This window comes from Leptinotarsa decemlineata, unplaced genomic scaffold (genome assembly GCF_025532065.1).
Source record: "Leptinotarsa decemlineata unplaced genomic scaffold, Ldec_3_MD MMD2_tig00005453_RagTag_RagTag, whole genome shotgun sequence".
In the NCBI taxonomy this organism is placed as follows: Eukaryota; Metazoa; Arthropoda; class Insecta; order Coleoptera; family Chrysomelidae; genus Leptinotarsa; species Leptinotarsa decemlineata.
Window position 1 is genome coordinate 68,959 of NW_027412624.1, and position 144,179 is coordinate 213,137.

The window sequence follows — 144,179 nt, forward strand, 5'->3', positions numbered from 1 at the left end:
ATCATCAGTTCAAAGTGTCAGTCGGTACAAATGACTTTTGAAGCAAATATTCTACCTTTATACACTTTGGATATACTCACTTCTAGAATTTTTAGTAGCCAGCTACTCTCTGAACCTTTTGATATAAAGAAATATTGTAACGATTTACAACTCTTACTATTACAATTTTCATCGAATGTTTCTAACTTGTGCCCAATATGTGGTAAATTCGAAGGTGCAGAAAATATGAATTGGGTAAACTGTGATCTTTGTAGAAGATGGATTCATTTGAAGTGCGATACAAGTCAATTCACTTTCAGTGAGCCTTTAGATACTCCAGGGGTTATATATTATTGCCCTATTTGCACCAGTAATTTCAATGTGAAGTCGTATTTTAAATTAGAGCATCAGGATATCAAATCAAATGATCTCATGAAAAAAATTGACTATTACAGGTCTAATATTTATTTGGGCAATTATGTTGTTGCGCGGTATAAGTGTACTTATGATTTAACAATTGAAGATTATTCTACTTTGGACAAATTTTCGTATATTTCCAACACTGTCTTCTTCATAATCGCTGATCTTTTGCAAGCTGATTCCCAAAATCATAATGTAAAAATATGGAACATATATAAAACAGAACTAATGTTTTTCAAACTCAACTCACTAGATACAGAGTTTTTCGGAGATGATATTTTCAAAGACCTTCATGGAAAAATTAATCTGATACCTATCTTGCATAACAGACACTTTACGCTTATGGTCGTCAATTTCACAGATAATACATTCTCTTACATCGATCCAAACGGAGCAACCAAAACAGATCAGTACAATATGTTCGAGAAATTCAGGAAATTCATTACCATGTTAAATGGTCATGTAATAAATCCTTACAACTTGACTGAATTCAAAATAAAAAACGAAAGTCATCCCAAACAATCCGACTCTTACAATTGTGGAATATTTATTTTGCACTTCATCAATTGTATTCTCAATAAGATTGAGTTAGAAAGAAGTTTTGACCCCGATCATTACCGTTTAGAACTTAAAAAATACCTATTGACGAAATCAGAAAAAATGATTCCGTATTGTTTGATATGTGGTCGATACGTGGATGAAACAGAAAAATGCTTTCAATGCAAAACGTGTAATAGGGTTTTAGAACCGAAATGTTTCCGATTATACTATGAGTTTGATGAATGTTGTCCTTTATGTATGTCTGCAGAAAAGAATGATGAAATGTGAATTGAAGAGGAGTGGAGTGAATAGATTTAACTCAGAAATAAACTATACAATCACTATAATCTGCGCAATCTCTGTTCAAAACTGTATCTTATCATATTTTCATCAACATTTTCCAGTTAGTCGTATTCGGGGACACAAGCCAGTTTGAGAAGGAAAAAATTAAACGTCTAATGTTGAAGGGGTGGTTTTTTTGTATGTTCCCGGTATTTTGGACGGCTGTTAATTCATAGTTCAGTATATCATATCTTTATCAACATTTTCCAGGTAGTCGTATTCGGGGACACAAGACAGTTTGAGAAGGAAAAAATTAAACATCTAAAGTGGAAGGGGTGGTTTTTTTGTATGTTCCCGGTATTTTGGACGGCTGTAAATTCATAGTTCAGTATATCATATCTTCATCAACATTTTCCAGGTTGTCGTATTCGGGGACACAAGACTGTTTGGGAAGGAAAAAATTAAACATCTAAAGTGGAAGGGGTAGTTTTTTTGTATGTTCCCGGTATTTTGGACGGCTGTAAATTCATAGTTCAGTATATCATATCTTCATCAACATTTTCCAGGTAGTCGTATTCGGGGACACAAGACAGTTTGAGAAGGAAAAAATTAAACATCTTATGTGGAAGGGGTGGTTTTTTTGTATGTTCCCGGTATTTTGGACGGCTGTAAATTCATAGTTCAGGTAGTCGTATTCGGGGACACAAGCCAGTTTGAGAAGGAAAAAATTAAACGTCTAATGTTGAAGGGGTGGTTTTTTTTGTATGTTCCCGGTATTTTGGTGGGCTAAAAATTCATAGTTCAGTATATCATATCTTCATCAACATTTTCCAGGTAGTCGTATTCGGGGACACAAGCCAGTTTGGGAAGGAAAAAATTAAACATCTTATGTGGAAAGGGTGGTTTTTTTGTATGTTCCCGGTATTTTGGAGGGCTGAAAATTCAGAGTTCAGTATATCATATCTTCATCAACATTTTCCAGGTAGTCGTATTCGGGGACACAAAACAGTTTGGGAAGGAAAAAACTAAACATCTAAAGTGGAAGGGGTGGTTTTTTTGTATGTTCCCGGTATTTTGGACGGCTGGAAATTCATAGTTCAGTATATCATATCTTCATCAACATTTTTCAGTTAGTCGTATTCGGGGACAAAAGTCAGTTTGAGAAGGAAAAAATTAAACATCTTATGTGGAAGGGGTGGTTTTTTTGTATGTTCCCGGTATTTTGGACGGCTGTAAATTCATAGTTCAGTATATCATATCTTCATCAACATTTTCCAGGTAGTCGTATTCGGGGACACAAGCCATTTTGAGAAGGAAAAAATTAAACGTCTAATGTTGAAGGAGTGGTTTTTTTTGTATGTTCCCGGTATTTTGGTGGGCTAAAAATTCATAGTTCAGTATATCATATCTTCATCAACATTTTCCAGGTAGTCGTATTCGGGGACACAAGCCAGTTTGGGAAGGAAAAAATTAAACATCTTATGTGGAAAGGGTGGTTTTTTTGTATGTTCCCGGTATTTTGGAGGGCTGAAAATTCAGAGTTCAGTATATCATATCTTCATCAACATTTTTCAGTTAGTCGTATTCGGGGACAAAAGCCAGTTTGAGAAGGAAAAAATTAAACATCTTATGTGGAAGGGGTGGTTTTTTTGTATGTTCCCGGTATTTTGGAGGGCTGAAAATTCAGAGTTCAGTATATCATATCTTCATCAACATTTTCCAGGTAGTTGTATTCGGGGACACAAGACAGTTTGAGAAGGAAAAAATTAAACATCTAAAGTGGAAGGGGTGGTTTTTTTGTATGTTCCCGTATTTTGGACGGCTGGAAATTCATAGTTCAGTATATCATATCTTTATCAACATTTTCCAGGTAGTCGTATTCGGGGACACAAGCCAGTTTGAGAAGAAAAAAATTAAACGTCTAAGGTGGAAGGGGTGATTTTTTTTATGTTCCCGGTATTTTGGACGGCTGAAAATTCTGAGTTCAGTACGTCATCTCTTCATTAACATTTTCCAGTTAGTTCGGGGACACGAGCCAGTTTAATAGGGAAAAATAAACATCTAATGTGGAAGGGGTGTTTTTTTTTGTTGGTTCCCGGTATTTTGGAGGGCTGGAAATTCAGAGTCCAGTATGCCATCTCTTCATTAACATTTTTTCATTGGGTCTTATTCGGGGACACAAGCCACTTTAAGAAGGAAAAAATTAAACATCTAATGTGGAAGGGGTATTTTTTTATGACCCCACTATTTTGAAGGACTGAAAATTCAGTGTTCAGTATATCATTTCTCTGATAACAGTTATCACTCGGACATAATTGATGACAATTCACAGTTTGGAAAGCGAACTATTTCACTCAAGTGATGGGAGTTCATTTTTCTATGACACTTTTTCTGAAAATTACCCATTCAATGAATCATTCTTCTGATGAATTTTTCACTTGGTCATAAATTCCACCAGTTGTGACCCAAAAGTGTTTTATATCTATCACATTCACGTCAATGTTTCCTCGTCATTATAATACAGATTATGAAAGCTGCATGCAGTATAATGATATTTTCAAGTTTGAAGTCGATTCTAAGAGGAAATAATCATGTTAAATTATTGGTTGCCAAATAAGCGATCTTTATGAATCAACATTCTACTAGTTGTGTGGTGTAAATCGGACTCAGGAGTGGGGGGCGGGCGCTAGATTTGGACGCTGGCGTCCGACGCTAACTTCACGCAAGTTACCCTCATTTGTCTCTCAAAATTTTCAAACATTAATTTATTTTCCGCAACCATCCGACCATATTTATTGATCTTAAAATTGGTGGTTGGTGTTGTTGTACTAACGAGATTACAATCATTCATCTTATGACGTAAAAGCAATCTCTCGCTGGAAAAATATATCAAACATCCATCACAAACATATTTTTTGTCATCATGAGCTGATAGTTGACTAGAAACTAATCTTGAAAGATCTTTGATCCAACAATAGTGACTATTGCCGGAGTCATCAGTTATAAGTAACAAATTGACATATCTCCGGAGTCTTCTCTGTGAGTATCGCAATGGACCAATCACATCATACTTCACTTTACCCTTATCAAATTTACTCTCTAAACCGTAAACATTAATTGAGATATCATTCCATCTTCAAATCTTTCAATACTCTTATTATTAACTTTAACCGGAAAATCCATACCTGTGACATCTAAAACATTGGAAAAATGTGGATATGACGTAACTTCGGACACTACCATTTGCAGGATATAATGCTGATGTTATAGCCCAAGCAAAACAGTGTTGATCTTCGTTACGAACATTCACGACAGCTTTTCTCCATTCAATGCATTCAGGCAGCTTCACATATGAACGTCCTCCCAGTGGACTGTATTTATTAATATTGACTTCGAGAAATAGTATTTTTCACAAGTCCAACCTAAATTACAAAAATAAATAAATATTACTAATCAATCTCGTTGGAATTTACAAAAAAATTAATACCTGAGTCACGTTCCTGGAATTCAGTCGTTTGACCCACAATTACATCACGGAATCCATCAAAAACAGCATTCAAATCTGAAGATTGGTCCACTATTTTATTTTGGGAATTAAATGACTCCGTGTCCTTCGAATCTTGAGTCTGAAGAATATAATTCCCAAAAACTTCCATATTCATCTTGATGCTTTTATGGATCCTGATGGCCGATTCCAGTAATTCAATGACCTTCTGCCTAATCTCATTGAAAAATGACATGTAGTCAGTGAATACAATTGAACTCTCAACCCTGTACGTAGCAATGCGGCAATTGAATGCATTCGTTATAATTTGAACACCTTCAGACAATTGAACACATGCTTTATTTTATTTTTATGACTCATGGTTCTTCGGTGAGAATTCACTTGCGTCATAGGAATTGTCACATTACAGCAATTGCAAGTATACATTGGTGTTGCATTGTCCACTCTCATCCGTTTCACTGCAGGTCCTCCTTGGCAACTCTGGAGCTGATGCCGATGAAGATTATCACTACGAGTGAAAGATTTACCACAGTCACAGAAATACATTTTATATAATAGTTCTCACTAACTCACTTGATGTAAACTGACATAACCAACACTCGTCCGCTTCTTAAATACAGTCTGATCGGGCCCGTCAAGACGTCATAGCCAACCCCACCTCTCAACTACATGCGCCAAGCCCACGTCCCAATTGAATGCGATAACAGATGTCGATACGAACAGGCAGTGGTCGTTGCACTCTCGTAGAGAATAGACGTTAGGCAGGCGGTCTTCGGCTGCCGTGGTGTCACCATCGATAGCGGGGCTAGAGCGATGCGTTACGTCACAGCCTTCACGCATCGGGAGAGGTGAGGGCAGACCGATGAATACGCATTACTCAGCCGCACGTCGTGGAGTGAACATCTTGCTCTCTTACCGTTGGACGGATGCTGCTGTGACGTCACACCACTACTAACTTGGTGGGCTCACACCGATGGAACATTCATTACTTGAAGGATCTTCGAAGTATGCAGACGTATGTTTGTACATAGACAAGCACATGATGAAACCCTGTACCGTGCATTCACACACACACCAATCAAATGTAATTACGTCACTATGTCACACACACACCCAAAAATCTCATATGAAAAAAAAATTCTGAACGATCCCTGCACCAGACCCTTCAAAGTCACATCGCCTTGATGTTACTAAACAACAACAAAAAAAGCAATTAATACGTCATAGTGGTGGGGGGAGGCCCAGAACCGGCTGTAATCTGCTACTTATATTTGCCCTTTGCATCTGCTATATACAGTAGAGCTGTAGAAAGTAAAACGACATTATTGTCATGAGAATGTGCAATAATTTTCTGATTTGATCTGTTGTGACTGTTGGCAACAATTGGACCTTCAGATAGATCTGACTGTGATGGAGTAATTTGATGGAGTATTTGAAGTGGACGGGGAGCCATGAGACGCATGAACCTGTAAATCGTTAAACGTGCCTGAGAAGTTAGTCGAAGACTGACTAGAAGATGCGGAAGATTGCTCCTTAAGCTTCTGTTCACTAGAAGATATATCCTTCTCAAAATGAAGCAGAGAGTTGTGTTTTTAGCACAAGATCGGCAGGAACTACTCAAACAATCTTGAGTGGAATGATCTGGACGTAAACAATTGGTGCATACCTTACGTTTTCTGATTTCTTCATATCTGGCACTAGTCGACAGTTTCAAGAATTCCTTGCAATAATAAATAAGTGATTACCCTTACAAAAAATACAATGATGATTGCTAGTTGAAAAATGTATAAACGATTTCTCATTTTTGTATCCCGGTTTAAGATCGACATTTTTATTATCAATAGATTCCAACAATTGACATCTAGCTGATAAAAAATCAATAAACTCTTGTATTGTGGGAGAAACTTCTGTTGAAGTTTTGACTTCCCATTCGTTTTTTGTACCCACATCTACCTTAGACAACAATAAATATATTAATATCGTACTCCATGATTCTACTGGCTCACCTAAGTTTTTTAATGCTCTGTAATGTTTCAGAAAATTATCATGAAATGCTCTTAGGTAAATATGCGAGTCCTTGATAAACGTTTTTTGATTCAGAAATATTTTTAATATGACTTCTAATTATAATTTTTTTATTCTCGAATCTATTCTTCAACAAATTCTACGCCACTGGATAATTTACTGCATTCACCTCCAAGGAATCGATGAACTTGGCTGCATCACCCTTCAAATATGACTGAAGATAGTAAAACTTTTGGATATCGGACAAACTGGAATTACTATGAATAAGTGATGTAAAGGTGTCTGCAAAATTAGACAATTTATCATAATAATATGTTCCACTAAATTCAGGCAATGACAACTGCGGTAGTTTTACATTAAAAATTAATATTTGGTTCATTGACTTGATGAAAAGACGATGCACCTGGAGTAGGATTACATAAAAGATCTCTTGCTTTCGAAACAATAAGAAAATATTTGTTTTCGAATAGATTTCTTTCATCATGCTGTGACGAATCATCATCCAATATTTCAATTTGAGATTGGATATTATCGAATTGTCGTAAAAGGATTCAATGCGCTGCAAACGAGTTGCAATTTCTGTCAATTTGCAATGATTTGCTGAATCCTCAATGAACCCTATGAATCTTGTTAATTGTGATTTTATTTGACCCCTGCGGGCTACTAGTTTTCTTAATTCTTCTGACATTATTAAATGAGAAAAATTGAATTAACAAATTTTCCAAAGGAGAATTCAATTTGCTGTGTGAATAAAAAACTCACCAGCTTCGATGAGAAATGAATATTGTTTTGAGTTTCCTAAGAAAATGAGTAAACGAATGAATTAAATTATTGTTTTTGACAGACAACGTCACTGTGACGTATAATCTGTCTTTTATATGAAAATTGAATTGTTATCATTTGAATTGAATAGCATCACCTATCTATATGGAGTTAGGTTTGCTTGAATACTTATGAAGATCTGATTTGTATTTATTTTTGCATTTATTGCAAACGGTTTATGGTAAAAAGGAAAGGGATTGAAGGATGAATCGGAAAGGACTCACGGATTCTTCCGCTTTGTATCTTCCGTCGTTGCTCCTCTTCTTTGAATAATAGATATCCGTCTCATGGGACCAATGTCTAATCTTGTGGTGCTGGAGTGTCTTGCTGTTGAAGTGGACTGTATTTGTATCTTTATTTCTGTACTCCTATCGCTACCACTCGAATCTGTGCTGGTTCTGGTAATTGAAAATGCTGTTGCATATATTTAATGAATGTATATTTTACAGAGTTACAAAAACCAACATTTCTAACTATCGTTGTTTGCTAATCTCTCTCCTTCTGTCATCATGACAGTTGTCATAAAACATGACAGGGGCGTATCATATAAGAAATTCAACAAGTAGTTCATTTTCATCACGTAAATCTTCACAGAAAATGTCCTGCATATGCAATTAGCAATACAACTGAAAGAGTCGACCTTCAATTTTGGAACGGACACACTTGCAGACCGGTTTCGGGCTCCTAAGCCACTCGTCAGTGCAAGATAGTAAGTTGGAGCAAACTTTAAGACGAGGAATGAAATATTCTGAAAGAATTTCGATTTTCAATTATAGAATATCATTGACTTTAGGTTGATGATGGTTACTATTTTTATCAATTTTGATCAATGATCTTTAATTGAGTTACTTCGTGACAGTGAAATGGTATCTACTCAACAATTGTACCTAATCCATGACATGACTGACATTTTCTTACTATAGGACACTACTTTACATTTGGATGCATTTTGTTAACTTCACACCAAGTCTGTATATTATCTAACTGACGTTGCAATGTTTTACAGTCTTTGATAGTTTCGACAGGTAAATATATATTTAAATCATCTGCAAAAAATAACTTATTACAATCGACATAATAACTGAGGTTATCAATAAATAATAAGAATAGAAGTGGTCCGAGATTCGACCCCTGAGGTACTCCAGATGAAGGATTGTAATAAAAAGAATCATAACCGTTATAAGATACAAACTTTTAGCGTTGAAGTAAGTAGGATTTAATGAATCATAAATCAGCCAGTGTTTACGGGGGTGATTATGATAACTCCTAAAAGCCGTGGCGTCTCTCGTCAGCGGACTATTCGGCAGAAGAAACTTGAAGAATTTCTGAGACTACCTCCTGATATGTTCAGTGACTGTCTCCACTTCAGCCAAATCCAACTGATTGATCGCAACTTGTTGTTCCGTGCAATGAGCGTGTGTTTTATCACCGCAGACGCTCGTTGGATCGCAAGACTCAAGTGTTCCCTGAAAGTTCAGGCGCCTATCCAGGATAACTCCCAGATACCGCGCGCTTCTCTGCTCATCAACGCTCACGCCTTTCATTCTCAACTTCCATAAGATCTTTACATTAGTTAATTTCTTCGAAAAGTTGACGAGCTCAGTTCTCGATGTATTCATCTCAATTTTGTTCCTATCAAAGTACGGCATGATCATCCTGTCGAGATAGATATGCAGTTACTTAGCCACCTCGCTCGAGAACGAATGCGCGTAAATTGCGGTATCGTCCGCATAGATACTTACACTCGTTTTCGAGAACATGGAAAAATTGTACGTACACAATGTATACAGCTGCGGTGATAGGCAAGACCTCTGCGTGACATCTGCTTCAACTAGATAATTTGCAGATTTGGTTTGGTACACTCTCACACGAAAAGTTCGATTGATCAGGTAGGATTCAAGAATCCTATTCACAAATAGAAGCATGCCTGCCGATCACATTTTGGCGACAAACTCTTCTGTCCACACCTTGTCGAAGGCTTTTTGAATATCCTACAGGACTATGACTATGTTCTTCCCCTGATGGAAGGATTCCTTTATCCCGTGAATAACTCGGATCAGTTGAGACGAGGTTGAGAGATATATTCTGACCTCGTCGGAACCCAAATTGCTCCTCCGGGAGAAGGAGCGAAGACGGCTACTCAGCAATACTTTATCGACGCGACGACCTTGGCGAGCGTACTGGGGAGCGAGATCGGGCGATAACTATCAGGTTTCTAGCTTTACCGGCTACAAGGCCGGTAAAGCTAGACAACTTGGGTAGTGTTGGTGTTTAATTATTGCGTTGACAATATGTACCAATTGTACAAGATCCTTTCGAGGAAGATTGCGGAGTGAAACTGCTTCGATTCCATCAAGCCATGGGGCTTTGTTTTTCCCCAGGGTCTGTTCCGTCATGGCCGGAACATTTCTGTTCTTGACCATGCCGGCGACCTTGATGCTATTCTCTTGCTCGATACACTCATCAGGTTTAACCCAGTGAACATTGGCAAAATACTTCCCGAACAACCGAGCCTTTTGGAGATCCGACACCGCATATACTTGATCTCTCTGTATGGTAGGTATGACTTCGAAGCGGTTCTCCAACTCTCGAGCTTGTCCTGCCACCTTTTATTGGTGAACTCAGATATGCGTTCATTGACCTCTGCTGCAAGTCTCAACAGGTGATCCTTGTAGCGGGGATCACGAGTTCGCTGCTATATTTTTCTTTGGATGATCTTTTCTCTCATAAGTTCAACAATATATAGTTGGGAGGATATCTCGGTGTCCTTTCACCACTACCTTCCTTTTCGACCTATTTCTGGAGCATTGGATGTTTTCGACGAACTGCTCACAGATCATATTGAGGTCACCTCACGATATGTTGCTTTTTATCTCAGTCAAACCGTTCATAGCCGATCTGAGCTTCCCCCTAATTGGCGCTCCTGTAGCTATACGTTGCTTTCCTCCTAATGAGGTTAGCTTGAGTAAGACCAAAGAGCACCGGACAACGATCGGAGCTCAGCTCGTCTACCGTGACCAGTTCGCACAGGTCTCTTACGTTCTTATTTAGGACAAGTTCGATAGTGGTGTGTGAAGAACCGTTCCATGGATAATGGGTTGGCTCATCCGGGTATTCGATGTTAATGTTGTTGTTCAGGGAGTACTCCCACAGCGTCCTCCCGTTGACGTTTGGTCGATTCTGCCAGTTCCACTCACGCCTCCTGGCGTCAAGGTCTCCCACAATCAGCACTTTATTGCCAACGCTCAACAAGTTATCCAAGTTTTGCGGAAAGAAGTGTCCATCCCGCCAATTATACACTACAAATACTAAGGTATTATCAGCAAATTTCATACCTACGTGTTCTATGCTACTACTCTGCTGATGTATCTGCGTATGTGCGATACATTTTTTAATGATAATAGCTACCCTACCGCTTCTCACCGCCCAAGGGAAATATACCCGGATGTTTGTAAAGCCGCGTACCTTTAGTATATGCTCCTGCCGAAGTCTCGTTTCAAACAGAAACATTATATCAACCTTGTATGCAAGAATGAAATTGACAACACTTGGATATTCGTTGCAAATCCCATTCACGTTCAGCATACATGTGTTTATAGGCATTTAGAAGTTACATTCATGGATACCGCACGCGAACGTCGCGAACGCATTCCATTTTTCCAAGGGGTTACGAGTCCCCGCCATCAACTTACACAGGTCATTTGTCGCCCTAATTATTTCCGCCAGGTTAACCATTTCGTTGAGCTTCCGGAAGCAATTAGTTGCTTCCAAGAGGCTCTGTTGGGCTCCAACAATGGGCCTCACGCTCTTTGTTGCTCGCTCTCCCTCCACAAGTGGGGGAGTGGCGAGTGGTGAAGAACTAACACCAGGTTGGTGTGATTGCCTACCAGCAGCCCTTCTTTCCCAGGTGTTTTCCTTTGATGGAGGTGCCGGTATCAGCCTTAGAGGCAGTTGACCTGTCCCCGGCTGTCGTGCGGCCCTTTTGGCTTCGACCTCCTTCGCGCGCTCTCGGTAGACTGGACAGTCTCCAACTCTGGTACCGGTGGCACTGCACCAGGACTCTAGTGTTATTTCTCAATTCCCACGGGACTTGGTGTAGAGCACATGTTTTACATTCCACTTGAGGAAGCTTGATCATCATGTACAAGGGACATCTATCCGTTCTCAGCCTGTACACGACAACCACGCCCAACTTGTGCTTCTCCCAGGGTTCTTCCTCGATTTCTTCCACTTTGGGAGCAGAGTCCAGTCCCTTGACGCATGTGTTTTGTCCCCCGGAAGTTATATGTATGGAATTTCATGTTTTCCTCTTTGATTGTATTCACTATAGAGAAGTGGTCCCGTCTGGGCTTAGTTTTTATGAGAGATGACCTCTCAGTGTATTCCACTTTTAAGCTCCGCCGTAAGCTCCTTGTTCATGGGAATGATGCCTTTTACGGTTACGGATTTCCGTGCTCTTAGGACTCCTGCTTCCACTTTCCGTCCTCTTCTCCGGGTGAGGAGTAAGAGAGTTGGAATTTTGGCTTTAGAGTCTCATTGGGCTTTCTCAAATTCACAGTTCTTGCCAGGATGCTCAGGCGGTTGCCTTTACCCTCTCCTGGCCTGGTTTTTTCGATATTTTTAATTTCTTCAATGGCTTCAGCCTCTTTGATTATATGTATTGCATGTGGGTCATCCTGATGCGTTTCGTTCATGTTCGGTATATTGTTTCCTAATGTAATTTCACATTCCATTCGGTCCACGACTCTAACGTTGTTTCGAGGTGGTTCATTAAAATCCCCCTCTACCGGTGGATTGTGGATTTGAACAACTACTTCTTCCAAAACAGGGGTAGATTCAGTTAGTGGCGAGTGAAGGCAGAAATCTGTGGGTGCGTCACACCCCCCGCCCCTGGTTGCACTCAGTCACCGCTATGCGGCTTCTCCGTGCCCTCGGTACGTTGGGTGTTCCTCTTCTTCATGTCTCTGTTCTGCTCCTCGTTTGTTGGGGTTTTTATAGTTTCTTCCTCCGTATTTTTTTCTATTTCGTATTTAGACTTGTAATCTTCGAATTGTTTTTCATTTGTTTTGATGTTGATAGCATATCCATGTGGAGTATTCTGTTTTTCCTTATGAAGCCGGCCTTATTTTTGTAACTTAGTAAGGATCCACTCCTATCTGAATCAGAGAATTTATCTCTTAACTTATAGGCCAATGCGTCTTAGTATTCTTCGCTCCAAGATTTTAGGTAAAATTTTAGTGGCCGAGCAAACTTGAGTTTTTATCAAATCAATTGGTTATAATCGATTCGATATTTTCCTACTAATAACTGAAAAATCATCGATTATATCAAAAGCATTTCAAAACATCAGATCGATTCGATATATCGCATTGTCAACATCGATATTTTCAATGCATCGATGTATATCATCTATACCCATTCTCCTTTCTCCCAGAAACAGTGATTTTAGTATCGTCAGCATACATAATTATGTATCTGATATGAATACAGATAATTCATTGATAAAAATCAAGAATAACAATGAAATCAAGAATAACAATGGACTCAAAACAGATCCTTATGGAATGCGTATTTTCACATCATAAGGAACTGATGTAATTCCTGTATCATGGTTATTCACAGTCGTTGCATTGTTGACGTCGTTGCAGTGTTGACGTTGCAGTGTTGACACCAGTCATAAATATCTGAACTTCAATAGGAAAATAGAATGTAGAAAAGCAACCTTGGAGTTTCATATTTTCATTTTGACATCCACCTCACGGAATATCGGAAATAGTGTTCTGTGTCAAACATTGAAACTTAAAACGATAACACAAATCTAATTGCCAAAGCACAATAGAATGTCTTCAAGTCTTTAGCTTTTTACTGTGGCCAAAGGATAAACCTAATTGAAATTAATTTTAAAAAATGGGTGATAACTTAGTCGAATGGTTAGGAAATTATATATAATATTCACTAAAACTTCTACATCCGTTTATATTTTAGGAAAACTCTCATATATGACTTGAAAAAGGCTCAACTACATAAAACTCAAGTTGTTGATCATCCTTTGAAAAATGTTGTTGTAAGTTGCTATGTATGGGTATAGTTCATACATTTTTAACTTGGTATATTTTCAAAGGTTACAGAAAGGATCCCTAGGAAAATTCTTGGTTCAACTTCAAGCACAGGTCGAACCACTCCAGTATCAACACCAGCATCTATATTGGAGCCCCTTACCCTAGCGTTAAGGCAACTTGATCCATTGTCTGAGTTTGCATTACAAGATATGGATCCTTTGTCTAAAATGGCCGCTGAAATGGTGAGAAACTATAAATAATATAATAATAATAATAGCGACTTTATTTTCCATTTTACATAATAAATAATTATTTCCATCTTGAAATGCTAATTGTTGGCATAATAGGCGGAGTTCAGCTTAAAAAAAAATTATATGACAATATTATTTGACTATTCAATTGAGCTGCTCTTCCACTCAACCTCATAAAGCGCTAAACAATGAAAAAATAAATAAATTAAAAACATTCCTAACATTATTATCGAGGGGTGTTCTGTTTCTTCAATAAAATTATTTTCAGATTCTCTTCAAACTTATCTAACTTCATCTATTTCAAACTGTTCGGAATTTCATTGTAAATTTTTGAGATCTGATAACTGTAGGATCTTACATATTGTTTTGTTTTGTGCAATGGAGGTGTTAAAAGCCCTTTAAACCTCAAGTTCAATGTATGTACGTCAGTTCGGAATTTGATTTTATTATATAGATATTCTGGTGTTTTAGTTTTAATTATACTATGATATAAGCTTGCAGAGTGGAGCAACATCTGATTATCCATATTCAACCAGTTTATATATTTTAAAGTATGGGTAGTGCTTTCATATTTACGAATAGCGAAAATCAATCTCATGCAAGAATTTTCTATTTTTTGTATTTTTTTTTATAAAAAACTGAGATTTGGACCATACAGACAATCTGCGAAATTAAAATTGGACAAAAACAAGCTCTCGCGAAGTATTGATTTGATTTTTCTTGATAAATATTGTCTACTACTGTATATCAATTTTAAATGTCCATATACTCTGCGAATTAGTTCATTCACATGTTTTTCAAAACGAAGATTCTCATCTATAATGACTCCTAGGTTTTTAGCACAATCAACCACTTAGAGTATATTTTATATTTTTTACAATATTTCTTTTTTTTTTTTGGCCAAAGACTAAAATATTTGACTTAGTAGCATTCATTTGTAGACCGTGGTTGGAAGATGAAGCTACAAATGCATTCATATCAATATCATTTGCTATGAAAAAAGTTTTTAGTTTAGCAATATGTTGAAACAATTTTCAATTGTTAGTGATAAAGTTTACATTCCTAGTTGGATTTATTTTTTATTACTATTACGGTAGAAGGCTGATTTATGGATTAAGTTACACAGCAATAATTGTATGATAACGTAATCATTAACTCTAAAGGACAACTGTTCATTTCACAGATAACATACAGTAAAGCTAACACAATTAAAATGTAGTTGTAGTATTTTTGATTTTACACATGTTAATAATTAATTGTTAAAATACTAAACTTACATTCAAAGAGCATTTACAAAAAAAAGCTGAGTGAAGTAACCTTGAAGTCAAAAACTGGTACAAAATTTCTCACAGTCAATCATTGAAGATGTACATACAACAAGGATTCCATGCTTTGATTGGTTGTCCTGAAGGAATAGCTCCTCAAGAAATGGAACAAACCCATTTTTTTACTTCACAGATAAAGTTGTTGCTTTAGCAGCGTGGCATTCATAAGTGAATTCCTGTTGATCTATTACTTTATGTTTTTGCTGAACTGTCCATGTTAGCATAATATTGACATTATGAATTTCATTAGTTCGGACTTCCATTGTCTGATATCATATAAAATGATTTGAAATCCCTGAAATAACTACTAAAAAAAGAAGAATTGAAAATGAATAGCTGAAAATAACAATTATTTCAAGCAAAAAAACCTGAAATGAAATAATAGTGAAATAAAATACAAGTAAAAATTGAACAATTGAACAAAAAATAAAAAGTTAAGATATTCCAAGCCAAGTTACTTCACGACGTTTCAATTGTTATTATCCACAATCGTCTTCGGGTGATAACAGTCATCTCCCCTGTTGGTAACTTCGTTCGTTTGTGCTGTTTTCTCGTTCTTGGCAACCAAGTGTCGCCCATCTTTGCACTTGGCTACACCACGCTGATGAGGCCAATAGTCAGAAACACTTGCCCGTGGTTTGCCAATAATTTTTCTTGAGTGCTGTTCCGACTAATCCTTTCCTTTTTGAATCATACATATATATTTTTTTCTGTATAAGAAACACTTTATGTACGTGAGCAGAATTACCCCAAAATATTAGACCATAGCTTAATAAGAAATTTGCAAGTCCATGGTATGTTAACTTAAGAATATCCAAAGAGACAGTACTGTACAGTTGTCGAATAACAAAGCAAATACTGCTGAATTTGGATACTAGATTGTTTATATGAATTTCCCACGTAAGCTTATGATCCACATAAATTCCAAGAAATTTAATATGATGAACTTGCTTTATAGCCATTATAATTCATCCTTATTAATGGACTATAATCATAACGAATATTCTTCTGCAGGAATAACATGAAAAATGTCTTGTGTGTACTGATAATCTGATAATCAGTTATCGACACACCACTCATAAAATATATTTGCTGCAATATACATACCTTAATGGCAGTTTCAATGGATTTTCCATATCTGGACCCGTTGACAAATTGAAATGAGATTGTTCTATTCCAAAAAACAAGTGAGTCATATATTATCTTGGCAAACTGGGATCGTTTACCCTTATAAATTGGGACTGATTTTGATATCTTTGAAACTTTTGGATAATGTCCATCAACAAATGACATGTTTATCATGTGTAATAGTATATAACATATTAAATCTACAACTTTGTTACAGCTTTTATGCAGATATCATCTACACCTGCAGAGGTTTATTTTGTTTTTTTATACTTTCATAGATCTCCTGTGGTGTGGATGGTATTGAAAATACAGTACTGCTGAAAAATGTACATTTCATGTTCTCCAAGTTCGGTTTAGTAGCCCCCATGTTCGTAAAGAATTCATTGAAGTGATTACAAAACAAATCTTTTTCCTGAATATTATTTATTGTTAGCTTTGATGGTAGCGGAATTGTTGATTTATTTTTTGCTTCATTGATTATCTTCCAACTTTCCCTTGATATGTTATTGGCATTGCGTATTCTATTATTATTATTATTATTATATTCCAATTTGGCCTTCTTGAATTTTTCTTTATACTGAACCTTTAGACATTTATAACGTTCTCTGACGCAATAATTTTGTGTATGTTCAACTAATTTCGACATTTCACATAACATTTGATGAAGATTTTTTATTTCTTAGTTGAACCATGGCTTTTTCTCATTATTAATTTTTTCTTCTTTAATGTGAGAGCAATGTTGAAGTAATATTAAAAAGTTGAGTAAAAACAATTGTATGCCTTATCTACAGTTTTTGAATTGAATACCTCAGACCATTTTTCATTTGATACAAAGTTTCAGAAAGTTGTTACTTCACCAATAGTTCATCATTGTAGATGACTTAATTGTGAATAGTAGGCTGAATTCATTCAATATTCAACTAAAAATTGTTACTTCAGTAACGTCAGAATTATTTCTCTTTATCACTTGTTGCTATCACTTCTAATGTTGTCGTTCATGGAAATCTGGAAATTATTTACAGAACTTATATGCTTTGTTACTTGATGTGTCCACATGTATAGAGGCCATAGCTTCTGAAATATTCGCTTGTGTTCGTTATACATTGCCATGGTGACAATGTGACATCACGATACGTTGCCGGTCGCCTGCCACCTGTGGCGTACGCATAAATTACTTTATTAATGAACTTTACTGGTTCAAGATGAAATAATCCCAACTGGAAAAGAGAAAAGATTGGGGTTTCAATATACCGTTTGCAGCAATGAAAACTAAACAGATCCAAAAACTTCAGGACAAATTTGTTGAGTAAATCATTAAAAAACCGATGGATTTTCAATTCAAGAGAGACATCTTTTCTTTCTGACCTCAACTTTCGTATCTTTTCACCTGCCATTTGGTCACAATCACCCTCAAAAATTGAAAAGGGAAAGTACTGAGTGTGACAATTAATTGAGGACTGTTTAATACGAAACTTTTCATTTTGGCGCTTTTTTGCGGAAAAAACAACGACATAAAAAATCAAAATCAAGACCTCAACGTCAGTATCAGATATTCCTTTGTTCTTGACTTGTCGAATCCCGAACCCAGCAATTATTCAGGTGACGTCACGAAATAACAAATCAACTCTACCCACGCATGGTCGTTCTTCGGCCGAGTGCGAAATAAATTATCGGCAAATTTTAACAAATGTTTGTTATTTTATATGCGAACGCCTACTCCGTTTCACTATATCTCGAAATTTATGGCGCAGTCGTTCTGCATTGCAAATATGTTAGATCTTTTTTTTTCAGATAGAATTAGAGCAGTTCGGAATTGTGGTAAAAAAACTCGGCTGCCGATCGAACTGCCTTAAAACGAACACATCGTGATAATGGGAGAAATAAAGATGTGTTTTGTTATTTTGCAATGTTTCAACAATGACGTAAACGGGGATAAATCGGAATTGATCGAGCCGATAATTATTTATATCGAGAAAATGCATTTTAGATATACATTTCTACATTTTATATATACAAGATCCCCAAATGAAAACAAAACGCAAGTGTTATCGAGTGTCAACATTTTAGAATCTCAACGAATCTAGATCCTTCTGGTCGGTAGCTAAAGGTGTTAATAAAAACTTCACAAAATCCACAAGTCTACACTGAAACAAGCGGGTAGTTCAATTGCAACAACAGCCATAGGAAAGGAAAATCTAATATCTGAACAATTTACGTCCCACTGCACAGCCGATTTTCTGGAAAAGGCACTACTCACTATTCCCACACTAGAATCCACAATATAGGAAATTACTTTTCGACAACGTCTAGTAAGGCGAATTTTTTTTTTTTGATATAATTTCATCTGACTCATAATCATTCAATGAAATCAGAAATTCACAAGTCTGAAATGTATGATCTGATAAGTATGAGTGTTCAATATTCGTTGACATAATGGAGACATTAGAAATACTACATCTATACCAGTTGAAACGGTAGTAGAAATGCAAGTTAGTTTGGCAATGTGGTTTATCATGTCAAATTCCTTGAATAAATCAATTACTTTGAGAGTGTCTTCATTTTCAGTTAAAAAATTTACATTGATGTCACCACATAAAACGTAACGATTTGTTTTTCCATATATAAGGCTCATCAGACCATACATGCTTTCTATAGATATATCTTGGTTGCTGTCAGAGAGGCTGGCATCTGGCAAATCAACACCGCCGTATATAGTGTCTTCCAATCGCGTTCCGGATCGGAAGGACGAAATCCCGGCCTTGAGATTCGGAAGATTGAACGGCGTGTACACAAGATGAAGGCTAAGATCACGTCGGCGAGACAACACGCGTGTCGTATCCAATGTGTGATGGATTACAGGGCGGCCAACAGGCATTTCACGCCCGCAGTCGTATCCATCACACTTTAAGTCAAGGCGTGCTGCTGACTACCAAACAGCACTGCCTTGATAGGACACGAATGCTAGTGGCTGCTAACGCGGAACCTTAGGTTCCGCGAGAAACCTCGCTTATTCCAAGAGCCTCCACGTGTTGTGGATAATCCGCCGACCGCTGATCAGGTGGAATCCTTCTGGAAGAGTGTCTATGAACACCCGCAGCCACTCAACTTAGACATTCCAGCCCTAGCGCAGTTCAAAGCTTTCAACAGAGAACTTCGACAGCCTGAGCTCAATAAACTGCGCAACCCAATAACCCCGGATGACGTTCGAAGAGCCCTTGTGGGTTCCAAGAACTTTGCTGGCCCAGATGGGCTGAACACTTATTGGTGGAAAAAACTAACAAGCACCCACCGTCATCTGACCAAGAGTTTTCAACTCATGGCTAGATGGAGAGCAGCCGATTCCGGATTGGTTTGTCGAGGGGCGGACCGTTCTCATCCCTGAAAGCGGATATTTGTCGATTACAGACCCATAATTTGCTTGAATTCGTGTTATAAGTGGTTTACAAGCATCTTATACATAAGAATACTCATTGCAGTTGACCGAGTGTTCGAACGGATATATGAGCAGAGAGGGTCGAAGAGAGAAGTTGCTGGATGTAGAGAGAACCTGCACATCGATAGATGTGTAACGCAAGACTCGATACAATATAAGAGTAACCTCTCTATGGCCTTGATCGATTACCATAAGGCATTTGCTACAATATCGCATGAGCTCATCTTGCATTTGCTCAGATGCCTTGCGGTACCTAACAAAATGTGAGATGCATTGAACAACTGATACCACTCTGGCGAACTCGCTTCACCATAACATCTGGCCAAGCCAGCGTCTAAACCGGGTGGGTCACATTCAGAAGGGGTGTATTTCAGGGCGATTTCCTCGGTCCCCTTCTCTTCTGCATCTCACTATTGCCATTATCCGTTGCGTTCAGAAATACTCGAGGGTATAACTGTGGCACCCCCGGAAACCGGAGGCACAATGTTACCCATCTGTTCTATAGGGATGATCTTAAACTTTATGCCTCTGGAGAAAAGGATCTCCATCAGCTCTTGAGGGTGGTGGAAGAGTACACGCGTGCTATCGGTATGGAATTCGGGATAGACAAATGTGCGGGGACTACGGAGAAGATGTGCAACTCGTAGGTGGAAGCATCCTATACCATTTGGATGCCGGAGAGACGTATACTTACCTCGGGGTGGAACAACGCCACTCACAAGAGGTAACAGCAGTGAAGAACTCTCTCCGCGGCAAGTATCAGCATAAACTTCGACAGATCAGGTCATCGGAACTATCGGGAAAGAACAAAGTTGCTGCAACAAACATGCTTGCCGTTCCAATCTTACTCTACTTGTTTGGAGTAGTGAAGTGGACTCGGGAGGAGCTGTATCAACTCGACGTAAAGACCCGAAAAACGATGCATCTCTATAGGAGTTTGTATCCCATATCGTCCGTTCCACGGTTGTACTTTCCCCGACAACAGGGAGGCCGTGGACTTTTGAGTTTGGAGTGTCTACATGACAGAATGGTACTGGATACAGCCTGTAAAGTCGTCAGGAGTTCTGATCCCCTTCCTCTACATGGTCTGTGACCATGAGAGAGTAGGAATTGGAGCATTTCTCTTTAGGGCAGCTACCCGAGCAGCTGATGAACTCGGTTTAGTTTTCTACACTGAATGAGGTGACCACAACTCTGTCACCGAGTTGGAACCCGTTCAGCAAAATGCTCATATAAAAGCCGCAGAGATCACCTCACTTCTGCGGAAACACAAGGATAAACTACTGCATAGGGTCTTCTTCAATAACATTGGAGACCTTGGCTTATCAAAGCGCCTGACTTTCGCTTTCCTCAGATCGAGTGGGCTGAAGTCGGAAACTGAAGGGTTCATCATGGCTTGCCAGGATGGTGCCTTCAACACCTTAGTCTACTGCAATCGCGTGATGAGTATAGAGGTTCCTGATACAAGGTGCAGGGCCTGCCGCGAGGCGCCCGAGACCCTAATGCACTTGCTATCAGCATATCTAGCATATGCGGTCCCGGCCTATATCCATTGAAATAACGCGGCCATCTACGACACTCTTACGGTATTGACGAGACACCAGTGTTGCCCTAGGCTCCGGGGGATACTGAATACGTTGTGTGGAACGAGAAGTCCGAATTCATTAGAACTACTCGTTCCCCACCCTCAGGCTCATACAAGCTAATAAGCCTGATGTAGTCCTTCTCGACCACCAGAGTAAGACGATATTTGTCGTGGAGTTTTCAGCTCCTGGCGAGACGAGTATCGTCCGAAAAGAGGAGGAAAAACGGATAAAATATTGAGATTTTCTCTTCGAACTCCGCAAGACTCTATCCAGATCACTCTGTCAAGATGGTTGTTCTGATTACTGGAGTCCTTGGTGGAATGATGCCCTCTCTACTCTCGAATCTTTAAATGATACCGGTTTGCCGCACTAAGGAAAAAATTTAGCCGGACAGATGCAGAAGGCTGTCATTCTTGGCTCACTGCCTTTGCTCAGGGCACATGATTCTCGGACCCAATGATCACTTACCCCACGGTGTGGGGAGTGGTCGTTGGTTGATAATGCTAGTGCGCCCTCCCGAATGTATCGGGGGATAGGGCCTGACCAGCCCAAACTATGATTAAAAAAATATTTTTCCCCCGAAACATGCAATGTTTACCGGTTTCCCGACAAGACTATGATAATTTTTCAGAAAGATACATCGTCACGATTATATTATTTATGACAAAATGAGTTTATTAGGGAGTAGCCTCTCAATGGAAGACATGTTATTTCATACATTTTCAACCAGCGTTCACTGATACAAACAATGTCAGTTTTGTTTATATTCGATAATATTTCCAACTCATCTATTTAACCATGATTATTGAAATGCATGAGATTAGAAGTATTTATAATGCTTTCTCTGTAAGTTCTAACGAAACATTTTTTACTTGATTTTCCTGTCCTATCGCCTGTCTAAAAAAGAACTAGGTCCATCCTCCACCTCTCCTTTAAGAACATCTCTAATTTGATATTTTTCATAATATTATATAATTTTCATAATATTATTGTATATACTATCTAATTTCTTGAACATATTTTTCATCTATTTGAAGGATATGAGTGATACAAAACTTTCAAAAATGTCAGCACCAAAAGAAACTGAAGATAATGTGTTTGGTAATATGGAATCTTGGTCATCAAGAAAATCTGCAATTCTATCAAAATATACTACTTCTGAAAAACTTACCATGGTAACTAGCTTCTTGTCCGAAGGGGAAAAAGGTATGATGTAGACTCATTTTGTAGCTGAGATTCAATATTATATATTTTGCTAGGGAGTCCATAGGGAACATTAGATACTTCAAAATTTGAAGATCAATAACACTATCATGAAAAACTCCTTTGTATTATTACTTCTCTTGGTATTCAAAAAAATAACCGCTTTTGTAAAAAAATATAATTTGAATAAAAATATAGGATGAAAAAAATAAATTTTTGTCTAATTTCTACTAAGTTTATTTTTGTTACGATCGGTTTCGGTGTGTTAGACCATTCCCAAGTAACTGATTTACAAACCAAAACCGGTCGTAACAAATAATAAACCTAGTGGAAATTAGACAAAAGTTATTTTCTTTATATGAATTTATACAAAATAAATAGGTCATCAATTGAACAAGTTGCAAAAAAATAATGCAAATCACGTGACTACTGTTCTTGTGGTATTTTTCATTTTGATCTAAGTAGAAATTGATGTCAAATTCCAAATAAATTTGTTATAGAAAAAATCCATATGGTGCATACTTAGCTAATCTCACTCCAATATAACTCCAATATCAATGCTTCCCATGTTGGGCTGTAATCTCAAAAATATAGAACAATATGAAGAAAAATTAACAATATGTTATGAGAAGAAAAGAGAAGAAAAAAGACACCACATCAACACACCACACCACTATTATCTGAGTTGTGGGAACAATGTAAGATACGTAATATGTGTTAACAAAGAGTACTTTATTTCAACAGTAAAAATAATATTCAATCTGTATATACCTTTGATTCAGATGATCCCAGTATAACTCATAAGGTGGATTAGATTAGACAAAAGTTGCCTATTTAGGGGGACAAAAGTCTTTCTTCAGATCGTGACTATCAATTGTTGTATTTGCGACATTTGTAAAAAACTAAAATTTTCTTCATATCTGGAAATTGCAGCAGGAGCTGGAAATTGCATTAATTCTAAGTATCTCAATTTTGCAGGTAGATGTGAATGCATTTCTGCAAGTTTTTGTTACAGTATACAAGTACTGTTTAAGAACTGTAGCAAAAGGTACTAAGCAAGATTTTTTTGATATGGATTTTCTCATCATAACTCCCTGTAATAACAGAGAATCAAATCTTAATTTTTTTAATGACTCTCATTATGAAAGGTGATAATTCGATTTCATATTACGACTGAAGGTGTAAAATGGGAGTGAGGGTGTAACAGGATTTTCTGTCAAATACGTTTTTGAAAAACAACTTACTCTATTAATACAATTTGTATAAAAGAGTAACAATACTTCAGATAGATGTGTTTAGTGCTTTTGATAACAACAAAGGTTATAATATGCGAAATACATACCTAAATGTTGTCTGAAAATAAAGGTTTTTAATAAATTGACTACTGAACTGATAAATACACACTTGAACACCTGAATTTATTTAAAAAGCAACTAAATAATATTCGGTTGGAAAAAGCCTATGACGTGAATGATTTCGAGTTTTTCTAAGTTGAATTGAATTGCAATTTCATTTTGGTCGTTTGAAATTTGTTTTACATTCTGATGTATACGTTTATTTATTCATACATATGTAAATATGAATTTCCCTTTTTGAATAATTCCCATGAATATTTGTATGTGACTTGTCCAGAATCCACAATATACTTCTGAATAATAAATTATTATTATTAGTTAACTAGTTTAGTGAACCAATAATTTTTCAGAAGAAAGGTTGGTTGGGTAACAGGATCAATTTTTTCTTAAAAAAAACAATTGTTTTCTTGCCATCGTTTCGAATTTAATTAAATTCTTCATCAGGGCTCTGTAACAATGAATTTTCATAAACATATCTCCCACAAAACTTATACGATTATTATCGTTTCAATTTTACAAGAAGTAATGAGTTCTCAATTAAATTACTCACTGAAAAGTAGTTTATTCGTGTTAATATTACTATTTTAAAAACCATTAGACATATTAGATACATTTATGATGCACTTTTTGGAACATTTGGTGTAGTAATGAATATTACTGGAGTTTTTTCCCAACACCAAATCGTTATTTCTAACACCTCGACACATGTTTCGATCACCTCTTTGAAGATGAAGATTAAAACATTCAGTTTTAATCTTCCTCTTTGAAGATGATCACTTGGTGATCGAAACACGTGGTGAGGTGTTAGAAATAACGATTTGGTGTTGGGAAAAAACTCCAGTAATATATATTAGATACATATAAAAAATATATATATATAAAAAACATTGCAACAACCAAATTTTCTAGACAACATAAACACAGAGTGACATGAGATGAAGCCATTCGTTTGCTTCATGTCCTTGTGTGTTGATGTCTCGAAATTTATTGTTGTAATGTTTTTTTTAAATGTATCTAGTATGTCTATTGGTTTTTAAAATAGTAATATTTCGGTGAGTAATTTAATTAAAAACTCATTATTTCTTGTAAAATTGAAACGATAATAATCGTATAAGTTTTGTGGGTGGTATGTTTATGAAAATTCATTGTTACAGATCCCTGAAGAAGAGTTTAATTAAATTCGAAACGTTGGCAAGAAAACAATTGTTTTTTTAAGAAATTATTATCAATGCTTCTAATGCACACCGATTGGTTTCATTGATGGATATACAAACTTGCCAATTTGTATCTCCAAATAATCTAATGAATCATTTACACAGCGTGTAACATATTTATATGTAAGTATGAGTATGTGAGTATGAGTTTTAATAGTTCAGATTTCCATTGTCTAATATGATATGATTTGAAGTCTCTGAAATAACAAATGAAAATGAGAATTAAAAAAAATAACTGAAAATAACAATTATATTAAGCAAAAAAACCCTGAATAGAAATTACTGTGACAAATTAACGAATTAACTGTCTTAAACAAATTTATTTCCAACAATATTTCACTAATCACAAACTAATTTATTTAAAAAAATCTGTTTAAAATCTGTTTTTCCGTTAATCAGCTGTCGCCCTCATACGAACGACAACTCTCAGAAGTTGAGTTATTACAACACTTAGCAACTAACGCTTAATTTATTTCCACTATTTGAATTTCTTGTTTATCCGATCGATTCACTTTCTGAACTGCCTCTTGGTCGGGAAGACGTGCTTATATCGGTAACGGTCCTTTCTAGAAATCTGTAGTCGGTTCGGTCCTAGAATTTTACCTGCGATTTCCGACTGCATTCTTTCGCGGTGATGTCATGTGTTTGTTCGCTGAGTCAGCCGGCATATCGGTCAGGGACGGCATCAGATTCGTTACATTACAATGAAATAAAAATTGGCACAAAATTGCAAATTTAAAAACTAGGTGGTTTCAAGCAAAGTTACTTTAATACGTTTCGATTGTTGGTATCCAGAATCGTCTTCATGTGATAACTGGACTTATTCCCTCCGGCCATAGCAATTTCTCGTTAAACTGGTGAAGCGGAGAGAGGGAAGATGGGATAGGTGAAAGTACTCGAATGACCTATAAATAGTCATCTCTGGGAGGAATAAGTCCAATTATCACCCGAAGATGATTGTGGATACTAACAATCGAAATGTAGTGAAGTAACTTGGCTTGAAACCTCTTAATTTTTATTTCATTTTACTTGTTTAATTTTCAGTTTTTTGCTTAATGTAATTGTTATTTTCAGCTATTCTTTCTAATTCTCATTTTCATTTGTTATTCAGAGATTTCAAATCATATCATATTGACAATGAAAGTTCGAACTAATGAAATTCACCATGAAACATATTTTAAGTTTGATATATCTACGAAATTGATTAATCACTAGCAATTAACTTAAAATACTACAAATGTAGAGTACTTAATTTGCCTTCTGTTTCAAGTAACGGTGAAGGCTCAAACTACTGCAGTGGACAAAGTACAACACCGTCTAAAACAGTTAGACTCATTCGAGGAAGCTTCACAACAAACGCTAGATCTGTCGCAAGCTGAATATGTTATGAAAATTGAACAACTTAATCAAGAGCTTGTGTCTGCTTGGAACACAGAACAGAGAGTAAAGGCACTCAAAATAGCTATTCAATGTGCCAAATTATTGACAGATACAGATGTTTTACCCTTCTACCCCAGTAAATTTGTTTTGATTACTGACATCTTGGATACTTTTGGAAAACTTGTTTATGATAGGCTACGGATAAAAGCAAATTATTATAAGTAAGTAGTTCTCACAGTATGCATTAAATGATGAAGAAATCAATACCAGTAATTTTCAGACCAGGTTCAAAAATACCAACGTCTCTCCCAGAAGATTTTACCCCAGACATGGTGCCGGATACTGCCAAAGAAACTTGCCTCAACTGGTTTTATAAAATTGCTTCAATAAGGGAACTTGTACCAAGGCTATATGTTGAACTGGCTTTATTAAAGTCATATAACTTCGTGTCCACAAAGTAAATACAAATTTTTCAGATATGGATCTAGTAAAATATTTACAGTTAATTTTTTAGCGAATTTTCAGAGTCCCTCCCTCGCATCACTGATATGATTCATGGAGTAGGTAACCCCCTAGTGGCAGTTTATTTAAGATGTTACCTGTGTAAAACCGGGATGACCACAACAAATATGAATACAGATTTTAGTTTCTTGCTATCCAATTTCACTGGGTTCCTGGATTCATATCAACATGTAATTTATTTTTTATTCAGTTTTCAGATTACTAGTAATCTGAAAAATGCTCTTGTAAATATTTCAGGATCACTTATTGTTTAAGAGTTATTTATATCTACTTTGCAATTTACTGATTAATGATGAGATAATGGTGACCAGAACTGTGGAAATTTGTGTTGCCAGAAAAAGTTTTCAACATGAAGTTATATTTCCATTTCAATTAGTTCTTTTTTCTGTACTGAAAATTATATATCACAATTTATGCTAAAGTTGAAACTTTGTCTCCATATTCTCACCTTTCAATTATTTAGTTGTATTTAAAAAAAAAATCTTAGGAACTATTATTAATGATGAAATAGTTACAAACATAACGTTTTTTAAATTAATTTTTCAGTTGTTCAGTAGAGGAGTTGAAGCTGAATTACATGTTCAAAAAATGGATATGTCAACCTATGTTACCCTTTATACACCAGCCTTAAATTTTATATTAGAGGCAGTCGCTTGCAAAGTGAAAGATTCAATATTACCGAATTTGCTAAATGTTTGTAGAGAGTACAAAAACAGGTAAAAAATTGTACATATTTTTTATTTCAGTTTTCTGACAAATCTCATTCATTTCTATTTACTATGATGATAATCTATTTTGATTTTTGAAAATAAAGGCAAAGAGTTTGTGTCACAAAAATCTTGAACGGCTGAAATAACATTTGCCTAAAACTCTTTCGAACCATTCTGTCACAGTAGAACTCAAATTATTTCAGACAATTCATAAATTTATTTAAAAATTTTTTAATCCAGCTTTTTGAAAGCTGATGAAGTTATTCGACTATGAAGAAGGTAGCATGGAGCAGCTAATCCATAGCCTCGCAGAGAAAGGAACTTTTGAAATTGTCAGCCAGTTCAAAACATAAACATGTTATTGTCTTAAACACATATATTTAACATAATTTTATGACACCCAGTAACGGACTATTATTGCCCCTAAAGAGATATAGAAACTGGAAATGCATCACAAAAGTGTAGTTTGTATATGATCAGACTAATTTGACTTATTCAATTCCTAATTCAGTTTGGACAACAGAGTTCAAGTAAACACTAATATTGTTGTATAAATAAATCAACACAACTTGTTCCCACAAGTTTTGGCGACTCAATTGTTCACTATATTAATAAAGAAATTAATCCTGGCAAATTAACTTTTTATTATGACATATAAATGTTGAATACCTCATGATATTATGCGTAATCAGCTCAGGTGTTCATTTTTTCAAGGACAAAACACAAGCGCTACAGAAGGACCCTTTAGGCGCTCAAAGAACAGTGCCTGTGTGAAAGTAGTGATTCATATTGGATTTGAATCTCTGGAGATCAAATCCATTTGGAAAAACGTTCTCAGGAAGTTTATTCCACATAAACGCAATTCTCCAAATGGTATAGAGATCTTAAACAGTGAGATTCGAGGTGTTTTTGTTAAGGACAAAACACAAGCACAGTAAAATCCTGAGTTGAACCTCAAAAGGATGAGCAGCCACAGTCTGTCGCGTATTTCTAATATGTACCGCTCTTGGTGGAATCAAATGTACCAAGTCACTTGAACACTTCGCGTGAATGTATCTATAGAAGAGAGACAAATCCCCAACTTTTCTACGATGTTCCAGACTATCAAGGTTGCAAGTGATGTGCGCGTCTCCAATCAGGCGGATGCCTCTTTTCTGGATGGAATCCAGCAGCTTCAGGTTATGCTTAGGGGCGGAGAAAAATACTCCGAAGAACGTCTGATCTGTTGCTGTTGTTGAGGTGTGTACAGTTTTCTGGTTTGGAACAGTGTTGCAAACTTTTGAGAAGCAGCTTTTGCAATTCCAGTGACATGATTGTGCCAAGACATATTGGTGTCCATTTCAACCCCCAACAAACTTATCGAAGCAGAAAGCAGAATTGTCTGACTTGACATTACTATATCCGGTTCGGAGACATTTATCTTTTTGGAAAAAACCGATGCCTGGGTTTTTGTGGCATCAAATTGAACCTGGTTACTTTCACCCCAATTCGAAATTACCTCTAGATCTTCATTAAGATATGTAATCTCCTGCTGCCGGTGAAGATGTGCATCTGCAGCCAATATCCTGGAATCCAAATGGAATGACGAGACAAGAATTCTTGTTTTTTTCCAATAAGTCGTTGATATTGGAAGTTGTAGTTTTAATACATTATTCAATGAAAATTAAATTATTTTTTGTTCTTTCAAAATCCATTTACTCAGGTACAGACATATGATAAGAAACTTACAAAGTTGTTCATGGTGGACAATTCATCTCTATAGATTTAAAAAAACTTTATTATATAATTTTATAAATTACAAATAATACTTCACAAACAGTTTACACTTTATCATAAATAATGAAGTTGAATTTGTGAAAAATCGGTTTTGTTGAACATAAAACTACATTCAAGGTTTTGTATAATAAAATAACTTAATAAGAGTCAGCCAAAAAAATTCTTTTCCCCATTTCAGTTCACTAATCCTCAATACTATAATGTCTGGCTTGAAACCTTCTTATATATCTGAGAGATGTTTGGAATTTCTTGAAATGATGGTCAATTGTTCAGACCAAGGAATCCCTCTATATGTGTTATTGAGAACACTTGGACTTTGTGTAAGCGTGTGTCCACCTCCTAGTGAACAAAGAAAACAAATTTTGAACATTGTTTGGAAGTTCATTTCTTCATTCTCAAAGCCAAATGAATTTATTGCTTGTGCAGAGGCCTGGGTGCAGTATGTTGTATTGTATTTTTCCGTAAGTATGCTTAGCATCTCTAGCACATATTTTAATGTAATAACCTGCACATTTTATACTGTGTACATAAGTATTTTATTCTTTCATATAGATAAAGTACAACTTGATAATAATAGTATTTTTATAACTTATAGTGTATGCCAAATCACAGCAGTAGTTTTCAATTTTAATTTTAAAAAAAGTTTACCTCGCCCTCATTGTTAAAAATAACTAATGGGACTTTCTTACAGAGTAGAGAACTCAACATGATTCTGGGCGACATCATTAATCATATGACTCCAGATAGAAGTTTTGAAAAATATTATAATGAATTGAAACATATAATTGGAAACGTTACGTCACAAATTCAGGATTTTGAAACATTATTCATCATGGTGAGAAAGATGTTCCAAATGAATCATACTTGTTTTTTTAATTCTTATTTTTAGGACAATTTTCTTCCGCTCATTGATCTTTTTCATCAAGAAACCATTAAAGTTGAAGTATGCAAAAATATTCTCACCTCTTGCAGTTGTGAATACAAAACCAGTGACCCTGTCATAACAAATGCTTTGATGTTTCTTTGTAGCGTTCTTCATGATTCGGTTAATGCTTTGACCCCTGAAGATGAGTACAGACAAATTGGAGAAATATTGTGTAGTACCATAAGAAAAGTTGATTATGGAAGGCACTTTGAGCAACAGCTCAACTTTTTCGTTGAAGCTAGAGGAGCTTTTTCCAATATTGATATGGTTTTGGCAGAGCTGGTACAGGTTAATACCACTTTTTGTTTGGACTGTTCATTATCTCAATGTAAAATAATCATTTAGCATAAACCACTGCAAGTGGAATGTCCACTATTGAGTTCGCTAGTGTGAACAAATTACAGATATTTTCAGATTCTGATTAGAATGCGTTTTAGATAGAAGAAATTTCACGACCAACAAAAAAATCAAAATATATCAAATAAGGAATCTTCCAGATATTGAAAATGATCACTACCTGTTAACTATTGTTTTCTTTCCTGACCATGAATATCATGTTGTATCCAAATTGCTTACATCTTATCTGGATTGCGTACACCTCAGCAAATCGAAGATTCTCGATTGCATACACTTCTGGGGCTGATTATTCACATTTTCTCTAACAGTACTATCAATTTTAGAAAAATTACGCTATTCAGAAGCCATCGAATATTAATTGTTTATGATGAATAATTTTGAAAAAGCTGTTATATAAAACAAATCATATATTCAACCAGATGAATTATTAAAACGACAAAAAGTGTACTGTCACAGTCAGTGGCTGAGGAAAATATTGCATATGAACTCAAAGATAGCAGGGAGAGAAAGTATTGAAAATTATACAACATTGTTATTTCGAAAACAGTAGTTGAAACTAAATTGATGGATGTAGCCGTTACTATGTGGTAGGAAATCATAATGAAGAAAAGAGAATAGAAACTTCTATGTTTTTTAACCATTTTTATTTGAAACTAACGTTACTGGAGTTTCATCCTATAAGGACATTTTCAAACTCATACATTAATGTATAAGTTATCCATTAGTGTATAAATATGTGTATCGTATAAGGACATTTTCAAACTTATACATTAATGTATAAGTTATACATACACTTACTTATACATTAATGTATAACTTATACAATAATGTATATACGTTTGAAAATGTCCTTATAGGATGAAACTCCATTAACTTTAGTTACAAAAGAAAGTGGTAAGAAAGTTTCTATTCTTTTTTCTTCATTACGTAGTTGAAACTGTTTACAATTAATAGGTGTTGGTTATTATAACAAGTTAATCAAGTCATTGTATTTTTATACCATTTCATAATTAAATAGGTTAGCTTGTTAGTTGTTTTCAAGAGCTATTTACTATAAACTACTGACAGTAGAATCTGAATATATTTGTTTATGGATCTTCATCAAGTAACGGCCAAATCAACCTGAAAAAAAAAAATTTTTGTTTAAATAGTTGACAATGTTAAGAGAGTCCATTGCCAATAAATTGTTTAATAGATTTGAAATCTAAGAGAAGATGAAAAAATGAAGTATCAAAAATTACTAGTACTGAAATATTCAGATTGGTGGAGAATTTAAAATAATATCATAAACATAATGACAAGAAATAAGCATTGAATATAAAATATAAAAATATAAGAACACTTATCTATGAAGAATACTAATTATCGTCACTTGAAATGCAAATTAATTTATAGTGAAATAATGTAATCTATACTCATAAATTTGAAAGTCGCTCATTTAACTATCATTCATCTCTGTTTATCCTTACCGCTATATTTTTGAAGGCTGAAATTTTGTATGTAGGTTCGTTCTGTGCTGTAGATGTGCATTAAGAAAGGATTTTTAAATATTCCAACTGCACCCCCTGGGATAAAAGGGTCGCGTTGACATATGAAAATTACCTTTTCATCGCCGTTTCTCAGTACCTCTATATTTTCGGGGGCTGAAGTTTTGAATGTAGGTTCGTTTATGTGGTAGATGTGCAATATGAAAGGATTTTTAAATATTCTAACTAGGGCGCCATTTATGGAGAAAAAAAGGGGCGTTTATAAAATAAAGTTACCTTTTCATCACTGTTTCTCCATGCCCTTAAATTTCCGGTGAGTGAATTTATATTTACTATCAGCATTGCACCCTTGTGGAGCCCGGCGATTCGCTAGTTGAAAATAAATAAAAAATGCATAATACATCTTACTAAACTTTTAATTCTTTCAATGTGATTATCTTTCTTTCTTTTCTTTCTTTAAATCCATGCACACTTTTAAATGATGACCACTACTATAAACTATTGGTTTTGAGAATTAATAACACCTTTGTACATAAATAATATTTCACAATGAATTTACCTTTTCTTGGCCAACAATGGATCTAAGAAATGAATAGTCTTATCCTCACTCTCAACCAAGCTGCATCAATTCCTTAATGTGCCCTGAACTAGCTGTGGGTACCAAAATTTATGATACGGGACTAGATCACACACGGGAAAACCTTCATGAAGGAATCGTGTTTATAAAGAGAAAGTTCTGGTTTAATAGAGTAGGGATCTACACAGAATTATTACAAGGCTTCTCATTTGAGAAAATCTGAACAAAACAGGGCTGTACAATGGAGACCTTAGCTGCAGGCAAAGTAACAATAGGACATAGATCATTATATTTTATGGATCATAGGAGGCAAACAATTTATAGACATCCCCAATTATATCCAGAAGAATACGAGAAACATGAGGCTGTCAGATTTTCTGAAAGCATGAATGAAATAGTTCCCTTGGAAGTCTCCCAAGCAGCAGCAAAAATATTCTGAATGACATATTAACATATATGTCCCAGATCTGCATAAAATGAGTGTTCATTTCTAAGAATTCTGATTCCAAGGAGTTCATCAAAATTATAATAATAATTAATGAAGGCTCCCAAGCAGCAGCAAAAAATAGTCTAAATGACATATTAACATATCTGTTCTAAATATTTGAAATTCGTTAAATTTCTTGTATTGCATAAAATGAGTGTTCAAATCTTAAACTTTTAATCGCAATAAGTTAATCAAATTTGTAATAGTTAGTAATAAAAAAGTAGAAATTTATAATGTAGCGACTTGAAGTGAGTGGTAAAAGAATATTTTTGAAACATTTTAAAATATTTTTTGCAGCAAGTAAATGCACTCTCGGTCAACACAAGGCTAGTCATCAAAGGTATTCATACCAGAAAAACGGCAGATTTCGTACGAGCTTGTGCAGCATATTGTTTCATCACAATTCCCTCAATATTATCAGAAAAGACCCGTCTGGAACTGTACTTACTATCAGGACAAGTTGCTCTCTTCAATCAGTGTTTAGGACAAGGTATATTAAATATAATTTCAATAATGTTGAGCATATGTTGAAATATCTTGAAACTCATTGTAAACCTTTATGAGAGATGTATAAATATATCAACACACACACAATTATGGTCAACATTTTTGTTAGATTCTTAACCAGCAAATCATTACCATTCTAGACTGGAATGTGGGAGCGTGTGTGAAATAAAATTTACAATTTCAGCTGATGCATGTTTAAAAGCAGCCCTAGCTATGTTAGCTGAACTATCAAAAGCTTCTTCCAATTCTGAAATATTCCTTGCGTCGTATATAAAACAATTTTTGTCAACACTTCTGGTTGTGCCAGATAACCCAGAAAGAGGTGTTCTGAGTTTGATGAGGGGATTGCTCAATGTTATGAGAGAGTTAGACTGGAGCAGACCAAATTGTACATTAGGAATGTTATACATCAGTGTTATTGATGTTTTGACGGCCATGGCACAGGAAGACTATCCTTATCATATTGACAAAGGTTTGTTACTGTAAATTCGTGAGATGTGCTACATATGTATATATTTTCATAAATTTCTCCAAATTCATAATTCAAATTTTGTTCACTTGTTTCAGTGGAGTCAAATGATTCTCTTTATGGATGTGATCCCAAATTCTCATCAGAAATTGATTCCATATGCTCTATAGTAATTAGAGAAATTCTTACTCTGCTCAAAGATCTTGGAAGTTGCAAACGACAATCTCAAGTTGCCACAGATTTATTTTGTAGAGTGGCATTGAGGGCAGATTTGACCAGAAAACCCCTTTTCATTTTGGCTCTGAATTTGTGGCAACTCAGTTTGAAAAACGGATATGCTGATGTGAAATATATGGTATGTTACATACTGATAAGGCTTAAAATAATTCATTGCAGTACTTTTGTTTGAAGGTGGTTGACAATGTTTCGTGGTGTATTTCATCAGTGCAGACTTCCATTGTCTAATATAATATAAATTGATTTGAAAACCCTGAAAAAAAATTAAAAAGATCAACCGAAAATAACAATTTCATTAAACAAAAAACTGAAATTACAAAGAAATAACATACAAGTAACAACCAAAAAATAAAAAATTGAAATATTAATAAAAGCTGAAAATTGAAAAATATTAACTATTAAAAAAAAATGAAAAATAAAAAGATTCCAAACCAAGTTACGTCACGACGTTTCGATTGTGGATAAGTTCGTACAGTATTGTCTGAGAGTAAAAGAATTTCAAGAATGCAAACATGTCGCTACATCAAAGAAAGCAACATAGTCGTCTCAAGCAAATAGCACTGCAATTCACCCACAAAATCATTGAGATATGTCTACCCTCTATATCCCTTGAGGACGCCGCTAACAAGCCATCAAAATAGGGATATGCGACAAAGAATGCGAAAATACCGCCAAAAGAACCGCTCGATGGTTTTTCTGATTTTACGTTTAAGATAATATTAATAGACGTCGAACTAGGGGTATTAATATAAATTTTCCATTGATATATTCTGTATGCTAAGAAGATAATTAAAATATTTTTGTTTAAATATTTTATTTTGGGAAGAACAATTTATATTTGAAATAGTTTTTCATTATTTAGAATTGTTACCTTCTACAGATCTATAAAATAATGAGAATATTAAATTTACAAATAAATACAAATGTAGAAAGGGTAAAAAGTTACTGCATTTGATAAATTAGCTTTTTGGAAAAAAATCAAATTTGTCATTAACTTGAATTTAAAAAAATTTGCATATTATAAGAAATATGTATCATCTGGTGACGTTTTAAAGACTATCCATTTTCTTTATCCAACCTATTTAAATCAAAACATTATAATTTGTTGTTATGATTCGTCTTCTAATGTAAATAAATTTGGTATTATTATTATCATTGACACTGATAATATCAAATTGATCGTGGGTATGATAATGCAGATAGATAAAGTATTCGAAACATCAGCAGATAAGTATACAAATAGAATAGATTTCCGCGGTTAGAAATTTGAACATCTGATTTTGAGTTGAAGCGCGTTCAAAATTTTTCGTTGTTCGACGTTTCGGCTTCGACTTTTACATTTTCAGGAAGTAGAAAAAGTTACTGCATTTGATAAATTAGCTTTTTGGAAAAAAATCAAATTTGTCATTAACTTGAATTTAAAAAAAAATGCATATTATAAGAAATATGTATCATCTGGTGACGTTTTAAAGACTATCCATTTTCTTTATCCAACCTATTTAAATCAAAACATTATAATTTGTTGTTATGATTCGTCTTCTAATGTAAATAAATTTGGTATTATTATTATCATTGACACTGATAATATCAAATTGATCGTGGGTATGATAATGCAGATAGATAAAGTATTCGAAACATCAGCAGATAAGTATACAAATAGAATAGATTTCCGCGGTTAGAAATTTGAACATCTGATTTCGAGTTGAAGCGCATTCAAAATTTTTCGTTGTTCGACGTTTCGGCTTCGACTTTTACATTTTCAGGAAGTAGAAAAGTGTGGCTGCACTGAGAGATACACTTTATATATTCTTGTTGGTTTGGAAATGAAGATTCTCATTCCTTATTGGATTTTATAGTTGATTCAGAAACAATTTTATAGATGATTTGAAAGGGTTATATTTTTAGGAGTGATTAATTTTTTGGGAAAGAAAGTTTTTGGCTTTCTACTACTCCATCTGATACAAAAAAAAATGGATGAGAGAATCTTCCAAAGATTTGTGTCTTCAGTTTGTGTCTGAAAGTTACTTCTTTGCATGATCTACACATCCATGTATAGAGTTACTTATTTTCAAATTGATTAATCCTTCCTTTCTTTGGAAGATTCTCTCATCCATTTTTTTTGTATCAGATGGAGTAGTAGAAACTTTCTTTCCCAAAAAATTTTATAGATTTAATGGGAATACTTACTTCGAATAAGACATTGCGATCATTTTAATCTGAAAAAAGTCTACAGGGATTCGTTGAGTGATTCTTCACTGGATGAATCAGTTTCATTGGGATTGATGACAACTGGAATAATTTTTTCTGATAATGAGTCTATGCGATCATCCAGATCTCATATCTCTGCTTCGATTCTGATTGTTTTGTGGATATATTTTTCCCAAGCTTTTTGGTCGACTGTTTCCAGAGCACTGTATAGGTGTTTCTTTACTTCACACAGCTTGAAGGTCTTATTATTCCTTGCGATGAATCCTTTTACTTGAGCCCAAATCAACTCTTTTGGATTCAATTCACAGTAATGAGGCGACAACCGAAGAACCGACATTCCTTTAGCGTTCGCCATCTCATCGGTGACATACCTGACGAATTTTGTCTTATGACGTTTAACCAAGTTGAGGAGCTCCGCTTTTAACATAGTCGTTCAAAAGGAATAGCTTTCATTTGTAACTACTCAGTAATATCTGCTTTCTTCCAACACGACGTCGGCAGCTTCTCGACTCGCCTACTGTGGTAACTTGCGTTATCCATTACTATTACGGATCCCTGCGGAAGTTTTACGAGTATCTTTTTAAACCATTTTTCGAATACTGTGGCATCCATTTCTTGATGATTATCCCCATTTTTTTTCGATTCAAACACCACCAATCCATCTTTCACAAATCCTTCACTGCTGCCTATGTGAGTAATGATAAGACGACGACCTTTCCAACTGGAATTTTCAAACCAGTGGACCAACCTTCCATAAAGGCTTGTTTCCACTTTTGATGTTCTGATCTTGCCAAACCTTCGAGACAATATGACCCTCATTGACCCATGTTTCATCCAAGGAAAAAATAGATTTACCTAGTGCTCTGGCTTTCTTTATTTCTCTTAAATAGTTTTTTCTCCATTCTACAATCTCTGATTTTTCTATTAACATGCTCTTTCCATCTTGCTTTCCAAAAGTGAAAATCAGCTCGTGTAATATCTTCCATAATCGAGTTCTTATATCAGAAAAAAAACTGTCTTCACGAATAACTGACAAAACTTCATTTAATGTAGGTATTTCGTTTTTTATGTAAAAAGAGTGTACTATTCTCCTAATAGAATTCTTCACTTCTTCATCGATAACCAAACACTTTCTACCAGTGGATACTTTCGGCTCGAAAAAGTTGTTGTTTTCCTTGAGTTCGCGCATTTTTGCACTACTTCCTCTTTACTTTTTATTTCGGGCGGATATTGTATTCTTAAAGAATTATATACATTCATAACAATTGTTTTTTCATTTATATTCAATGGTGACAATTTCGGACGCTTCACGATTCCCGAACAACTAGCTTCAATGTTGTATAGCTGTTTATTCAACACGCTCTCGAAGTAAACTGAAGGATATCGAGAATAACCCCGCTAAAAAGCCAAGCCGGTCTTATTGATGGGTGCGATGTGTCTGTTGAGAGTATAATTCAAAGGAATATCTATTTATACCACCTGCAAATAAACAATGTTTTTTCAATCCCCTTCAACTAAATACCTATTTGTTGGAGAATGTCCTGGTTACTACTTAACATATTTTAACATTCGTCATAGTAGATTTGTTATTTTGTTTATTATGAATATTTTTCAAAAATAAATATTAACATTTTATTAAAACAACGATAAATATAAAATAAAAACAACAATAAAAATTAATTGGCGCTCCGGGGCGACTTCATTGATTCCAGTGGCGCATTTGCTTTTTCAGCTGCAGGAAAACCCGGAAGAACCTGCAGCACCACATCATCTGAAGATCTTGATCTAACAATGTCCTCTCTCTTATAAAACAAAATGTAGGGTGTCTCCAGAGGCTCCAATAAATTCAATGCATCGCCAGAACACTTCGTGACACGACTATCGTCAAACTTAAACCAGTCCGTTTCGTCTTTGACCAAGGCGTAATAATGACCAAATTCAACGCCAGAACCACAGTGAACAATGACTGCATGAGTATTATAATTGTAATCTGCTAGGTTGAAATGTTCATCTATTTCGAACCTTCCTAACTGACTGTTATAAGGAAACAAGTATAGCTGAGGCACCAGTCAATTTAATAATAATTTTCAAACAAGACTCAACTTCTAACGGAAGCAAGAAACTCTTTAGAATAAATATTGTATTTTCGTCGTATAAATTCATTTATTCAATTCGTTATATATATATATATATATATATATATATATATATATATATATATATATATATATATATATATATAATATATATAATGCGCACCATTAGGGAAACTTTTTTTTCGAAAAGTTTCAATGAAGTTTAACTTCGGCACTTGTTTGTGCTTTAAATTTAACTTAAAATGATGCGGCCAACTGCGACCCTCTGACGTTCAGTGTTTGTCAACTTCAACTTTTTTTTTGAAAAAAAAAAATTGAAAAAGTGCAATTCTTTATCGAATTTAACAAAAAGTTACTTGAAAAAGTTGTGTCTACGGCAATTTTATATCCATATGCCAAATTTTATGCAACTAGGATGAAGTTAACGTTTTGCTTATTTTTGACAGATATCCCCTTTATTTAAAAAAACAAGTTCGGTTAATTGTCATCAATTCATGTATACATAACAAACTCATCATGGAGTTTAACTTGAAATTGAAAATGTGTTATAAAAATTTTAACATGACTGGTGCAAAGTTTCAATCACTTGGTTATTTTCTTAAACAAACGTCAGTACCTTCAATTTTGAAAAAGCAGACACAACTCAAAAACTGCAATAAGTATTAATAAAATTACCAGAGTTGAAATTACATTAAAATTTCAGTATTTACAAATTATTTATAAACATTAACTAGATGCTTATTCACGTTGAATAAATTTTTTAAGTAGGTTTGACAAACAAAATGCATGCTATGATAGTGTCAAGTTGTTGATTTACTTGTCAAATTTTTAACAGTTATTGTTGCAATAATGTTGTCTCTTCAGGAAAGAATAGAAATAGTTTTAATATGTGGTGAGAATACACCATACCGGCAAGTAGGTAACATTTTTAATGAACGGCATCAAGGAAAACATGTTCAACATACTACTGTGTCAAGGATAATGTCGAAATTCAGAGAAACAGGATCTGTAGCAAATCCATTTAAGAAAAAGCACACTCCAAGTAAATATGATGAGGAGGCCCAACTTAACATTTGTTTAAAAGTTATTGAACACGGGCAAACGAGCATAACCGATATTATAAAAAAACCGATTACAAGAGAGAAAGTGTTACAAAAATTGTATTAAAGAATAAATTTTGGCCTTACAAGCCAAAATTTATTAACACATTAAAAGAACGAGATTTTGATGTCCGTTTGGGGTTTTCATTCTGGTTTCAAGGAGAGAGAGAAGAAAATGTAAAATTTCCGTATAAAATTTTATGGACAGATGAGGCAACGTTCTCTTCAAATGGAACGGTAAATTCTCAAAATTACCGATGGTGGGCCCAAGAAAATCCCAATTTCACAGTTGAATGTGGTGATCAGTATTCCTTCAAAACTAATGTATTGTGTGGGATACTTAACGACCAAATAATTGGGCCATTTTTCTTTAGGGAAAATTTATCATCCGTCGGTTATCTCAACCTTTTAAATAATGAGGTTAGTGAATTTTTAGATAATATGCCTTTAAATATTAAATACGACCTATGGTATCAGCTTGATGGCGCACCAATACATCACACGGTTGCTGTAAAACAGTCCCCCCAACAAATGTTCAGAGGCAAAGTTATTGGACGTAACTGGGAACATTATTGGCCACCTATATCACCCGACTTGACGCCTTTAGACTTTTTCTTGTGGGGTTACCTGAAACAAAAAGTGTACCGAAGTTGTAGACCATTTACTGACATACAACATCTATAAATACCATTCGCGAGTGCTGTGCAAATATAAATCTCCGATTTAAAAAAAATGCAGTTACAGATGTCAGTAGAAGGACCATAATTTGTATTGAACGTGGAGGACGACATACTGAAATGTAGGCTATAACCTTATTTAGATCAATAAGTAATTTTTTGTACCCATTTGTATTTTCTATAATATTATTGTTGTTTAAAATTTAAAATTATAATAATAGTTCTATCGAAATTATTTGCATTTTTTTTAGTTGGTTCTGCTTTTTCGAAATCAAAGGTTTGTTCAAGAAAATAGGAAAGTGATTGAATTTTTGCACCAGTCATGTTAAAATTTTTATAGAAAATTTTTAATTTCTCTCTAAAAATGTCCGTATAGGTAAAAATGTATCAGAAAAGTTAAACTCCATGATGAGTTTGTTATGTATACATGAATTGATGACAATTAACCGAACTTGTTTTTTAAAATAAAGGGTTTATCTGTCAAAAATAAGCAAAACGTTAACTTTATCCTAGTTGCATATAATTTGGCATATGGATATAAAATTGCCGTAGACATAACTTTTTGTTAAATTCGATCTAGAAATGCACTTTTTCAAATTTTTTTTTAAAGTTGAATTTAACAAACACTGAAAGTCAGTGGGTTGCAGTTGGCCGCATCATTTTAAGTTGAATTTAAAGCACAAACAAGTGCCGAAGTTGAACTTCATTGAAACTTTTCGAAAAAAAATGTCCCATATGGTGCGCACTTTAATCGTGATACTGTATATATATATATATATATATATATATATATATATATATATATATATATATATATATATATATATATATATATATTTATTATATATATATTATATATATATATAATATATTATATATATATATATATTACTTATATATTATATATATATATATATATACGTTTTCCTTACAAGATGAGATCTTATTAAAATTAAGACAACCCGAGATCTACCTGAAAGAGTGTAAATTCTGAAGTATATTTATAATTAGTAGCATTATAATGACTCATCAAACCTCTATCCCTTGAGAGGGGAAACAGATTTGAATTTTGGGTTTTTGTTAAAAAAGTTTCGAAACGAGATCCATAGAAAGAGTTATCCACGTGTTGTATTAGTTTTGTATGTTCTGTAAACTCACACCAACGTGAGATCCGTCGGTAGTGCGCAGCCATTGTTGAATTTGGCACTAAAATGCGAACCCTTAGCAGATGCTTGATAAAAAGACCACGTGCTAGACATTAGTTCGCATCGGAACAGGTCAATTTTAGTTGCCCTTAAACACACAATTGAATTTAAAGATATATTGAAGACAAATGCGAAATGTCGCGGGAAAAGTATATAGTGAAGTTGGTGGAATTACAAGTGGAAACAAATAAGGAAATTGATAGTTTCTATAATTTTGTTATTCTTTTTCACCAAGGACATTATTACTCCGTTACAGTCTAGAGAATTATTATCTTTCATCATCGACTAAACGACTTAACCTTTCTACTCTACTTTTACAAGAGAACGCGAGCAATAATATGAAATGTGTCTAAATAAGGATTTCTAACATTCAAGAAAAAGTTTAATTATGACTGCAGTAATATAATCACATTTTCCTGTAGACGATGTGCTACTCATTATCAACCCATGATAGGTGGCAAAAAATTATTTCTTTTTTTAACACGCTTTTATTTGATTCACCTGTAACTAACAAATAATGTGATAAAATCTTGGAAGTTAATTTTCACCTACTTCCAATCGTCTGAAGAATATAAAATTTGGCACACATATCAAGAACCAATGACAATACAAGAATTTCGTGATGAGAATGTAATAATGATAATTATAATAATTATAATAATAATAATGATGTCCTCGACCATCAAAGTAAGACGATGTTCGTCATAGAGTTTTCGTCTCCTGGCGAATCGAACATCGCATCGTCCGAAAAGTGGAGGAAAAATGGACAAAATATCGAGACTTGCTCTTTGAACTCCGCAGGCTCTACCCAAACCATTCTGTAAAAATGGTGGTTCTGATCATAGGGGTTCTTGGTGGAATGATGGACACGCTGCTCTCCAATCTATAAATCATACTGGTTTGCCGTGATACGGCAGAAATCTTAGCCGGAAGAATGCAGAAGGCCGTCATCCTTGGTTCACTACGGCTACTCAGGGCACATGATACTCGGGCCCAGTAATCACTCACCCCACGGACGTGGGGAGTGGTTATCAGAGTAAATGATCCAGTGCGGCCTCCGGAAGTATCGGGGCTCAGGAGCTAGGGCCTGACTGGGACATCCTTTTATGGAAAAAAATAATAATGATGTGAATTTATTAATTATAAATTCCACCTGCTTCCAATCTTCCGAATAATCTAAAATTCGGCTTACACATCAAGGACCGACGACAGTACAAAAATTTATTATTATTAATGTAATAATAATAATAATGTTGAGAATTTTGAAATTTGATTTTTAGCCATATCTCATCCTCCGAATAATCTAAAATTTGGCACACATTTCAAAGACCAATGAAAATATAAGAATTTCCAGATATTTGAAGTTGAATAAGTGTATGCGTATGTTATAGGGATACTCATTAGTTGCTATGTAAGTTTTTCTATATCGGGAAATTTTTGTAAACAAAATCCCTCAAAAATGCCAACAATTTTCTATATACTTGAAGTCATACTCATTGCAAGGTACGAAATCTGTTGGTTATAATGTTATAAATAGTAACCCACACATTCCTTTAAAAAATCAGGAGATTTTGATACGCACGCACTTATTCAACTTAAAATATCTTGAAAAGCGTTGATATTTGTGAAACAAAACTCATCCATTTTTTGTGTAGGAAATATTTGGGATTAAGAAAAAGAAGACGAAATCGATATTAATCCAGTGTTGTGAAATTTGGGGAGGGGCGATTAGGGGCACCCACCTGCCGTACGCTCCTGTTTGAAGTTACGAACACATGATTTGCATTGAAATTTGGAACTGAATGCTATCATGTGACATACCAAATTTCATTAAGAGAAGTTGAGCCGTTATGTAGTCAATCTGAAAAAATATATTTTTTGTCGCTTTCAACACCCAGTAACTCGGTTATTATTCATCTTAGGGTATATGTTTATTGGAACTTTTATCCCTAAAATCCCTACCATCAAAGTTTGTCCCCTTTATTGTGGGACACCCTGTATATGGGCATACAAATTTTACCAACGAATAATACATTCTGATACACTGAACAAAAATTCTGTCAATTGCACAAAAAAATCATATCGATAATTCAATAAACAATCCACAGGAACATAGACAGAATTTCTCATAAGAGGTGACCGACATTCAACAACTTTTTTGGCCAACCCTGTAGACACATGAACGAAATAAATTTTTTGAAGGTGATTGACAATGTTTCATGATGAATTTCACTAGTTCGGACTTCCATTGTCTACTATATGAAATGATTTGAAATCCCTGAAACAACTAAAAAAGGAGAATTGAAAATGAATAGCTGAAAATAACAATTATATTAACCAAAATAAACCTGATTCCTCCGAGAGATGACTATTTATAGGTCGTTCGAGTACTTTCACTTATCCACGCTTTCCATTTTCTGCTTCACTGGTTCCGTGGGAGATGACCGTTTTGGCGGGAGTTTGCCATTTTTCGCTTGATGATGGGTTTCCATATGTTGCGTATTTCTACGCTGGCTTGGCTGAATACGTTGTTGGACAACATGTATGCGGCTTCCTTGAATTTTCTCCTTAACCAATGTTCCTCTCTGTGCAAGATCTCAGCTTGGGACCACTCGATGTTGTGTTGATGGGTCCAAACATGGTCTGCTATTCCTGATTTGCTATTCCGTTGAAGATCATTTTTGATGATGTCTAGTTTCTTCTCGAGACCTTCCTTCGTATTACAAAGCCCAAAAGCACGAAGGAAGGTCTCGAGAAGGAACTAGACATTATAAAAAATGATCTTCAACGGGATGGCTACTCCAAAGCGATGGTAGAAAAGACTTTGGCTAGAAGACAGCAGGAGCCTCGCAAGGAAGAGAAGCCGTCACAACCAGTGCTTGCACTTCCCTACATCAGAGGATTATCGGAGAGGATAAGAAGAATTGGTTCCAAGTACAACATCAGAACCTGCTTCAGATCCGGTAACGCTATCCGTAGCAGCCTCACGAAAACCAGGCCACCAAACGCGGACTGCGATTCCAAGAATTGCATTTATCGGATACCCTGTGAGTGTGGAAAATCCTATATTGGTGAAACTAAGAGGCCATTGAATGTTCGCATTGCCGAGCACAAGAAACACACACAGCGAGGGGAAACCAGCAAATCAGGAATAGCAGACCATGTTTGGATCCATCAACACAACATCGAGTGGTCCCAAGCTGAGATCTTGCACAGAGAGAAACATTGGTTTAGGAGAAAATTCAAGGAAGCCGTATACATGTTGTCCAACAACGTATTCAGCCAAGCCAGCGTAGAAATACGCAACATATGGAAACCCATCATCAAGCGAAAAATGGCCATCTCCCGCCAAAACGGTCATCTCCCACGGAACCAGTGAAGCGGAAAATGGAAAGTGGGGATAAGTGAAAGTACTCGAACGACCTATAAATAGTCATCTCTCGGAGGAATCAGTCCAGTCATCACCCGAAGACGATTGTAGATACTAACAATCGAAACGTCGTGAACTAACGTGACTTGGAATCTCTCCACTTTTTATTTTTATTTTCTTTTTTCATTTCTTTATTTTCATTTTATTCATTCAATTGTTCTATTTTTACTTATATTTTATTTCACTATTATTTCATTTCAGGTTTATTTTGGTTAATATAATTGTTATTTTCAGTTATTCATTTTCAATTCTCCTTTTTTAGTTGTTTCAGGGATTTCAAATCATTTTATATAGTAGACAATGGAAGTCCGAACTAGAAATTCAACGAAATAATTCTTCTAAAAAGTTCGATCAGATTTGTCTGAAGAAAATAAAATCCAAAAATCAACAGAAAATACGCATGTGTAGACAAATTTCTTGATATATATTAGACATTTAATGCTTTTTGTGGCTCGCCCTGTCCAGTTACAAAAAACTTCTACGAACTAAAATTGTTTTTCTTGATCACTGAAATAATACCTATATCTAAAAATTTTGAAAATCTGACGACCTACAGAATTGCATGTATCAAGAGACATGTCCTTTTCAGCATTCTCGTTCGACAACGTAGAATGACATATTTCACCATTTAGCAAAAGCACAATTGCGAAACAAATTATAATGAACACAAAAGATTAGGATATAATGTTAACATATGTCTTGAGGAATGCAAGGTGATACGAGATCCACAATAACGCCAAAATTACCGGATCTCAGGTTTACCGTAAAATGCATATTGAGCTGATACCGGTGTATGTTACTGCCACACCCTCTGTAGGCAACATCGAGGAACTTCTGAAGTATAAAATTGCATAAAATGGGTCCAATGTGAGATCCCAACAAAAATTCAATCGTGCCTTTCCCCACCCTTCCTACACCTGATGAACTCTATATACACAGGGATACAAGACGAGATCCGAAATCGGATCTCAACTTGAAAAATGGATCTCTACTTGTATGTTTTATATCTTAAAAGGATCTCGATTTGTTCGGAAATATATATATATATTATATATATATATATATATATATATAATAATAAAGCGGAAAATCTTAGCGACTGGAGAAATATTCGATAAAATAGATTAACAGGATCTCTCAGTCAAAAAATCAAAAATCAAACTCTGCTTTACTTAGCCAAATTTTCGCTTCTAATGGGAAGCTTCTCCATGGCCTATAAAATATTCACAAGTCATTAAATTATAGGCCCTGAAGAAGCTTCCCATTAGAAGCGAAAGCTTGGCCAAGTAAAGTTTTAATCTTCCTCTTTGAAGATGATCACTTGGTGATCGAAACACGTGTCGAGGTGTTAAAAATAACGATTTGGTGTTGGGGAAAAACTCCAGTAATATTCATTACTACACCAAAGGTTCCAAACAGTGCATCATAAGTAAAGCAGAGTTTGATTTTTTGACTGAGAGATCCTGTTAATCTATTTTACCAGAGAGTTCAAGATTATCAGCATTTATAAAAGTTCATGTTTGGTAAAAAAAAAAATCGAAATTAATTTATATCTTCTAAACGGTAATAGATAGGTATAGGGAAATAGTATATGAATTTGTTGACAAAGTGATAATGAACTATAATATGATATTATATACGGGGTGTTCCATTTGAAAAATCAAAGAAGCCGCTACTTTATAGTAGAAGCGACAACGCCGCTTCGTCTGAAGTATTTTAGGCGTGTAGGTCATATTGATTTATGCATACTGTGAAATTTTCAGGTTGATCCGTTAAATAGTTTGTCAGAAACGGCTAATTAACGCTCATCATGAAAAGCCCTATATATATATATATATATATATATATATATATATATATATATATATATATATATATATATATATATATATATTAATGATGCAACTAATTTTCCTTTATTTTCAGTATTTCATTTCAAACTTTTGTTGCCTAGAAGATGACAGTACTACCAACTGTCGAAAGCGCTCGCAGATAATTAATAGAAGATATAAAACTTCAAATCCTTTTTGTAAAATTTAATATTGATATATATATATATATATACATATATATATATATATATATATATATATATATATATATATATATATATATATTTTGATTGATGCAACTAATTTTCCTTTATTTTGGGTATTTCAATATTAAATTCTACAAAAAGGATTTGAAGCTTTGTATCTTCTATTAATTATCTGCGAGCGCTTTCGACAGTTGGTAGTACTGTCATCTTCTGGCACTCCTCATGAACTGGTCATCCTGTTGTCTGTCTCTTTATACGGCCTTAACTCTGGTATTTCAGATACTTTAGGTAAATTTGCCTGTATTTGTTCTGCATCAGGTACTCTTCTTCGTGTTAGATCTTCTCTAGGAATGTGTATGGTTTTGGTTAATATATTGAATGTGAGATCTTGTGTTTTGATTTGTACTTGTTCCTCGATAAGTGATTTATGACTGTTGAATTCATGGATGTTCAAGTTTTCCCAAATGTCCATGCGGTTTCCCTTGTTGATTTGTTTTATTAGTTTCATGGTCTCTGGTGGGGGGAAATTATGTTTGTTTTGTATGGCGTGTGTTGCAAGGTTTGATTTATATACTGTTGGATTTATGTATGCCTTTTTGTGCTCATTGTACCTTTGGATTAGTTTTTTCTTGGTTTGGCCGATATAGAATTTGTTGCAGGCCGAGCATTATATACTGTATATCCCGTTTTGGTCTTTGTATTCTTCTTTTTCATAGTTGTTTATTTTTTGTGTCATCTTCGTGTTCGGCTTGTATGTGATGTTGATGTTCAGTGGTTTGAAGATGTTTGTTAGTTTTTTGGTTTGGTGTCCTACGTACGTAAATGCTGTCCATCGTTGTGTTGTTTTGTCTGTTGAGGTGGCTTGATCCTTGTTCTGTATTTTTTGTTTGATTCTGTTTTCTAGTTTATCTATTGTCTTTTGGGTGTATCCGTTTTCGTTCGCTATTTGGTATATGATTTTCCGTTCTTTGTTTCAGGCTTCATTGCTGAGTGGTATCCTTAACATTCTATATATGAATGCGTTATAAGCAGCCATTTTGTGTGATGGTGGATGGTTTGAACTTGAGGGTATAGTAGAGCTTGTTTGTGTAGGTTTCCTGTATAGTGCCATTTGAAATTGTGTTTTGTTGTGGTTATATCCTATGGTTATGTCCAGGTAGTTAAGTTTTGAGTTGTGTTCTTCCTCAATGCTGAAACATAGTTTTTTGATTTATTTCGTTAATTTCTTTTGAGAACATAAAACTAATAAAACAAATCAACAAGGGAAAAGGCATGGACATTTGGGAAAACTTGAACATCCATAAATTCAACAGTCATAAATCACTTATCGAGGAACAAGTACAAATCAAAACACAACAAGATCTCACATTCAATATATTAAACAAAACCATACACATTCCTAGAGAAGATCTAACACGAAGAAGAGTACCTGATGCAGAACAAATACAGGCAAATTTTCCTAAAGTACCTGAAATACCTGAGTTAAGACGCTTTGACCGTATAAAGAGGCAGACAACAGGATGACCAGTTCAGTTTGAGGAGTGCCAGAAGATGACAGTACTACCAACTGTCGAAAGCGCTCGCAGATAATTAATAGAAGATATAAAGCTTCAAATCCTTTTTGTAGAATTTAAAATTGAAATACTCAAGATAAAGGAAAATTAGTTGCATCAATCAAAAAAAAAATATATATGTATATATATATATATATATATATATATATATATATATATATATATATATATATATATATATATATATATACTGCTTGAGTCTCTCTCATTTCTGAACAGATTATAATAATCGAAACGTCGTGACGTAACTTGGTTTGGAATCTTTTAATTTTTATTTTGCATTTTTTGTCAATATTTTTTAATTTTCAGCTTTTATCAATATTTCAATTTTTAATTTTTTTGGTTGTTGCTTGTATGTTATTTCTTTGTAATTTCAGTTTTTTGTTTAAGAAAATTGTTAATTTCTGTTAATTTTTTTTCAGGGTTTTCAAATCAATTTATATTATAAGTCCGAGCTGATGAAATACATTAAAGTACTGCTCAAACCAAGAATCTGTTTTAGGTAGTTTACTTTTAAACTGAAAATAAGTTATCACTTGAGCGCAAGTAATGAAATGAGTAATGACAGTAATTTTATGTGCACTGTGTTTCTAAAGCTTCTGACCATATGGCAATGATTATCAATATGTTCATTTTTTGCATAATTAGAAGCATTTTCTGAGAGATCTATCACATTCTTGTAACAGTACATGATGATTGGATACACTACCTCAATTTATTCAACCACCGAGCTTCGTGTTTATTGGGAGAAGGCAATATATTTGGTTCAGCTATAGGACCATATATTTCATTTATACTCTACATTTCTCCCTCACCTATATAATAGAATTACTAAGTATGTTCGCATCCTTACCCCCTGAATATATCAGTTTTAGTAGTCAATAGGTAGATTGATGGGTGTAACTGTTACTATGTGGTAGGAGATCATTATGAAAAATGAGAATTAAAACTTCCTATGTTTCGATACCACTTTTATTTGTAACTAATGTTACTACAGTTTCGTCCTACAAGGACATCTTCAAATTCGTTTGAAAATGTCCTTGTAGGACAAAACTTTATTATCATTAGTTACAAATAAAAGTGGTATGAAAACAGAAGTTTTAATTCTCAATTTTCATAATCAATAGAAGTGATTCCGAGCAGTGGATAAGAGTAGTGCAAGGAGTATTTTTTTTTTTTTGATGAGATGTAAAACTGGGTAGCATGTAATTTTATCAGACAATGAAATCAACTTGTAAATAAATCTTCAGAACAAAAGGAAATGGCAAAATTACGATTTCCTAGATTTTTTTTAAAATCAGAACTTCTATTGAGATCATCATACAGTTTTTTTGTGGGTCCAACTTCCTCTATTATCATGACCGCTTGCTTGATGCATTCATTGATTCAGTCAGTTTACATCTCCAAACGGATAAATGCGTTCTAGTTGATGGGTTACCTTTTTCGACTAATAAGTCGAAAAAGTAGTAGTAATTAGTAATTATCAGCTATAATATCCCAAGGACATTGATAACTAACGAAATAATTTTATCACAGTTTTCGAAAGCACGTTATTTGGTAACATCCCGACGCCGAAGGCGTCGGGATGTTATAACGTGCTTGAGGAAGTTGTGATAAAATTATGAGTTATTTATCAATGTTCGAGGGATATTCGGTGAGAAATTTTTTTGCAATTCGAACAAAATTATTTATTGAACACACAGTTATTAAAAGAACAATTCGTATAATGATATTCCGTTGATCTTGCTGTATTTGCCTCGGTTACTGCATAGGTGTTTCCACGCATACTATTGATTATTTGGTTATGATGTTCCTGATCAATATTCAAATAAGGTTTTATGGAATTTCCATTATTGTGCCCAGTAATTTTCAACAATTGCTGTTCTTGAACTCCACTCTTAGCTAGTTGACTGACTGCAGTTGCTCTATTAGAGTGATTGGTTATTTTCCTCTGTTTCGTATCCAAGCCAATTGCTTCAGCAGAAGATTTCGTCCATCCGTTGATTATATTTCTACCCAGAGGCATATTGTCATACCAGTTATCGCTTCCTGTCTTCCAGTGACGATTTGGCCTTAAAAATAGTCTATTTGTCTTGATATTTGTGCCTCGTTTTGATAATAATTCAATGAATAATCTGACAGGACAAGCATTGTTATCACTATTTTGAACTAACCATTTGCTAGAGGCGCAGTTCTTTGAACCCCCTTGGCAGGTTTTACTGAAAATTGGATTATATTCTATCCTATTAGTTGGAGATCCATTGTTGTCCTTTTCGATATGAAAATAATCAACTAAGCAAGCAGCACCTTCACCACCTCTCCAAGCCAATTCCACCGCTGCTATGTGATAAAATTTGCGTAGGAGTCCTATAGGGGTATTTTCATCCCAAAAGTTTATAATTTTACTCATTTCATTTGAAGTTAATGGTACTGAGCTTGTTTTGCGTTTAGTGGGATCTGTTTGTAAATTTCTTCGTGCTGCGTCGCGTGCATTCCGCGCTTGTTTGAATGCAACACTTTTAAAGGGGTCTAGCATGATATTATACTCCTTGTAATACTTTTCTTGTAATAATTTGCTTGTTATATTCCATACGGTTTTAACAGTAGCCTCCTTAAACTCTGTGCTATCCTTTTTTCTCATATTAATCGCCCAATCCTTGAGTATTAATGCAAGCTCTTCGAGAGTACGATTTCCATCCAATTCATATTTTCTGGCGTCACAAAACTCCATAAATATTTTCCAAGTGTATTTTTTACTATTGACAGTATTTTTTGGTGTATTTTCTTCAATGATTTTGTCAATTGCCGCATCATTTTGAACACCAAAGCGAGGAAGTGACATTTTCGAAATAAATTGAATTACTGAAATGTCAAACAACTTTATTGTGTTGGTTGCTTAGCAATGTCATGACATAAGTGATAACTACCCGTGAAAACTATCCATGGGTAGTTATCAGTGTAATGATGGTTTCATTGGTTATTTCGACACACATGACTAGAAATAGACAAATTTGATAGGATAATTTTTTTGGCAAAAAATTTTCATTATAATCTACCACAGAATGCAGGATTTCTTTCAGATTTTTTTTTGTTCATACACATTCCACTGTGGGTTTTCTTCTAATATTACCAAAAGATTTTTTCACAATACAAACAAATACGTGGTTTTTGCTTTTACAGTCCCATTGCCCTCTGTTTGATCATAAATTCAACTATTATTTAATGTTGAATGTGTTTTTAGTGTGATTATTCTTGGAAACTATATACTTGGTTCTAATGTCGGTTGTAACACCTGTGATTTTATAACTTGTGCTTATGTCAATCCATTTTAAATTTTTTGGATGCCTCATTTTTTATAACAAGAATAACAGGTTTGTTAGATAAAATTTCTGATATATAGAGCCAGCCCATATATCCGAATGCATGAGTTGCAATTTTGAACTGCTTCTTAAACCCTTATCTTAATTTCCACACAATTTTTTAATTTGATTACCATTATAATAGTTGCCTTCCCCAACTTCAATACCGTCACTTGATGCTATTGTTATTGGTGTCGAATATCTTTAGACAATATTTTTGTGATTATGTTATCACACATGCAGTCCTACTCATCTGAGTACACTCTCCAGAGTTATTAACCATCGTGTCATAGTTTTCAACCAATTTTTATATTTTGAGCAAATTTTCTCTATCAATTATGAGTTGAGACTTGCAACACAAAGAACAGAGTTTATGATCAAATATGATGTGAGCTATATTTATCTTTTCATTTTTTTAAATAAATGCGGGATTTTTCTTACTTTTTTTAAATTTGACGGCTTCTGCAGAAAGGCATTGTTTTACCAAGTCGGTAGTTTTTGGGTCAAAGGTGATCCCTCACATACGAATTTACACTGTAGACAAAATGGCTGCAAGTCTGGATCATTCACCTAGAATTTTTCAAAACACGATGAGATATCGATATTTGATATTAGTGGTATATTTATCCAAATTAGTCTGGAACTGAAACAACTTGACTCTGCCCTTGTACTTGTGAACATATCTAAGGGAACATTGAAAAACATATCACGAAATTTAGTCTCAACCAATTGCAGGAAGGATTATTTTAATCTCAATTTAATATCTTACTTTGAACATTTTCATTTTGAATTAAAAATCTACTCAGATTTTGAGGTGTTTTTTTTAGTCTTGTTAGTTGGTTAGTTAGTTAGTCTAGTTAGTTGGACTTGTGTTCAAGTAGTATATTTAAATACACAACACCTATATTCATACCTGGTATTGTTTTTCAATATAAAAAAATTAGTTCGTTTTTGGCAAGTTACTGCAAATATTTAGCAGGAATAATTGATGAAAAATCATTACAAGTACTATTACAGTGGATTCGTAATCTGTTATTTTTTTTCATTATACTTTTTTCCTGTTAGTGAAATTGTGTTTTTCTAGGTGAGATCAAGAGAGTATTTGAAGCAAAAAGGTTTGGTCAGAAATGATATATGCCTTCAACGATTGGTCGAAAATATGGTAGTGTAAAGTACTCTTAATAATTTGAATAATTTTGAATTGTAATACTCTATTTTCATAAATATGTTATCTATTATGTTCAAATAAATGTTCTAAAAACAGTTGTTATTGAATGTGTAATTATAAAGATCAATGGTTTACTTGTTGTTTTGTTCATCAAATATCGATTCTTTCAAAATGGAAAAGGAAATATATTTTTAGGAAAAAATCTTATAGAAAAATGTGGGAAACCTCTGATGGGAAAAAATAATTTTGTTTGAAATGAACTGTTTACAGAAATGTGTAGCTTGTGTAAGAAGTCTCTTTCAGATGCAAACTGGAAGAAAAATCCCATTCGAAACAACTACTGTCAAATAAATGAATACTGATTTCTGAAACCATCACTTTTTCCTATTCAGTTTGTACTCCAAACATTTGTTATGGAATTGATATAGATTCATTTCACGGAAACACTACATAATCTAATATATATATATATATATATATATATATATATATATATATATATATATATATATATATATATATATATATATATATATATATATATATATATATATATATATATATATACATATATATACATATATATACAGGGTGTTTCAGAATTCGACGGACAAACTTATACCACGTCATTCCTCTTGCAAAATGATGAAAAATGAGGTAGGACATGTGTGTCCGGAAATGAGCCGTTTCAGAAATACAGGGCGTTGAAGTTGCAAAATAAAAAGACCCTTTTCGTCGTAGCTCCCGGACTAAAAGGAATAAATTAATGAAACTCAGCAAATCGATTACGAGCTAGAATGTGCTTCCTCCAGTGGTATGTTTGCTTCAGTATCAGTAGCCAGTGGCGTTCCAGCGGGGTAATAGCTTATATTTCCCCCCTTATTTTTTACGCCACTGACTTTATATCCACAACCGTCTTTTTCTTGAATTCCTTGATCAATTTTACGTAAAAACCAAATGAACATTTGCTATGAAAAAACCAGTAGTTTTCGAGAAAAATTGAGTTGAACTGATAGGTGCATTCTCATATGGGAATATTAATAATCGAGTAAAATAATCGAAAATCCAAAACCGAAATTATTTGAACTCTTTCATCATTCTACCATTCATTGTGTGCTTGAAAAATTATTCACTTCGGCAACATATTGCGGATTTTCTACCATTTTACCAACTTTTTTTGCAGATATGTTGTGAGCCCGCAGACCTACTGAATGGCTTTACCTCGAGATTTATTTTTTAATAAAATGTTCCATCCAAACGATTTTCAAAGACAATTACGAATAGTTGGCAAAACTGAACTCAGAATGTTTTATCGAATTATCTTCTCTCACTGGGTAAAAATCCAAGTTTTATCGATTAACCAAAATACCATTACTTGTTTCAACCTTAGCCATCTACAATGTTTCCTGGGCATATCTATTATAGTTTTGTTAGATAACTGTACCGATATTCTCGAGTTCTTCAGCCACTGGTTGAATAGTTTCAGAATACATTCACGTGACTTATAACAATCTTTGATCCACCTAAGCAATGAGGATTACTTTATTTACTGACAACAATAAATTTGTTAGGGGGCTGTGGAAATGAAATGAGATTCGTATGACACTTCCAAGTTAACGTAGCTATCAGAAAGTGTTTGATTGTGTATTTCGTATAATAAAAATGAATTTTACATTCGAAGAGTTAGCGGACATGCACCTTATTTATGGAAAATCGGGACGAAATGGAAGGTTGGCACAAAGAATGTATCGTGAAAATTTTCCAGTGATAGTTCCAGTGAAAATTTTCCAGAAATAGAATTCCTAGTTGGAAAAACGTTCGAAAACGTGGACAGAAGACTCAGGGAAACAGGAAGTTTTTTAATTACCAGAAGGAATGCAGGTATACAGAGAACTGTAAGAAATTATATCACAGAAGAGGAGATATTGAACTATGCTGCTGAACATCCGTCTGAAAGTAGTAGATCTATAGCTAGAGTACTGCATGTGTCTTCATCATCTGTTTGGAGGACTTTGCATGAACAGCAGTTATACCCATATCGACTGAGAAAAGTTCAGGCACTGAAACCAGAGGACTATCCAGATCGAATTGAATTTTCTCGATGGTTTTTAAGTATGTGGAGAAATAATCCGGAATTTATCAAGCAAGTGTTATACACTGATGAGGCAAAATTCACAAGGGAAGGTATTTTCAATTCTCGCAATAGCCATATTTGGGCCGAGAAAAATCCTTTTGCTATTCATCCTCATGGCCATCAAACAAAATTTTCATTGAATGTTTGGGCAGGAATAGTAGAAAACCGTTTATAGTCTATTTCAAAAGAGTGTAGAGTAATAAAATCTCATTAAGTATTCAAAAGCGCTACAGGGTGATCCGATAAATTCTGTCACTTCCCTAGTCCGCATTGCAAAATTATGTCGTTTCATAAAGAGCAGGTAGGTATCACCCTGTTTCAAGGGATTTGTCCATTGTTATCGACGGATAAATACTGAGCCAGAGGCGCGCTATTGGGATAATTGCCAAAAGAATATGCATTCATAAAAATTATATTAAAGGAAATAAAAATTTAATACAGCAGAACAGTGTTATTAAAAAAATATAAAATGTAACAAAATATATACGAACCGAAATCGGGAAATACTCACAAACACACACGAACGAACTTTACGTATTGAAACACTTGTGGGGACTTTAAATCAATTTATTCACAAAAACGACAAGAACTTTACTGGATACGTTATTACAATTTGACACTTGAACAATACTAAAACTGTGAACTTCCCTTAACGTTTAACAACACTCTATTTATACCCTAATTGAATGTTCTAGAGATTACTAGGTACAATTTTCGAGAACCTTCCGAGAAAATAATTATTCAGACTACCCTTAATTCTAAACCCTAACCTAGGCAAAAGTGTCACTGTCACTGATACACTGGTCTCTGTCCAGATTGCTTATCCCGCTACAGTATATTTACAATTCAATTAAATTATTCTACATCAGTATAGTCTTCATCCGAAGAACTGTCATCATCCCCTGGTGTTATAATTATAGGGTCAACCACCTGATCGACCAAGTTGTCCAGTTCCCACATTTTATCTTCCTCTTTTAAAACATGCTGGATTGCTTTTTGCCAGTTTTCTGATGTGATTTCCATAATGGCTTGATCAAACAATACCTTGACATCTTTCATTTTAAATGTGGTATTGTGCCTTGCAACATATCCTTTAACTTGTGCCCATATAAGTTCTATAGGATTTAATTCGCAATGATATGGCGGTAGGCGCAGCACAGTTACTTTATACTTTTCTGCTACATCTTCTACGGCATATTTCATGAAGCGAGATTTATGTTGTTTTACTATGGCTAGTAGTTCCTTCTTTACTGAATTCGTCTCAAACTGAATACCTTTATTTGACAGCCAGTTAATAATTTCTTGCTTTCTCCAAGCTGAAGTTGGTACCTTCTCTAAGCGCCTTGAATGGTAGCTTGCATTATCCATAACCACGACCGAATCAGCTGAAAGAAATTTTAACATTTCCCCGAACTAGTCTTCGAAGACATCCGAATTCATGTCCTCATGATAATCTCCCGTCCGGCACGACTCAAAGCTTAACAAACCTTCTTTTAAAAATCCGTCTTCGCTTCCAATGTGAGCAATTATAAGCCTCTTCCCTTTTCCCGAAGGCACTTTAATACCCGTCGAAAGGCCTTCTATGAAAGCTTGGCGAGAACTTGTTATATTTTTATCTTGCCACATTTTTTTGACTATATAACCTTCGTTTATCCACGTCTCATCAAGATAAAAAATTTTCTTTTGCTCTCTGCGGTACTGCTTTATAGTTGTCAAATATTTTCGTCTCCAGCAAACAATTTCATCACTTTCCAGTAATAGTGCCTTTCGATTGTGCTTTTCCCAGGCAAAATTCATACTTTTTAAAGTTTTCCATAAAATTTTTCTGGATATCAAAGGAATATCGTTATCTTGGCTTATCTCGATAAATATTTTTTCAAGAGTGGGTATTTCCTTTTTAAAATAAAACGAATGAACTTTTCTTCGAATGTCACATTTGGTGTCTTCATCTAAGATTTTTATTGGTCTTCCTGATTTTCTCTTGCATGGACTTACCTGGCCTGATATCTTTCTTTCTCGCAATAATTTAAAAATCGTGGACTGTCCAATTCCAGTCATTCGGGCACATCGCTCAACACTTTCTTGCACAGACAAACTAGGGTGATCGTGTTTTATGCAATCATATACATTTAAAATTATAACTTTTTCGCAAACAGATAGCGGAGAATTTTTTACACTTCTTTTCTTTGGAGTAAATGTCCCCATTTTATAACTTTTTCACTATTTCTATATCACAATATCACTGTACGTTTAATTGGTGTAGTAACAATTACTATTATAACTCGAATGTTTAAGACACAATTACAATATATTTAAACCCTTTTTCTTAATTACCTGGGTTTAATAGGTATTGCATGATTGGTGGGCAGGGTCAAAAAGGGATTATTATAATGACATGGCACCTCGGAACTAAGTGTTAACCCTTTTTTGAGAAATCATGCTCAAGTATATGAACCCAAATTGCATATTAAATAAGTTTACAAGAACCACTAAAATTAATCTTAATCTTTTTTTAAGAAATTTTACTTACCTAAATACATGTAGGTACTTAGTTTTAGACCAAATTACTTCCCAAAAATGGCCTTTTATTATTATCTATGTCTGTAATTTTTAATTTACTTTAATTATTAAGTTTAATAATCCTAAGATTTGCCTACGCCCATGGACGACAACGAAATTCAGGCAAATTTTATGACACTTCATGATTTAATACTCTACACTCTTTTGAAATAGACTATAGTTGGTCCTTATCTTTTACCAGATAATTTGAATGGGGACAATTATAGCACTTTCTTGGGAGAAGTATTGCCTGAATTGTTAGAAGATGTTCCTCTGAATATCCGGAATGGAATGTGGTTTCAGCACGACGGTGCTTCTGTTCATTTTTCGTTAGCTGCTAGAGAGTACCTAAATCGGAAATTCGGTGACAATTGGATTGGTCGAGGTGGACCCCACAAATGGCCTGCCAGATCACCAGATTTGAATCCTGTTGACTATTTTCTTTGGGGTCATATGAAGTCACTGGTTTATGAAACAGAACCAAAAAGCCAAGAAGAATTATTCGCCCGCATTCAAGCTGCATCGATAACGATTGCCAAAAATTTAGAATCATTTGAAAAAGTGCGATTTTCTATGTTGCGCCGTTGCAGATCATGTATAAGTGTTGACGGAAAAAATTTCGAACAATTACCCTATTGATTATTCATCAGATGTTCTCATTATTATTCAAAAGCACATTTGAATTTTCAATGTAAATTTCAAAAAGAAATTCGTGTTTATGACTCACTGTTCTAGAATTTCAACAGTATTGTTTCTTATCACATTATCTAAACTATGTGTAGAGAAGGTATATTTTGAACATGATATTTCTACTCAAAGATGAATTATGAGTACCGACATCCAACTAAGAGTTATGTAATTAGCTGTAAATAGACAACTTCCATTTCTTCATTTATTTAAAAAACTTCATTTACTGACTAGAGTTAGCGAAGATCTTATCAGATGGTTATTCAAATAAATTGACTTCTTCCAAATACATTTCTTTTTTTCAGGCGTATAATTAGAGTCTACTGGTAAAATTTTGTTTTTCGGCTTCATCTGTGAAAATTTGAAAACACTGTATACTTTGAGAATGTTTTTCATTTTCTTATTAATGAATATTCTTCAAGATATTTACGATTCTACAAAGAGAAGTGTGATTTCACGAATGGGAAAGACAGGATAATTGTGAACAAAAAATAATTTTCCCAAAATCCAGAATAATGGTGTTATTTTAGGATTATTGGAGCCTAACTCAGTCGAGATTCCGAATGATCGCAAATTTTATTTGGGGTCACTTTTTTTCAGATCACAAAGTCACTCGGAGATCTGAGAACAATGAAAACATTTCAACAATGAAATCTATTGACAAGCACGAAAATAAGCCTCAAGAGTTATGATTTGTCATTACAATATGCTAAACATAACAAAAATTGGTACGATGATAGAAAACCCACAATAATTACCATCACTTGCAAGCGCTAAATTAATGGTAAAATCATAAAAGAGTTCAAATAATTTTGGTTTTGGAATTTCGATTATTTTAATCGATTATTCCCATATAAGAATGCACGTATCAGTTCAACTCAATTTTTCTCGAAAACTACTGGTTTTTTCATAGTGAATGTTTATTTGGTTTTTACGTAAAATTGATCAAGGAATTCAAAAAAAAGACGGTTGTGGATATAAAGTCAGTGGCGTAAAAAATAAGGGGGAAATATAAGCTATTACCCCGCTGGAACGCCACTGGCTACTGATACTGAAGCAAACATACCACTGGAGGAAGCACATTCTAGCTCGTAATCGATTTGCTGAGTTTCATTAATTTATTCCTTTTAGTCCGGGAGCTACGACGGAAAGGGTCTTTTTATTTTGCAACTTCAACGCCCTGTATTTCTGAAACGGCTCATTTCCGGACACACATGTCCTACCTCATTTTTCATCATTTTGCAAGAGGAATGACGTGGTATAAGTTTGTCCGTCGAATTCTGAAACACCCTGTATATATATATATATATATATATATATATATATATATATATATATATATATATATATATATATATATATATATTACGTGTCACGTTGTTTGTCCGCGATGGACTCCTGCACACAGTGGTGCAGTTTGTTCCAACTTGAAAGATAGGATAGCTTACATCTTAATTTATAGTCGCAATATTCATTTATTGAAAATTATTTGACATTCCCAATTATCTGTTAACTCCAAACGGTTTTAACAGATGGCGATATCTATTGACTGGATTGAGTAAGTAATCAATAGATGGCGCTGCTATGTTAAACCTACAAACATGTCATCTGTTTCTGTTTTAAAATCTGTTTTTCCGTTAATCAGCTACAATTCAATAGCATAACCACGACGTGTTATTGAGGCTAAAGTATAAGTTAAATCTATTTTGTAGTAAACGAAACACAAACTTCTACTACTAACTTTGATGCTTTAGTGAGGTTTCGATATTCCTTTCTTATAAGCAGTGTAGAGGTAGTCTCATCATTTTCATCAAATAAAAGTGACTTACATCTAAACCATGAAACAATATTTTCCAGGCTCCTCGACACATAACCCGCCATATAACAAACAATATCATTAACATAATCTGTTAAACACAAAGCAGAAGAATGGAGAAAATCCAACGCTCGTATGTCTTCACTCAGTTTATTCTCAAATATTGCTTGGTCAGTAGTCGAAGAAAGATCTTCTCCATTCTCACTGATGGTAACTCGACCACTGTTACAAAATAATATCGAGGTTGCAATCAAGTTCAAAGAATTTCCCGTATCTCCAGCTTTTATTTCTGAATGAACTATCAACCTTTTATAAGCTGCCTCAAATTGTCTAGTAGTTGGATTGTTATTGAATCCCCCACGACTTCTAACTGCTCCAAAGAACAATTCAACATGATCCTGGGATAATTTATAAGTTAGAATATATTTCAGTTTTCCAGATTCGACATAAGATTTGTAAAGGCCTTTGAGGATCTCTATACAAATAAGAAATCCTAAAAAACCAATTTTTCTCTTTGATTTCAATACCTCAACTTTTCCTGTAGACAGATGCAATATATATTCGTTAATAATGTCAAGATAGTCGAAAAATTGCTTACTCGTTACAGGAGACAAAGGTTTTTTATAATTATATTTAGCAAATCTATTTTTTGCATTGAAAATGTCGAATAAATCATTGAAGTAACGGGCGAACAATGCAGTTGCTTCCGCTCCTTGGAATTCAGGCAGTAATAAATCTTTACATAGATATATCAAAGAATCTGCTACACTTTTACTTAGCGTTTGTGTGGCGATTTTTACTTTCATTTTTTCTCTAGTCCACAGTGTGACGTTTTCGCAGTTTTGTTGCAGCATGTAACCCCTCATTATATTGAATGTTAACTAATTTGTCAAAATAATCCCAACTCACTTGATTTTTATCAGAGTCTTGCAAGTTCTTATAAGATCCCAAACAATTTCTTACCAATTTTATCATATGACATGGATCTAGAAATAAATATACCTTTTCCTTCGTAACAGGATGATTAAAATTAGTTTTCATTGGTGAAACATTGAAATCTGCTCCCAGAATTGAAGCCATCTTGAAATTGGCTGCAGTACCATCAAATGTTATAGAGGACACAATTACCCCAGTTTCATCAACCAACTCTAAACATTTCTTAACAAAACCAGCTTTGTCAGATCCAGAAAGACCATCTAAAAGAAAATATCCAACAGGTACATTCCAACAACTGTTCAAACAAACTAGCATAAACACCAACACTTCTTTAGCCTCAGGAAGTTGATCGCTATCCAAATCAGTACCAATATCTACATACCCACAAAACTTTTTGCCAGTCCATTCAACTTGTTTTCGAATGGACATTTCATCAAAAATTAAATTACAAATAATATCACATTTTTTTTTGTTTAGCTGCATCAACTTTCAGTTTCAATGCTGTTAACGCTTCTTTTGTCCACCCAGGAGCACCATCAACTGATTGGTACCATTTTGATAAAGTTGTCGGGTGCGGTAAAGAATTATTGAATGTCGTCCTAACATAATTATATGCCTTAGTAGAATAAAAGCTCAGAGTTAGAGCAAATGATCTAAGTGCTGGTGTATTATTTTGAGTTCTGGGACCCTTAAGCATCCTTTTGAAAAGTTCAGATGTTGACTCTGACATAGAAGCCTGCAACAAAAAATATGCTAGATGTCATAATCGAGTATGTATGAATTCAAAAGAACATAAAATAGTAAGTTGCTGTAACTTTCAACTTCTCAGAATGAGTCGATTATTCATAAAAGAAAACTTTTGTTTTAATTCCTTCACAGATTGTTGAGATGATAAACAAAATAAAAATTTTAGAGTTAGTGTAAAAAAAGGAGTTTTTGTATATGTTTAAACTGTACCCATAATGCTACTTGAAATGAAGTGTATAGAAAAACATAAACACAAAACCCAATATATCCCATAATGCGCTACGTATTATAGTACCGAAAATTTTTCAATCACTTCCTTATGACATCAAAGATGACTATTTCATTATCATTATCATATTTTCTGCTCGGCAAAGAAGTTCATGAGCAATCAACCCTACAAAAATCTATAATTTTCATACAATTTGTTGTGGTGGTGAAACGGATTGAAACCTTATTAACTCACTCTCAATGAACTTTCACAATCTTCACTGACCAAAGATTTAGCTTTCAAATGGTTTATCAGTGAATTCAAGTTTGTCACCTTGGACCGCAGTCTCCGCACTGACTGTTGTAAAGTTCTAATTTTAGTTTTCTGGCCTGTCAAGATTTTTTTCATTGTTTTCAGATTTCTTCTGACCTTACGAGGAGTTGAAAAATCACTGGTAGCTAGGTCATCAGGAGCTCTGAAATGAATATAAATAAAATTCAGTTTTTTTTCAAAAACTGTTCATCTTTTTGACGCATTATTGAACGCATATTGTTACTATTGACGGATACAGATTTGGGAATCGTGGTTAAAATTAGCTTACAAATACAGCTAACCCATTGCTTGTGATAACTTCTTAAAACTATTTCTCTGTTAGATTATTTTTCACTTACTTTCTCTTCTGCAAATTTGTGAGCGAGTCTGTTTCCTTTTCTGTGACTAAGTTATGGATTAGTTATTTCTGATGCAGTCAATGTTTCTGAGCTAGAATCAATACATTTTTCATATTCTCCTTTTGAATGTGTGCCCATTTCTGGAGTCACGAGTATGAGATATTTCGGTCTGATGAGTCTGCACATTGCTTCTTAATCTAAAAATTATAGAATGCTCAGATTGGGCCAATTTCTAAATGGAAAACACTATTCGTTTCAAAATCCCACAGGAAACATTGGAACCAATTCAGTTTTCCTTTGATATTTTTTTTAGCACTAAGAGTCAAAATTCCATGAGCATAAAAGATCATTATTTGATTATTAGCACAATACCAGAAGCAGAAATAGTTATAAAAATGAGCCTCAATCATGTTACACCACCTGGATTTGATCTTACCTCTTTAGTGGAGGGCTATCAATAGACGTGTCAACTTCCAAAAAATTGTTTTCTGAAGCTGTACCTGTTGAATCTGTAGATGAGTCATCCTTTCTGAAAAAAGTTAATTATGTTTCGAAAAAATATTGTTAGAAAATGATAACCGTTGAATGATTACTATACCTTGAAGTTGGAGGAATATACTCTTGATTAAAAGACAAAGGACGGGCGCCTTTTTTCAGGAATATTTTTCCACTGGGTTTCACTTCAAACGCTTCTCCCTCAAAATGAACGGAACAAATTTTTGCATACTTTAGAGTATTTTCGGGGCATTGCTTCAATCCCAAATTCTCAAACCAAACTGCTCTTTCATTGGCATCAGTTGGAAATCTGAAAATGTTTGCTCTTTATTCATTAATACGTGTAGATAGAAATTATTAGAATTTGTATATTTAAAATGTTTTCATCTGAAAACATTGCATTTCACTGCATGCCATGCAAAATGAATTTCGGTTTCATTTTGAAGTACCTATCTATAGCAATTCGAAACTCATTGTGACGCCTATGAGCAAAAACCTGTATTCACTCACCTGTGTAAGGTCAATTTTTGATTAGAACATTGGGATTGCTTGCAAACCCAACAGTAAAGCACCATTATTAGTTTCTATCTATTATTTAACTATATATAAACCAAACAGAGTAACAGATTCACTATTTTCAATAAATATCACAAAGCAAAGTATGTCAACACGAAGTGGAGGGAAACAGTAAACACTCGAGGATAACATAGACAAACAGAACAAGGCAGCAGTGTTGCCAATGGGAATTGTACAAAATGCATTCCAACCTGTCGCCGATGTAATTACATATTCTATTCAATCAACTGTTTCTCTTTCCCTCTCTCTCTCTCACTAAATATATCAATATAAAGAGAGATATCCAAAATCCTTGCAGAATATTGAAAGTCCTTACAAATTCCTTGCATATCTTTATTACTGCATTTTAGTTTCTGAATAATCGGATTACTTGCAAATGCAGTAATTACTGGCAAATTGGCATCACTGCAAGGCAGGTAGTAGGCTTCCAAACGACAAATTCGACAGTGTTGCCACGAGTTCACTTGTAACGAACTGTGCCGATTTATATGATAATGACAAATATTTTCGAAGTGAATGTGACACTAGTTTAGGTTCTGAAATGTTTGATGTCTATTTTAACCTCATGATAGAGGTCATAACTTCATGCTGTTGAATGTAATTTGTTAGTTTTGAAGTTCCGCACAGCATTGGTGATATTAAAGAATTATCATGGATTCAATATGGCAACGTCCATATCCACATCGTGATCTTAGAATGCTCCCATTCACCGGCTTCATTTAATGAGGTAAATAACTGAGTCCATTTATTTATCTACGTCCATGGACAAAGTATATCTGATTTTCTTCATCTCCTGAAGACGCCAACTTGGTTGGTGAAGCATATTGCGGTTCTGGTGTTTGGGAATATTATGGTTATATTTACTAAAAATGAATATTTCACCAATAAACTATCATATTATAATAACTCAATATATAAAAGTAAAGATATGTAAGATTTTATTGAAAAAAAAAATTAAAAATGAGCCTGATTTTTATAAATAGTGAATCAAATATGTTTCACTTTCCTCTCCCTTTTCCTTTTCCCGTATTTTTCCCCCTTTTATTTGGTGTATTTTTTTTGTCTTCCACCTTTCTTTTGGCAGGAGTTGTAGAAAGAAGAGTGAAAAATCCATCTAGTCTTCCCTGAGTAGTTCCAGTTCGAGCTTTCATGAGTTTTTTACAGCCATTTCTCACCCTTTCTTCATTAAAATTTTTATCACCACAGAGATATTTGACCATGCCTTCCTCATCTGGATCACTCCATTTCAGCTGAAAAATTATTTTGGGTCATATATTTATTATTGATCCATTAAAAATCGATATCAAAGAATAGAATATCAATTCTATATTTTTGAATAATGTGTAATTTCCAAAAATAGTAAAACATTCAACAACCTCAATTGTTTCAGGATCCATAACTTCAGGATTTTTGAACAATTCTCTTGCTTCTTTGTAACACCAGTTTTCTGGTGGCGAATATTTATCTTTATTTAAAGCTTCCAGAATAGCTTCAATTGATTTATGTTTCTGAATAAGTTCTATAGCTCTCTTTGGACCAATTCCTTTAATACTGTCTGTGTAATCACATCCTAATAAAATACACAGATCCATGAACTAAAAATAATATAATTGCAATTATGTTAATTTTGGTAATATTATAAAAACTAACTTCGTGTTGGTTTAACTTGAGGCCGTCAAGTACTTTATCCAAGTGAATTTCTTGAATAGGCACCTTTCTAGCTTCACTGAAGGTTAGATGACGTAAAACTACCTGTAAAAAACAAGTATGCCTGTTTGATTATTTCATCAACTTTGAAACGATTATAACAAAGTCAAGAATAGAATCTATTTTCAGTGTTACTATCTTCATTCGGATTTGAAGGTCGTCGTAGTTTGGAACTGCATCCTTACGTTTCGCCAGTACGAGAGGCTGGTTTCTTCAGAGGTTTATTCATCTTGATCATTCCCGGGTGAATAATCAAGTCGAATAAACCTATGAAGATGCCAGCCACTCGTACTGGCGAAACGTTAGGATGCAGTTCCAAACTACGACGGCTTTCAATCTTGAATAAAGATAGTAACACTGAAAATCTCTGCTGCGAGAGCCTTAACCAATTCATTAGAATCAACTTTTTTTGGTCTTTTACAATTAAATCGGTGCATGAAATGACAAAGTTAATACAAAAATCAACATAACAAAGTTGATGACAAAACCAGCAACTTGTATAAGCCAGTAAGATGGGCACTTGGAGTATTAACAGAATAGAAGCCGTGTTTGGGTTAACATCTGTTTAATTGTTCATATAAACTTCAAGGTTACTCATAGATATTTAGAGTATTTTTTTTCTTGGGTGTCAAGCATCAACTGCTTGGTCATTAGCCTCGTGTTCTGGGTAGTTAATAACTACCCGAGTCACCTATGAAGCATCATGGCTATTTGCAGTCCGGCAGTCATGTAGCATTGCAAAATCATTCCAACTTCAACTGGATGAATTTTCTTGAAACTTACTAACGACCTTTCGCTTGTACGTCTGACACGTTGCCACCACTATTCAGAGTGTAATATGATGAGATATTCAGTCGCTTTTGTGAGTAAATAACTGACAGAAGTGTAATACTTTTGATAACATTATTTGTGAATATTATAGAAAAACTAGTCAAGAGGAGACTAGTAAATTTCCTTAAAAAAACAGTTTGGTTTCAAAATTGACACATGATGTTATTTTATAATTTCTGTTAAACCTAAAACGGAAATAAATGAAGGCGTCAAGTAGGTCGGTAAAATGCTCATCGAGAAAAATGTTGAAGTTTTGGTATGAGGATATTAATATTTCGAAATATCATTCTCTTCCAACTACCTACATAGTAGGGTGTGACAAACGTCTGTCGAAAACTTTCCCTGCTAATACCACGCTGGGTATTGAATTATATCCGACAGACATTTATGCAGCAGCAGCAGGACCATGCTGAAATTATTCAAGTAAATCATCTGCAGACCTCGGTTTCGAGGTATTGCCACTCGTCAGTACAGGAAAGATCCTACCCAGACAGCAAAGTGTCTGGGACTAGATTAATTTCAACACGGCTCCGCTACATATATGAAACCTTCGTCTGAGAGAAAGATTGTTAACTAGTAACAACTCTATCTCGTGAACAAAGCCCCATGCGGGAAGGAAACATCCCATAGACCAAAACTCTAACAGAAATCAAAAGTGAAAACTATCGAGGAGAGATACATACGTATGAGGAAATAATCATTTCGAAATATTCTCTCCCAACTACCTACACAGAGGGTGTGGTAAACGTCTATCGAAAAACAACTACTTCCCCTGCTAATACCACGATGGATATTGAATTATATCCGCAGATGTTTCTCGTTCATCCAGCAGCAGGACCATGCTGAAATGATTCAAGTTGATCACCTGCAGACGGCGTTTTCAAGGTATTACCTCTCGTCAATACAGGAAAGATCCTACCCAGACAGCAAAGTATCTCGGACTCGATTAATTTCAACACGGGTCCGCTACATATATCAAACCTTCGTCTGAGAGAAAGATTGTTAACTAGTAACAACTACATCTCGAAATAAATTTCGAAATATCATTCTCTCTCCCAACTACCTACACAGTAGGGTGTGGTAAACGTCTGTCGAATAACTACTTCCCCGGCTAATACCACGCTGGATATTGAATTATATAATTTTGGTACATGGGATGTTTTCCCTGTTTGGGGCTTTGTTCACAAGATGAGGTTGTTGATAGTTAACATCTTTTTCTCTGACGAAGGTTTCATATATGTGGAGGAGCCGTGTGGAAATTATTCGAATCCCAGACACTTTGCTATGTGGGTGGGATCTTTCCTGTAGTGACGAGAGGTAATACCTCGAAACCGCGATCTGCAGGTGATCTTGAATAATTTCAGCATGGTCCTGCTGCTGGGTGATTCGGACACATCTGCGAGACTAGCCTCTGTGAGAAATCTTGCATAAATGTCGTCGGATATAATTCAATAACCAGCTTGGTATTAGCCGGGGAAGTAGTTGTTTACCACACCCTACTGTGTACGTAGTTGGGAGAGAATGATATTTCAAAATTCATTTCGAAATATTTATTTCCTTAAACGTATGTATCTCTCCTCGATAGTTTTCACTTTTAATTTCTGTTGGAGTTCTGGTGTTTCGAAATGGTGCCCGTTTTGGATTAATTCTACGCCAGGAGTTCCAATTCTACTTTTCATAGGTTGCCCTTGATAACAATATTATTTTTATCCCAATACCATCATCAATGGACGTAGCAAAAGTAAGAATAAAAAAAATAATTGTATTCACACTAAAAAAAGATTGGAACTAGTTTTTTCCAATGAGGAAATTTGAAATTAAATATTAGGTTATACCTATGTTATATCAGATACAGCGAAAAAGTTGAGAACAAGTTCAGAATATTCATGATGAAACAACCTTTACACAATTCTTGTTATAACATTTATTGACAAATTTTATCTCAGACACCAATTAACAAATAGTTTATGTTCAATAATAATCATAATAATAAGCCATTTATTTCCAACAGGTACATCAACCCAATTATGAGAAAATGCAATGTAGAAATATCAATATAAATATATTGTAACTAACTCAACTGAATATTTTCGTCCAAATATTTTTATTTTTTCGATAATTTCAACATTTGATTAGTTTTCATTTCAATTGTTCTTCCATAGATTTCGAATCCATTAACACTTTCTTTCAATAGACAAGTTGATGCTCTGTGTAAAAAACTCAACAAGCTGTACTTTGCATTTATTACTCTGAAATCATAGGCACCACCTAGTAAACCTATATTATTCTTTAATATACAGTATCATTAGTAGTAACATCATCGTGTGGGGAAGAGCTACAGACACATGCAGAATTTTCATATCACAAAAAAAATTCATAAGGTTAATATATGATTTGGACTATAGAGAAACGTGCATAAACACGTTCATTGAAAACCATATCCAACAGTAACATCTATCTATCTCTACAAATTATTAATATATACCCATCAGAATGCTAAAAATATGAATAGAAACAGTGACTACCATGAATATGATAACAGACAGAAGAATGACTTCCATTTGCACCACTTGCAAAGAAAGCAACATATAATAAAGAGCCCTCTATATGCTGGAGCACATTTGTTCAATCTTTTGCCTGAAGACTTGAAACTCATTACCAATATGAAATATTTCAAACTATCTTTGAAAAGTTTCTCATCCGCCATGCCTTTTATTCATTAGACGGATATAAAAAACGTGCGACTAGGCAGTTTTGTTTCAATGTATTTTAACATGTGTTTATATTTAAATATTTTATATTTTATTTTATTCTTATTATTCTTAATCAATTTCAAACGACTAGAATGTTTGTGATGTTTTTTTTCTTAATGTTTATATCCAATGAGAAGTTTTTCTCTCTTTATGTAGGGTGACTTATCTCATGTTGTAAAGCAACCATAAGAGATTAAATAAATATCTATCTATCTATCTGTTGAACAATGGAAGTTCAAACTTGTAACAATTCAATGTTCATCTGGTAAATCTTTTGGTGGGGAGATTTTACAATAACCGACTTCAATGTATTGAGTACCAGCTCATTCTTATGACACCAGACAGAAAATGGGTCAATGACTGTTTCCATTTCATAGATGAATTGCTCTACATTGCATCCAGATTCTGTCATAGTTGTATCGTTGGCAAGCATAAGTATATAGACTTCTGCTTTGTGCTGTAGAAGGTATTTGACAAAAACAGAGGACCAAGAACTAAACCTTGTGGCACCATTAAATGTTACCATCATGAATCTGTTTGTCATCTAGGATTTTTAACCAATTTATGAAATTATCTGGAAATCCTAATGATATTAGTTCTACAGCTAAGAATTCAGTGCACACTATCAAATGCCTTTGATAGGTCGAAGAATAATGAAAGGATATATTCCTAGCTGTCAATCTCCTTATAAATATCTGTTTAAAATCTGTGTTTCCTTTAATCAACTTCCCTCCTCCCCGACGAACGACGCCCCTCAAAAGTCGAACGTTATGAGAGTTAAGGATTAACGAAGTCTTACCTTTAAACGTGCGATTCCTAGCACAAGTAGCTATTTTTACCGATCTTTGTTTGAAACAATGTTGACCAGTGCATAATAAATCGTTTTTCTTCAACTGGTCCACAAGTCTTTTAGCAACTACCGTCTCAATCAGTTTATGAAGCAAAGAGGTATGCCTATAGGTATCAGAATAATATCTATAATTTTCATTATTATAATATACAATAAAGTAAACCATGTCAACATAAAGAATACAGAAATAGTTGAAAATTAAAAAAAATATATAATCATACATATCACGAATAACTAGTTTTTTCTGCTCATCATCAGATTTTAAAGTTGAAATTAATAAAACAAATTTTCACAAATTTAAGAAATTCCAGATAAGACTAATAACTACTTCTTATTTTGAGATTGGAAAATATTTAAATGGATACATGATATTAGAATTTTCAATAATAGAAGAGATATATTTTAGCTGAATGTATCATTGTGTTGCATTAGCAGAATGTTCAACGAAACATTCTCATAATAATTCTTCAGATTCCGAAACAATAGTGCTTTTCTGCAGAAGTGAAATACCAATTTTTTTTTTAAATTTTCATTACGTCCTAGTTCATTGTTAATAATTTCCCATAACAGTTTTCAAATTCCTTGCATTTCTCAATTATTTGTGTAATTTACAAGTTTTCAAATGTTGTTATACAGTGTAACACACTTAAGATGAAGACACCCCTGTATTTTTAGTCATTTTTGAAAGCAGATATTTCATTTTTGGTACAGGCATATACCTTCATGGGCCGTACATTTCGCAATACTTAGTCTGAGTGACAACCTTAAACCCAGCTTACTGCGTTCCTGCGAAAATTCTCGATATTTTGCTTCGCATTGATGATACCGAAATAAGTTATTTGAAAAAGTTGTGTGGAAATCGATTTTTACCCTACATACCGAATTTCAACGCAAAATTCGATTTTTTTGGTAATGTTCATATCCAAGTCCGATTTTCAATTCACAAGACATCCTAACAACTTTCTTGATAATTTTAAATATTAAATAAGTCCTGCGTAATTTGATGTCTTGATTACAAAAAAATATCACCCACCAATTTATTAAATTTAAATATGAAGTAAAAGTAAAGATGCTTAAATATTTTGAAGTTGGCAACATTATTTTAATGTAATGGGGTTGGCAATGAAATAATAAATGTTCATAGGTTGGTAATTCTAATAAATTTTACCGCCGTTTAGTTTTTTTTTTCACTAAGTATAATCTAAATCGTTGTAAGTATAAACTCAAATTGCTGTGTGCTTTTTATCAAAAAACTAAAATGGTTAAACGTGATTGTAAAAATTCTCATAACGCTTTTTGCTATATTTGTGGTAATTTTGTAATTAAAAAACATCAAAGGAACATTACTGACTGATTTCATTAGTTCGGACTTTCATTGTCTAATATGATATAAATTAATTTGAAATACCTGAAAGAATCTGTAAGAAAATAAAAAAAAGAGATTATATGAAAAATAACAATTATACCTATTAAGAAAAAAACCGTCTTCGGGTGATAACGTTATCACCCAAAGACAATTGTGGATACTAACAATTGAAACATCATGAAGTAACTTGGTTTGGAATCTTTCAATTTTTAATTTTCATTTCTTGTTAATAATTTTTTAATTTTAATCTCGTGTAAATAGTTTTTTTTATATTTTTTGGTTGTTGCTTGTATTTTATTTCATTGTAATTTCAGTTTTTTTCTTAATATAATTGTTATTTTTCAGATAATTTTTTTAAATTTTTTTACAGATTCCTTCAGGTATTTCAAATCAATTTATATATTAGACAATGGAAGTCCGGACTAATGAAATGCACCACGAAACATTGTCAACTACCTTCAAACAAACATTATGGACTTTGCATATTTTGGTATGGAAATCAGTAATCAAGACAAGTGTGGGTTCCTCACAAAGTGTTTTATGTCTGTGTCAAGGATTTAAGGAAACGGTATGAAAGAGAGAAGATAGCTTTTAAATTTGCGGTACCCATGATATGGAGAGAAAAAAATCATTTAGATGATTGTTATTTTTGCAGTATAGAAATGGATATAAGTCTAAAAATAAAAGAATTGTGGTGTATCCTAACGTTACATCTGAACCAAGCTTTCCTGTTCCTGTGCCCCCTGAGGTTATTGGTGATATTTTACAGTGTAGTCCCGAACATAACTTACTCAGAACACGAAACTAATGACTATAGTAGTTGATGCCATTGGCACCAAGAAAACGAAAATTGTGTTGAAACTAATGTCAAGTAACAATGTTATACAAGATTGCTGGTATTACCTTTGATCCAAAAGTCAAAGCATCCATATCTTCAGTAGCTGTAGCATATACTTTGCCAGCTTTAACCATAGCTGCACATTGTGCTTCAGCTTCACAGGGTGCATCAATGTATGGCACCCCCATTAGTGTCAGCAATTGTTTAGCCTCCTCAGAGTGATGTTTAGTAACTTTAACAAGTCTTCGGTTGAATTTATCCATTTCAGCAGCATCTCCAGCTTCAGTAGCCTTATCCAGAGCCTTTTGAGCTTCATTGCGTTTTTCCTGTCTCTTACTCAACTCGCCCGATTTCATTTCAGGTGGTTTACCATCGAAAACATAGACTGGCTTGATACCGTTTTCAATTAATCTAATAGTTCGATAAAACGTTCCTAGTAAATGAGATGTTGTTTCACCATCTGCCGAAGTTAGCTGAGCACCTTCTGTTCTAACGGCGATTAGAAATTGATAGAGACACATTGAAGCATCGATGGCTACTTTTCGACCTGGTTATAAAAATAAAATGGCAAATGTTTGCATGCTTACAATCTCAACATAATGTTTTAATTAGTAAACTAACATAACAAGTTAGAATATTTATTGAATACTGTAAAATTCCGAATTATTTGGATATGAGTATTTAAATAATATATATCTTCAGTTCCTTACCAAAATACGTTTTGAGTTCCGTATCTTTAAGAGCTTGAGGTGCTACATCTGCAAGCAACTTTGATAGATTCAAAATACCCATGTTACAGAGATTTATAAATACACTATTTCCCAAAAAATATACTACTTGCTTTATTATATCAATCAGAGACAACCAACTTGTCTCTGTATCAATAAAAATGTATATTCATTTTATGTTTTATATTTCATTCCCGCAATTTTAAGAAACACAGCTATTACTGATAGCAATGTTGCCAAGAGTAGAGTTTACTCTCAAGAAGGCTAAACCACAGTATTCAGTATTCCGTGACTATTGACTATACGTGACTAGACTATAGTTACGACCGTGGCTAAGAAAAGATGCATAGAAACCCTGGCGTTAAACCGATTACCTTTCGTTTTATCCTCGGAGTAATAATAATACATAGAGTTGCCATGCCTATACCAATACAATGCATGTACTTTGAAACGGGTGTCGTACTATCCTTTTCTGTACAACTTATGGGCGTGGGGGATTGGCGGGTAATAAGAGGTTGTGGAGAGTTTGTTTACATTTGAAATAAGTTGGACCATAAAACAGTGGCGGTTGATTTAGTTAATAATCGGAGGGATATTATATATTTATAAAATGAATCATTTCAGGTGAAAATGTTATTCATGTCAAACCAGTGTTAAATCTGTTATTGCTCACTAATTTACGTCATAGAAAGAATATGATTTCCGTTTTGGTTTTTCTTTCTTTGCACGAGACTTTCGAGTTGCATACAGACAGTATTCAATAAGAAATGACGGTTGTCATTTTTTTTATCTCTTTTTGGTTGGGATATGTCAAATCATGAAATAATATAAACCTTAATTCAAAAACTTTATTTATAAAAAGATCAAAAAATTATCATTGAAAACATCAAAAATATCCACTTTTATGATGTCGGTCCACAAAGACCCCTAGATACCAAGTTCGAATGAAATCACAGAATAATATCAAACCTCAATCGTAATTATAAATATTCATAATTTCTAATCGAAAATTATTTATATCGGACCTCACAAACCTTACCACTTGTTTATCAAATCTGAGAATAAATCATTTGAAATAATGTAATTTCATCCCAGTAAACCATGCACTTTATTATAAAGCCATACATAAATAAAAATCTAGCAATAATTTTTTATAACTATTGCAAAATGACCTACAAATTAAATTTAAAAACATAAACATCGAGAAAAAAAAATCTAGTAGGTGATAGAAAAACTGGCCCCATTTTCATAATCATTAATAATAAATCAGATTTCTTGTAGGAACTAGTAGATGAACAAAGAGACTTCTGGCGCAAATGGGAGTGGGGGAAACGTCATCCACATCACCGCTCAGGCCCTTTTGAGACTCCGCATCACCCCTCGAGTCCCATTGTCACGTTTCAGTCACGTGTTCCTAATTAAAAAAGTTTATAGTTATGAGAATCGAACCCAGGACGTCCGCGTGATAGACATTGTCCTTAGCCTCTACACCAATGTAAGACATTGAAAGTAACGGCAAATGTTGGGTATTTATAGCGTTAGTTTGGGACCGAAATTGACTCATTTTATAAACTTGACCGCATTTTTTTGATTTCCGTAGAATGTTAGGGAAGTTGTAATCGTCATTATCATGTTGAAGATAGGAAAATATACTTAGATTTGGGAAAGAATTAATATTTCATATAAAGATGTGTAAGAGCGAGAGACGCGTGTGACGTAATTGAGGCAAAGAGAGATGGAGATGGTATCGAGGTTATACGCTGCCAATGCCAGCATGGTAGGTTCGGCGTTGCCGGTTGTACAATAAATCATTGTTTATGGGGCAATGTAGCGTTGCCGGTTTGAAAATGAAGGGTTAGGAATACGACTGTGTACGGGGTGTCTCAAAATACATCATTAAAGAAAAAACATGAAGTCGAAGTGTACAGGGTGCGTCAAAATATATCATTTAAGAAAAAACATGTCACTTCAACAGAAGTCTAGCATTCCAACATGCCAAAAGGGCACTAAGTCTCGTATCTTTGTTAACCAAGTTAGCATCATCAGGAGAAAGAGGAGACCCAGAAGTGTCGAGGGTTACGCATTGTGGACTCAACGTGAGGGCAATGGGAAGCGAAGTATTCAACAATGACATTTTGCATAAGTTTCGACCGTTTTGCGAGCGTTTATTCGTTATCGTTTCGTCGTCTTCGACGTAGCCGTTTTCGTGTTTGAATAATTGTACACCATTAGTCAGTTATATTCAATATGAGATTGGAAGGAAAACAATGTATCGTACGTCGTTGGTGAACAAAAATTAGTAATATAATGGCATTCAGAGAATACAGACGTAAAGTAGAGGAATTTGAGGGACGTGTCCAACAAATAAGTAAAGATATTCAATTATATGAAGAAAAGAAAAATGTTCTGAAGCCGTTTAATAATTTACACATTCAAGACAAAGTGTTCCAGCCTCAGAGTGTAGAATATTTCGTCAACGATGCTGAAAAACAAATTTTGTACTTCCGACTATAATAATTTTTGTTCAATATGTAAACGTACCGAATGTGGGTGAAATTCCAAGGAAATATGCGTGAAGGCTAGTGATTATAGATGTAAACAATGGAAATCGATTCGTTCCATATCAGTCAATCAGGGCCAGTTAGCAGTTTTTGCGCAGGCGCAATTCCAAAGAATACACCACTCAAATGTGAATTGAAATTGATATTTCAAGATCTTCGTCATTTAAAAACAAAATACTGTTGAATTTGTTCCAGAACACGCAACGAAGCAAGAGAAAAGAAAAGTCACAAATGGAATTTGATGTTTATAAAGTTAACATAGAATCTACGATGTCAGCATGTATTTTGATTAGAGTTGTACAACAATTATGAAATTCATTAAAAAAATGAATATTTTGATTGAAACAGTAAATTTTTTGTTTCATTTCAAGTTGGTAAGAATATATAATACAGGTATGCAGAATTATCGCTATCACTTATCGATAAAGCCAGACACGTGGCTCAAAGCGATGAAACAAAGGCTCTTTGTTTGATTTCATAATTTGTTATTACTTATTTTCCTATATATACCTCCTGCGAGGCGAAATGATGAGTTAGTTGTATCAGTTAGTTGAAGGTGATACCAGTGACACGTGCAACGATTCCATCTGAAAGTAAGTGTGTTTCATGCTCGCTTTATGAATTTTTATTGCAAGATTTTTTATACGTCTTTGACTTTTTCTCAAATGAATTTATACAAATTTAATTTAATTCATAGGTGGTGAGAGTTGTTATTGAAGTATAATTAAATTTCCAAAATTTTTCTCAGAATAATTTACTTGAGTGTTTTTTTATACAAATTTTTTGAGGGTTAACGTTTTTTTCAATTATTTTGTAACACAAAACGGTTCAGAGGTATTTACGTATTCCTCGAGCCAACCCTGGACAAATATTTTTGTCCTACATGCATCAGAAGATAAGAAATGACAATTGCTAATATTTCTCAAGCTTTAATAATGAATGAAAGATAAGAACCGTAATTGCTGACATCCATTTTTCTCGATTACTATCTCATACAGTAATTATTGTATCGCACAATTTGTTTTGATGTTTTATTAGATGGCAGCGTCATAACCGGGAAACGTGATTATGAATTTTACTCGAGAATCATCCAAGCTGAATAAGAGTTTTTCTCGTATTTTATCTATTTGCCTTTGACAATGCCATATCTGATTGTTTTTTTATTTTTGGTTTCTCGCAGGTGAATTTCCTAAAACAACAACAATTTGTTACCACACCGAGTGACGGAGGAGTATCACCCCCATTTAGAAGAATTTTTCATAAGTAAAATACGCTGTCGTGTTATTTCATTTGAAATTGTAACGGAATTAAGGTTAGTACTGCTTTCCCATTTTTTCTTTGTTCAGTATATGTATAGAGTTTGTGGTTGTATACTATATTTTTTGTTCGACTCAAAAATGTTTTTCATTCAATCTATGAATGATATGCGGATCATATCTATGATCCGCATAAAGAAGTGTTTTCAATATTTTTTGTTCATTTAGTACTGCAGAATATGTGTTTTAAATTCGTTGTTCTGAATGACAGTTGATTTTTTTCAATTATAACTGTAGCTCTCTCATTTTTCACAATCACTCCATGAATAACATTACCCCAACTCTTGAATCTTATTTTTCTTTGGTGTATGTTTGTATTGAAGATTGCATTTATTTCAGAACACTACATCAACATTTGCTGTATAACTTCAAAGTCATCTCAACAACTACATCCAAAATCGTCTCAGCAACCTTTCCAGAATGAACTTCAATCTTAACAGCTTCCAGAACCATCTCAACAGTGTCCACAGAACGAGATTCAATTCTCTGCAGCTTCCAAAACCTACTCCTCACACCAAAAATTTCATTTCTGAATAAAAATATCGGTGAGTCATGTCAATAAATAGAATCCAAATGATTGATTTTCCAAAAACCAAGTCGGTAATTGATAATTACCTTTTAGTTAGTAGAGATAATTTTTCGAAGTATATTGCCGAACAAGCTATATAATTTATTAATAAACATATAAGGAAATGCGTTTCAGCTATGAAAAAAATTAAATTTTCGGTTGGGGAAAAAAAGAAAATAATTACAAAAATTGGGGAATTGAAACGCTTCAAAGTGATTATCAAAATGATGAATAATAAACATATTGGCTCGAGTTTGAAGCGACGAAGCTCCAGGGTAAAGTGGCAAACTGTTAACAATGTTTTCAATCGTAGAGTAACAACGGGGGTAATCATCAATTTAACTCATAAAGATCCTAAAAAGTTTCTAGGCGATTCTTTTTCATTATTCAAACGTGAGATTTCCAAAATTTCAAAACAAATGTCATGTCTCAAAGTTAATTTTACATTTTCAGGGAATTTTATTAAGAAATCGAATGATGGGGAAATTGTTCATTGTAAATATTTCAGTACATCAAATAAAGTTATCGATTCAGGTACGGACTTGACTGCTCAGTACATTGAAAACGCTGTGAATGTTATATTGAATAAATTAGGCGAATTTGAAAAACAACTGTCGGTGTCGGCTTTGAGTAAAATACTTTTGTTGGAAGTAGCAATTAATAAATATGTGATTGGTAACGGTTCTTCTTTCATTCCGTTGCCACAAGAAATCGCAAGGCAGAAGGCATGCATTAATGTACGAAACGATGACGAAATGTGCTTCTTTTGGAGTATTATTAGCGCCTTGTATCCTGTAGCAAAATATCCCCAAAGAGTGTCAAAATATCCACAGTATTCTACAGTTTTGAACACTACAGGGCTAAATACTCCAATGAACTTGCATCAAATTTCCAAATTTGAAAAATTTAATAATATTTCTGTTAATGTTTACACTTTGGAATTGAATCAAGTAAAGAAAAAAGCATTTTATGTAGTAGTACCTACCAGACTCACGACAACAAAACGAGACAGACATGTTAATTTGTTATTAATTCAAGACAGATATTTTCCAAAATTGAATGATTATGAGGCTCCACCAATTAATGATGATGACGAGACTGAAATTGAATTCCATTATTGTTGGATCAAAGACATGTCTAGACTATTTTCAAAACAAATGAGTAATCATAGAGGACAACAGTTTTTTTGTGATAGATGCCTCAATTATTTTTCAAGTCAGCAAAAATTAAATGGTCATACTGTTTTGTGCGAAAAAGTGAATGACTGTAAAATTTCCTTTCCTACATACGATTATGTGGAATTTCTAAATTATGTTTGAAAACAAAAATGTCCGTTTATAAGTTTTGCTGATTTTGAGTTACTGTTGTAAAAATGTAACGAAAACATATCTAACAAAACTACAAAAAACCAAAAACATATACCTTTCAGTGCAGGCTACTACTTCAAGTGTTCCTATGACGACAGTCTTTTTCATTTTAAAAGCTATCGAGGTGGAGACTGTATGAAATGGTTTGCCGATGAGTTGTCTGATATTGCAAAATTTGTTGAATTAAAAATAAATGATATTGAGCCGATGACAGTGCTTTAAATAATATCGGTGCTGCAACGACTTGTCATATTTGCGAGAAACCGTTCGCCCCCAAAGATGTTATTGTGTACGATCACGATCACTATACGGGGGCGTTCCGCGGATTTGCGCACCAAGCCCCCTGTAATGTCAACTTTCGAAAATTATTCGTGGTACCCCATTACTTTTCATAATCTTTCAGGATACGACAGTCACTTCATTATCAGAGATATCGCAAAAAAGGCTGTGTGAGCATACTTCCCTCAAATAAAGAAAAATACATTTCCTTTACACAGAAGGATGCTGAAACTAGAATTAAATTTCGATTTATAGATTCTTTTCGATTCATGGGAACATCGTTGGATGAATTAGTATCCACATTGGATCAAAATGATTTGGAAATTAAAAAAAAAATCTAATCATTTAGATGATGAGAAATTTGCTCTTCTAACCAGGAAGGGGGTATTTCCATATGATTAAATAGATAGCATGGAAAAATTGAACATCACCGAGTTACCATCACGATAAGAATTCTATAATAAATTAAATGATGAATACATAACAGAAGAGAAATATGCTCACGCACAAAATGTTTGGGAATCATTCGAAATTACAGATTTGGGATCGTATGCGGATCTATATTTGAAAACAGATTATTTTATTACTGGCATACGTTTCTGAAAATTTTCGTCAAAAAAGCATGGCAACTTATGGGTTGGACCCCGCATGGTATTATACTATGCCTGGGTACACGTGGGATGCCATGTTGAAGTATATGAAATGTAAATTACAAATTTTAAAAGACATTGACATGATTATGTTTGTTGAAAAGGGGATAAGGGGCGGAATATCGGTTTGTTCAAATAGATATTCTGAAGCAAATATTCTGTATGGAAGCATACAATCCCGAAAAACCTTCAAAATATCTTTTATATTTAGACGCTGATAATTTATATGGGTGGGCAATGTCAGAATTTTTACCTTATGACGGTTTTCAGTGGGTGGAAAATTTTGATAAAGATGTAACTGAAATTCCTGACAATGCTTCAGAAGGCTACATATTGGAAGTTGATTTGGAATACCTTGAGAGATTACATGACTCACATAAAGATTTTCCGTTTTGTCCAGAGCATCAAGCACCACCAAATTCCAGACAAAAAAATTAATGGGTACCCTGTATAATAAAGACAAATATATTTTGCATTATCGCAACTTGAAACAAGCATTGAAAAACGGTTTGATTCTAACCAAAATTCATCGGGTTGTGAAATTCAAACAATCTGCATGGCTGCATCCCTACATCGAGTTGAATACTCGTTAAGGGCTGCAGTCACCAGTTCTTTTGGCAAACATCTATATGAACTAATGGTAAATGCTATTTTTGGGAAAACGATGGAAAACATTCGGTTACACAGGGTGGTCAAACTTGTGAATTCCTGGAACGGTCGTTATGGCGCCAAAAATTTAATTGCGAGCCCCCAATTTCAGAGTCGAACCGAATTGAATTGAGAAAGACTGAACTTGTTTTCAATAAACCCCTGTGCATCGGAATGGCAATATTAGATATTTCAAAAACATTCATGTTTGATTTTCATTACGATTTCATGGTGCCCACTCTAGGTTTAGAAAATTGCAAGTTAATGTATACAGATACAGATAGCTTCATCTACGGAATAACGTGTGAAGATGTCTATTCAGAACTCATTAAAAAGAACCTATCAAAATTGGATACTTCCGATTATTCGCCCGATAATAAGTTTCAAATTCCACTTGTGAATAAAAAAATTCTTGGGTTAATGAAAGATGAAGCAAATGGTAAAATTATCACGCACTTTGCAGGGTTACGTTCTAAAATGTACACCTACAAAGTACAGGGATATAATGTAGTCAAAAATAAAATTGATTTCAAAGATTATATCGATTGTCTCACAAATTTTGAAGAAAAAGTATGTGAGCAGTTTACTATTCGATCATACGCTCACAACGTTTTCAGTATCAAGCAGGTGAGTCCACACGACGATAAACGAAAATTAATCCCCAAATCATCCGACACTTTACCTTGGGGGCATTATAGCTTGAAATGAGGTTATCATTTGGATTTGATTTCTATTGATGTGATTCATTGATAAATTTTGTGCTTGTTTCAATATGACTGATTGGTGTGTGTTACTCTGAGAATTTTCAACAGCGGTAGGAGTCCACCACTTTGCAAGAATTGACTGCAAACAGAAATATGTTTGAGTATTTCAGTTTTTGTATACTATTTATTATTGTACATGTACACGTTGATATAATTTGAATGAAATATATTGAAATTTTGTATACTTATTTATTGTTGTACACACACGTTGATATAATTTGAATAAAATATATATTGAAATTTCGGTATTTTATTACATCAAACAACTTTTTAAAATTGTTTTTTTTCACTTTATACATTAAATGAAACAAATGTTACATTTTCTCATTTATTACATAAATCATACACTATTTTTTGTTTATAATAAAATAAATATTCACATAAAGCATTAGCATACAGACTATCTAAAGCTGAGGCTTGACAAAAACCTTCTATGATTTCTTCCAAAGTTAAATTAGTTTTATTTTCACGTAACCATGATTTTATTATATTGAAAACACTTCGATAATAATCACAAAAGTTCAAAGCATCCAGCATAGCGATACGGTCAGAAAGTACACCAAGGTGAGTATTCAGGATCTCGTTTATATCTTGTTGAAACAGCTCCATGTTCGCGGTGTCTTTGGAAATGGAAACTTGTTTGGTATTACTTTCGATGTACTGTGTGACGCAAATGTAATCCCCGCAACGTGTTGTAGTTGGATCATATTCGTCTACATATTCATCGATTTTTGATTCAAAGAGATTTTCCTTTTATTTGTTGTAGGATGTCATTGAGGGTCGTCCATTCATAACTCGTTAAATTGATGGAACGAATGGAAAACTGCTGCTCCAAAATTATGCATAGGCTAAAGTCTCTGCATGGACTTGGGCCACATCGAATTTCGTATGATGACATGGGGAATGCCATCAACAGCAATTGGTGTTCGTTTCGAGTGGCCATTTCGTATTGCTCCAACGCTCTGTCTATTGCATTCAGAGTTCCATTGTAATCTTCACCATCACTGTCGAGTCACAGTCACAGTCTTCGAGTGTCGCGTATCATTGTAGGATTTTGTGATTTCAGGCAAGACATTCAACCATTTGTAGGTGCCATTCAGACTGAAATATTTGAAAAGTCTTTTTTTTAACGTTCTAATGGTACGTTCAGCCATAGAAGCCTTAGTGATGGTGTACGTATTGTAGTGATTTATTCCATGTTTTTTCATCAAAGTTTGAAACTTATTGTTGTAAAATTCTTTACCTTGATCGGTTTGTAAATTTTTTGGACAACGTTTCGTATGTGTCAAGATATCTGCAAACTTTTTGGTAATTTCCTCTCCCGTTTTTGATTTCAGTTGTCTAGTCCACACAAATTTCGAAAAACAATCTATGACGACTAGAATCAGTTTGAAATTTCGATTTTGGTGAGCGAAAGATCTCATCTCAGCCAAGTCCATCTGCCATAAGTCATCTATTCCTTTGATAAATGTACGGCGTCGAGGATAATGTTTTTAATTGGTTTATGTAGTTCGTTGACAAGTTGAATCTTGTCTTTGGAAGTCATGACGACTGATGGTGAAGATGTGTGAACCCCGCTCTTTTATTATGGTTATACTTGAACTACGTTTTGTATCTTGTTGATTTCCTTGATAGTAGATTGTACCTTCGAATTTATTTCGATGATTTGTTTGGAGATGTCACCTTGAAATTTGGTTAGTTTTTCATTTACTTGAGTCATTTCTTTTTGGTGTTGCTTAGCTAGCTGATATATAAATGAAGCAAGTTCTTTATCGGTTCCATCCACATACTTTTTTATAAGCAACAACAACATCGTAGCTAGCAATATTTTGAGACGTTCGCATAGCTCGTTGGGATCGTCCCAATAAATGTATTCAATGGGTTTCGTATTGAATGTCATTGTAAGAGGTGACGTTTTAGGTAGACATGATGTCATCGCAGTACTGCCCTGCTAAGCGAAAGTGCCGTATGTACAAAACAGCCATTTTGAGATATGCGACTATTTGCATTTAACTTTGACCAAGAGAATTTACGGTCAATTGCGCAATGATACACGTGTTTCTTGACTAACTTGGACATTACTTACTTTCCACAATAGTAATTTTTCAATTTCTCCACGTTTTTCCGCTAGAAACAACATATGCTGCAGAAATTGTGTAATCATTACAAACGAAAAATGCAGTATATACACGCACATACTGCTTTATTATCGGGCAGTCTTTACATACTACATTCATGCGTAGTAACTAGCTGAATAGTGTGAAAGAGAAACTACATTTCAAATCTTTTTTATATTGCTCCATTGAGATATTAATTAACATTATCATTGTAATTTATCATGAATTCTTAATTTCTTGAAGGCAAGGGGGGCCTGATTTCCAACTCTTCCTAAAATCGTTTCCTATTAATTGGAATAACACTATTGAGATTCTTGAGAATACTTTCGCGTTTCTCTATTGACACTCCACATGGTGATGATAAAGGGGATGGTGCGGGCATTCCATTGTTTTTCATGTTCTTTTTACACAGAAAATCCAGTGTCATATAATCATCTTTCGCCAACTCTGTTTTACATTTCAGATAATAAATTCCCCTCATTGCTTTTATATGGACGATGTCTGCTAAGTATAATCTGTTTTCTGTTTTTTGAATTTTTTGTTGCGACTTGAAATCCTTCCAGAGAAAAAAGTCTGTGTGTTTAATTTCTTTCACGTCCACTTTTGGCTTATTGGCACTTTGAACAGATTCTGAGAAATCCCTGAAATCGTATGTTTTTTTCTGTTTCTTCAAAGCAGCTTCCACTTGATGGTGAAAGCTATCAGCCGACATGAATGTGTGACCGGGCACAAAGTACTGTATATCAATTTCGTCAATGGCTACTTCATCTGAATTTACGATGTATACCAGAAAACTTAGAAAACACCAATTTTTATTTTGGCTGGAGCAGTTGTCCAACCACAGAACAATACGTGGTTAATCTCTATATTTAAAAAAAATGCGTAGAAGGTACTAATAATGTCCTCCTTGTTTCGACCAGTGATACCCTCATGCCATAAACACGCAAGTGGCTTTTGATCTGATTTTTTCCCTACTGGAACGAAGCTTTCGTTATATACAATGATCCTTTTTGTGAAGATAACTTTTTTGAAACAGTCGACACGTGGAAACATAATTACTTTTTGTAAATCTGCTGAAAAACAAAGTGTGCCATCTGCAAATGACGTTGAGCATGTTCGCGATATAGATTTCGAGCTTTAGTGGCCTTATCTATGTGAATTTTCCAGTTTTGACATTGATCACAATGGAGTTGTAGATTTTCTTCTGAATGTCCATGTAATTTGAAAATCTCACAATCTTCGCATTCTTCATGGCCTAATAATGCAAACGATATACGCAAGCTCTTAACTTTCTGTCTGTACAATTCATAGGATAATTTTAAATCTGGATACTTTTCTCCAAAATCTTTGAACATTATAGAAATATTCACATCACTACCCAGATATCTACCCGATATCTAGTCTGCGGTGCATGCTCACGACGATAATGAGATATTGTGGGATTAAAAGATTCTATATGCTGTGTAAGTAAATCATCGTGTTGGAATTTATTGCGTTTTTCATGTTTTCCGCGTTTATCTCGATTTGGCTGAAGGCTTCCCTTTTCAGTTTTTGACAACACTTCTGTTATCACCCGATCATTTGTTTTCTTATAACCTAGTGTGGTCAAAAAAAACACCTTACAGAGTTGATAAGTTACTGCGTCAGCTGATGAACTTTCGGCAGAAAAAAAAACTTAAATGTATTTTGTTTTTTCTCAGTTTCCGCAGATTTCGGACGTCTTTTCACTTCAGAACGCTTGCAAGTATTGAATATGAATGTTCGTCTCTCTAACCAAGACAAATTCCAAAACTGCTCGTTGATTTCTGAACGTCGAGACTCAGATATATAACTGTTGCATTTCTTCTTGCACTTCTCAGGATCACATGGTGGTAATAATTTGTGATTTCTTTTTAATTTGTTCAGTTTCATACGTTTTCGTGTTTCCTTATTTACATTGTATTTTTTTCGTTTTCTGAGATTACCTTCTTTTGTGAATAAATCTGTGGTTTCAGGTGCATTATCTATGATGTTTTGTGATTGTTCTAGCATTAGTCTTTATTATTAGAATGAAGAATTTTTGTTTTATTATTTGGCACCATTGCTTCTCAGTGAAGTTTAACTGCGAATGAAAATTCGACAAGAGAGAGTAGCAAGAAAAGAAAACTGTCGGAAGTCGGTCGGTCCGGTGTATATTGTTTATATTGTTTAAAGAATTTTCGGTAATTCGGTATAGTTTTATGGTCAAAAGTAGAAGTCAGTATAGCGTGCTTTCGATCCGTTATTCATTGGGTTAAGAGTGGTGTTTTCCTAATTCCTCCTTTCCTTCCCAAAGCCATTTCCAGCACCATCAGAAATCGAGAAGACAAATTACGGACCAGTGAAGGTAAGAACTTTCTTTCTATTTCTCACAGAACATTATCGGGATGTTCTAGAAATAAACAGAACATTTTTTTTGGTCCCATCGAGCTCGGATTGTGTAAAATTTCAAATAGTTCGTAGTTTGTTTCAATCGGTTTCACTGAATTTTGTAAGTTTCGGTTACCTACAATATTGTGATTCGTAAACCTACATTCAAACGGCGTTCTACGGACAAAATAAAATAAAATTATTGTTTATTCATTTTACCTCATTTTCAATAATCTTTCTAGGGTGTTTTTTTATTCCACAGGCAGTGTGTCGGTTTTTTTACAGTAACAGTTTTTTTGCTGCTAGTCCGCACCTTTACGGGTTTAGGGGGCGGTGTTGCCAAAGTACTGAAAAGTAATAGAAGCTCTTCAAAACCTATTTCATAACTTGAACCTTGTGAAATTGTTTCTCAGATAAAAAACAATAATTTAAAAGATTGTTTTAATATTCGGAATGGGAGTTACTGCAGCGGAAAGACAGTTGAAAATGCTCACGGCTAAAAAAGAGTCATTATTTTCAATATTGCAAAACCTTTTGGATTTATCCAAATCAATGAAAAATGAAGAGGAAAAATCTAGGTTTTCAACCCTATATAAGTCGATGGATTCGACAAAAGCGGATTTGATCAAGGTTATTGACCATATCATGGAGGTTAGTTTTGATGTTGATGATGCATTCACACCAAATTATGCAATTATTCAAACAATTGATGAAATGTGTTGTTATATTCATATTGCGGCTGCAAAATTAGAGAGAGAAGAACAGCAGACGAATGCTTCACAAAGCAGTGCGGCGGCGTCAACTTCACACCATTCTAGTGCTTCTCAGGGTGATTCGGGTCTTCTGGGAAACACCAGTTTTGCGAGAAATCTTCCTTCACTTCCAAAAATTGAACTTCCTGAATTTTCTGGTCATATTAGAGAGTGGGAAACGTTTTACTCAATTTTCAAAAGTTTAATACACGATAATAAATTGCTGACGAATGTTGATAAAGTCAATTATTTAGTGGGCCGTTTGAAGGGCTCTGCGTTGAGTGTTTGCACGGGATTGGCTCCTACTGGGGACAATTATGATATTATTTGGAAATCTCTTGTTGACAAATATCAAGATGAACGTTCATTAGCGACTAGTTACTTGGATCAGATTTTGGGATTCAAGCATATACAGGGGGAATCAGCAAAAAATCTTGAATCATTTTTGGAAAAATTCGATTGTGCGGTACAAGCCTTGAAAAACCTTAAGATGAAGGATTTGGCAGATTTTATTTTGGTGCATCAGGCACTTGCAAAACTGGATTCGGAAACGGTTAAATCTTTCGAAATGTCTGTTCGTGGTAAGGGTATACCAGCTTATGAAGATGTAATAAAATTTGTTAAACAGCAAGCTAAAATACTCAATTTGAACCGAAATGCTACAACTGGTAGTGTAATAAGTTGGATTTATTATATTTTTAGTTGAATTTTAGATACCAAAACACATGTGTTTTCGTATGAAAAGGGAACCTTATCATCTTTCAGAAATAACCTTAAGGCCAACAGAACCAAGCCATTTAAAGAAAAAAAGTCGTTAAAATTAACTGCTTACCCCATTTAGAATAAAAGTCAGAAAACACTCAAACGTATAATAAATATCGCAATTTATCTTATGAGCTCTAAATTTAACGACAAGATAAAATGAAGCCACCCAAGTGGCTAATCTACATATGTTTTATTCGAGACAGCAAAGAAAATATCCAAAAATGACCCTTGCAGTGACATCTATATATCAGTAGTAGACTCACGACATTAGAAATGTCGGGAACTAGACGTGAATTCTTGAGGACTTATTCGCCGGACCATGAGGTGGCGAAAAGAGTACCAGTCTAAGAAACAATTTCAAACTTTCTGATTGGTTAGAATTTTTTGAGATAACATTACTTACATCCCCTAACATAGTAAAGGTGGTGAGGTTTTTTTGGAAAGATTTAAGTCAGTGGTGCGCGGAGATTTGGTGAATCCAGTTGAATTTCCTACGGTAGCTGGAAATTCTAGAGGAAATTTTGAGTGAATTGAAATATTGAGATATTTCAAGTCACTGTTTAGAGAAGTGACACTAATTGGGTTTTGGTAGTATTCGCGGGTTTATTCAATTTAGTGATTTAGAGATTTTTCCGAGTTTCTGTTAAGAGTTTTTGGGGAAATAGTGGCTTTCGTTGGAGTTTTCAGGGGAGTCCGTCTACGATAATTTTGGTGAGCGTATTTTAAACAATTCTGATATATAGTGTAGATGTTATTGCATGCTTATGTGGACTATATTTTCGACTTGGCACCTAGAGTATTACTGAACATTTACCATAATAATATAGCTACGAATCGGGTTCCCTTTTCATTTTATTAGATTATTATAGGTCATAGTAATTTCCTACGTTGTACAGAGAGGAGCGATTAAGTGGGTCTCTTGATAACTTCTCAGAGTTGTATTTTATTTGATTTTATAGCATAGCTAGTAGAATTCAGGCAAGGCATATCTATGCCCTGAGTGAACTTACCTCAATTTTCAAAGGAATACTCCTGTCAGTTTGTTTTAGTAGTTTACCCATAGTTTGTTCATGGTTATAATTATTTATTTCTTTTTCTTTTATATAGTGTAAATAACGTTCAGTATTAGTTCTGTTCATTTAATTTTTTTTTTTTTGTTAATCCGATTATTCTGCCAACTTTACTCATTAATAAAGTTGGTTTGTGAAAACTTTGCTAATATTATTTCATTTCCTCAAATCCCTAAAAGACCACGCATTTAAGCCGTGGCCGAATCCAGTCTCTGAGGATATAATTGGTGGCATAACCAAGCCATTTCTCCACGAAGATTAGAAGGTAGGAAAAAGTCAACTGTTGACCAAGTTGCCTACTAATTCTCAATCCGTGTGATCAGGACGGATTTCAAACTTTTTCTGATCTGGTGGCAGCAACTCTCACGCTACCAACTAAATTAAGAAAATAAATACCTTTGGCTGAACGATCCCATATACAGGGGGGTGAATTTTTCTGGTAAATACTGAGATGATTATTATATATTCATAGTAGTACTTATATAGGATCGCCAATTCAGACCCGACGGTCATTTATTACAGTAGGGGGAATTGTGTTGATACGAGATCGCGTTCAACAAATAAATCTTTCTGTGTCATTCAAGACAACAGATCGGATAATAAAGAAAAGACAAACACTTGTATGTTTTGTCATAAGGGTAGGCATTTTTTGAGTAGATGTGAAAAATTCAAGCGGTTGACTCCATGTAAACGTTATACATTGGTTCGAGATAATAATTGGTGTTACAATTGCTTGTCTCCAAATCATGGTGTAAGATCTTGTCCGACTGATCGGGTTTGTTCGGAATGTACCAAGAAACATCATTATTTATTGCATTTAGGGAAACCTTTGGCCGGTGTACAACATGACCAAGGGGTACACGGGGCTGTACCAAGTGAAGTTAATGCTAGTAGTGACGCCTCGAATACGAATACTACATCGGAAAATTTTTGTGGAACGGCGATAAAGAATCGTAATAATACAGTATTGTTATCAACGGTGGTAGTAAACGTTCTGAACGGTTCAGGTCAAGGTCAAACGGCTAGATTTTTATTGGATAGCGGCAGTCAGGTTCATCTCATCACTCAGAAATGTTCAAAAAAATTGGGATTGAAAATATCTCGTTGTTCTGTTTCGGTACAAGGAATTGGTTCTAATACATATTCGGTAAGAGGCATCACAGACCTCATCGTGGCGTCTCGTTATGATTCATCGAAGAAATATTTCATGCAGGCGCTTTTAGTTGATAAAATTTCTGATAGACTTCCAAGAGTAAAAATTGAACGGAGTTTTTTGGGTAGTTTTGGAGATATTCAACTAGCTGATAATAAATTTGATGAGTCGACAGAAATTGACGGTATCATAGGTGCGGAACTCTTTGCAACAGTGATAGGGAACAAGAGTTATGCTCCTTCAGCGGGGTCACCAGTGGCGGTACAGACTGTTTTTGGGTATGTTATAATGGGAAAAGTTCCGATATTAAACTCGGTCTCAGACTCGAGGGTATTTTTCAATTTGAAAGAAGAATCATCTCTGAATGAACTTATGACAAAATTTTGGGAAATTGAACGAGTTCCAAAAAACACTTTACCTGATGCTGAGGAATTAGAATGCGATAAAATGTACACTAGTACTTTCAACAGAGATTCAGAAGGGAGATTTACGGTAGCTCTTCCATTTAAGAATTCACCTAGTACACTGGGTGATTCTAAAACTGGCGCTATGACACGATTGTATTCCTTAGAAAGAAGATTGACAAAATTTCCGGAATTGCGTTCAGGTTACAATGATATTATGAGAGAATCCATTGAACAAGGTCATATGCATTGGGTTAAGGATGAATATTTGAAAGCAGCCGATACAACGTACTACATTCCTCATCATGCTATTTTCAAACCTGATAGTTCCAGCACTCCAATTCGAATAGTGCTGGATGCTAGTGCATCCTCCGATAGTGATATTTCTTTGAATGATATTCTATACGGAGGCCCAAAATTGTAATGTGCCATAATTTTATCAATACGTCTCGACATCATAAAGTCACTTATGAGTCCTGATAAATTAATACACCGGCGTGAACAATCAAACAAAAACTACTACTTATTTGTAACGTCCAAACAGACAGTTAACAGCGCATCGCGCCATCTCATCAACTTACTAAGCAAAAAGGCAGTAACTCACATATGCTAAGAAAGAGTGCCGTATGTACATTGCATATGCCGCACTTTTGTTAAATATACTGAATATACTGCTTTCGTTCCTAGTATTCACAGTGAATTTTGTACATACGGCAAACAAAATCAACGAATATTTCCACTTCTGCTGCTATATACGTAGTTTTTGCTTGGTATAGAGGACACAAAATGTTCATATTCTACAACCATCCGAAAATTTCAAAATGACCATTTTTGTACATACGGCACTTTTGCTTAGCAGGGCAGAGTAGTAGTAGTGAGAGGTGTTTTAGATTGAAAAAACCCAGTACCAGTTTTACGACGATTTTCTGCTGTAGGAAACAACGGTTTGATTATGTTGGTGTACTTGTATCTCTGTGTGTCTTTTAGATGCCCAGCCGAATTCTTGTGAGCGCTCGATGAATCCAAAATCTTTTTGTATACATTCAAATCCTCAGCATAATAATTTTCAGGCATGTCGAGAAATAACAGTTCATATATACCGGGTGTTCCTGCCAATTTTATGTATCCGCTACGCTTGTCAAAATCGATTTCCTTTTGGCCTAGGAACCATTTTGAAGATACCCCATCATATATGGGACCGTATACTTTATCGATTTCTTTGTCATTACCCCAATGTTTTTCAATGTACGGTTGAGACACAACGGATATTGATCGATATATTCTTCTAAAACTTGTTCATTTATGCCTGGCGCAAATTATATTTCTCGTTCACACAAAAGGGTTTTTAAAAACTTTTTATTTGAACAGAGTAACAACTAATAACTATGAAATATAAGTACTGGCTATTACAAATCAATTGCACCTATTTATATATAAATTATTGCCGACTTTGCAGGTATCAGCAAAATAATTGATGTCGTCTTCGGGTCATCGAACGATATCCTGCTGATGTAAGAGGTTATCGAACTGTAACTTCTCCATCTCCTGGGGAAGTCTTGTAAGGGACGAACAAGACTGAAGATGATGCTTCGTGTTCGGGAACTGGTGGATCATCATTGGATGGTTCTTTCTTCGTTTGCCTTTTCAATCTGTAAATTACGTATAGAATGAAGATGGTGATTGAAATGTAAATGGGAGTCATCCAGAAATGGCTATTATCAGATTGTCTGGTTTCTTCTGGGATGAGTTGTAACCTCTCTTCTTCTAGGGTCAGATGTTGTAGTTTATCCAGGGGAATCTTATCTAATCTCAATGGTTTGAATTTCAGCGAGGAATTGATGTGAGCTGTCTTGACATTTGGTAAAGTGAGGGTTTCGTCTAAAATGGCACTTTTGGAGTTTATGAAGGCTTCGTTGTTGGTTTTGAATTCACAACCTGGTGGAAGTTTTATCAGATGCACTCCTTCCAGAACCATAACTTTCGTACTGGAACAATATGTAGATATCTTCGTGGCCTGTGGAAATATTCCTATGTAATGGGCTTCTGACATTTCCAGAATCAGTGTTGCATTCATCGAAACTGGAACGTGTTCACATCTTGCTTCTTCATCTGTTATTTCCAACATCTGGGTAACACAGTCAGGGGATCTGCCAGTATCTTGGAGGAAATTTTCTTCGCAAAGGTAATTCAGGCCAATTCGTTCACAAGGTGAATTTAGGTATTGGTAGAGGTAGGGACTGACTGTTAGGTAAGGAGTTGGTGGAATGATTATTGTCGAATTTTGTGTAGGAATGGGAAATAAGTGGAAGTAGGTGAATGTATCAGGGAATATTAAGGGAACATGAAGGATGAATACGATTTTATGTTCCGTGTAGTAGGCGTCTATTTTGATGACGTCGTAGTATTTATGGATGTCGTCCTCCTGGTTATAGAGTAATTGGTTTTCTGAGTGGTAGGTGAGCAGTGTCCTTACGATCCAACTCAAATCTTCGCTTTTGAGGACGCTGTTATGGACTGTATTGATCCTTGCCAGGGATACTGCCATTTCTAAGTCATTCAGTGTTTGTAAAATAACTTGAAGTATCAGGTTGATTTGATCCAATACGTTTCTGGTTTCCAGATAGTGATTGAAGTCAAAAACGAGTCTATTGAGATCGGTTTCAATTCTCTTGACTTCTATTGAGATGGTATCTTGATTATGTGTTAATAGAGAGATGGTTTCATTGTAGCTCTCCATTATTCTTGTGTTTGAACTGATGTGTTGGTTCACATGACTTATTATGTTCCTTTGGTTGTTTTCTAGGGAAGCAATAGCATTCTCATATTTCCTTGCATCTTCTTGGTCCAAGTTTCCAGAAATTGCTTTGATCACACTTCCTAAGCCATCTATGAGTCCTCTTTTGGGTTTACTGAAAGGATAAAGAGTCTATAGCTTTTCCTTGGCAGTTTTCAGTTGGTACTTCAGTCCTTGATCGAAATTTTGCAAGTTGAAGAAATAAGGGTCACTTAGTCCGTTACGAATTGCTGTGGAAACGGCATCATATTCGGATTCTATAGCGAATATCTCTTCGTGGATGGGTTGAAGATCGTAGTAGTGGATGAAGTCGTGGGTACTAGTCTTGATTTCTGCTTGTCCCATCTTGAGGGGAAGTAGTCCTGGATTTGTCTTGAGGTTCTGGATTTCGATCTCCTGTCCTCTCGTCAGATGAAGGCTGTAAAGGGACGAAGAATTCAGTTATCTTGTTAGGCAAATGTCTTATATTTTTCTTATGGACGTTTGCATTTTCTGTCTCGACAGTTACTGTTTGGTCTTTTTGGATGGATTTTGGGAAGAAGGGTGGTAGCAGTTTGTTTCTTTTCACTGTTTTTCTTGTGTACACCTTGGTGCAGGGTTTGTAGGTAATAGGAGTTTCTCTTTTCTTGTTTCTCGTCTCTATGATATTTGTTTTCTGTAAATCTTCATTGATTTTCCTATATATTTCCTTCGTTTTTTTCCCTGTGTTGTTGGACGTAGTTGTTAATCAAGGCTCGTCTTATGTCGATATCGAATGGGTCTTGATTATTGAGATGTCCGTTCAGAATATCCATAGGTTTCTGTCTTGTTGCTGAATGGATAGAGTTGTTGTATCCTAGGATGGCATAGCGCATCTGTTCTTTGATATCTCTTTTCTTATGCGTATCTCTCAATATTCTCAAGTGCTCGATCAATGTGGAATGGAATCTTTCGACTATCCCTTTTGACTGAGGGTTTTCTGTAGTGGTATAGTGAATGTTGACTTTATGTGTGTCAACAAATTCTTGGATCAGTCCATTTTTGAATTCCGTTCCATTATCAGTGACGATCATATGTGGTATTCCATGATGGTTGATGAATACTAAGAGAGCATTGAGAGTGTTGATAGCATTACATCCCTCTATTGGATACGCCTGGCCATATTTTGAAAATGCATCCACAATCGTCAGGAATTTTTGTCCACTAGCCTGAAAGGTATCCATGTGTATTATTTCAAGAGGCTTCGTTGGGGTAGGTGTCAGCATGAACTTTGGCTTCTCTGGTCTTCGATCATACTTGTTGATTTGACAAGTTACGCATAAGTTGATAGCTTCTTCGATATCCTTTTTTATATTGATCCGAGTTTCCGTTTCGGTGATTCCTCTATGGTTTTTTTTTCCTTCATGATGCTGCTTGATTATTCCTTTTTGTCTAGCTGAGCAACTGACATCTTCCAAAAGGCGGTTGCATTTCATGAGATCGAAAGAGGAATTCTTGAATGTCTCTCTCAAGATTCTGCACATGCTGGGGTAGAGTTCTTCATCTTCGAACATCAAAGCGTATTTCTTTCCCGGGCTGATATATTCTTTGAAAAAGTTAAAAACATTTTCGTCCATATTGTCGTTTCCCAACTGAGCATGGTATCTTCTTTTATTCGGGAATATTTCTTCTATCACCGTTCTTACTGGGTTATAGCTTACTCGTTTGAAGATGACTTGGTTATTGAAGACATTGAGAGGTTTCTCTGATATTGGTATTTCTAATATTGGACTTTCTCTGGCTGTATGGTTGGTGATGCCACTAGTATCTTCGTCTGGGGTAATTTCCGGGTTCAGGTTCACGCATTCCTTGTCTCCTTCGGTTGGGGGTTCATTCTGAATTTCTTGTTCTTGCGGTATGGGGTCCTTATCTTCAGGAAAATGGTGATGAAAGCAATCTTTAAACAGATCGTTGATGATGTCATCTGCAGACTCAGGAACTTCTGATGGAGGATGGTTGAATAGAGATGCCTTGTCGTCGTAATAGTTTGCTTCATGGAGCTCCTTTGTATGTATCTCTATTCTGGAGAGCGCATCGGCGTTGGTATTGCTTGTGCCTTTTTTGTAGACCACTTCGTAGTCATACTCTTCTAGCTTCAGGCGCCATCGGACCAGTTTTGAGTTTGGATCCTTCAAGGAGAAGAGCCACTGGAGGGGACGGTGATCTGACAAAATTTTGAATTTTCTGCCGAAAAGATACGGTCGGAAATATTTGGTGGCCCAAACTATTGCTAGCATTTCCTTTTCGATGGTAGAGTACTTCATTTCAGTTTCGTTCAGGGTCCTGGATGCATAAGCTATTGGCTTGTCTTTTCCTATGGGTCCTTGGGACAGAACGGCTCCTATGGCGAAATTGCTGGCATCTGCGGTCAGATTAAAGGGCTTTGTGAAGTCTGGATACTGTAGTAGTGGTTCATTGGTAAGCAGGTTTTTACAAGTTTGAACACATTTTAGGAATTCTGGCGTATGCTCTATATGGGCATCTTTCTTGAGACAGGAGGTTAACGGTTTGGTCGTCTTGGCGAAGTCCTTGATGAACTTCCTGTAGTTCCCTAGGAGTCCTAGGAATCCTCTGATCTCTTTGACAGTTCGAGGTACAGGATAGTCCATGATTGCTTTGACTTTTGCTGGGTTTGGTTTTATCCCATTTGGAGTGACGATGTGTCCTAGAGAGCTGACTTCTTTTTTCAGGAATTCGCACTTGTCTACTTGTATTTTGAAACCAGTTTCTCGTAAACGTTGGAAAACTTTTGTGAGGTTGACCATATGCTCCTGCAGAGATGTAGAGAAGATGATTATGTCATCCATATAAACCAAGCAGATAGTCCCTTGTAGACCCTTTAGGACATTGTCCATAACCCTTTGAAAGGTCGCTGGAGCATTTTTCAGTCCAAACGGCATACGCAGGTACTCGTAGTGTCCGTTTTCGACGTTGAATGCGGTCTTAGGGATGTCCTCCTCTGCCATCTCTATTTGGTGAAATCCGCTTGCCAAATCCAGGGTAGTGAAATATTGACACCTTCCCAGTTTGTCGAAGATGTCAGAAATGTTCGGAATAGGGTAGCGGTCGTCGATTGTCTTCTCGTTGACTTTGCGAAAATCCACAACGATACGCCATTTTGCTTTTCCAGAGGCGTCCAGTTTTTTTGGAACGACCCAAATTGGTGAGGACCAGGGAGATTGGCTAGGTCTGATGATTCCTTGGTCCAATAACGAAGTTATTTGCTTCTTAACTTCTTCCTTGTGTACATACGGATTTCGGTATGATTTTGTGTAGACTGGGATTTCGTCTCTGGTTTTTATATGGTGTTTGACCTGATTGGTGAATGTGAGTGAGGAATCTGGATGGTGAAAAATATCAGCATATCTTCTGCATAATTTTCTGATATGCATCTCCTCTTCTGGATTCAGGTGGTCTGTTCTGATTAGATCATCCATGTTGTTGATTGGGTCTCTGCTTCCTGATGGGATTATGTCAGCAGAATAGATATGTTGCTCTTGAAGATTTATTGGGCTGCTGCGTACTGGTTCGGCTAGAACGATTTGGAGTTCATCTGGACTGAAGTTGACAATTTCCGTCCAGGCTAGATGATCACGGGCATCAGTGAGAGCTTCACGGATGTAAGCGCCTTGCAGTTTCTGTCTTGGTATCATGATAGTTCCATTCTTCTCCTTCACCGGTAGTCGTACTTGGGTCACGCTGTCTGGCTCCAATTAAATAGAGTAGAACTGGGTCTTATTGGTTTCGTAGTACTGAATTGGGAGAGAGCGGTTAAAAGGGAGGATTCAGGAAAATTCAGTTCAGCTTTGAGAAATTTCAGGTTGTCGAGTCTAATGAGGCCATCAAAAGTTTTGTGGAATTTGAAGAGGTAGAATGTCAGAATGCCGTTTGAGTTAAACTCAGGAAATATGGGAATTTCTGCACTGTAATCTTGAGAATAGTTTTGGAAAATGGAAGTGACGACGAAGGGATCTTTTTTGATGCAATCCTTGTAATATTGGAAAGCTAATTCAGGATTGAGAAAGGATTTTGTTGATCCGGTGTCAATGAGGAGTTTGAGGGGAGAATTTGCAATGGTTATAAGAGGAAGTTCTCTCTTATCGTTGAATGTATGCGGTTCCACTATGTTTCTTGGTTTTGTCCTAGATCCAATGGAAAATTTACATCTGGTTCCTGTTGGTCTTCTTGAACCTGGAATTCTTCAGTTGGTTCTTGATTGGGATAAGAGCAGGTTTCTTCAATGTAACAGGGGTTCGCTTCATATGCAAAGTCTTCGTCATGTTGCTCAATGTTGAACATGGGAGCTGGATTGAAATTTGGTCTTGCCTGAGGTTGTGTTCTCATGCTCCTCGTTGGTGCTCCATAAGTATTTCTGGTACTGATGCTCATTGGTGTTGGTTCTTATCCGTTCTGCCTGTTTGGTTGATTCTGTCCAAAACGTGGTGGTTGGACTGAAGGCCACATCTGTTTCTGTTGAGTATTTGGTTGCCAATGTGGTCTGAAGGTCGGTTGTTGAAATTGTGGTTGGAGTCCCATTGCCTGATGAGGTTGTTGTTGTCTGGGTCGTTGAAAGTGTTGCATGGGTTGGTACATCCGCTGTGGTATTGATTGTTGGGCATATTGGTGATTTGCAGTTTTTTGCTGGGTCTGGAGTGGTTTCTTGGGGACTTGTGGGGGTCCAAACGTCCTTTGTAGATAACGGATATTGTTTTCTTCTTGGATGTACTGCATTGCTGTAGCCAAGTCTATTGCGGAACAATTGCGGAACTAGTCAAAAGTTACACCCATGCTCAATCTCTAAAGAGATGGGATGAAATCAAAGGATGTAATCTTGCCAGGATCACCTTGGGCGACCCTGGGAAGCTGGCGCCGAAGAAATATCTGGCGATGACCAGGAAAAATCTACGCCTTACAGTAGAATTTCTGACTGGCCACTGTCAGCTAAGGAAACACCTACATAATATGGGGCTAGTGGACACACCTCTATGCAGGATGTGTGAACAGGAAGATGAGACTGTCAGGCGAGTGCGAGTGCCCGGAGTTATCGTCAATAAGAGAGTGTGTGTTCGGCGAGTCTTGGCGTACACCTGCCGATATAAAGGAGATGTCTCCCAGCGACCTGTCCACCTTCCTGGAAAGGACAGGATGGACGACGACCTAGGAGGACAACTCCTCAGGAGGATGTACAATGGGTCACATGTGGCCTAAGTGCGTGGGCTTACACTCACCCTCCCTACTCTACAGACAGACACAGCCAAGTCTATTGGTTTCATTGCTCTTATGGTGGATCCCATGGGCTCTCGTAGTCCAGCTAGGAATGTTGTTAGAGCTTGTTGTTGGAAAAAGCTTTTCTTGCTGATCTTTATCGTATCATCGGCGGTGTGTAATTCGATATAGTTTGATATTGTGTTTAAAAGTCCCATGACTTTTTCGTAGAAACGTTGTGGTGTTTCGTTCTGGTCTTGTCGCAGGTTTACCAAATCTCTTGTTAAGGAATTTTCATTCCGTTGGTCGGCGAAGTTTTGGATTAGAGTTCCTTTGATGCTGTTCCAGTCACTACATCCATAAACTGAGATGACGTCTTTGGCTCTGCCTCGTAGCTTGTTGAGTAGTCCTTGTATCAATATATGGTTCTGAAAACAACCGGGGTCTTCAGTATTCCAATATTCGTTCAGAATCATTGTTGATACGTTGATGGTTATCGAAGGTTATCGAACTGTAACTCGCAACGTTGTCGTCTTGTTCATCTTCTGCACACCCACTAAAGACGTTTTCATCGTCATCATCATCGTCACCTGTACCTGCAACTTGTACGAGGGATTGAAATGGAGTCGTTTCAGGCTCTTCCACTGTCTCTTGTTTGAGTTCGATTTTTGCCTCAGTTTTCATTCTGAAGTAGAATATAAAATATAAACATACCTTCGTCTTGCTTGTCGTCGAGATTTTCTTCGAGAAAATAAACATTTTTCATGTTTGGCAGTACGTTCTCTTTCACTTATTCGAGCCATTGCTCTTGTCGCCTTGTTGCCTTTGAATTTCTTGTATAATAATTCCTTAATCGTATTGATGCTGCGGATGTTCGATTTCATTTTACAAATTTTTCCAAAATTATATGTTTTTCAAATATTCACTGTGGGATTATTTCAAAATGTTCATGATTTTCAACTGAAAATGATTTTTTTCCACATAACTTTGCCTTCTCTTATGTGAAGAAAAGTATTCAATGTCATATCGGTTTGCCTTTGCATTATAATCTGAAGTGGCATATAAAATATAAACATACCTTCGTCTTGCTTGCCGTCGAGATTTTCTTCGAAAAAATAAACATTTTTCATGTTTGGCAGTACGTTCTCTTTCACTTATTCGACCCATTGCTCTTTCAACAAGTCTCACTTATAATACTCTCAAAACAAGAACAACAATTCAGTTTCCAAGGGATGCACCAGAATAATTGTTTGTAGGTAAGTTTATGGTATTTATTCACAATTCACCTACCTAAATCATGTTATGGTCTCCCAAGTAACATCAAAACCTAATCTACTAAATACGGAGAATGGAGGGAATTCCCTTACCGGCGTACGAGAAAAGGATAGCAATAACTAATCTTGTCGTATCTTCACGATGATTGCGGTATGGCGATTCTACAATGTAGCCAGTTGTGTTCAATAGTTAAAGTACTATGTAGGTGGCAGCGCAATCAGTCATCAATTTCACGATCGTAGAATCGGTTTTTCGCAAAAACTAATGATTTCATGGAAGACATATTTTTTGTATGGACTCGGTGGTCCTATAAGAATTCGGGAACTTTTTGATTTTTCCAAATTATTATCATGTCATATAATTTTTTTCTTTAAAACTCATCATTACCAAAAATCACTGAAGTTCCCGAATTAACAAATATATGTAGAATCATTAAAAAAAAACAAAAAAAAATCCAAGAAAAACTGAAGGCTTAAAACCGATTCCAGTTTTATCAAGGTAGTGTTGGCTCTTAAGGCAGTGATGCGAGGAGATTTGGTGAATCCAGTTGAATTTCCTACAGTAGCTGGAAATTCTAGAGGAAACTTTGAGTGAATTGAAATAGTGGGATATTTCAAGTCACTGTTTAGAGAAGTCATACTAATTGGGTTTTGGAAGTATTCGCGGGTTCATTCAATTTAGTGATTTAGAGATTTTTTCGAGTTCCTGGTAAGAGTTTTTGGGGAAACAGTGGCTTTTGTTGGAGTTTTCAGGGGAATCCGTCTACGATAATTTTGGTGAGCGTATTTTAAACAATTCTGATATATGTATAGTGTAGATGTTATTGCATGCGTATGTGGATTATATTTTCGATTTGGCACCTAGGGTATTAGTGAACATTTACCATAATAATATAGCTACGAATCGGGTTCCGTTTTCATTTCATTAGGTTATTATGGGTCATAGTAATTTCCTACGTTATACAGGGAGGAGCGATTAAGTGGGTCTCTTGATAGTTTCTCAGAGTTGTATTTTACTTGGTTTTATAGCATAGCTAGTAGAATTCAGGCAAGGCATATCTATGTCCTGAGTGAAGTTACTTCAATTTTCAAAGGAATACCCCTGTCATTTTGTTTTAGTAGTTCATCCATAGTTTGCTCATGGTTATAATTATATATTTCTTTTTCTTTTGTATAGTGTAAATAACGTTCAGTAAATAATATTGAAACTATTCTTTTATTTATATTTTGTGTAGTATTAATTTTTGTTCAATTAGTTTTTTTTATTGTTAATCCGATTATTCTGCGAACTTTTACTCATCAATAAAGTTGGTTCGTGAAAACACTGCTAATTTTATTTCATTCCCTCAAACCCCTAAAAGACCACGCATTTAAGCCGTGGCCGAATCCAGTCTCTGAGGATATAATTGGTGGCATAACCAAGCCATTTCTCCACGAAGACTAGAAGGTAGGAAAAATTCAGCTGTTGACCAAGTTGCCTACTAATTCTCAATCTGTGTGATCTGGACAAATTTCAAACTTTTTCTGATCTGGTGGCAGCAACTCTCACGCTACCAAACTAAATTAAGAAAATAAATACCTTTGGCTGAACGATCCCATATACAGGGGGGTGAATTTTTCTGGTGCGAGTAAACTGAGATGATTATTATATATTCATTAGTAGTACTACTTATATAGGGATCGCCAATTCAGACCCGACGGTCATTTATTACAGTGGTGGCCTAGCGGTGGGATAATATTTTATTCGAAGGGGATTATTTTATTTGAGGGAGAGAAAGAGAAAGGTCGGTAGGATTACATTTATCAGAAAGATATATTATTTTATTTGAATGGTAGATTTGATTTGAGAGGGTGAAAGAAGGAGGTCCAGAAAGAAAAAGTAATAATATTTTGCGTTAATTTTTTTGGTTGATAAGATACAGTAGAAGTCAGTTAGGTTTATCAACATAGAAAAGGGAACCCTACAAATTACCCGACTTGTGCCTATACATATATATTTTACCCGAAGTTTAGCAAGGAGTCCAAAAAAAAATATATAGGTAGTTTCTAGTTCGATACTCATTCCGATTATCGAAATGAATAATAAAGAAGGGGTATCAGGGGTTACACCCACGCCAACACCTGTTAGAGTGGCAACCCACTATTCGCTAGGTATGATCGCGGCAACTTTAGATGATTTTTCAGGAAAAGAGGTTGTAAGGTATTTTGAGAAATTACAGTTGCGTGCAAGACTGGATAATTGGTCGGAGGACGAAACCCTTCAGTTATTTAAATTCAAGCTTGTTGGTGACGCCTATAATTATTTTAAATCGGATGCGCAGTTGGACACGTTAAATTTTACTGATCTTAAGAATAAATTCATAAAAAAATTTACCCCATTCCAATTACCAGGCGAAAATCAGTGGAATTTAAGTAATGTTTTCAACGACATGACGAAGATGTGTCGTCATTTTGTACTAGGTTAAGAATTTTAGGGTCTACCTTACTAAAGGAAGATTTAGCAGGAGCTGACGCTGGCGAGGAAGCTGGGATAAAAAGGAAAAATCGAGAACTTATCCTGAATCAATTCAAGGTGGGGCTGCGAAAGGACCTTATGAAAGAAACTGGCGTTTTATTGTTGAGTGAGAAAAATTTGGATTTAGAGAAGGCAGTAGATAAGCAGGGCGAGTGCCTGGCTTGCGGTGGAAATTCTGAACATTGGTCTAAGGAATTGAGGTCGATACCACGGTTCCAGAGATTATGAGTAACAATTCCTTCATAGAAGTGCATTTTCTAGGAAGGAATTGTTACTCATGCGGAAAATCAGGTCATTTCTCCAGAGACTGTAGAAGAGTTCAACCTGAAAACAGTAATGGATGTTATGTGTGCCAACAAGCAGATCATTGGGCAAGGGATTGTCCAAGAAACAATCAGAGTAGGGGTCGATCAGATTTTCGTAGGTTTTATAGAGGAGCTAGGGTTGCAGAATTTCAAGCACGTACATGGAAGCCGGCCAGAAACATAGTTGGATACAATAGAGATGGAAAACCAAATGCGGAAGCTGAGAACAGCAGAGAGGCAAAGCAGAATACGGGAGCCATACCTAGACAAGCATCACAATCGACTTCTTTTTCAGGGCCACGGCAGGAAGATGGGGACAATGTCAATTTAAACTTCCAAGGCTGAATTCCCCCTGCCAGGATGGAGGCCATCGACACACAAGGAGGTAGAATCAAATATATAATACAGGAGAATTGGGAAATTCGGGGGTACAAAATCATAATGAAAGGGAAAGTAAACGGGTGATGGTAATACCGAAGGTAAATTCAGGAGATATACCGGATATACCCATGTTATGAGAGTGAGTGTGAATGGAGTATTGAGTTATTGTTTGGTAGATACAGGAGCAGTGGTAACGCTTATTCAAAAAAAGAGAGTGCTGGAGAATGAAGTAGATGTGAGAAGAGCGGATAAATATCAGTTGACCAGTGTCACAGGACATCCTTTGCGGACGTGGGGTACCTACTACGAGTATGACAATAGGACCTGAGGATGGAGATGTAAACACAAGATGTACCGCAATCATTTGTGAGGACGAAACATTGGGAACGGTTCAAGCCTTATTGGGAAGGGATTTCCTCTATGCCAATCGAGCACGTATTTCTTACGAGCAAGTACCATCAGTCCCCATGTGGGAAAAGGTCATCCCATTTCTGCACAAAAAGGACATGAACGAAAATATTGGATGTCAATTACCATCAAAGATAGGACAACTCACCAGGAGAAGAAACGACAAAAATCTAATAGGCAGAGCACGAAAGAAAAGTAATGGAAGGAGTACAGATGCAACGCGCATGGAAACAAGACTAATGGCCCAAACCACGTCTTTCATCAACGGGGATCAGAGAATAACTGGGCTGGTTGGCTTCAAAAAATGAAAATCTTCTTCGATAGTTACAGAAGACAAGTTCAGCGGACAGACCGATGAAGACAGATTCAGGAGTGCGTCCATCGCACGCGAAACAGAGTAAGTATGATATCAGTCCAGACAAAAATCAGATATCAGATGAGCCAGTATCAGAATCGGACCTGGTACCAATGGAGGATCTGGCCTGTACTGTTGTCAGGAATGAAAAAGAAATCCAAGTGAAAATCATAAACTTATCGTGGAAAGAGGTTATTGTGAAGAGATGACAGAAACTTAGTAGAGCTATTGTGGGTGAGGAATCACCTCAAATTAACACCTCTGATAGCAATGTTTGTAAATTGGAGTTTTCAAACGATAAATGGATGAGGAATGGATTTGACCTACAGCATTTGGATGAAATGAACAAAGAAGAGCTATTTAAGTTAATTCGAGCTTCTGTTTCGGGATGAAGATGAAGAGTTGACTAGTACGACAAAGGTTAAGCATAGCTTGACCTTGGTACCAGGCGCACAGCCGATTTGTACAGCTCCATACCGCATACCTTATCGTCAACGAGAAGTACTCGAAGGGGAAATAAAAAGATTATTGGACTTGAAAGTTATAAGACCATCATGTAGTCCGTGGTCTGCACCCGTAGTACTGGTAACAAAACGCCTGCCTAATGGAGAAGAGAAAGTGAGAATGTGCATCGACTACCGAGGACTCAATAACGTAACCAAGAAGGAATACTATCCCCTTCCTTACATATCGAATTTGATTCAGGGATACAAAGCAGGTACTAATATACTCTTCTCGGTTATTGCTGTAGCCGAAGCCTATCATCAGATAGATATGGACGAGCAGGCGATACCGTTGACAGGATTCAGTACGTTTCAAGGTCACTAAGAGTATATGAAAATGCCATTCGGTCTTGTGAATGCGCCTTCGACTTTCCAGAGGTTCATGAACACGACACTCACAGGGTTAACTCCAGAGACATGTATGGTCTATTTGGATGATATCATCATTTTCAATACTGAAGGTGGAAAAGACCACATTGAAAAAATTGAAAGGGTTTTCGAAAGATTGAGCGAGGCTAATGTGAAGCTGAAACCAAAGAAATGTAATTTCATGTCAGAGAAAGTGAAATACTTGGGCCATATCCTTTCCCAGGAGGGTATATTACCCGACCCGGAGACCATAGAGACAATTGCCAACTTTCCACCACCAAAGAATATCAAGGCAGTGAGGTCCTTTTTGAGAATAGTATATTGGTACCGTCGATTCATATCCAATATTACGGAGATATCTGCACCATTGGTCAATTTGACGAAAAAGAATGTCAAATTTGAAATTATAGAAGAAGTGCTAGAAGCCATAAGGAAACTGAAGAATGTGTTGAAGTCAGATTCGATTTTGATTTTTCCTGACTTCGAGCAATCGTTTATTTTGGCGACCGACGCGTCAGGACTAGTTGTGGGAGCAGTGTTAAGCCAACTACGAGATGGGTATGAAAGACCCATTACCTATGCGAGCCGTAACTTGAAGAAGGCAGAATTGAACTACACTACGACAGAAAAGGAGTTACTTAGTGTTATATATGAAATACAAACTTTCCGTTGTTATGTGTACGAGAAGAAATTCACGAAAATGCCGATGCTCTCAGTCGAATGTATAATGAAGAGGAAAACTTCATAGACGTGAAGTACGTGGAATTCGAAGAGTATAGGAAGAAACATAAGATACCACGGTTTCAGAACCTGAAAGGACAAGGAAACGGTGTAGGGGAAGTAGCGACGTTAGCGCTTCCGGAAAGGAACATTTATTAACTGGTTACGGAGAGTGCCTACTATGAGAAACTCACCTACCATACATTATGGGAGTGTCTTAAAGAACTCCGAGAAGATTGTGAAAGAAACCAAGATAAATTGCTGGTCATACCTAAGCTGGGATATGGTTTGGACGGACTGGAATGGGAAAAAGTGGTGGAAATGATTGAATTCATTCGGTATGGAAAACAAGAGGAAGGAAAACAAGAATTCTATACAGATAAAGATGGAATACTGTATAGAATTGAAGAAGATGGAGAAGAAAAGCTAGTAGTCCCCAAGGAAATGATGAAGAACGAAACAAATCACGCAACTTTCAGTGGGGTTGCCCTGCGTGCTATGATTAGGGGTTCCCTAATTAAATAATATTTCTAATTTCATTAAAAACAAATGTCATTGAAATAGGAGTGAACGTATCTCCAGTTATATTATAGTTTGCAATATCACATCACAACAGAGGCCATATTCACTCACGATTCACTGTAGTCTTTTACGCTGATAGTTGGTTTACCAACGCCTTGGTGAATTTCTGTCTCAATAATTTCCACATGATATACTACTCTTTATTGGTCAACGGCACATTATTCTAGATACGATTCGAATAGATTGAACTCAGATTGAATTCAATCTACACAGATCCTAAGTTCATCCTACATCTTTGTACCGCACTGATTGAAAAATCTTTTGGTTCAGTCACTCAAGCTGCTTCGTTAATGTCTTTGTTCACAGTGCAGTGTGTCTGGGGCAAAACAGGGTAACCGCCAGTGATATGATGGGCAGTCTGCTGGGGTTCTGCGATGATTGGCAATGACGTCGTCGGTTCATCTGGTTGGGCTTCTCTGTAACGCTCCAGTTGAATTACACACCAGGTCAGGGTATCGCCTATAGAGTAGGTACTTCGCAACTCGAAATGTATAATAACCGCCAATTAGTCTCTCGCTCGGATCCTCACGTCGACTAAGAAAGCCACATCCTTCCAGGTTCGTCCATTTTCATGGTAGGTTGTTCCTTCGCAGGTGCAGGTACTATCCACTGATCCCAATATTATTAATGTGGCGCTAATTGAACAATTCAAGGTTATTTGTACAATAACTAACAGGATCCCAACAGGTATAGTTTCAACGATCTGTAACTGTCTACATAACTCGACAGTCCTTTTTCCACCAAATAAGTCTGACTATTCACCCCACGGTGCGCGATTATCCTGGTTACCGATACAAAATAATTCCTGACCAGCAAGATAGCAATCATTAGAAAAATCGAGATCGTGCTGCCTTTTTCCATCTCATTGCCAGGAACTGACGAAAGGTGTATAAATGCTCCAATTTAGATTAACCATAGATCATTTATAATATGGTAAAACAATAATCAGTACATTCATTAAGAAAAGTTGAGACTACAATAAACTAACAGGAAGTGAAAACAAAATTCACTTGATACGTCATCTACTGTCAATCCGGGTCAAAGATAGACACTAGTTCGACGAACACATCAATAACTTAGCTCGAAGAGAGTTTACCCCGGGCGCTTCAAGTAACGGCACTCCTCTGATTTGCTCAAATGCATTCTCATCATTATACTTTCTTTCCTGCCCACCCCTAGTTGTTCATCTACTCGTATCGTACATTCATCTCACTCATTCATTTCACTCTCCATCATTCACTTCTCGTTCACTCAGTTACATTCTCTTACATGTTCAGTCGATCTGGTTCTCTCCGAATCCGAGCGGATCTCCTCAAGGGTTGGGGTTCCTCTATACCTTCCTCTACATCAATATTTTCTTCCTCAGTCGCCGCTTCTTCCGAGTGACTTTCGAATTCTATCCACTGGGGGAGAATTGGGATTTTTTTCTCGTTTTCTTCTTCCTTACGTCCATTCTTAGACGTCCTCCCAGAGCTATTCGTCATCTCCTCTTCATCGTCGATATTATTACTTTTCTCGGAATCATCCCCTTCAACAGTATAGGTTGAGTATGACTTCAGCCGATTCACATGTACTATCTGTTCGTCTGTTCCACCAACCTTCTTCACTCGATAGGTCACTGGACCTATTACCTCTATGTTCTTGTATGGCCCTATCCAGGGCTTCACGAGTTTCTTTGATATACCAGGCTTAACGTGCATTCGTAAGAAATACACTTGATCTCCGAGCTCATACGTTCTCTCCTTCGTTTTTGTGTTGTAATGTTTCGCTCGTTCTTCTTTGGCCTTCTCCGATGTTTTCAATATTCGCGAGTACACTTCTTTCAGTCTGGCAGCTAGCTCCGAAGCGTAGTTTTCTGCACAGTCGTATCTGATTCGCTACGGTCGAATGAAGTCTTCCACAGGCAACACTTGCTCACGTCCATGCAGAAGGAAGAACGGGGTGTATCCGGTGGAAATATGAACGTTCCCGCGGTGAGCCATCAGTACCACCGGAATCCATGTGTCCCAGTCGCGTTGATTATCTGCTATATAATGTGACAGCATATCTTTCAACACTCGGTGCATCCGTTCAATTTGACCATTCGATGTCGGTGCGTAGCTCGAAGTTTGGATCCTCTTGATATCCAACATTTGACAGACAGCCTTAAATAGGCCAGACGTAAAGTTTGCCCCTTTGTCAGTAAAGAGCATCCTAGGTACTCCATGTCGGTACACGATGTGTTCCATGAAGGCTCGTGCAATTGTGTCCGCCTTTTGGTCTGGAAGGAGGGAGGAGGAAGAATATCAAGGGAGTGAGGTCCTCAAAAAGGACCTCACTCCCTTGATATTCTTTGGTAGTGGAAAGTTGACAATTGTCTCTATGGTCTCCGGGTCGGGTAATATACCCTCCTGGGAAAGGATATGGCCCAAGTATTTCACTTTCTCTGACATGAAATTACATTTCTTTGGTTTTGGTTTCAGCTTCACATTAGCCTCGCTCAATCTTTCGAAAACCCTTTCAATTTTTTCAATGTAGTCTTTTCCACCTTCAGTATTGAAAATGATGATATCATCCAAATAGACCATACATGTCTCTGGAGTCAACCCTGTGAGTGTCATGTTCATGAACCTCTGGAAAGTCGAAGGCGCATTCACAAGACCGAATGGCATTTTCATATACTCTTAGTGACCTTGAAACGTACTGAATCCTGTCAACGGTATCGCCTGCTCGTCCATATCTATCTGATGATAGGCTTCGGCTACATCAATAACCGAGAAGAGTATATTAGAACCTGCTTTGTGTCCTTGAATCAACTTCGATATGTAAGGAAGGGGATAGTATTTCTTCTTGGTTACGTTATTGAGTCCTCGGTAGTCGATGCACATTCTCACTTTCTCTTCTCCGTTAGGCAGGCGTTTTGTTACCAGTACTACGGGTGCAGACCACGGACTACATGATGGTCTTATAACTTTCAAGTCCAATAATCTTTTTATTTCCCCTTCGAGTACATCTCGTTGACGATAAGGTATGCGGTATGGAGCTGTACACATGGGCTGTGCGCCTGGTACCAAGGTCAAGCTATGCTGACTCTAGTCAACTCTTCATCTTCATCCCGAAACAGATGCTCGAATTAACTTAAATAGCTCTTCTTTGTTCATTTCATCCAAATGCTGTAGGTCAAATCCATTCCTCATCCATTTATCGTTTGAAAACTCCAATTTACAAACATTGCTATTAGAGGTGTTAATTTGAGGTGATTCCTCACCCACAATAGCTCTACTAAGTTTCTGTCCTCTCTTCATAATAACCTTTTCACGATAAGTTTATGATTTTCACTGGGATTTCTTTTTCATTCCTGACAACAGTACGGGTTACGTGTGCTTAAGGATTTCCTATTTCGAAGGGCTCACAAACTAGGATATCACCTCCTACAGGTACTTTCCGACTTCCTCGTATATACGCCTCTGTCCTTGGGGAAACTACCAGATCCTCCATTGGTACCAGGTCCGATTCTGATACTGGCTCATCTGATGTCTGATTTTTGTCTGGACTGATATCATACTTACTCTGTTTCGCGTGCGATGGACGCACTCCTGAATTTGTCTTGGAAGTAACGACAGTTTCTCTAAGTATGGATAACTCTGGTACTCTTGACGATTTCATTTTCTAATTCCTGAGGAACAACTCTGCCAGCATCGTTGATTCTGCTGATGCCTTCAGTTTTATTTTCGTCATCTTCTGTGTCCGTCGTATTCTTTCTTGTTTCGGCTGCTGCCTCTTCTGTTGTGATAACTTGTACCGCTAAAGGTACCTCGGTTACCGCTTCAGTCTCCTCTGCATCGCCTTTCTTGTTGTTTCCTCTTCTTTCCAATCTTTCTGATATTTTTTGATGTCTATTTGTCCCCCATCGGTCTGTCCGCTGAACTTGTCTTCTGTAAGTATCGAAGAAGATTTTCACTTTTTGAAGCCAACCAGTCCAGTTATTCTCTGATCCCCGTTGATGAAAAGATGTGGTTTGGGGCCATTAGTCTTGTTTCCATGCGCGTTGCATCTATACTCCTTCCATTACTTTTCTTTCGTGCTCTGCCTATTAGATTTTTGTCGTTTCTTCTCCTGGTGATTTGTCCTATCTCTGATGGTAATTGACATCCAATATTTTCGTCCATGTCCTTTTTGTGCAGAAATGGGATGACCTTTCCCCACATGGCGACTGATGGTACTTGCTCGTAGGAAATACGTGCTCGATTGGCATAGAGGAAATCCCTTCTCAATAAGGCTTGAACCGTTCCCAATGTTTCGTCCTCACAAACGATTGCGGTACATCTTGTGTTTACATCTCCATCCTCAGGATCTATCGTCATACTCGTAGTACTCCACGTCCGCAAAGGATGTCCTGTGACACTGGTCAACTGATATTTATCCGCTCCCCTCACATCTACTTCATTCTCCAGCACTCTCTTTTTTTGAATGAGCGTTACCCCTGCTCCTGCATCTACTAAACAATAACTCAATACTCCATTCACACTCACTCTTATAATATGGGGTATATCTCTTGAATTTACCTCCGGTATTACCATCACCCGTTTACTTTCCCTTTCATTATGATTTTGTACCCAATTTCCCTGTATTATAGATTTGATTCTGCCTCCTTGTATGTCGATGGCCTCCATCCTGGCAGAGGGAATTCAGCCTTAGAAGTTTAAATTGACATTGTCCCCATCTTCCTGCCGTGGCCCTGATGAAGAAGTCGACTGTGATGCTTGTCTAGGTATGGCTCCTGTATTCTGCTTTGCCCCTCTGCTGTTCTCAGCTTCCGCATTTGGTTTTCCGTCTCTATTGTATCCAACTACGCTTCTGGCCGGCTTCCATGTACGTAGTTGAAATTCTGCAATCCTAGCTTCCCTATAAAACCTACAAAAATCTGATCGACCCCTACTCTGATTGTTTCTTGGACAATCCCTTGCCCTTGTCTCTGGAGAAATGACCTGGTTTTCCGCATGAGTAACAATTCCTTCCTAGAAGTGGATTATTTTTGTTCCCAGAATCTCTGGAACCTCTATATTCATCTCTATTGTTATTCGTGGTATCGACCCTCAATTCCCTAGACCAATGTTCAGAATTTCCACCGCAAGCCTGGCACTCGCCCTGCTTATCTACTGCCGAAATTTTCAAGTTCTCACATCTCCCTTGGACCATCATCAGGGTTGTTTCATGTAACTTAACTAGCTCCTCAGCCTTCTCCAAATCCAAATTTTTCTCACTCAACAATAAAACGCCAGTTTCTTTCATAAGGTCCTGTCGCAGCCCCACCTTGAATTGATTCAGGATAAGTTCACGATTTTTCCTTTTTATCCCAGCTCCCTCGCCAGCGTCAGCTCCTACTTCATCTTCCTTGAGTAAGGCAGACCCTAAAATTCTCAACCTAGTACAAAATGACGATACATCTTCGTCATGTCGTTGAAAAGATTAACTTAAATTCCACTGATTTTCGCCTGGTACTTGGAATGGAGTAATTTTTTTTTTATTTATTCTTGAGATCAGTAAAATTTGATGTGTCCAACTGCGCCTCCGATTTAAAATAATTATAGGCGTCACCAACGAGCTCAAATTTAAATAACTGAAGGGTTTCGTCCCCTGACCAATTATCCAGTTTTGCACACAACTGTAATTTCTCAAAATACCTTACAACCTCCTTTCCTGAAAAATCATCTAAAGTTGCCGCGATCATACCTAGCGAATAGTGGGTTGCCACTCTAACAGGTGTTGGCGTGGGTGTAACCCCTGATACCCCTTCTTTATTATTCATTTCTATAATCGGAATGAGTATCGAACTAGAAACTACCTATATATTTTTTTTGGACTCCTTGCTAAACTTCGGGTAAAATATATATGTATAGGCACAAGTCGGGTTATTTGTAGGGTTCCCTTTTCTATCCTGAACTTCTCTATGTTGATAAACCTAACTAACTTCTACTGTATTCTATCAAACTAAAAAAAAATTAACGAAAAATATCATTATTTTTTTTCTGGACCTCCTTCTTTCACCCTCTCAAATAAAATCTACCATTCAAATAAAATAATATATATTTCTGATAAAGTTAATCCTACCGACCTTTTTCTTTCACCCTCTCAAATAAAATAATACCCTTCAAATAAAATAATATCTTTCTGTTGAAATTAATTTATCTTTCTGATTAAATTAATCCTACCGACCTCAATAAATGACCACTGTAATAAATGACCGTCGGGTCTGAATTGGCGATCCCTATAATATAAGTAGTACTACTAATGAATATATAATAATCATCTCAGTTTACTCGTACCAGAAAAATTCACCTTCCTGTATATGGGATCGTTCAGCCAAAGGTATTTATTTTCTTAATTTAATTTGGTAGCGTGAGAGTTGCTGCCACCAGATAATAAAAAGTTTGAAATCCGTCCTGATCACACGGATTGAGAATTAGTAGGCAACTTGGTCAACAGCTGAATTTTTCCTACCTTCTAATCTTCGTGGAGAAATGGATTGGTTATGCCACCAATTATATCCTCAGAGACTGTATTCGGCCACGGCTTAAATGCGTGGTCTTTTAGGGGTTTGAGGGAATGAAATAATATTAGCAGAGTTTTCACAAACCAACTTTATTGATGAGTAAAGTTGGCAGGATAATCGGATTAACAATAGAAAAAAATTAAATGAACAAAAATTAATACTGAAGTTTAACCTACACAAAATATAAATAAAAAAATAGTTTCAATATTATTTACTGAAAGTTATTTACACCACATAAAAGAAAAAGAAATATATAATTATAACCATTAGCAAACTATGGATGAACTACTAAAACAAAATGACAGGAGTATTCCTTTGAAAATTGAAGTAACTTCACTCAGGACATAGATATGCCTTGCCTGAATTCTACTAGCTATGCTATAAAACCAACTAAAATACAACTCTGAGAAACTGTCAAGAGACCCACTTAATCGCTCCTCCCTGTATAACGTAGGAAATTACTATGACCTATAATAACCTAATAAAATGAAAAGGTAACCCGATTCGTAGCTATATTATTATGGTAAATGTTCACTAATACCCTAGGTGCCAAATCGAAAATATAATCCACATACGCATGCAATAACATCTACACTATACATATATCAGAATTGTTTAAAATACGCTCACCAAAATTATCGTAGACGGATTCCCCTGAAAACTCCAACAAAAGCCACTGTTTCCCCAAAAACTCTTACCAGGAACTCGAAAAAATCTCTAAATCACTAAATTGAATGAACCCGCGAATACTTCCAAAACCCAATTAGTATGACTTTTCTAAACAGTGACTTGAAATATCCCACTATTTCAATTCACTCAAAGTTTCCTCTAGAATTTCCAGCTACTGTAGGAAATTCAACTGGATTCACCAAATCTCCTCGCATCACTGCCTTAAGAGCCAACACTACCTTGATAAAACTGGAATCGGTTTTAAGCCTTCAGTTTTTCTTGAATTTTTTGTTTTGTTTTTTTAATGATTCTACACATATTTGTAAATTCAGGACCTTCAGTGATTTTTGGTAATGATGAGCTTTAAAGAAAAAAATTATATGACATGATAAATTGAAAAAATCAAGAAGTTCCCGAATTCTTATAGGACCACCGAGTCCATACAAAAAATATGTCTTCCATGAAATCATTAGTTTTTGCAAAAAACCGATTCTACGATCGCGAAATTGATGACTGATTGGCGCTGCCACCTACATAGTACTTTAACTATTGAACACAACTGGCTACATTGTAGAATCGCCATACCGCAATCATCGTGAAGATACGACAAGATTAGTTATTGCTATCCTTTTCTCGTACGCCGGTAAGGGAATTCCCTCCATTCTCCGTATGTAGTAGATTAGGTTTTGATGTTACTTGGGAGACCATAACATGATTTAGGTAGGTGAATTGTGAATAAATACCATAAACGTACCTACAAACAATTATTCTGGTGCATCCCTTGGAAACTGAATTGTTGTTCTTGTTTTGAGAGTATTATAAGTGAGACTTGTTGGAAGAGCAATGGGTCGATTAACTGAAAGAGAACGTACTGCCAAACATGAAAAATGTTTATTTTTTCGAAGAAAATCTCGACGGCAAGCAAAACGAAGGTATGTTTATATTTTGTATTCCACTTCAGATTATAATGCAAAGGCAAACCGATATGACATTGAATACTTTTCTTTACATAAGAGAAGGCAAAGTTATGTGGAAAAGAATCATTTTCAGTTGAAAATCATGAACATTTTGAAATAATCCCACAGTGAATATTTGAAAAACATATAATTTTGGAAAAATCTGTAAAATGAAATCGAACATCCGCAGCATCAATACGATTAAGGAATTATTATACAAGGAATTCAAAGGCAACAAGGTGACAGAATATGGAAAATTGAACGAATCGTTTGCGATCGAAGATTTTGAATCAAAACATGATGTGAAAGTCAGGAAGAGTGGATTTTTCATTGATAAAACATTTTATTTTTTGGGAGCAAGTCCTGATGGATTGGTGGATAATAATGCTATTGTGGAGATAAAGTGTCCTTTCAACATTAAGGATATGTCTCCAGAAGAGGGAATAAGGACGAATAAGATCAAATTTGGCAAACTTGAGAACAATACATTTGTTTTGAATAGAAAATACAAGTATTATTTCCAAGTTCAAGGGCAGTTAGCAATAACGAAAAGAGAAAAACGTTTTTTTGTATTATGAAGTCCAAAAGGTTTCCTTGTAGAAGAAGTAACTATTGATCAATCATTGCCTTTTTCATTTGACTATGTATTTTTTTCAGATATCCAGAGATTAACAGTTCTGGAAAAATGAAATGGTGCTCAAATTGAAGATATTTTATTTCAATTGTCTTCTGCCGGAACTAGTTGATCCGAGAGTGACGAGGGGCTTGGATATCAGAGAAAATTCTAGAGAACACTTGAGGACTTTACAAAATTATGATATAGATTAAAACAGTTTTATGTTCACGTTTATTATTGATATATGGACTTTAAAAAAATACATCAAAATCCACTTTCCATAAATATATTCTATAGATGCCCTATAAACATCCTCAAATCGACACTATTTTGATTTGAAAAAGACGTGAAAGAATATTGACGACAGAAAGCTGAAAAAATTGTATGAATGGAAAACTTTCAAAGAAATTCTTTTTGCAGAAATTTGCCATGCGACCAGTTCAGTTTTAACACAAAATAACTAACCTCGTACATTTAACGAAACATTGTTTCCACTTCAATACATTTGAATAACAGTTGGTACGAGTTATATTGATTACATTCGAGACATAAATCACTTTATCCGCCATCGAATTCTCGAATTTATACATTTGATTCGTAATTTATTCCGATCATAAAAACTCCGAAATACCAATTTTGTATTGAACGTGAATTAAAAAATGTGGGGTTGGATCAGAATATCATGGTGTATGATACATATTGAAAAGTTAAACATCTCGTATTTGAATTTGATAGAAAAAATTAAACATATATAGTAAATCAGCTCATTAGCAAGGGACTTTTTCATCATTAATATCAATAGCTTTTTTTATATACAAGAAAGAACCGATTCCTCGATAATTCAGTTTGTTCATATCTATGTGTCTGTATCAACGTCTTTTGTTAACTTGTACATGCATTTATATTTTATGTCGATTTCATTTAGTCTAAATGAAAGTACTAATCAATGCTGTTTATCTGTATACTGTTTTTTTAACGATTGTTATTTCACATAATTTATTTTTGTTTTTTCTGAATCCTGTTTGAAAATTTCATTTTAATATGTATATTTTTGTTCTTATACTTCAGAGTCCTGAAGATGAAAAAATAAGTTTCGAAACGTCGACTATTTAACATCTAGCTTTCTTCAATATTCCGACCGAATTTCCGTCATATCAACAATCAAAATCATATTCATCGGTCGCTATCCTATTCAAACATTACTATTAAAACCTTGGTTTTAATAGTAATCCTCAAATAATAACATTAAAAAAACAAACGTTGAAATAAATCGGCCGTACAGTTAAGGCGAATATTCGAGCGCGCCACTGCTATCATCCGTGCTACTGATCTAGAATACGGAAATCTAAATGGATATTGGGTAATTGGACAGGAGCGGTGTTGCCAATGTTCATCGAGTACATTATATTCACTCCCACTCTTGATAAATATATGCCTACAAACCTTTGCTGCGCGGGGGTGGAAGGATTCGGGTCTTTCGAGCGACGCGCTGATGTTTACTCTTAAATCTTTTCAAAAACCCTCATCACCTTAACTCTGTTAGGGAATGTAATTAATGTTATCTCAGAAAATTCTAACCAATCGGAAAGTCTGAAATTGTTTCTAAGACTGGTACTCTTATCGCCACCTCATGGTCCGGCGAATAAGTCCGCAAGGATTCACGTCTAGTTCCCTACATTTCTAATGTCGTGAGTCTGCTACTGATATATAGATGTCACTGCAAGGGTCATTTTGATATTTTTGCTGTCTTGAATAGTGGTATGTAGACTAGGCCAGACATTAATTTTATCATGTCGTTAAAATTAAGGCTGACACTCTAACCCCTCGGAACATGAATTTTGATATTTATTAAACGTTTAATTGCTTTTTGGACTTATTCTAAATGGGGTATACAGAATGGATAACATATTTTCGACCCTTAAGAAAGATAATGAAATGAATGATGAGGTTGAATGTTTCAAAATATCGAATTCCTTAGCATCAAGCAGTTAGTTTTAACGACTTTTCCTTTAAATGGCTTGACTCTGTTGGCCTTGAGGTTATTTCTAAAAGATGATTAGGTTCCCTTTTTATACGAAAACACATGTGTTTTGATATCTAAAATTCAACGAAAAATATAATATATCCAACTTATTACACTAAAAAAACAATATCAACGCAAAGGGCGAGGTCTTAAGTATATAGGCTAGGAGAGTTCCAAATCAAAACCCCATGTATTCTCTTATGGAGGTTCATTCTGGCAATTTTGGATCCTGCGAACAATCAGAGCGTTCCAAATTGTCACGTGACCCAGACGCATCGTCGCGAGTACACCAATCGGAGCGCTCCAAATTGTCACGTGGCCCAGAAGCATCGTCGCGAGTACACCACACTGGCGCCACCTATGAGTCACTAGCTGAACTATCTATTGGTTGAAGAAGGACACTGTAAACACTAATGCTAGCGCCACCTATGAGTCACTAGCTGAACTATCTATTGGTTGAAGAAGGACAATGTAAACACTAATCATAGCGCCACCTATGAGTCACTAGCTGAACTATTTATTGGAAGATGAACAAGGCGGATTCTGGACCACAATCCCATGTATTTTCTTATGGAGCTAAACTTTCTGCAATTTTTGGTTCGAACAGGAGTGGGGGAAACGTGTGACGTCATCGACGCAGGATGGAACGAGTTTCGTAGCGATTCAAGCATTCACGGCCCCCTTAGTACTCCACATCACCGCTCAGGACCTCTTGCGACTCTTCCTCACCCCTCGGCCCCCTTGGGATTCCGCATCAGCGCTCAGACCTCCTTGTCACGTGATTTTAATTAAAAAAAGTTTATAGTTATGAGATTCGAACCTGGGTCGTCCGCGCCGTAGACATTGTCCTTAGCCTCTACACTATCGTAAGATATTGAAGTTAACTGCGAATGTTGGGAATTTATAGCGTTAGTTTTGTCGGGACCGAAATTGACTCATTCATTATACTTGACAGCATTTTTTTTTTGATTTCCGTAGATTGTAATCGTCATTATCATATTGAAGATAGGAAAATATACTTAGATTTGGGAAATAATTAATATTTCATGTAAAGATGTGTATTTGTGTGTAAGAGCGAGAGGCGCGTGTGACGTAATCGATGCAAAGAGAGATGGAGATCGAGGTTTTACCGGTTGCTAGTGCAAGCAGGTGTTGCCAGTTGTACAATAAATCAATGTTTATGGAGTAATGTAGCGTTGCCGGTTTGAAAATTAAGTTATAGAACACACAGAGTCATCTATGAGTCACTAGCTGAACTATCTATTGGTTGAAGAAGGACACTGTAAACACTAGACTCATAAGACTGCATCTGTCAAATGTCAATACATGCCAGCATGGCAGGTTCGGCGTTGCCGGTTGTACAATAAATCAATGTGTATGGGGTAATGTAGCGTTGCCGGTTTTGGAACTAATCGTGAACTACTCGACGAAAATTGGAAGCGCGAAAATGATATATTAATAATAATGAATCAGATTTAAGAAAAAATATGACAACCTGCGATCCGTCATTGTATACGGAGTGTCTCAAAATACATCATTGAAAACAAACATGACGTCGAAGTGTACAGGGTACGTCAAAATATGTTTAAGAAAGAACATGTCGATTCAACAGAAGTCTAGCGTTCCAACATGTCGGAAGTCTGGTATCTTTGTTAACCAAGTTAGCATCATCAGGAGAAAGAGGAGATCCAAAAGTGTCGAGAGGTTAAGCTTTGTGGACTCAACGTGAGGGTAATGGGGGAGCGAAGTATTCGACAATGACATTTCAAAATACGTGGTTTTCCGTGCGTTTTCGATCGTTTTTCGTGCGTTTACGATCGTTTTTTCGTGCGTTTTCGATCGTTTTTCGTGCGTTTTCGACCGTTTTCCGTGCGTTCATCCGTTATCGTTTCATCGTTATTGTCGTAACGGTTTTTCGTGTTTCAATATGACAGTCATTTATCATTTAACGCGTTTCACTAACCAAGTTAGCATCATTAGGGAATGACTAACGTCCATGCTTTGTCATATGAAGATTCATTTTGCGAATTTTCAGACTCTTGAACGGAACCTTGTGGAACACCCAACCTTACTTCTGTTACAGAGTAGTGTCGGTCAGCCAATCAGAATGGAGAAATCAAATATCGCTCGATTGATTGTGCTAGATGAAATTGAACTGGAGAATGAGGGTCGAATAATAATAATAATAGTGATAAAACATTAAAACCTTGAAAGTGACGTAGTCAGCGTGGGAGGTGGTTTCGTGTGTGATAATTAATGAGTTATCACAAGAAATGATAGCACAACTGTCAGAAGAGCTCTAAGTTGTATATTCGCTAATAATGATCGGATCGTCACGTACAGCACGTCAAATGAAAGGATAAGAAATGCAGAATTCATCGTCGAAGAAAAATCGAAGATGGCGCAACATGCCATAAAGGCACTAAGCCAAATCTTTGTTAATGATAGTTGAATCTCAACGTGCAGTACATCAAATGGAAGGGAAACGAATACAACGTGTACCAACAGAGAAAAAACAAATATGGCGTAATGAATATAATATCCAACGCCTAATGTGAAATAACATAGGAAGAATTGCAAATTCAACAAACTTGTAATTAAAAAATGTTGGGTTATGAACAACTATAAGTTTATTCCAATTGCAGAAGCTTGATTCAAAACGCAGAATTTATTGACAAAGAAAATGAAAAAAATCATTGGATACTGAAACATATGATATATTTGGATTCCTTAGGGTGAGAAGGATTCGAATCCATCAAAAAACGACCACTTCCGGTTTTCACTTCCGGTCCTCCGATTTCGATGATTTAAACATCAATGGATTCGTTTAGATGTCATGAAACATAATTAATCATTTGTCGAAGTCAAAAGGGCCTTATAACCTATTTTCATTATACTAGCAGCAACAGACCGATGTGGGTACTCATTTCAAATGATGTCATTTGTAGATTATGAAAAGTATAATATCGAGCATCTAATGTGAAATAGCATAGAAAAAATTGCACATTTGAAGAAAATCATTGAACATATTTGAAATTAAAAGTTGTTGGGTTATGAACAACTACGAGTGTAATGTAATTGCAAAAGTTTGATTTAAAACACATAATCTGTTGACAAAAAAATGAAATAATCATCGTATACTGAAACATATGGTATTTTTGGATTCCTTAGGGTGAGAAGGTTTCGAATCCGTCAAAAACAGGTCACTTCCGGTTTTTACTTCCGGTCGTCCGATTCCGATGATTTTGACATCAATGGATTCGTTTAGATGTCAAAAAACATAGTTAATCATTTTACGAAGCCAAAAGGACCTCATAACCTATTTTCGCTATACTAGTCGCAACAGGTCGGTGTGGGTACTCATTTCAAATGATTTAATTTGTAGACTATGAAAAATATAATATCGAGCGCCTAATGTGAAACAGCATAGGAAGAATTGCAAAGAGAATCATTGAAAAAACTTCGGATCGTTACGTACATCATGTCAAATGAAAGAAGAAAAATTGCAGAATTCATCGACAATGAAAAAACAAATATGGTGCAACATGTCAGAAGGGCACTAACCCACATCTTTATTAATGATAACTGAATCTAAACGTGCAGCACATCAAATGAAAGGGAAACGAATGCAGAATTCATCGACAGAGAAAAAACAAATCTGACGCAACATGTCAGAAGGGCACAAAGCCACATTTTTGTTAATAATTGTCGAATCGTCACGTACAGCACGTCAAATGAAAGGAAAAGAAATGCAAAATTCATCGACAGAGAAAAAACAAATATGGCGCAGTATGTCAGAGTGACACTAAGCAACATCTTTGTTAATGATAGTTGGATCTCAACGTGCAGCACATCAAATGAAAGGGAAACTAATGTAGAATTCATCGACAGAAAAAAAAACGGAGACGATGCCATGAAGGCACAAAGTCTTCACTGATAATAGTCGCATCATTACATGTAGCACTTCAAATAAAATGGAAAAAAAAGCAGAATTCATGTGTTTGTTGCGCTATTCAAATCCAAGGTGACATGGATCAATGTCAACGCTGAATATGCATCTAACAAAGACTCTTTGATTTTCTTTTGTTTCATTTCAGAATATGTCATCACTAATTTTTATATTCAAACCCAAAGTGACATTGATCACTGTCAATGTCGAATCTACATCCGGAGATATGCAGTTCTAAAGAGACGAAACAAAAGCTCTTTGTTTCATTTTAAAATATGTCATCACTTATTTTACTATAAATACGTCATGCATGGCGAAATGAGTTAGTTGCATCCGTTGAAAGTGATACCAGTGACAAGTGCACCGATTCTATTTGAAAGTAAGTGTTTTAGGTTTGACTTTTTCCTCAGATGAATTTATTCAAATGTAATTCAATTGAAAATTGGTGAGAATTGTTGAATCATTTGATTTCCAAAATTTTTCTCGATATATATATGTTGGATGATTTCAGTCAAATGTTTTACATGTCGTGGTTTGTTTGAGATAGTATTCGCATATATTGTGAATCAAAACATAAAGCTATCATTTTTTATTTTTCACAGATGGATTTACAAAAGTTGAATGCAAGTTCGATCGTGAAGAGAAAGCCAAGTATCAAAGTAGCAGATTTGCCTGTGGAGATGCCGCAGAGGATATTCACTGCCAAAATCGTGAAAGGAAAATTTGGTGAGGCGGTCTTGTTAGATTTGGGAGATAAAGTATCATTTCTGCCCCACCGAGTGACGGAGGCGTATCGTCCTCACTTAGAAGAATGTTCATCAGGAAAATACGCTATTGTGTTCAAAGGGTTAATGGACATTGGGAAACCGAATCTTGTCGTTTCATTTGAGATTGTACAAAATTAAGGTTAGTACTGTTTCCAATTTTTTCTTTGTTTTATAGACAAAGAGTTTTTGGGTGTATACAATATTTTTCATTCGGGTCAAAAATTCTCACTCACAGATATGATCCGCATAAAGTAGTGTTTTCATACAATATTTTTCCTTCACTTAGTACGTGCAGAATATGTGTTTTAAATTCTTTATTCTGAATGACACTTGATTTTTTTATCTTCATTATAAGTGTAGCAATTACTTCATGAAAGACATTACCCTCTCTGTTGCCAAAAAAATTTTTTTAGTGTATGTTTTTATTGAAAAATCGAATTTATTTCAGAATAATACATCAACGTGTGCAGTATCAGTCAGACTCATCTCAACAACAACATGATTATTCCAAGATAAATTGGTGTCCATTTGAACCTTAAAAAACTTATTGAAGCAGAAGGTGGAACCCCAAAAAAATAGCAGATAGGTTAGGTGGAGTACCAAGGGGGCCGCTGGATGGAACGAGTATCGTAGTGATTTAAGCGTGTAACTCCGCCCCTCGACCCCCTTGGTACTCCACCTAACCTATCAGCTCCCTTCAATCCCAATGAAATTGAATGTTTGGTGGTCATACAATCGGGATAATAATGAAAATATGGATAACGGGTGTTGGTCATAGAGCATTAAACACGTCTACAAAGCGTTGAAACGTTGTTTTTTTCTATTTCCAAGCCCTTGTATTCAACGAATTCGAAATGATAAACAATAAATATTGTCATCTATGGTGTATCGCAACAAACATTCTCCAGAGGGCGCAACCAGTGAATTTAATGGAAACCTTCGTTACACACTACCGACACATACTTAACTTTAGTAGATAGAAGCGTTCCGCAGCTGAGTTTTGTCTTTCTGTTACAGATATTTGGAAAATTCGACAAAATTCAAACATTTTTCTGCAGAAAAAAGCCGCTCTTCACTGACTTGTTGTACTATATCTCCTATTTTTTTGGGGTTCCACCTTCTGCTTCAATAAGTTTTTTGAGGTCAAATGGACACCAATATATCTTGGAATAATCATGTCGCTGGAATTAACGAAATTGCACGCATCATTCGATACCTAACAAAGCATACCAGAACTTATAGTCACCATAAGATCTCCTTTGGTATCTTCTAAACATTTCAGTTTTGAGTGAATGAATCATGTCAAATGCGACGATCCGACTATTATTAACGAAAATATGGTTCAGTGCCCTTTTGGTTGCCTCTTTTGTTTTTTCTTTGATATGCTGCACTTGACGATGCGACTTTTATTAACAAAGAAGCAGGTTAGTGCACTTCTGACATGTTGCGCCATCTTTGTTTTTTCTCTGCCGATAAATTCTGCATTCGTTTCCATTTCATTTGATGTGCTGTACGTTGAGAACAAATCATTATTAACGAAAATACGGCTCATTGCCCTTCTGACATGTTACGTTGTCTTTGTTTTTTTTTCTCTGTCGATAAATTCTGCATTTTTTTTTCTTTTTCAGTCAATGTACTGCACGTTGAGATTCAATTGTCATTAACGGAGATGTGGCTTCGTTCCTTCCTGACATGTTGCGTCATCTTTGTTTTTTCTTTGTCGATAACATTCTGCATTCGTTTCTCTTTCATTTGATGTTCTGCACGTTAAGATCCAAATATCATGAGTGAAATTGTGACTTAATGTCTTTCTGACATGTTGCGCCATCTTTGTATTCTCTCGTCAATGAATTTTGGATTTTTTGTCCTTTCATTTGACGTGCTGTAAGCGAAGATTCGATTATTATCAGCGAATATACAACTTAGTGCCCTTCTGACAGTTGCTCCATTTTTTTTCTAATAACTCATTCATTTCCACAAATCCTCACACATTTTCTACCACGCCACCACCTCCTCCGCTGACTAGGTCACTTTCAAAGTTTTAATATTTTATCATTATTATTATTATTTTTCGACCCACATTCCCTAGTTCAATATCATCTAACACAATTATTAGACCGATATTTGATTCCTCCATTCTGATTGGCTGACCGACACCACTCTGTAACACAAGTTGAGTTTTAATGTTTTATCACTATTATTATTATTATTCGACCCACATTCTTCAGTTCAATTTCATCTAAAACCATCATTCTACTGATATTTGATTTCTCCAGTCTGATTGGCTTACGACACCACTCTGTACCAGAAGTTAGGCTGATTGTTCCTCAAGGTTCGGTTCAGGAGTCTGAAAATTCGCAAAACGAACCTTCATACGACAAAGCGTGGACTTTAGTCATCTCCTGATGATGCTTACTTGGTAAGCGAAACGCGTTAAGTGTTAAATGACTGTCATATTGAAATAGGAAAAAAAAACGACAATAACGACGAAACGATAACGAATAAATGCACGTAAACTGTTCGAAAACGCACGCAAAACCGTCGCACGCAAAACTGTTGAATACTTCACTTTCCCCAATTTCGAACGTTGACTCTACAATACGACTCAGCATTATTTCTGCCAAAATTCGATAGAGAAGGGTTATGGGGGGTTCCAAACGACGTATTTCAAATATTGATTCACTCTGTATGTATGCGCTTATATTTCGTAGAATTTTCAATACGATTTTCACCACACTATGGCAAAATTTCCAACATGTGTGGGCTATTATTTCTGCAAACTGAAACTCACTTTTCAAATGTAACTGAAAAAATGAATCGCAAACGTGTTATGATTTCGATATATTTTGAGGTAATAATATTTAATATCGAACGAATAGTCATAAAGAAAATTATTTGCTTTGTATTCCGAAAGCTTTGGACACCGAATGAATTTCTCAATACCTGTTGATGATCTTGACCTTCCCTAATATTTATAAACATTCATATTATGCTGAAGTTGTAACTTTGCCCCGGTCACCGTACTACGACAAAATGCTTGATGTGCATTCATGCAACTGTATTTGAAGATAGTTTTATATTCCTATATATATTATAATTGTATGAATTTTGATGACTATGAACTTGGAATAACGAAAGATGGAATGGTGAATACTGTGTGTTTTTGTTTCAGAATATCGAAGTTGAGGTTAAAATATCTTTCAATTCATGTATTCACTCGAATGGATTTGAATTATTTTATGACGATTTTTCATATTTGTCTGTATCGTTACTTTGTTATGTTTATATGAACAAGAACTCAGAACTCCGAACAATTGAAACTCAGGTTATCTACACATAATAGACTCGTCCGGTATCTATATCAAAGGATGCTATTTTGAATGGGAATTTCGAAAAAACTACAATACGAAATGAATTTCCAAATATCACACTTGAAATTTAATGACAAATGTCAATCATCTATAATAATGTCCTGAATAAAATTCAAGATATAAAATGCCACTTTTTGTTATATCGACCCAACGAATCAGAATTTAAAATGACAGACAAACTTATTTCCTTTATTTCTAAAATGTCCTGTTTTTGTCAACTTAGTATCTTTCAATATGATGTTTCTTCATCTCTATAAAATCTGGTATATAATTTTTTGTTATTGCATATTTTTGACAATGTTCCCTGTATAAGATAAGTTTTCATTTTCAAAAAAAGATGTGTGTGATATGTATTTTATTTATTTTGGTAGTATATTATAAAGCCATTTATATAAAATATCAACGTTATTGAGACTGCAGCTGAACAAATTTCCTTTGAAATGACCCATACAGAACGGCGTGTTTTTCTTGAATTTTGGAACACACCACGATGAATCTTCAAAGTCTTCCAAATTCATTACGGTTGTGTATATATTGAATAGCCGCAGTTTGTCCAACAAATCACTGAATATCGACAAATTCTAGCCTCATAATGTGCAACTATAGACTGAAAAAAATGGAGATTTGAAACTTGTTCTGGAAAGGTTGCTATGACGGTTTTGAATGTTGTTGTTGAGATGAGTCTGACTGATACTGCACACGTTGATGTATTATTCTGAAATAAATTCGATTTTTCAATAAAAAAATTCACTGAAATAAATTCAATTTTTCAATAAAAACATACACTAAAAAAATTTTTTTGGCAACAGAGAGGGTAATGTCTTTCATGAAGTAATTGTTACACTTATAATAAAAATAAAAAATCAAGTGTCATTCAAAATAAAGAATTTAAAACACATATTCTGCACGTACTAAGTGAAGGAAAAATATTGTATGAAAACACTACTTTATGCGGATCATATCTGTGAGTGAGAATTTTTGACCCGAATGAAAAATATTGTATACACCCAAAAACGCTTTGTATATAAAACAAAGAAAAAATTGGAAACAGTACTAACCTTAATTTTGTACAATCTCAAATGAAACGACAAGATTCGGTTTCCCAATGTCCATTAACCCTTTGAACACAATAGCGTATTTCCCTGATGAACATTCTTCTAAGTGAGGACGATACGCCTCCGTCACTCGGTGGGGCAGAAATGATACTTTATCTCCCAAATCTAACAAGACCGCCTCACCAAATTTTCCTTTCACGATTTTGGAATATCCTATGCGGCATCTCCACAGGCAAATCTGCTACTTTGATACTTGGCTTTCTCTTCACGATCGAACTTGCATTCAACTTTTGTAAATCCATCTGTGAAAAATAAAAAATGAAAGCTTTATGTTTTGATTCACAATATATGCGAATACTATCTCAAACAAACCACGACATGTAAAACATTTGACTGAAATCATCCAACATTTATAAATCGAGAAAAATTTTGGAAATCAAATGATTCAACAATTCTCACCAATTTTCAATTGAATTACATTTGAATAAATTCATCTGAGGAAAAAGTCAAACCTAAAACACTTACTTTCAAATAGAATCGGTGCACTTGTCACTGGTATCACTTTCAACGGATGCAACTAACTCATTTCGCCATGCATGACGTATTCATAGTAAAATAAGTGATGACATATTTTAAAATGAAACAAAGAGCCTTTGTTTCGTCGCTTTTAGAACTGCATATCTCCGGATGAAGATTCGACATTGACAGTGATCAATGTCACTTTGGGTTTGAATATAAAAATTAGTGATGACATATTCTGAAATGAAACAAAAGAAAATCAAAGAGTCTTTGTTAGATGCATATTCAGCGTTGACATTGATCCATGTCACCTTGGATTTGAATAGCGCAACAAACACATGAATTCTGCTTTTTTCCATTTTATTTGAAGTGCTACATGTGATGATGTGACTATTATTAGTGAAGACTTTGTGCCTTCATGGCATCGTCTCCCTTTTTTTTTCTGTCGATGAATTCTGCATTTGCTTTTTCTCTGTCGATGAATTCTGCATTCGTTTCCCTTTCATTTGATGTGCTGCACGTTGAGATTCAGTTATCATTAATAAAGATGTGGGTTAGTGCCCTTCTGACATGTTGCACCATATTTGTTTTTTCATTGTCGATGAATTCTGCAATTTTTCTTCTTTCATTTGACATGATGTACGTAACGATCCGAAGTTTTTTCAATGATTCTCTTTGCAATTCTTCCTATGCTGTTTCACATTAGGCGCTCGATATTATATTTTTCATAGTCTACAAATTAAATCATTTGAAATGAGTACCCACACCGACCTGTTGCGACTAGTATAGCGAAAATAGGTTATGAGGTCCTTTTGGCTTCGTAAAATGATTAACTATGTTTTTTGACATCTAAACGAATACATTGATGTCAAAACCATCGGAATCAGACGACCGGAAGTAAAAACCGGAAGTGACCTGTTTTTGACGGATTCGAAACCTTCTCACCCTAAGGAATCCAAAAATACCATATGTTTCAGTATCCAATGATTTTTTTCATTTTCTTCGTCAATAAATTCTGCGTTTTGAATCAAGCTTCTGCAATTGGAATAAACTTATAGTTGTTCATAACCCAACATTTTTTAATTACAAGTTTGTTGAATTTGCAATTCTTCCTATGTTATTTCACATTAGGCGTTGGATATTATATTCATTACGCCATATTTGTTTTTTCTCTGTTGGTACACTCTGTATTCGTTTCCCTTCCATTTGATGTACTGCACGTTGAGATTCAACTATCATTAACAAAGATTTGGCTTAGTGCCTTTATGGCATGTTGCGCCATCTTCGATTTTTCTTCGACGATGAATTCTGCATTTCTTATCCTTTCATTTGACGTGCTGTACGTGACGATCCGATCATTATTAGCGAATATACAACTTAGAGCCCTTCTGACAGTTGTGCTATCATTTCTTGTGATAACTCATCAATTATCACACACGAAACCACCTCCCACACTGATTACGTCACTTTCAAGGTTTTAATGTTTTATCACTATTATTATTATTATTCGACCCTCATTCTCCAGTTCAATTTCATCTAGCACAATCAATCGAGCGATATTTGATTTCTCCATTCTGATTGGCTGACCGACACTACTCTGTAACAGAAGTAAGGTTATGTGTTCCACAAGGTTCCGTTCAAGAGTCTGAAAATTCGCAAAATGAATCTTCATATGACAAAGCATGGACGTTAGTCATTTCCTAATGATGCTAACTTGGTTAGTGAAACGCGTTAAATGATAAATGACTGTCATATTGAAACACGAAAAACCGTTACGACAATAACGATGAAACGATAACGAATGAACGCACGGAAAACGGTCGAAAACGCACGAAACGATCGAAAACGCACGAAAAACGATCGTAAACGCACGAAAAACGATCGAAAACGCACGGAAAACCACGTATTTTGAAATGTCATTGTCGAATACTTCGCTCCCCCATTGCCCTCACGTTGAGTCCACAAAGCTTAACCTCTCGACACTTTTGGATCTCCTCTTTCTCCTGATGATGCTAACTTGGTTAACAAAGATACCAGACTTCCGACATGTTGGAACTCTAGACTTCTGTTGAATCGACATGTTTTTTCTTAAATATATTTTGACGTACCCTGTACACTTCGACGTCATGTTTGTTTTCAATGATGTATTTTGAGACACTCCGTATACAATGACGGATCGCAGGTTGTCATATTTTTTCTTAAATCTGATTCATTATTATTAATATATCATTTTCGCCTTCCAATTTTCGTCGAGTAGTTCACGATTAATTCCAAAACCGGCAACGCTACATTACTCCATACACATTGATTTATTGTACAACTGGCAACGCCGAACCTGCCATGCTGGCATGTATTGACATTTGACAGATGCAGTCTTATGAGTCTAGTGTTTACAGTGTCCTTCTTCAACCAATAGATAGTTCAGCTAGTGATTCATAGATGACTCTGTGTGTTCTATAACTTAATTTTCAAACCAGCAACGCTACATTACTCCATAAACATTGATTTATTGTACAACTGGCAACACCTGCTTGCACTAGCAACCGGTAAAACCTCGATCCCCATCTCTCTTTGCATCGATTACGTCACACGCGCCTCTCGCTCTTTCACACACATACACATCTTTACATGAAATATTAATTATTTCCCAAATCTAAGTATATTTTCCTATCTTCAATATGATAATGACGATTACAATCTACGGAAATCAAAAAAAAAATACTGTCAAGTATAATGAATGAGTCAATTTCGGTCCCGACAAAACTAACGCTATAAATACCCAACATTCGCAGTTAACTTCAATATCTTACGATGGTGTAGAGGCTAAGGACAATGTCTACGGCGCGGACGACCCAGGTTCGAATCTCATAACTATAAACTTTTTTTAATTAAAATCACGTGACAAGGAGGTCTGAGCGCTGATGCGGAATCCAAGGGGGCCGAGGGGTGAGGAAGAGTCGCAAGAGGGCCTGAGTGGTGATGTGGAGTACTAAGGGGGCCGTGAATGCTTGAATCGCTACGAAACTCGTTCCATCCTGCGTCGATGACGTCACACGTTTCCCCCACTCCTGTTTGAACCAAAAATTGCAGAAAGTTTAGCTCCATAAGAAAATAGATGGGATTTTGGTTCAGAATCCGCCTTGTTCATCTTCCAATAAGTAGTTCAGCTAGTGACTCATAGGTGGCGCTATGATTAGTGTTTACAGTGTCATTCTTCAACCAATAGATAGTTCAGCTAGTGACTCATAGGTGGCGCTAGCATTAGTGTTTACAGTGTCCTTCTTCAACCAATAGATAGTTCAGCTAGTGTGGTGTACTCGCGATGATGCTTCTGGGCCACATGACAATTTGGAGCGCTCTGATTGGTGTACTTGCGACGATGCGTCTGGGTCACGTGACAATTTGGAGCGCTCTGATTGGTCGCAGGATCCAAAATTGCCAGAATGAACCTCCATAAGAAAATACATGGGGTTATATACTGTCTTAACTTGAAAAAGCAAAAAAACTCCTACTGAAGCTACCCCATAGAACATTATACGATTCGGAAATTCAAAAATGTGCCCGTCAACTGAGAATTCCACATTTTCGTGGAGTCTTTATGCGCGACACGTTGCCAACTCGTGGTCCTCGGCTGCGAGAATGTGCTGTATTTAACTTGGATTCTCAATTGAATGCAGGCACTCATTGGGTAGCTTACATTAAAAAAGGCAATGCTTACAATATTTTGATAGTTTCGGTAATCTCAAACCTCCAATGGAATTGGTGAGATATTTTGGAGGGGGTATAACGATCACATATAACAATGATCAGTATCAAAATTTCGACCAGAGTGATTGCGGACATCTGTACCTACAGTTTCTGCTCCATAATGTCTTCAAAAATGGTTGGAGATGAATCTTTGCGAGATCTAACCGATGCTGAATTGAAAACTTTATCTATCGACTATTTGATTGAGAATGCTAAACATTGGGAATTATTGGATGTTTGGTATAGATTACCAAAGGACTACCAACATCGATTTGCTTTGCAGATTTGTTTACCATGTTTCATCCATTACCAACATGAGGTACCACCACCTACATCAGCTACATCATCGCTACAAAAAGCAATGTATCATGGTCCTGTGAGTTCACAAATAGAATGTTATTATTGTAGAAATAAATTATCTTTATTCAAAATGTTGTTGTTGTTTCAATCATTATTTAAGGAGATGCCATACTGACATTATATCAGTCATGTCTATGATATTAACGCTAACGAGTCGTTCTTCGACGCTCTCCATCGATTTCAATCCACCCATTCGATTAGATTCTGATTCTGACTATACTTTGGCTTTGCTCAGTTTCCATTCGTACAACAGTATACCCAACATTGAAGAAGGTACGAAATTCTACTTCTATGAAAACGTTGACAAAACTAAACAAAAAAGCATCGATATCCCTGTTGGATCTTACGAAATTGGTGACATTGAAGAATTAATAAACAAATACATCTCACCTAAAACGTTCAAGGCAGTGTTGCCAATGAGGGGATAATTGTCCGATTTGCGGATAATTTCGAGTACTTGGGGATCCTGAAATTTTGCGGATAATTTTCGGACATTTTCGTAGTCGCGGAACTAATCCTGAACGCATTCAGAGCAACTTCACATGCGCGCATGAGCTCTTTAAAATTTGTCTAGCGCGCCGAGGAGCACCGTGAAAATTACTAAATGTTCTGTGTTTTGACTGTTTTGTGATCTAACCTAACTCATCTCACTCCAACTAGTCCAACTGTCAACTGTCGATCTGTAAAATAAATACCGGAAAGGCGGGAAAATATGTTGTCTACTTTTAAATAAATTGAAGTAAGTTAATTTATTGTGAATTTTGGATCAATCTTAATAAAATCGAACTCCTAGTTCCTTATAGATTGAATTGTTTCAAAGGAGCTCCTTATAGGTGAATATCACTGAAACTGTGTTTGATTGAAGTCAAAATATAATGGATAGGTGGCTGCATAAGGTAGATTTTACTTTGCAAATTAATTTTAAAAATATCCACCCTTTTTGGTTTTTGCATATTTCAGTCTGATTCGAAGAAATATAATGATCTAGACCAAATACAAACAATCACTTCTCAAGAAGATCCTGATGGTGATGGTAATAGACAAGAGATGAATGTAAGAAGGTAAAGGCTATAAAAAGTTTTAAACGTATTAAACTGAAATGTTTTAGACTAAGAACAAGAACACATCATCTGCATCATCATCTTACGACTCCGATTCAGAGTTTATAATATTAACTATTACATATTTTAAGTTGAAGATTGACAAAAAAGTTTTGTTTTGTCCTGTTGTAAGTAAATTTGTTACTATCTGCGTTAAAATGTATCTATTTTGAGTTTAAGACTGGCTGAATTTTTGTTTTTATTTCTTAGTTAAGAATTATGTTTTCGTTTGCTGAAACCAAAGTGATATTAAAAGATTTATTTCAAGTTGAAACTTATAAAGAAGTTTTTATTTACGTATTTCGTACACTTTTATTTACATGAATATACGGTTCTTTCGATTGCATCGAAGTGTACTAAGTGTAGCACTTTCCTACACGTGGTGTAAATTACACTCGATTGTGGTATTCGTATGCTGATTGGATTCAACGATTATGCACTAGAAAGGATGGTCCATTTTTCTATGATGGCACTAGAAAAGCATTGAACGGAAAGTCAAATTATTCACCAAATACAGGCACGACAAAAAATTTCACCAACAGGAAGAAAAACCGCTGTCAAAAAGTATAGACAGGCCTGGTGACAGGTTACAGTGGTGATGTCAAATGATCGCTAAATTTGTCCAATATACCATGAGCCATCCTTTGTTGTATCTGCACTAATCTGCAGTTGATTCAAAATCTGGTGTGAATTACACTACACCTCACCACAGAACACCTCAGGTTACCACACTACACCTTGAAGCAATCAAAAGAACCTATAGATAGGCACAATTTTCGAAATTGGCGCGTTTTATTTGGGAAAAGTTGAAGGGGATATTTGCGGATAATGTCATTCTACTAGGGGAGAATTGCGGATAATTTCATGATACTAGTGGGATAATTTTTATATTTGACATTGGTAACACTGGTTCAAGGAAAACCCTGGGGATTTTTTCTATCTAAAACTGAACAATAATACGCTGAAAAGTGAAATCTTCTGTCTGAAACACTCGATCGATTTCCGACCTGCAAATAGCTTGGCTCACATACTGGGGTTTTCATCTACTCCTCTCAAACTAAACGTACATTACGAATCCGATCTACCTGTGGATATCATTAAAGTACGCACCATACACATAGATAGCAACATTATGTTTGGAGCCTTCTACAACGACACACCGACTCATACGATATACGAATTTGCTGTTCGTGTTGATCCTGGGTACGCAGTTGACGAAACACCTCATCACCCCATTTACCTACCTATTGCACATAGAGACGAAATAAACAATATTACGCTGCGAGTGCTCGACCAACATTCTAGGCTCATTGATTTCCGAAACGAAGAAATAATAATTCGTTTGGAATTGAAGCGGAAGTATGGTGCTAACTATCTATAAAAATAATTCACCTCCATACCCCAAGTCAGACTTCACCAAGACCTTCACTAGTCGACAACTATTGACAACGGAAAATGAATTGTTTCTGGAATATCTTGGTTATCATTTCACTAGTTCGGACTTCCATTGTCTACTATATAAAATGATTTGGAATCCCTGAAACAACTAAAAAAGAAGAATTAAAAATGAATAGCTGAAAATAAGAATTATATTAACCAAAATAAACCGGAAATGAAATAATAGTGAAATAAAATACAATGTTTCATCATAAAACATTGTCAATCACCTTCAAACAAATCTTGGTTATCATGTTGTCCAATCAAGTGTTCAACATTTTCCGAAAACCGCAAATCGATGAGTCCATACAAAAGGTAGAGTGGCGTACCTACTATCCTTATGTCAAGTCTTTTCCCAACAACGATGTTATTGAAATCAACATCAATCAATCTGATGCCTACGATGCTTTGTACGATAGTCTGCTGTTCATTAGTGGAAAAGTTGAGAAGACCAAAGGGGACGGTAAGGTGTCATTCGTAAACAATGCTGGCGCTTTCATGTTTCAATCTGCTAGTTACGAGCAGAGTGGTAAGGAATGGAAAGCAGTTCGTGAACTTGGAATTGTTAGTACTGTTAGAGGCTTTCTCATCTACACCGACGAAGATATCAAACACTTGGCCACCTCCGGTTGGACTTTTCCCGACAATACAGGCGTCAACACAACTCATCTGACATTCAACATGCTCATACCCATCAAGCATTTTTTGAACATTTTCAACGATTATCAGTGTGTTTCCTACGGTAAACATACCATTCGATTAGTACGAGCTGGAGATGATATCAACTGTTTCAAATAGAAGAGACTCCTGCTGCACTAACGCCGAAAATGGAAGTTTTATTGGAAATTGAAAATATCGAATTGAAAGTTAAACGAATCTTTCGGCATGATCAAATTAAATTGTAAATAACAAAAAATGAAATATGGGCCGTCAAGACTTCCTCGTTCCTCGAAAGCCTCGCTATGTAGTTGTATGTTTCCAAAAAAATCGTGACTACACTAAAGTCAACAATGATCCAACAATATTCAATCATTTGAATATCACCAATACAACGCTCACTCTAAACGGTGAGAATTACCCCAAAGAAAATATGCATTTGAATTTTGCAAAGGGGAATTTTTGCAAGCTCATTTCAACTACTCACAATTTGGTCTCAGCTACAAAATGACTAATCAACATAATCCTCTTCTCACTTCCACCGTCTTTATGGACAAAGCTCTCTTTATCATCGATTGTTCCAGAAGGGATGAGAGTATCAAAAGTTCCAGTGTTGATGTAAAACTTGAAATCGAAGTATCCGAGGGATTTCCTCAAAATACTAGAGCCTATTGCATCATTGTGCACGACACTGTCATAGAACACCTCCCACTCAGCGAAATTATTAAAAAATGGAACTGAACATGTGATTTTGTTTCAGTATCAATCGAAAAATCAACATGAGAAAAGCCAAGAAATAGCCATTAGGATTGGAATTACTGTTTGAGTAAAGAAGATCGCCGTACCGCCTGTTACTTGGAGCGAAATATTCACGGATTGAGGTATTCCTCTGGCTTTGTGGAATATAATCAATTGGAGGCCATAGTCACGGAAAATCTACAAGGTGTCGATGTCATTTATGTGCGGGGACCTCAAAAACATGACTATCTAACTGAAAAATTTCACGAGTTGAATATACCTACACGCGTTGTGAATTTGGAGGGCTATGACAATACAACATGGATGGTTCCCACATTCGACAACAACGAAGGTGTCTCACCCTGTATGCATCATATTCGCAACCGAACCAACTACAATTGCAGTCTCCGAAACGTAGATATTTCATACAAATGGCTTTGTGATATATTACCAAAATAAAATGTATAATAAATTTCTATTCAAAATCATTTCTTCTTTTTTATCTCACCTCACCGCCTTATGATAATATACCCTCAACAAAAATAGAAAACGTATGCAAAACGGTCGAAAACGCACGAAAAACGGTCGGAAACGCACGAAAAACGATCGAAAACGCACGAAAAACGATCGAAAACGCACAAAAAACGGGCGCACGAAAAAAGGTCGAAAACGCACGAAAAACGGTAGAAAACGCACGAAAAACGGTCGAAAACGCTCGAAAAACGCTCGAAACTTATGCAAAACAAAGTATTTTGAAATGTCATTGTCGAATAATTCGCTCTCCTATTGCCCTCACGTTGAGTCCACAACGTGTAACCCCTCGACATTTTTGGGTCTCCTCTTTCTCCTGATGATGCTAACTTGGTTCACAAACATACGAGACCTAGTGCCCTTCTGGCATGTTGGAACGCTAGACTTCTATTAAACTGACATGTTTTTTCTTAAATAATATATTTTGACGCACCCTGTACACTTCGACTTCATGTTTTTTCTTTAATAATGTATTTTGAGACACCCCGTACACAGTCGTATTCCTAACCCTTCATTTTCAAACCGGCAACGCTACATTGCCCCATAAACAATGATTTATTGCACAACCGGCAACGCCGAACCTGCCATGCTGGCATTGGTAGCGTATAACCTCGATACCATCTCCATCTCTCTTTGCCTCGATTACGTCACACGCGTCTCTCGCTCTTACACATCTCTATATGAAATATTAATTCTTTCCCAAATCAAAGTATATTTTCCTATCTTCAACATGATAATGACGATTACAACTTCCCTAACATTCTACAGAAATCAAAAAAATGCGGTCAAGTTTATAGAATGGGTCATTTTCGGTCCGACAAAACTAACGCTATAAATATCCAACATTCGCAGTTACTTTCAATGTCTTACATTGGTGTAGAGGCTAAGGACAATGTCTATCATGAGGACGTCCTGGGTTTGATTCTCATAACTATAAACTTTTTTTAATCAGGAACACGTGACTGAAACGTGACAAGGGGACCCGAGGGGTGATGCGGAGTCTCAAGAGGGCCTGAGCGGTGATGTGCAGTACTAAGGGGGCGAGGGCTAGGATGCCCACGCTCTTTGAACCTCTCCGATATCCATTCCATCCTGCGTCGATGATGTTTCCCCCACTCCCGTTTGCGCCAGAAGTCTCTTTGTTCATCTACTGGAACTATTTGAACAGAATATATTTTCACCTGAAATTATTTATTTTATAAATTAATAATATCCCTCCGATTATCAACTAAACCAACCTCCACTGTTTTATGGTCCAACTTACTTTCCGTAAACAAACAAAGTTATGCTGCCTTCAATGTATGGATGGAAAAGGCCTCTCTATTGTCTTTTGTTACTCTGGGGTCCTTGCATATGGTCCAACAGTAGACAACTCTCCTCCATTACATAACGGATGTTGTGCAATAGGCGCTTCGTCCGAGGACGTAGTATGTTTTGCTCAAAGCAACCTACGTCGATTCTGACAGATACTGTTAATTCATATGAATTTCGTGAATAGGTGATTGTGAAGTTTATTTTTGACTGCATATTCATTGAACAGGACATCTCTGGCATAATTACTTTCTTCTTTATTCCACCATCGCTTTCCATTTACTGCATAGCCAATTATTATGTGTTTTTCAGATTTGGGATCTAACTTCTCTCGCAATTCTTTTGGAACATAGCTACATGTACTACAACCAAAAAATTTTAAGTTGGACGAATTTAACTTATCCACATTTAGTATTGTGTTTTGGTGTTTTCGTTTCCTTATGAAACGATATGAATTTTGATTAGTTAAATACGTTGCTGTTAATATGGCTGTTTTCCACATATATTTCGATATACAAGCGTGGTAGATCATGGATCTTGCTTTTTCTATCAGTGTTCTGACTAATTAATATAGTTTATTGCATGATTTTCACTACCACAGTTTTTGTAAAACCCTTTATAGTGAAAATTATATAATAAATTGTGGATTTTCATCAAGTATCGGCCAGTTCTATTTAGTTATCATTGCTGTTCTTACGTTCTTTATAATAAAGCGCGTGGTTTACTGATGGGTTGATATTAAATTATTTCAAATTACCTAATTCATAACAATGATAAATGTCAATTTTAAAAGTAATGAACTTTGCTTCATAAAATCAGATGAAGAAATTTGTAATTTATTCTCAGATTTGATGAACAAGCGGAACGGTTTGTGAGGTCCGATATAAAGAATTCTCGATTAGAAATCATGAATATTTATAAAAACGATTGAGGTTTGATATCATTTTGTTATTTCATTAATAATTGGTATCTAGGGGTCTTTGTGGACGAACATTATATTTTTTTTCAATAATTCATGCTGACGAATTCTATAATTACGAAAAATCATTAATGTAAATGAAAAAAACTGTATTCAAAAATGAAAAAAAAAAATTTCATATGTGTACCATAGGTCATATTCATTTTGTGATCAACAGATTGAAAATATTTCTGCTCAATGTTTTGTTTGTATACTAAATAGTTATTCTGGGTTCGATTCCTGCCTCGACCAGATATTTTTCTCGAGAGAATTTATCTGATTGAAGCTGGGATGATTCTGCAACCGTGTTAGGAATCACACGTTAAAAGGTAAGACCTCGTTATTCCTTAGCTCGCACAAGTTTCTCAACTTCTGAGAGTTGTCGTTCGTATGGGGGCGATGGCTGATTAACGGAAAAACAGATTTTAAACAGATTTTTTTAAACAGATTTTTGTGCAACCGGTGTTAAATCTGTTATTGCTCACTTAACAACCAACTTACGTCACACAAAGAATATGATTTCCGTTTTGATTTTTCTTTCTTTGTACGAGGCTCTCGCGTTGCATACAGACAGTATTCGATGAGAAATGAATATTGTAATGTTTTTAACCATTTTTTGGTTGAGATATATCAAATAATGAAATAATATAAACCTAGTTTCAAAAACTTTATTTATAAGAATAAGATCAAAAATATGATCATTAAAAACATCAAAAATATCCCCTTTCATAATGTCATTCAACAAAGACTCCTAGATACCAATTTTGAATGAAATCATGATTTCTAATCGAAAATTCTTTATATCGGACCTCACAAACCGTACCGCTTGTTTATCAAATCTGAGAATAAATCACAAATTTCTTCATCTGATTATATGAAGCAAAGTTCATTACTTTAAAATCAACAATCAACATTTATCATTGTTATGAATTAGTTCATTTGAAATTATTTAATTTCAACCCAGTAAACCACGCGCTTTATTATAAAGCCATACATGAATAAAAATATACTAGGTGGTAGAAAAACTGGCCTCATTTCCATAATCTTAATAATAAATCAGATTTCCTGTAGGAACTATTTAAACAGAATACATTCTCACCTAAAATGATTTATTTTATAAATCTGTTTAAAATCTGTTTTTTCCGTCAACCAGCTGTCGCACCCCTACGAACGACAACCCTCAGAAGTCGAAACTTGTGCAAGCTAAGGATTAACGAGGTCTTACCTTTTACCGTGTGATTCCTAACACGGGTTGGACGATAGCAAGTGAAAATCGATCGTTTAGACTAGGGCTTGAACCACCGACCAACACAGCAGTCAATTCGAGTGAGTGAACAAAGCACCCACGCCGAACCGCTTGGCTACCGACCGCCCAAAATATATAACATTCCTCCGATAATCAACTAAACCAAACGCCACTGTTTTATGGTCCAACTTATTTCAAATAAAAACAAACTATCCACAACCTCTCATTACTCGTCACCCCCCTCGTCCATAAGTTGTACAGAAAAGGATAGTACGACACCCGTTTCAAAATACATGTATTGTACTGGTATAGGCATGGCAACTCTATGTCTTATTATTACTCTGAGGATAATACGATACCCGTTTCAAAATACATGTATCGTATTGGTATAGGCATGGCAACTCTATGTCTAATTATTACTCTGAGTTCTGAGGCAAGGACCATAAAAAAAGAGAAGAAGAATCATCTGAAATCTCACAAATCGAAAATGATACTAAGAATGAAATAGACACGGAAAGTGAGATGCAAAAATTCAGTTAAGAAAGTCAAAATAAAACAATACAAAAGATCAGAAAGTAAAAGCACCTAAAGCAAATTCAAATCCAAGATAGAGTGGATGTAAACATTGACATGCCTTACGCACGTGATATTGAAAATCCCAAGAATTGGAAATATGAAAAGAGACGTAATTATTTCTTTATTGATAATTTTTATTTTATGTGAAATCGAAAGGAATATTAATCAAAATTATTCAACTGGATGAATTTGTCTCATTGTAATAAATGACCGTCGGGTCTGAATTGGCGATCCCTATATAAGTACTACTATGAATATATAATAATCATCTCAGTATTTACTCGCACCAGAAAAATTCACCCCCCTGTATATGGGATCGTTCAGCCAAAGGTATTTATTTTCTTAATTTAGTTTGGTAGCGTGAGAGTTGCTGCCACCAGATCAGAAAAAGTTTGAAATCCGTCCTGATCACACGGATTGAGAATTAGTAGGCAACTTGGTCAACAGTTGACTTTTTCCTACCTTCTAATCTTCGTGGAGAAATGGCTTGGTTATGCCACCAATTATATCCTCAGAGACTGGATTCGGCCACGGCTTAAATGCGTGGTCTTTTAGGGGTTTGAGGAAATGAAATAATATTAGCAAAGTTTTCACAAACCAACTTTATTAATGAGTAAAGTTGGCAGAATAATCGGATTAACAATAGTAAAAAATAAATGAATAAAACTAATACTGAACGTTATTTACACTATATAAAAGAAAAGAAATAAATAATTATAACCATGAACAAACTATGGGTAAACTACTAAAACAAACTGACAGGAGTATTCCTTTGAAAATTGAGGTAAGTTCACTCAGGGCATAGATATGCCTTGCCTGAATTCTACTAGCTATGCTATAAAATCAAATAAAATACAACTCTGAGAAGTTATCAAGAGACCCACTTAATCGCTCCTCTCTGTATAACGTACGAAATTACTATGACGTATAATAATCTAATAAAATGAAAAGGGAACCCGATTCGTAGCTATATTATTATGGTAAATGTTCAGTAATACTCTAGGTGCCAAGTCGAAAATATAGTCCACATAAGCATGCAATAACATCTACACTATATATCAGAATTGTTTAAAATACGCTCACCAAAATTATCGTAGACGGACTCCCCTGAAAACTCCAACGAAAGCCACTATTTCCCCAAAAACTCTTAACAGAAACTCGGAAAAAATCTCTAAATCACTAAATTGAATAAACCCGCGAATACTACCAAAACCCAATTAGTGTCACTTCTCTAAACAGTGATTTGAAATATCTCAATATTCAATTCACTCAAAATTTCCTCTAAAATTTCCAGCTACCGTAGGAAATTCAACTGGATTCACCAAATCTCCGCGCACCACTGACTTTACCTCAAATCATCTAAACCTCGATTATTTATCAATTCCAAAACACCTCGCAAAACGGTGACCTGAACTACCTCGTATTTCAGTACCTCCAGAAGTCACTCAGAATTTCGTAGGAAGTCCAACCGACCTACTTCTGAGTTCGTACGCTCCTGACTTTTTACCTCAAGTCAGCTAGCCAAATGAAACGCGAATAACTCCCAAATATCGAGATCACTTCTCGAAACCGTATTTCACTCTATTCGAGTATTTCCTAAAACTCTGGAGGAAATTCAACCGGCCTATTTCTGACTTCGTACGCTCCTGACATTTTACCTCAAGTCAGCTAGTCAAATAAACCGCGAATATTCATCGCACTACTGAAATCCCCTCGCGACCCAATATCTTAAAATCCCTAGCACCTCAGTCCCTTCAATAGCTTTCCCAGCAACCTCCCCAAAGGGGCGAACTGCCCCGGGCAAGAGCCCCTAAACGACCCTGGGGTCCGCGCACGACTGACTTAAATCTTTTCAAAAAAACCTCACCACCTTTACTATGTTAGGGGATGTAAGTAATGTTATCTCAGAAAATTCTAACCAATCAGAAAGTTTGAAATTGTTTCTAACACTGGTACTCTTTTCGCCACCTCATGGTCCAGCGAATAAGTCCGCAAGAATTCACGTCTAGTTCCCGACATTTCTAATGTCGTGAGTCTACTACTGATATATAGATGTCACTGCAAGGGTCGTTTTTGATATTTTTTGCTGTCTCGACTAAAACATATGTAGATTAGCCACTTGGGTGGCTTCATTTCATCATGTCGTTAAATTTAGAGCTCATAACATAAATTGCGATATTTATTATACGTTTGAGTGTTTTCTGACTTTTATTCTAAATGGGGTATACAGACTGGATGACATATTTTCGACCCTTAACGAAAGATAATGAAATGAATTATGGGGTTGAATGTTACAAAATATTGAATTTCTTAGTATCAAGCAGTTAATTTGTCACCTCACAAACCACAAGACGAGACTAAATCATCTGTCGGTAACAAATAAGACAGATGGGTATCCGCGGCTAAGCTAAACAGTGGAGACGGGAGTGGGTTAAACAACTTAGCAAATTTCAAATAGATCTTAATGGGCGCCAGGTAAATTTAATCCTCCAGATACCCTAAGTAACTCACAATATCAGTAACTTACCAATTAATATTGGAAATAAAAGATAAAGATCCCCAATATGATTTATTCAGTAATCCTAACTTACATGGATTAACCAACAACGCTTCTAAGACAACAATGCAATATTCACACTACTACGCGATGTTCAAATGTCAATACACGAGCGCGGTGTATATAACCACGAATTCAATCAGCCATAAATTACGGTAGTAACGACGCTCAAAAAAACTACAATACGTCGAGTAAAACTACCACGAAAATTGAGTAGGTGAAATCGTAAATACTAGTATCGGATGGTATGACAAACTCGTTTGCGTCGCGTGAGCTCAGGCGTAGGCGCATCGGTGTCAATCAGCAATCGTGAAAGGAAGAAAATACCTCAATTTCCGTTTCACAAATGCATCACTATATCAATCAGGTATAAATAAACAAACACTATATCAAACAGGTATCAATAAACATAAGGGCAACAATTATGCAAATATCTCAGTATATCACAAATTTTCAATTAAATCAATTATAACTTGCGTGCTCCTTTTGGGCCACCCGTATATGTTGTTAGGCTACCCCGTGGTTCGACGGAAGTGGATCACCCTGTAGTACTGCTGAGATGGATCACCCTGTAGTACGGCGGAGATGGATCACCCTGTAGCACCACCAAGATAGATCACCCTGTAGCACCGGTGGATCACCCTGTAGTACGGTGGAGATGGATCACCCTGTAGCACCACCAAGATAGATCACCCTGTAGGGCACGACAAGCTGGACCAGTAATGGATCACCAAATAAGATCCAGAAAGATAAAAAACTTAAGAAGAAGAAGAAAAAAAAAAAAAGGAGAAGAAAAAAAAGGAAAGGAGAAGAAAAAAAAACCCTACGGAAGAAAATTCTCAATCAGAATCAGATAAAAACAAGGTGAGATTCAACCCCCATTCAATAGGGACTATTTGACTAATCAATACCCCTGGTATATTGGGTGCCCTGTATAACCATATAACCCGTAAAAAAAAATCAAGAAAATTGAATGAGTGTTGAAACCTCTCTTCAATACTAATACTCGTTTGAGATATAACGATGGAATCAGAAATGACTAAAATCATCAAAACACATTTAGTGGTAAAATTCTTACCTTGGCCAAGGGGTTTTCTATACGTTTCTTCGTATGCGGTGCTCTGCACGGAAGTCCTACTGGGACTTGATGAGTGACTGAGGGCCTTCTGTTTCTTATGAATCTAGAGACGAGAAACGAAGGTTGTAGAATTGAAGAGGTGATATCATAGCTAAGACCACATGAGAGATGCGACAGTGATTCAGACATACCTAATTTCGGAAATCCTTCCACCTGGCACGAGTTCGGTAACCACCACAAATCCTCAAAAGAGCTCAAGTTTCAGACTGCAAATATCCACACCAAAATGACCAATCAGTCTTCCACTATACAATCCTGACTTGTAGAAATAATCCCCGTGAAGGATGGCACAAATACAACCAAATATATCCTACAATCAGTCTGATGGTACGCTTTGAACTCCGAACCAAGCTCATCGAAGGCTAACTTCCGAATACTCCGAAACTGCCACATCTGACAGCTAACCAGTTGTTGCCACAGTGCGTCCAATCTACACTACAAGCACCAAGGGGGCGCTGTGCACAACACCATAAATCTATCAATTCCTCCACAGCCACTTGAGACATCATCAACAAGTCCATGACCCATCAAAACTCCTTCTTAAAGCAATGCAACCCTAAAACAACCCTTGACAATTTGAGTAGCCGATCAATCCCTCACCCGTGAACAACTGTAGAACTAGTTCGGTGTAAGTCGAAGGAACGACACTACGAAAGTTCGGCAGATGTCAACCAACAGCTGTCTCTTAACCTTGTTTACAAATGTTTCCAAAAATATTGTTCCAACCTATTTTCAACTATTTACCAATCCTTATTCATGCGATGGAATAGAAACATATAAGGTAAGTCGTCACATCTTTCCCATTCAGTACGAATATTTGAACCTTCATATTATGCAGAATATTTATCGAAAATATCAAATAGTATTCAGAAACAGAGCTAACTGATATTGTTTTTCAGGCGATATGGCTCTAATATGTAGTAATCCTTCTGGAAGTGATGAATAACAATCTAGGCAAGAAATATTCTTGGAAAGGTATAGGGAATAAGGCAGACAACGGCTAAAAAAAATGATAGTGAAGAAAACTGAGAAACAAACAATAACAACTATTTCAACCTAGCGAGGAATTTCGGATCTCCAACGTCGATTGGCAATAGGAGAATGCGTAAATACTGGTCAAAGCAGTTAGTCAGGGAGCATACATATATTCTTGTACATTTCAGGTATAGTTTTCTATGGAACGGAAGATTCCCATTACTATGATGTTAAATGAATAAAATCTACTTGTAACTCAATTACATTGTTAATATCCTTTGAATAAAAATCTTAAAAGGTAAGGTAGTGTTTTGAAAGGTCACATAAGAGCAGTTTGATCTAGTGCTAAATTGAAACGTAACAAATTTTAACGACTTTTCCTTTAAATGGCTTGGTTTGTTGGCCTTAAGGTTATTTCTGAAAGATGATAAGGTTCCCTTTTCATACGAAAACACATGTGTTTTGGTATCTAAAATTCAACGAAAAATATAATATATCCAACTTATTACAATACTCCCCCTTTTGAAAAAGTTTTGGCTTAATTGCCATAACTTTTCTCGCTTCATGCTTACTGACAAATACAACAACGCCACCTCATGTCGAATTCAAATATGAAAACAGAATAGGTATCACCTCAAGTTACGCGACTTTCAGTGGGGTTGTCTAGCATGCTATGATTAGAGGTTCCCTAACGAAATAATCCAAATTTTACAAAAAAAAGTCATTGAAATAGGAGTGAACGTATCTCCTTGTATACTATAGTTCGCGTTATCACATCACAACAGAGGCCATATTCACTCACGATTCACTGTAGTCTTTTACGCCTTGGTGAATTTCCATCT

The 144,179-nt window shown here is 35.7% G+C and overlaps 3 protein-coding genes and 1 long non-coding RNA gene across 7 annotated transcripts; 2 read left to right on the top strand and 2 right to left on the bottom strand.

Moving 5' to 3' along the window:
• Positions 1–13,345: 13,345 nt before the first annotated feature.
• On the top strand, positions 13,346–53,511 carry LOC111506951 (VPS35 endosomal protein-sorting factor-like). Of its 4 annotated transcripts, XM_074179345.1 has the most exons (16): positions 13,346–13,503; positions 13,559–13,637; positions 13,695–13,874; positions 22,393–22,561; positions 26,398–26,728; positions 26,788–26,964; positions 27,022–27,199; positions 27,576–27,745; positions 29,694–29,976; positions 30,207–30,350; positions 30,405–30,728; positions 33,646–33,838; positions 34,040–34,327; positions 34,423–34,679; positions 48,293–48,383; positions 53,333–53,511. In XM_074179345.1, exons 1-15 carry the CDS (start codon positions 13,481–13,483, stop codon positions 48,341–48,343), a joined length of 2,847 nt encoding a protein of 948 aa, XP_074035446.1. In that variant the 5' UTR covers positions 13,346–13,480; the 3' UTR covers positions 48,344–48,383; positions 53,333–53,511. The 4 variants fall into 4 exon arrangements, with proteins under 4 accessions (XP_074035446.1, XP_074035445.1, XP_074035447.1 ...); XM_074179344.1 differs by lacking the exon at positions 48,293–48,383; XM_074179346.1 differs by lacking the exons at positions 30,207–30,350; positions 30,405–30,728; positions 48,293–48,383.
• Positions 50,023–65,027, bottom strand: LOC141484272 (uncharacterized). Its single transcript, XM_074179349.1, has 7 exons — positions 64,180–65,027; positions 63,773–63,979; positions 63,611–63,703; positions 63,175–63,371; positions 62,759–62,978; positions 61,615–62,284; positions 50,023–52,818 (listed from the first exon to the last, which is right to left on the bottom strand). The coding sequence occupies exons 1-4, from the start codon at positions 64,242–64,244 to the stop codon at positions 63,284–63,286; spliced, it is 453 nt and encodes a 150-aa protein (XP_074035450.1). The 5' UTR covers positions 64,245–65,027; the 3' UTR covers positions 50,023–52,818; positions 61,615–62,284; positions 62,759–62,978; positions 63,175–63,283.
• Positions 65,028–65,160: 133 nt separating this feature from the next.
• Positions 65,161–73,581, bottom strand: Fen1 (Flap structure-specific endonuclease 1). Its single transcript, XM_023172539.2, has 5 exons — positions 73,301–73,581; positions 72,656–73,137; positions 65,896–65,997; positions 65,622–65,840; positions 65,161–65,495 (listed from the first exon to the last, which is right to left on the bottom strand). The coding sequence occupies exons 1-5, from the start codon at positions 73,380–73,382 to the stop codon at positions 65,244–65,246; spliced, it is 1,137 nt and encodes a 378-aa protein (XP_023028307.2). The 5' UTR covers positions 73,383–73,581; the 3' UTR covers positions 65,161–65,243.
• Positions 73,582–130,521: 56,940 nt separating this feature from the next.
• On the top strand, positions 130,522–131,317 carry LOC141484273 (uncharacterized). The gene is made up of 3 exons (XR_012466554.1): positions 130,522–131,009; positions 131,074–131,166; positions 131,222–131,317. It is a non-coding gene; the product is annotated as an uncharacterized lncRNA (long non-coding RNA).
• The last annotated feature ends 12,862 nt before the right edge of the window (positions 131,318–144,179 follow it).

What these genes read in the sequence shown, in the direction of transcription:
- LOC111506951 (XM_074179344.1), top strand. Translation starts at nt 13,481, where the DNA reads ATGGGTGATAACTTAGTCGAATG. An exon ending in TTGAAACATTATTCATCATG is followed by an intron (nt 30,351 to 30,404) that starts GTGAGAAAGATG and finishes TCTTATTTTTAG; the next exon opens with GACAATTTTCTTCCGCTCAT. An exon ending in TTTTGGCAGAGCTGGTACAG is followed by an intron (nt 30,729 to 33,645) that starts GTTAATACCACT and finishes TATTTTTTGCAG; the next exon opens with CAAGTAAATGCACTCTCGGT.
- LOC141484272 (XM_074179349.1), bottom strand. Translation starts at nt 64,244, where the DNA reads ATGGTGCTTTACTGTTGGGTTTGCAAGCAATCCCAATGTTCTAATCAA. An exon ending in CAAAAATTGACCTTACACAG is followed by an intron (nt 63,980 to 64,179) that starts GTGAGTGAATAC and finishes AAACATTTTCAG; the next exon opens with ATTTCCAACTGATGCCAATG. An exon ending in TATATTCCTCCAACTTCAAG is followed by an intron (nt 63,704 to 63,772) that starts GTATAGTAATCA and finishes AACTTTTTTCAG; the next exon opens with AAAGGATGACTCATCTACAG.
- Fen1 (XM_023172539.2), bottom strand. Translation starts at nt 73,382, where the DNA reads ATGGGTATTTTGAATCTATCAAAGTTGCTTGCAGATGTAGCACCTCAA. An exon ending in CTTTGACTTTTGGATCAAAG is followed by an intron (nt 65,998 to 72,655) that starts GTAATACCAGCA and finishes TGTTTTTTACAG; the next exon opens with GTAGTTTTACGTCATCTAAC. An exon ending in TGGATCCTGAAACAATTGAG is followed by an intron (nt 65,496 to 65,621) that starts GTTGTTGAATGT and finishes ATAATTTTTCAG; the next exon opens with CTGAAATGGAGTGATCCAGA.